The sequence below is a fragment of the Coregonus clupeaformis genome, chromosome 5 (genome assembly GCF_020615455.1).
Source record: "Coregonus clupeaformis isolate EN_2021a chromosome 5, ASM2061545v1, whole genome shotgun sequence".
NCBI classification, from domain to species: Eukaryota; Metazoa; Chordata; class Actinopteri; order Salmoniformes; family Salmonidae; genus Coregonus; species Coregonus clupeaformis.
Genome location: NC_059196.1, coordinates 3,509,548 through 3,653,726, shown reverse-complemented (window position 1 = coordinate 3,653,726; position 144,179 = coordinate 3,509,548). Strand labels below are relative to the sequence as shown.

Below are 144,179 nucleotides of genomic sequence, written 5' to 3'. Positions count from 1 at the left end.
GGCGAGGCAGTAATTTGAGAAACCAAGGCTATTTATTCTGCCAATAAGAATGCGGTGATTGACAGAGTCAAAAGCCTTGGCCAGGTCAATGAAGACGGCTGCACAGTACTGTCTTTTATCGATCGCGGTTATTATATTGTTTAGGACCTTGAGCGTGGCTGAGGTACACCCATGACCAGCTCGGAAACCAGATTGCATAGCGGAGAAGGTACGGTGCGATTCGAAATGGTCGGTGATCTGTTTGTTAACTTGGCTTTCAAATACTTTCGAAAGGCAGGGCAGGATGGATATAGGTCTGTAACAGTTTGGATCTAGAGTGTCACCCCCTTTGAAGAGGGGGATGACCGCGGCAGCTTTCCAATCTCTGGGGATCTCAGACGATACGAAAGAGAGGTTGAACAGGCTGGTGATAGGGGTTGTGACAATTTCGGCAGCTAATTTTAGAAAGAAAGGGTCCAGATTGTCTAGCCCAGCTGATTTGTAGGGGTCCCGATTTTGCAGCTCTTTCAGAACATCAGCTATCTGAATTTGGGTGAAGGAGAAGCGGGGAGGGTGGGGCATGGGCAAGTTGCAGCGGAGAGTGCAGAGCTGGTGGCCGGGGTAGGGGTAGCCAGATGGAAAGCATGGCCAGCCATAGCAAAATGCTTGTTGAAATTTTCGATTATCGTAGATTTATCGGTAGTGACAGTGTTTCCTAGCCTCAGTGCAGTGGGCAGCTGGTAGGAGGTGCTCTTATTCTCCATGGACTTTACAGTGTCCCAAAACTTTTTGGAGTTAGTGCTACAGGATGCACATTTCTGTTTGAAAAAGTTAGCCTTTGCTTTCCAAACTGATTGTGTATATTGGTTCCTGACTTCCCTGAAAAGTTGCATATCGCGGGGGCTGTTCGATGCTATTGCCGTATGTCACAGGATGTTTTTGTGCTGGTCAAAGGCAGTCAAGTCTGGGGTGAACCAGGGGCTATATCTGTACTTAGTTCTGATTTTTTTGAATGGGGCATGCTTATTTAAGATTGAGAGGAAAGCACTTTTAAAGGACAACCAGGCATCCTCTACTGACGGAATGAGGTCAATATCCATCCAGGATACCCGGGCCAGGTCAATTAGAAAGGCCTGCTCACTGAAGTGTTTTAGGGAGCATTTGACAGTGATGAGGGGTGGTCATTTGACTGCGGACCCATTACGGATGCAGGCAATGAGGCAGTGATCACTGAGATCCTGGTTGAAGACAGCGGAGGTGTATTTAGAGGGTAAATTAGTCAGGATGATATCTATGAGGGTGCCCATGTTAACGGATATAGGGTTGTACCAGGTAGGTTCCTTGATAATTTGTGTGAGATTGAGGGCATCTATTTTAGATTGTAGGACGGCCGGGGTGTTAAGCATATCCCAGTTTAGGTCACCAAGAAATACGAACTCTGAGGATAGATGGGGGGGCAATCAATTCACATATGGTGTTCAGGGCACAGCTGGGGGCTGAGGGGGGTCTGTAGCAAGCGGCAACAGTGAGAGACTTATTTCTGGAAAGGTGGATTTTTAGAAGTAGAAGCTCAAACTGTTTGGGCACAGACCTGGATAGTATGATAGAGCTCTGCAGGCTATCTCTACAGTAGATTGCAACTCCGCCCCCTTTGGCAGTTCTATCTAGATGGAAAATGTTGTAGTTGGGAATGGAAATGTCAGAATCTTTGGTGGCCTTCGTAAGCCAGGATTCAGACACTGCTAGAACATCAGGGTTGGCTGAGTGTGCTAATGCAGTGAATAACTCAAACTTAGGGAGGAGGCTTCTGATGTTAACATGCAAGAAACCAAGGCTTTTGCAATTACAGAAGTCAACAAATGATAGCGCCTGGGGAGCAGGAGTGATACTGGGGGCTACAGGGCCTGGGTTAACCTCTACATCATCAGAGGAACAGAGGAGGAGTAGAATAAGGATACGGCTAAAGGCTTTAAGAACTGGTCTTCTAGTGCGTTGGGTACAGAGACAAAAAGGGGCAGATTTCCGAGCGTTGTAGAATAGATTCAGGGCATTATGTAGAGACAAGGATATGGAAGGATATGAGTACAGTGGAGGTAAACCTAAGCATTGGGTAAAGATGAAAGAGATAGCATCACTGGAGGCACCGATTGAGCCGGTCTCCTCGTGTGTGGGGGGTGGGACAAAGGATCTATCTGAGACAGGTTGAGAAGGACTGGGGGCTCCTGAAGGTACCACGTTCATCTGTACAAACAATAGTACGCAAGTATAAACCCTATGGAACCATGCAGCCGTCATACCGCTCAGGAAGGAGACGCGTTCTGTCTCCTAGAGATGAACGTACTTTGGTGCGAAAAGTGCAAATCAATCCCAGAACAACAGCAAAGGAGCTTGTGAAGATGCAGGAAGAAACAGGTACAAAAGTATCTATATCCACAGTAAAACAAGTCCTATATCGACATAACCTGACAGGCCGCTCAGCAAGGAAGAAGCCACTGCTCCAAAACCGCCATAAAAAAGCCAGACTACGGTTTGCAACTGCACATGGGGAAAAATATAGTACTTTTTGGAGAAATGTCCTCTGGTCTGATGAAACAAAAATGTAACTGTTTGCCCATAATGACCATCGTTATGTTTGGAGGAAAAAGGGGAAGGCTTGCAAGCCGAAGAACACCATCCCAACCGTGAAGCACGGGGGTGGCAGCATCATGCTGTGGGGGTGCTTTGCTGCAGGAGGGACTGGTGCACTTCACAAAATAGATGGCATCATGAGGAAGGAAAATTATGTGGATATATTGAAGCAACATCTCAAGACATCAGTCAGGAAGTTAAAGCTTGGTCGCAAATGGGTCTTCCAAATGGACAATGACACCAAGCATACTTCCAAAGTTGTGGCAAAATGGCTTAAGGACAACAAAGTCAAGGTATTGGAGTGGCTATCACAAAGCCCAGACCTCAATCATATCTACAATTTGTGGGCAGAACTGAAAAAGCGTGTGCGAGCAAGGAGGCCTACAAACTTGACTCAGTTACACCAGCTCTGTCAGGAGGAATGGGCCAAAATTCACCCAACTTATTGTGGGAAGCTTGTGGAAGGCTACCCGAAACGTTTGACCCAAGTTAAACAATTTAAAGACAATGCTACCAAATACTAATTGAGTGTATGTACACTTCTGACCCACTGTAAATGTGATGAAAGAAATAAAAGCTGAAATAATTAATTATTTCAACTATTTTTCTGACATTTCACATTCTTAAAATAAAGTGGTGATCCTAATTGACCTAAGACAGGGAATTTTTACTAGGATTAAATGTCAGGAATTGTGAAAAACGGAGTTTAGATGTATTTGGCTAAAGTGTATGTAAACTTCCAACTTCAACTGTACATGAGGACACTACAGAAAACACGACCGCACTGCTATGCCATCTCGGTTTAGCAAGCTCAGAGTCCATGTCATCAGATAAGACCTTGTGTGCCTCCGCTACTCTATCATAGCCTCTGTTTCGCACAGGTACATGTTAATTTTTGCCAATTTACCTCTTCAGTGTCATTCAATAAATGTTTTCATCCCTTGCTGCTGCTCAAATGGACTTCTTCCTTTCTCTTGGTTGCTCTCTCAAGAACCTCAAGGGGGGCTGGATCCCTGCTTGTTTTACGTTTGTATACACAGGGCATGATGATATCTGTTCTGTAATAATACAAATGCTCATATAAATGACACATTGCACAAATACTATGCATAAAACAGACAAAATGTAATCATCATTTGTATGGGGTATGGTGGCCATTGGCTCAACTTACCCTGAGGCAAACATTTTGACTATATTAGCCCACACAGCTACAAGGATGAACTTTCATGTTAGGTTTAGGACCTCATATTGTAGCTTATAGAGACCCCAACTGATGTATAAAACAATCTTAAAACAATCCACAGTACTTTGGTTTAGATACAAGCATCATGAAACCTATAACACAATAATTTCATTTGACTTTGTGAAAAAAAAAAAATAATAATTAGCTAACTTGCTTACCCCTTTTTCCATGTGGTTTCATCCTTCAAAGACTCCATGAAATGATGACCTCTTCCTTAATATTTGGTCAAATTATATATTTGATGTGTGGTTTCCTAGAAATAAGGGGTGTCTCAACCTTTCCTTTGGCTCAATTTACCCCACTCTCCCCTATATCCACAGTTTATCACATAGTGTAATGTAGGCCAATGCAGCACAATTATGCAACTCTTTCCCATAACTTAAATCACAAAGCCAACCTCAATCTAATATTTAGTTGGAGTTTATCACCTGTTCGGCTCTTCACTCACAATACCATGCATGTTTGGAAACCTCCGGTTTTCAGTATTCTACTGTTAGTAAACAGAATCAAAACAAGCATGTAGGTTACCTGTGTTGTTTTCTGTCACTAGAAGTGGTGGTTGTTTTCCCACGTTGGTTTTGTCCCTGCTGAAAGAGAGGGAAGGAGATGCTCTTGAACAAACCCTCCTCAGCCGACTCCTCCAGCCTCAGTTGTTTATCGCAACATGTGCGCACTGTGTTTACAACATATAAACAGCCTACTGATGATGAGGGTCTACAACACTATAAAGGCCTAATAAAAACAAGCGTTGGTACACCTGTCACTCTTATATTTTGGTCTCCCTCCCTTCAAGCTCCTTGTTACAGCATCCTAAAGGCTCTACCCTGCCGAAAAGTATAATTGGGATGCTGATTCGCAGTTGGTGCCACGCGTCACACAAAATGCTTCAATGGAGTCGCGCACGCACTTATTCCAAATGATGAGACAGAATCCTTATGGAGGACCGCGAGCCACTGGGTAGAGTGAGAATGATTTGTTTGTTAATGGATCTGATGAGTCCCTCTTTACAATTCTGTGAAGTTTCAAATTTGTTGATTTCGTTAGAACTTAGGACATTAAAATGCATGTTTATTTAAACTGTTCTTATTTGCCTGACCTGATGCTGTCTGTCACCCCAAACTTGACACAAGGTAGGCTACCACAGACTTTCCTTTATGTTTCGACCTGAGGTTCAGCCAATGACTGTAAATACATCTGAATCCCTTCAGGTCTAAATGCTTCTCACCCATTATGTTTGCACCATGGTGATGAACGCGGGATTTGGCTAGAGAACGTACCTCAATCCAGGGATGAAAGATGCAAAATCGAGAAGATTGAAATAGGCTAGTTTTTAATTAATCTTGCGTTTTCTTCCTCATGCTAGGCCAGCTAATTCTAAAGCAATCTATTGGATTCCACATACTTCTGGTAGAAGCTCACCCCAACCCTAGGTGTTGCATTTTCATGGAACCCAATGGGCAGCTTTAGGACATTTTTCCAGGGCATGTTGTTTATTTGTCCAGCAGTAGAGTCTAGCTCTCACCCATCCTCACCCTTTCTCCCCCTCAAGTAAGAGATTGCTATCACCTCCAGCTCCTGGCCTTAGCCAATCTGACAGTCCCCATTCACCTCACCCCTGTGCATGAGCTAGCCATGCTGTCTCTTCAGGCCCTGCTTGGCTAGCCAGCCTGATCCACACTCTCCAAGGGCATAAGTATGGCCCTTACCCAAACAGTCTTTGTCCAGTTTGTGAGCATAGGTGGACAAACAGATGTAGGATCTTAATTTGAGCCCGTTTGCTACAGCAATAAAATAATCCTGCAGCAACAGGAAATGTGAATTATTATGTGGATTATAATTATAATTAATGGACTGAAATTTCAAAGTGGAAATTACAAACTTCAGAAGCCTTTTTAAACCTCAAATATACTACACGTTTGCAGGAAGGTTATCCTGCAACAGGGTGATCAAATGAAGATCCTACATCTGTACATACACCCAGAATCAAACCCTGCGGTACCCAACATGACATACTGTATGTTGTCTGTCCATATGTCATCGACTAGCCTATGGTTAGAAAATAGAAGACTTCTCATACAGAATTCTGTAGACTGTCGCTAATAGCCTAATCCTCACAGCTCTGCTGATTTTTTTAGTTTTCCTGAGGAGTCTCAAATAAATTACTTTACTGTGGGCGGCTAGCCTGGTCATCACTTGTATTCAATTAGCTCTCCTCCATTGAACTGCATGGAGTCAGCTCAGCATCTGCCGAATACACGTCTTAAGGGCCCAGAATAATTGTATTATGAAACCGCATGGCATGCCAATTTGGCCTAGGCCTACTCTTACTTTTCTGCACTCTGCCTCATTAGGATATTTTATTAATTGCATTAATTTACAATTAGGCCACACAAACAATGTTGTTTTTTAAAACTTTTTTTACTTTATAGATATTAATATAACAAGTGCTCTACTTTCTTGTTTAGCATCAATCAGGTTTAGTGAATTAATTAGAATCTCGCAGATGAAGCCTAATGCAAATGTCTTAACTAAAACACATTTATGTTTGACCAATGGCCCCTAAAAGTCACATGGGCAATCCTTTTGCCCAAAATAACATCTTGACCGGTAGTTCTAGGGAAACAAAACATTTGTAGCTGGAAAAGATTCCACAATATTGTGCAGTTCACACACAGGTCAAAAGGAAGGTTGACCGCCCAAAGAAGACATGGAGAAGGACGAATGAGGAAGAGATAAGGCAGGAACCACCTGGAATAAGGTCATGAAAACTACCCAGAACAAAGTTAGCTGGAGATGCACCATTGATGCCCATTGCTCCACTAAGAGCTAAAAGGAATAAGACAAGTAAGTCTCTTCCTTTTAGCACTATGAGCAGGGCAGTATCAAGAAGAATAGTATCAAGGAGTAAATTGTGAGCAATTGAGTGTCTTCCGACTGGAATGATGTCTGCACAGTTCAGCTGGATCAAGGGGGAGTCAGGGACTCTTGATTTAAAAAGGGAATTATAATGCCAAGCGGATGTTAAAAATAGCATCCTATTAACCTCTCCATTTGACTTTATGGCAGCGCTGTAATTAGTGTAGTCGTCAGACAGTGAAATGTGCTTTAGATGCGGGTTACACTGGAATACCCATTATCCACTGAGAATCACTGAGAGAACTGAGAGGCAGACAGACATTGTTAAAAGTCTACTATGTGTGTGTTAAGTTTGACACAACCTTCAGACAAATGTATGATTTGCTCAATAGTCTTCTTTCACCAGCTTTTGGGCTTTTATATAGAGCTATAAATATAGGTGAGTGAGGCTTTGTTTCCTATACAGCAGCAGTTACCATTTTAGATGGGAATCAATGGGCAGATGGCAGATGGTTACCAATTGTCATTTAGGCAGAATATATTATTGTCCAGAGAGATACATGACCATGATAGTTGCATGTGGGATGTCAAAATGTGTGTGCCCAGTGGGTACATACTACATTACTGTAGGTCTATATCATCATGTTCTTATCAATGCCATTTTTATTGAAGTACTCCAGTTGTTGCATTAGCAACATATTCTCAGCAATTGTGTGAATCAGTACTGATAAAACTGTTCCTTTGTAAACTGACAAGCATATATAACCATATGTGGACAGTGACACATGCATCTCTTTTGTGTCTTTAGCTAGGTTTCCATCCAATTTGCGACAGACTTTCATCTAAAATATGCATAAAACAATATGCGCATTTTCCCACCAGATGTTTCCATCAAACTGACATTTTGCGGATAAAAAAGCTGTGCGTGATGACGTAGTGCACATAAAAAATAACTTTTACCGTAGGCTACCGAATGAAAAATACAAGTTAAATGGGTTTCCATCGCATTTTCAACTCTACTGATGGTTTTGTCTCAAAAACTGTTGCGTTGTATAGCAAATGTGCCCATTATGGTCATCACACATGGGCTCTAGCCAACACCTAGCAAATACAGTGCGGTAGGCTACCTACATTATGAGATTATTATGGATAAGAGCGATAGGTTTATTATTTGTATTTGTCAAACGGCAGGAAAGCATCGATCATCATGTCACCAGAATAAGACCCTCGATATTTATTGGAAAGGTGCATCAAACTCATCACCTTGCACATTCACCACCCTGTGAAGTTCATCATCATTTATTTAATCTGTAGCCTAATAAACTGCATGCATTCCCGAGTCGTAGTGGGAGGACCACACAACATATCATCGCGTGACTCCAAGTTTATTTCGATATGATGGTTATTATATAAATATTTGCGCATAAAGGCGTTTCCACCGCCATTTCTCGCATAATTAATTTTACCGACATAAAAACATCCCACCATGTCAAACGAAGAAACTGTCTGTCGGCATTTATACAATTGTACCGGCATTTCATGTTTCCATCAGCCCGGTCGTGACTTCTTTCATGCGTCAGGTAATTCATCAGCATGAAATGGTTGGACGGAAACGTGGTTTGTGAAAACCATAATACCTCTGGAGGAGGCCATATTTGGAACACCAGAGGGAGCCTCAACCAAAGCTATTCATGATTTCACTGTTTCCATCCCAATTCCCACCACCATACTGTAGTCTAGATAGTAATGTGTGGTCACTAATCACCTTGAGGATTTGTGATAAACTGATCAAGTGACTCATTTATTTTATTGCCTGATTTCTTGGTTTAATAAGTGCATGACTGTTATCACATTAGGGTCCAGCAGCATCATCACAGATGGGGTAGTTTTCGCTGAGATCTTCAATCAACACCAGGGGGCACAATTCTATAACTGATGAACAGAATCATATTGTAACGACCCTGTATTGTGTTCTGTGTTCATGGATGTGTTATCGTTTTCATGGGTACTAGCAGGGGTTAAATATGCCAGGACAGATGGAAAGGTTGGGGGGGTATGATGGGTAATCCCGCGGGGTTTTGGAATGATTAAATAGGGGTTACGGTCTCATCTCTCGCTCTTCTGTTCGGGACCATTGATTTGACATGTTCTATTTGTGTATGTTCGAGGTTTAGCGGCGTGGGCTGTGGCCTGAACAATAGCCCATTCAGGAATAAACCTGTGTTCTGCCTGTACACCTGGTGCCCGTCTCTCTTTTACTTTATGACCCAGCTGGGTCATTACATTGGTGTCAGAAGTGCTTTCGAACGACGGGATAGATCGAGATTAGGCGAGTTAGCTGTTTCAGTATAGGCCGTGGTTAGCTTTAGCGTGACTCGCATCTACGGGCAGGATGATCGGGGCGAGGCGGAAAGTTAAGGAAGAGTCGGACAAAGTGTCCGTTGTGGGCTCGGGTGTACCCGGTCGGGAGGGTCAGGCGATGACGGCTGTAGAAGAGCTGGAGAGCCACATGGCGGGAGTTAAATTGTCAGTCAGCAAGATGGCAGAACGGGCGGGTTTTCCTCCAAACCGCTCGACCAGAACAGACGTCACGGCGACGGAGATATCGACGTCACCGCGTGCAGGAAATGGCTGGACCTCCTTATGTAAACAGAGATGGCAGCGCCCTATTGCCATTAGCCACGGTGGCGGCTAAACTTCCAAAGTTCAATGGACAAGGTAAATGGGAAGTTTTTTCACTCAATTCGAGTTGTTGGCTAGAGCCGGGAGGTGGTCTGACGAGACGAAAGGGTTACAGCTTGCCCTGAGCCTGGCAGAGGAGGCGTCGGAATGCCTGCTAACGCTAGCCCCGGACGAGAGGGCGACTACGGTGCGCTAGTGGAGGCATTGGGGGTCCCGTTTCGGCAGCGATGCACAGCCCAACTTGCTGCGGATTGAACTGAATAACAAAAAGAGACTTCAGGGGGAATCATTAAAGGCGTTGGCAAGTGATATTCTGAGCCTGACCAGGCGGGCTTATGCAAATATGCCGATTGGGGTGCAAGACGAGCTGGCACGGGACAGTTTTATTAGAGCGCTCTCCCCCACCGAACTGGGTAAGCATGTGCAGATGTCGGACCCAGCATCTCTGCGGGCTGCAGTGGAGATAGCCAGGAAGAGGGAGCTGATCTGGGGTGAGGGAGTGAGAGTGGAGGTTGCCAGTCAACCAGAGGTGAGAGCAGCGGCGGCCGGGTGCCGGGGGTCACCAAACCAGAGTGGGTCGACGAGTTGGGAGGGTTAGTCAAGACCGCTTAGCTTGTCATTGAGAAGGGCTCCAGACAACATCGCAGTGTCAGCTCAACTTCCATTGTCTGCTGGGGTTGTGGCCAGCCTGGCCACATTCAGCGGGAGTGTGGCAGATTCCCCAGTCAACAGGGAAACGACAGCGGGTTCTCGCGCGAGGGGCAGCGCGGGCCCACCCCTCCGCCCCGAAACCACAGTAAGCAGAAGAGGTACCCAGCAGCGCAGGCAAGAGGGTGGGGACCTGCTTCCCCAGGGTGTGGCTGCCACCGTGTTTCCCTAGTCCGGTAGTTGTGGTGGGACGTACCACCATTGGGGACTTCTGCAATGTCATCGTCAAGGTAGAGGGGGTGGAATGTTTGGCCCTGGTTGACACGGGCTCTACAGTAACCCTGGTGAGACCAGACATACTACCTGTTGGGGTGCGGGTGGAGCCGACCCTTGTCCAGCTACGGACTGTCACGGGGAGCTAGCCCCCCATGTTAGGGAAGTGTTGGTTGTCTGTGACTGTGGGGGGAGAACTGTGGGGTGTCCGGTGTGGGTAGCAGCGGTACAGGACCCCTGTATACTGGGAATGGACTTTTGAAAAACTGTGGGGCTCAGTTGGACTTAGCTTCGGGCACTTTGAGGCTGTCGGGGGGTCCCACAGTGGGAATGTCGCCTTCGGGAGGTCCAGCAGGGGGCAGGGCTGTCCCTCCGTCTTCCTCCAAGCTTGCCGAAACTCCACTGGTCGTCCCGGCTGCTCCCTTGGTCGTTGTGCCATCCCAGCAGCTGTCTCCGGCGGCAACGACCTTCACTCCCCATAATGGTGCAAGCACAGGCATCCCAGTAGCCCAAAACACACTGGCTCCCTTCACCCCATCAGCCCGACGGGGGAAGGAGGAAGTTATCGACGCCGTTGAGGCTGTGTGGCTGAAAAACTGTCAAGGTCTGGATGAGAGACAACAGAGACAGTTAAAGCAGCTGCTGTTTGACTTTAAAGATAGCTTCGCTTGGGGGGAAGATGAGGTAGGGCAAACGCACCTGGTTCAGCACGACATCGACACTGGGGACAACCAACCCATTAAAATTCGGCCCCGTCGCATTCCCCTTGCCAAGAGGGAAGCAGCAGCCACAGCTATTGCTGACATGTTGCGGGCGGATTTCATTGAGCCATCAGACAGCCCGTGGTCCGCGCCGGTCGTCATGGTGCCTAAGAAAGGGGGTAAACTTAGGTTTTGTGCGGACTACAGGGGCCTAAATTCTGTCACCATTAAAGACTCTTACCCCATACCGAGGATCGATGAGTCGCTAGACCACGTCAGAGGGTCCTCGTGGTTCTCTTCCCTTGATCTGCGCAGTGGCTACTGGCAGGTGCCCCTCTCGCCTGGGGCACGTGAAAAACGGCCTTCTCCACGGATAGGGGCCATTGGCAGTTCAAGGTGCTGTGCTTCGGGCTTTGTAATGCTCCTGCCACCTTTGAGAGGCTCATGGACAGAGTGCTGGCGGGGGTTCCGAGAGACGAGTGTGTCGTGTACCTAGACGACATATTGGTACACGGCACGTCGTTTGAGGGGGCACTGGGGGCACTTAGGCGAGTGCTGGAGAGGATCTCGGGGGCGGGGCTAAAATTACACCCGGAAAAGTGCCATTTCATGCAAAGGGAGTTGGCGTTCCTGGGTCATCAGCTGGGTGGTGAGGGTATCAGCACGTTGCCAGACAAAGTGGAGGCTGTGAGGGGGTGGCCAATTCCAAAGGAAAAAAAAGAGGTTAAGAGCTTCCTGGGTCTGGCATCCTACTATCGTAGGTTTGTGAAAGGGTTTGCGGGGATAGCAGCTCCTTTGAACCACCTTCTCAAGAAGGACACTGTCTTTCAGTGGACCGAAGAGCACCAGCGGGCGTTTGAGGCCCTCAAACGTGCCCTGGTGGAGGCCCCTGTCCTGTCCTCACCAGACCCAAACCGTCCGTTTATTCTGGACACCGATGCAAGCAATGAGGGCTTGGGGCCGTGCTGGCTCAGCGTGGTTCTGACGGGGAGCACGTAGTAGCTTATTACAGCAGAACTTTTGATAAGGCTGAAAAACGCTACTGCGTGACAAGGAGGGAGCTTTTGGCTGTCGTGGCAGCAGTACGCCATTTCAAGTACTACCTGGGGGCCTGCCGTTTGTGGTGCGGACGGATCACTCCCGCCCTGCAGTGGCTTCTCTCCTTCAAGGAGCCAGAGGGTCAGATCGCCCGCTGGTTGGAGGAGCTGCAACCCTACGACTTCCAGGTGGAGCACAGGGCCGGCCTTCGCCACAGCAATGCAGACGCCTTGTCCCGCCGCCCGTGTGCTGAGGACGGCTGTGGGTACTGCGCCAAACGGGTGGAGCGAGAGAGGGAACTGTGCATGGAGGAGGAGTCACCGCCACGGTGAGTCAGCTGAGGGTGACAGAGTGCCGGGAGCTTGAGGCTGTGGACGTCGGGGAGTGGAGGCGTCGCCAGGAGGAGGACGCAGAGCTGCGTCCTGTGCTGGGGTGGGTGGAAGAGAGAAGACGACCGCCATGGGGGGAAGTAGCCCCTCTATCACCAGTCACCAAAGGCCTCTGGGCTAAATTCTCAGTCCTTAGAGTGGCTGAGGGAGTGCTCCAGAGGGGTGGAAAAAAGCCAGCTACTGGAGAAATGACGTGGCAGGTAGTGGTTCCCAAAAGGCTGCAAGGGAGCGTGTTACAGCAGCTTCACGGGGAGTAGGCGCAGGGCATTTGGGGGTCTCCAAAACGTTAAAGCGCGCACGTAAAGGCTTCTATTGGGCCAGGCACAGGAGGGATGTGGAGGACTTTTGCAGGCAGTGCGATGAGTGTGCTGCTAAGAAAGGACCTCCAGGTCAGTCACACGCCCTCCTACAACAATTCCCAGTAGGGGAGCCCATGGAGAGACTGGGGGTAGACATAGTTGGACCGTTTCCAATCACAGACAGCGGTAACAGGTGGATTCTAACTGCTATGGACTACTTCACCAAGTGGCCAGAGGCTTACGCTCTCCCAGACCAGGAGGCAGAAACAGTAGCTGATGCATTGGTAGGGGGAATAATCAGTCGGTTCGGGGTGCCACAGTCTATACACAGCGACCAGGGGAGAAACTTTGAGTCACGGGTGTTCTCAGAGTTGTGTAGACGGTTAGGCGCGGAGAAGACGCGCACTACTCCGCTTCATCCCCAGAGTGATGGGCTGGTGGAAAGATTTAACAGAACATTAGCACAACAGCTGGCTATCGTTACCTCAAAACACCAGAGAGATTGGGACACCCACTTACCGTTTATTCTCATGGCATGTAGGTCGGCTGTTCAGGAATCGACTGCGTGCTCCCCAGCGCTACTAATGTTAGGTCGTGAGTTGCGCACCCCAGCCGAACTGACGTTTGGCCACCCTCCTGATAACGACGACGGGGTTTTGCCTGGCCCGAACTATGTTCGTCGACTGCAGAACCGGTTAGAAGCGGCTCACACCTTCGCAAGAGAGCAACTCGAGAACGCAGGAATGCGCCAAAAGCGCCACTATGACTCACGCGCTAGGGGGAGGCACTTTGGAGCGGGAGAACGAGTGTGGCTTCACAACCCCACGCGCAAGAAGGGGCGGTGCCCAAAGTTGGACAGTGCCTGGGTGGGGCCGTGCCTGGTGATAGAGAGAGTGGGGGAGGTGACGTACCGGGTGGGAGGTTCCCCACGGGGCAGGAAGGTGGTGGTCCACCGGGACCGATTGGCGCCCCTACAGAGGGAGGAAAACGGTAGGGAATGGAAGTGAGGACTCTGATGTGAGCACACGGGGACAGTCTAGCGAGGAGACTCTAATGCAAGCTGAGCCTGGGACGGGGGCTGCCTCTTCGGGGGTGCTGGAAATGACATTGGGGCAGATGAGTGTTCTGGGGTCCACCAGTGGGAGTCAAGGGAGGCACAAGAGACTGATGCGACCTCCGGGTCGTTTTAAGGATTTTGTTTTGTAACCCTAGGGGCTAGGGTTTAGAAAGGAGGGGGCTGTGTAACGACCCTGTATTGTGTTCTGTGTTCATGGATGTGTTATCGTTCTCATGGGTACTAGCAGGGGTTAAATATGCCAGGACAGATGGAAAGGTTGGGGGGTATGATGGGTAATCCCGCGGGATTTTGGGAATGATTAAATAGGGGTTACGGTCTCATCTCTCTCTTCTGTTCGGGACCCTTGATTTGACATGTTCTATTTGTGTATGTTTGAGGTTTAGCGGCGTGGGTTGTGGCCTGAACAATAGCCCATTTAGGAATAAACCTGTGTTCTGCCTGTACACCTGGTGCCCGTCTCTCTTTTACTTTATGACGCCCGCTGGGTCATTACATTGGTGTCAGAAGTGCTTTCGAACGACGGGATAGATCGAGATTAGGCGAGTTAGCTGTTTCAGTATAGGCCGTGGTTAGCTTTAGCGTGACTCGCATCTACGGTCAGGATGATCGGGGCGAGGCGGAAAGTTAAGGAAGAGTCGGACAAAGTGGCCGTTGTGGGCTCGGGTGTACCCGGTCGGGAGGGTCAGGCGATGACGGCTGTAGAAGAGCTGGAGAGCCACATGGCGGGAGTTAAATTGTCAGTCAGCAAGATGGCAGAACGGGCGGGTTTTCCTTCAAACCGCTCGACCAGAACAGACGCCACGGCGACGGAGATATCGACGTCACCGCGTGCGGAAATGGCTGGACCTCCTTATGTAAACAGAGATGGCAGCGCCCTATTGCCATTAGCCACGGTAGCGGCTAAACTCCCAAAGTTCAATGGACAAGGTAAATGGGAAGTTTTTTTCACTCAATTCGAGTTGTTGGCTAGAGCCGGGAGGTGGTCTGACGAGACGAAAGGGTTACAGCTTGCCCTGAGCCTGTCAGAGGAGGCGTCGGAATGCCTGCTAACGCTAGCCCCGGACGAGAGGGGCGACTACGGTGCGCTAGTGGAGGCATTGGGGGCCGTTTCGGCAGCGATGCACAGCCCAACATGCTGCGGATTGAACTGAATAACAAAAAGAGACTTCAGGGGGAATCATTAAAGGCGTTGGCAAGTGATATTCTGAGCCTGACCAGGCGGGCTTATGCAAATATGTCGATTGGGGTGCAAGACGAGCTGGCACGGGACAGTTTCATTAGAGCGCTCTCCCCCACCGAACTGGGTAAGCATGTGCAGATGTCGGACCCAGCATCTCTGCGGGCTGCAGTGGAGATAGCCAGGAAGAGGGAGCTGATCTGGGGTGAGGGAGTGAGAGTGGATGTTGCCAGTCAACCAGAGGTGAGAGCAGCGGCGGCCGGGGTGCTGGGGGTCACCAAACCAGAGTGGGTCGACGAGTTGGGAGGGTTAGTCAAGACCGCTTCGCTTGTCATTGAGAAGGGCTCCAGACAACATCGCAGTGTCAGCTCAACTTCCATTGTCTGCTGGGGTTGTGGCCAGACTGGCCACATTCAGCGGGAGTGTGGCAGATTCTCCAGTCAACAGGGAAACGACAGCGGGTTCTCGCGCAGGGGGCAGCGGGGCCCATTCCTCCGCCCCCGAACCCACAGTAAGCAGAAGATGTACCCAGCAGTGCAGGCAAGAGGGTGGGGACCTGCTTCCCCAGGGTGTAGCGGCCACCGTGTTTCCTAGTCCGGTAGTTGTGGTGGGACGTACCACCATTGGGGACTTCTGCAATGTCATCGTCAAGGTAGAGGGGTGGAATGTTTGGCCCTGGTCGACACGGGCTCTACAGTAACCCTGGTGAGACCAGACATACTACCTGTTGGGGGTGCGGGTGGAGCCGACCTTTGTCCAGCTACGGACTGTCACGGGGGAGCTAGCCCCCATGTTAGGAAGTGTCGGGTGTCTGTGACTGTGGGGGAGAACTGTGGGGTGTCCGGTGTGGGTAGCAGCGGTACAGGACCCCTGTATACTGGGAATGGACTTTTTGAAAAACTGTGGGGCTCAGTTGGACTTAGCTTCGGGCACTTTGAGGCTGTCGGGGGGGCCCACAGTGGGAATGTCGCCTACGGGAGGGCCAGCAGGGGGCAGGGCTGTCCCTCCGTCTTCCTCCAAGCTTGCCGAAACTCCACTGGTTGTCCCGGCTGCTCCCTTGGTCGTTGTTCCATCCCAGCAGCTGTCTCCGGCGGCAACGACCTTCACTCCCCATAATGGTGCAAGCACAGGCATCCCAGTAGCCCAAAACACACTGGCTCCTTCACCCCATCAGCCCGACGGGGGGAAGGAGGAAGTTATCGACGCCGTTGAGGCTGTGTGGCTGAAAAACTGTCAAGGTCTGGACGAGGGACAACAGAGACAATTAAAGCAGCTGCTGTTTGACTTTAAAGATAGCTTCGCTTGGGGGGAAGATGAGGTAGGGCAAACGCACCTGGTTCAGCACGACATCGACACTGGGGACAACCAACCCATTAAAATTCGCCCCGCCGCATTCCCCTTGCCAAGAGGGAAGCAGCAGCCACAGCTATTGCTGACATGTTGCGGGCTGATTTCATTGAGCCATCAGATAGCCCGTGGTCCGCGCCGGTCGTCATGGTGCCTAAGAAAGGGGGTAAACTTAGGTTTTGTGCGGACTACAGGGGCCTAAATTCTGTCACCATTAAAGACTCTTACCCCATACCGAGGATCGATGAGTCGCTAGACCACGTCAGAGGGTCCTCGTGGTTCTCTTCCCTTGATCTGCGCAGCGGCTACTGGCAGGTGCCCCTCTCGCCTGGGGCACGTGAAAAACGGCCTTCTCCACGGATAGGGGCCATTGGCAGTTCAAGGTGCTGTGCTTCGGGCTTTGTAATGCTCCTGCCACCTTTGAGAGGCTCATGGACAGAGTGCTGGCGGGGGTTCCGAGAGACGAGTGTGTCGTGGTACCTAGACGACATATTGGTACATGGCACGTCGTTTGAGGGGGCACTGGGGGCACTTAGGCGAGTGCTGGAGAGGATCTCGGGGCGGGGCTAAAAATTACACCCGGAAAAGTGCCATTTCATGCAAAGAGAGTTGGTGTTCCTGGTCATCAGCTGGGTGGTGAGGGTATCAGCACGTTGCCAGACAAAGTGGAGGCTGTGAGGGGGGTGGCCAATTCCAAAGGAAAAAAGGAGGTTAAGAGCTTCCTGGGTCTGGCATCCTACTATCGTAGGTTTGTGAAAGGGTTTGCGGGGATAACAGCTCCTTTGAACCACCTTCTCAAGAAGGACACTGTCTTTCAGTGGACCGAAGAGCACCAGCGGGCGTTTGAGGCCCCTCAAACGTGCCCTGGTGGAGGCCCCTGTCCTGTCCTCACCAGACCCAAACCGTCCGTTTATTCTGGACACCGATGCAAGCAATGAGGGCTTGGGGGCCGTGCTGGCTCAGCGTGGTTCTGACGGGGAGCACGTAGTAGCTTATTACAGCAGAACTTTTGATAAGGCTGAAAACGCTACTGCGTGACAAGGAGGGAGCTTTTGGCTGTCGTGGCAGCAGTACGCCATTTCAAGTACTACCTGGGGGGCCTGCCGTTTGTGGTGCGGACGGATCACTCCGCCCTGCAGTGGCTTCTCTCCTTCAAGGAGCCAGAGGGTCAGATCGCCCGCTGGTTGGAGGAGCTGCAACCCTACGACTTCCAGGTGGAGCACAGGGCCGGCCTTCGCCACAGCAATGCAGACGCCTTGTCCCGCCGCCCGTGTGCTGAGGACGGCTGTGGGTACTGCGCCAAACGGGTGGAGCGAGAGAGGGAACTGTGCATGGAGGAGGGAGTCACCGCCACGGTGAGTCAGCTGAGGGTGACAGAGTGCCGGGAGCTTGAGGCTGTGGACGTTGGGGAGTGGAGGCGTCGCCAGGAGGAGGACGCAGAGCTGCGTCCTGTGCTGGGGTGGGTGGAAGAGGGAAGACGACCGCCATGGGGGGAAGTAGCCCCTCTATCACCAGTCACCAAAGGACTCTGGGCTAAATTCTCAGTCCTTAGAGTGGCTGAGGGAGTGCGCCAGAGGGGGTGGAAAAAGCCAGCTACTGGAGAAATGACGTGGCAGGTAGTGGTTCCCAAAAAGGCTGCAAGGGAGCGTGTTACAGCAGCTTCACGGGGGAGTAGGCGCAGGGCATTTTGGGGTCTCCAAAACGTTAAAGCGCGTACGTAAAGGCTTCTATTGGGCCAGGCACAGGAGGGATGTGGAGGACTTTTGCAGGCAGTGCGATGAGTGTGCTGCTAAGAAAGGACCTCCAGGTCAGTCACACGCCCTCCTACAACAATTCCCAGTAGGGGAGCCCATGGAGAGACTGGGGGTAGACATAGTTGGACCGTTTCCAACCACAGACAGCGGTAACAGGTGGATTCTAACTGCTATGGACTACTTCACCAAGTGGCCAGAGGCTTACGCTCTCCCAGACCAGGAGGCAGAAACAGTAGCTGATGCATTGGTAGGGGAATAATCAGTCGGTTCGGGGTGCCACAGTCTATACACAGCGACCAGGGGAGAAACTTTGAGTCACGGGTGTTCTCAGAGTTGTGTAGACGGTTAGGCGCGGAGAAGACGCGCACTACTCCGCTTCACCCCCAGAGTGATGGGCTGGTGGAAAGATTTAACAGAACATTAGCACAACAGCTGGCTATCGTTACCTCAAAACACCAGAGAGATTGGGACACCCACTTACCGTTTATTCTTATGGCATGTAGGTCGGCTGTTCAGGAATCGACTGCGTGCTCCCCAGCGCTACTAATGTTAGGTCGTGAGTTGCGCACCCCAGCCGAACTGACGTTTGGCCACCCTCCTGATAACGACGACGGGGTTTTGCCTGGCCCGAACTATGTTCGTCGACTGCAGAACCGGTTAGAAGCGGCTCACACCTTCGCAAGAGAGCAACTCGAGAACGCAGGAATGCGCCAAAAGCGCCACTATGACTCACGCGCGAGGGGGAGGCACTTTGGAGCGGGAGAATGCGTGTGGCTTCACAACCCCACGCGCAAGAAGGGGCGGTGCCCAAAAGCTGGACAGTGCCTGGGTGGGGCCGTGCCTGGTGATAGAGAGAGTGGGGGAGGTGACGTACCGGGTGGAGGTTCCCCCACGGGGCAGGAGGGTGGTGGTCCACCGGGACCGATTGGCGCCCTACAGAGGGAGGAAAACGGTAGGGAATGGAAGTGAGGACTCTGATGTGAGCACACGGGGACAGTCTAGCGAGGAGACTCTAGTGCAAGCTGAGCCTGGGACGGGGGCTGCCTCTTCGGGGGTGCTGGAAATGACATTGGGGCAGATGAGTGTTCTGGGGGTCCACCAGTGAGAGTCAAGGGGAGGCACAAGAGACTGATGCGACCTCCGGGTCGCTTTTAAGGATTTTGTTTTGTAACCCTAGGGGCTAGGGTTTAGAAAGGGGGGGCTATGTAACGACCCTGTATTGTGTTCTGTGTTCATGGATGTGTTATCGTTTTCATGGGTACTAGCAGGGGTTAAATATGCCAGGACAGATGGAAAGGTTGGGGGGGTATGATGGGTAATCCCGCGGGGTTTTGGAATGATTAAATAGGGGTTACGGTCTCATCTCTCGCTCTTCTGTTCGGGACCATTGATTTGACATGTTCTATTTGTGTATGTTCGAGGTTTAGCGGCGTGGGCTGTGGCCTGAACAATAGCCCATTCAGGAATAAACCTGTGTTCTGCCTGTACACCTGGTGCCCGTCTCTCTTTTACTTTATGACCCAGCTGGGTCATTACAATATTTTCAGCGCTACAATTATGTACTATGGCAATCTACATACATTAACTTTCAAGATTACCACAGGAATAGAAAACACATTGTTACTTTAATGGGTTCTAACATAAATATGATAAAGAAGAGTCGTTGTGTCCTTATCTCGATGAGGAATATCTTAATCTGATCTTTTTGCCATGAGAAAATTTTATCAAACCTTATTCAACAGCAAAATGAGGTTTGATACAATTTTCTCATGGCAAAATCGAGATAAGGACTCATCTTTATCATAGTTATGTTTGAACCCATTAGAGTAACAGTGTGTTTTCTATTCCCGTGGTAATCCATTATAGTATTCCACACAAGGACTAGAATAGCTTTTTTCATTTTCAATTACATTTTTCTAAAATGAGAGACATACAATGGCCAGTGCTTGTGTTATTGATTTTCACGCCAGATAATTCGATTTTGAGGCTTAAGTGTGTGTGTATGTATGTGTGTGCATGTGTACATGTGTTTACATAATGTGTACGTGTGTTTTTCTGTGTCTGAGGGGGTGTGTGAGTGTCATCACACACTGTTAATCATGTGGAATCAAAGGGCACAGAGGCATGGAGCAGAGAGTAAAGAAATGTGATGTGGGCTTGAAAATCTGACTCAATCTTGTTGGATATGTATGAGGGGCTCTGGAATTATGGTAGCATTTAAACAAATAGGATCAGCAACAAGCAGATGTCAGATAACACAGTCTAATATGTGGTATGTAGCCTAACCAATACCCATTTTATTGCTCTCATATCTACAGTACATTCACTTTATGTCTCTTACCATTTACTTTAGGAATATATTCCATAATCCCTGTTTGTCGTGACTTGTTAACAGACATATTTTTGTATGATACCTGTGTTCCTTGAAAAATATATAAAAGTCACCCTTTATCTATGGATCCGTATACTTCATCTTGGCAGTTCAATAAATTGTCAACATAGGAATATATTTTCTGAGGGAAAATGATGAATGTCAGTCAATAAAAGGCTGACAGGTCAATAGATATCTCTGACCTTCCTGCAATAGGCATAAGTGGCACATCCAGGGGCCTGGAGAGTAGCAGTTAGGTTGAAGCCTCTGCTACTGCCATCACTGGCCATTCTGTCACTGGGAAACTGGAGATCATGAGCCCTATTAGCAACACAGAGAAAGGTGGTCCCTAGCTCTCTCACCTAAGGCACCATGAGTCACCAGTATAATACCATTACAATGTCACCCACATAAGAGGCAGCTGCTATTGAATGTCAGTTTCACTGCTAGCATTTGCCTTGATTGAAGCAAAAAAAAAAAAGCCATATAACTTGTCATTGTATATTTTATTTGCAAATGAAATAGTAATAACTCAGGAGTCGTAAAAATATACATTTTTTACTTGTGATATTTACATGGATTGTTTTCGTCAAACAAACTGTACCGCTTTAAAAAACCAAAGAGAAGCGACTGCGAAGAAGATGGCAGATGAGTGAAAAGTAAAGAGTGGTTTATATTTCCCTTTATCATGCCGTGCTGAGCTGTCTGACATCCAGACAAGGTCTTTACAGACAGACAAACCCCCCAACCCCCAACCCTCACCCACGATGAGCACAGCACACAAAAGTGCAAACTACATGGATTCAGAAGAAAAATAGAAAACAAAAGAAAGTTTCATAAAACTTTCTGTGATATATATTTACAATAACATGATTTTAGCCAAATATAGGTATACGTTTATATCAAAGCAAAGCATTCCCCTCATCTGCTCGATGGCCTTTGACATGCAGCACCCTTTGCGTTCCTCCCTGCTAAGATGGACTTCCACCCCTCCACTTTCAGAATGTCACAACGCATCATGTTCCCGTTACAGAGGCTGGCCAAACACAGTCTGAGCTTCAATCTGTCATGCTAGACTGCTTATCCGAAAAACTGCTAAAGAAAACAAACATGGTGGCTACATGAGATTAATATTCATATAATATAATGCAGGACAATCAGAATCATGAATCATTTCACTTACGTCTGAAAGCTGATAACAACATTATAGTGGTGCCACTTTAAGACCCATTTTTGAGTGTTGCAAATCTGGGGGTGGAGAGAAAGTTTAAATTCCCGACTGCTCAGACAAAAGCCTATCAGGATTCATTTGGAGAAGCAGGTTTGACAGTTGGTAAAGCTGGCACAGATGAGGAGAAGCAACGTGAAGGCTCATAAACTGGGGAATATGCCACCTGAGACCTCCAGTTGCTGGAAAGCAAATCAAGAAGCCGGAGGAATTTAAGACAAAGCATCCTATCCTCCACCGAGCTGCTCATATAGCAGCGGAGGGAATTTAAATGGAGGAGCCTAGAGCTCTGGCTCGATTTAAATCTTGTTATACGTCCCCTCCTCTCCCACTACTCTCTCAGGTTCCCTTGAAAACTGTGTTAGAGCACTGTTTGTGTGTGTGTGTGTGTGTGTGTATTGTCTCCTGGGCTATGCAATGGTTATTTTTGTGCTCCCTTTGATGGGGAGCACCATCAGTCAGTCGTAATGCCCCCCGACATTACATCCATCAAATGTATTCTGAAGGAACAGAAATAACAAGGCTGACTGTTTGGGCTTTCGGTTCACTGTGTACTGTGTACTGTGTGTGTGTGTGTGTGTGTGTGTGTCTGTGTTTCTGTGTGTGATGGGAAGCTGTCAATACACAGAGACCGGTGCATGGCTATATTCAAAGACAGCATTTCCAGGCATATAGCTTCCAGAGGACTAGATGAGTATGGATTATGGACAGGCATTGTCTCGAGACACCGCTGCCACTAGCGAAAACAAGATTGCTGCCTGTGAAACTGAATTAAATTCAATAATAGGCATATACTGTAAGTCACAGAAATAAAATAACACTCTGTGTCTGCACTGCAGCCTTATCCATTCAGATAGGTTATGCCTGGCTGGTCCCCCTATTCTTCTCCGTTGAATGAGCGGCTAACATGAGAATGTGTGGGTGTGGCCCTGAAGTTTTGTACCGAATTAAAACACATCAGCTTCCCTGGCCCAATACAAACCATCTTGTTCTCATTGAAAAGGCATTTCTTTCCTCATTGGACATCTTACCACCACCACCTTGTCTATTAAATTAAACGACATCATGTGCGTATATCTATCCGTATGTACAATATAAAAGAACACTTTGACTACATAATGTACATTACTCCCTTGGCATAGATTGTTGTCTCATGTACACACTCTGCATTGTGATTGGGTTACATATAATCACACAGGATTGGCTTACGCCCCTCTCTCTGTGTTTTGTCTGTAGATTCCCAAAGCTGGATCAACACAGAAAACTCAAACCACTTCATTCACGATAAGGACAGAGAAAGAAACCGTCAAAGGGGATAGGGATTGCAAAGGTAGACTAAATTGCCTACTTGTCCTTTTATTCTAAACTTTCATTCAAACTGCACTGGGTCTGACAGATGTACAACAAATGGGATGGCTGATGCCAAAGCCTGGCCAACGTACTGAGCAGCCATCAACACAATGAGACAGTAATCGAGTGCCACTCTGTTGTTGTGGACCCAAAGGAGAGTACCTACCAGGGGTGGAACCATGCACACTGTACAATACAAGTCCCTAAAATCATACTCATTCCTCCTTTCACTCATCCACAGTATTTGGGAGATTAACTTCAAGGTCATTTGTGCCTCTGTACCTATCTTTGACTTCCTTCCATTCAGTACCTTACAAAGCAAATACAATTATTGTAGCGACCATATTTGTTCAACACACATTCATGGCGTTTTTGACAGGTTTTGGTTTCAGTAACATTGCTAAACAGCGGAGGTAAATAAAATGATTAAAAAAGCAACGATGACCCATCCTGGGGATTGGTGGCACTTCTTCAGGCTGAGACACAACTGTCTGTCACCCTTCACAACGTTCAGACATGCGCCGGTGGGGGGAGTAAAATAGAAATAGAATAGATACTAAGCCCCCCTTGTCTTAAAGTTATTCTTATCCAGTATATTCAGTCATGTATCTCTATGTACTGTACTTTAACACTTAATTCACCCATATGTTAATTTGGGGAGGAGTTTCCATACCATACCTAACTTCAGTCCTCGGGGGCCTGATTGGTGTCACATTTTTGCCCCAGCCCCAGCTAACACACCTGACTCCAATAATCAACTAATCATGATCTTCAGTTTAGAATGCAATTAGTTTAATCAACTGTGTTTGCTAGGGACGGGGGGGAAAGTGTGACACCCCTCCAGACCTGGGAGGCCGGAGTTGCCCATCTCTGATGTAGGATGTCCACAGAGCTGAGAGAGAGGATGTGGAGAGAAAAATAAAGGTTTCATCAGAACTCTGATTACCATGTCAGTGATACATCCTATGAATGTGGCTAAAGTTTCTCCTGTTGAGAAAAACAGATGAGCTGTTCTCTGAATGGGGTCAGGACCATGGAACATGATGTGTCTTAGATGTCGTCATGGAGTCCGTAAAGGATCATAGCGCGTCTGGAGCACAGGAGGCTGCTGAGGGGAGGATGGCTCATAATAATGGCTGGAATGGAGTGAATTGAATAGTATCAAACACATGGAAACCATGGGTGTTTCTCAAAATGCATACTACCTTGCTCCGAGCACGCAAATTGGAGAACGGGAGGGTCGGAGTATGAGTCCAAATCAAAGTATGCGAAACGGAGTGCGGAGGGCACTTCTCGAATGTGTACTCTGTTAATACATATTTTGAACCATGCATCGATCCAAGCTTCAACAGAAATTATGCAAAGAAATATGACGCAACCATGTGAAAAATGACACAACATTTCTTGAATTCAATGGCAGCCATTATTTGAGCTGAAGCGAGAGAAAATACACTCCGACTTCGGAATTAAATGTTGCCTATTCACATCTCATATGTTGCCTGACTATAATATTTTATCTTGATAGGTTAATAAATACATGTTGTGTTAATTTTGGCATGTTTACCTGCCTACGTCCGTAGAATGCAAGCCCATAATAAGTCAATAGGGCAAACTGGATAGCTGTCTTAGATGTCGTCATGGAGTCTTACTACTACTGTTAGCTAGCCAGATAGCCACGAAGAATTGTTAGCTAGCTACCCACAAAGAATTGACATCTACGTTGCATAACATTAGTTTTAGGTCCTTTTTGCCTGTTAAACTATGTGGTTAACTACATTATTACGACTCACATATAGCTTTGTGTATATCTTGTTTCATCTCTGTTGCCATTGTCCTGGCTGGAAGAAGGTTCAGTGAATGGGTAAATCCATAGTAAGTCAGTAGGGCTAGCTAACTAGCCACGAAGAATTGGTAGCTAGCTACCAACTAAACATTTTCCCCTGTTTAACTAGCTGGCTAGATAGAGTACTACGATTCACATATTTCTAGCTGATAATTATTAGGTAAAACGTTTGCTTTATTTCTATATTGTTTCGTCTATTGTTGCCATTGTCCTGGCTGGAAAAAGGTTCAGTGAATGGGGAGATGCAGCGTGAGGTAATACAGTAGGGGGAGTGCTTCTCAAATGTAATGTTTTATGCGTTCTCCACACTCTCTTCCTCACAAGAACGTACTCAAGAGAACATCACTTGGAGCATGAGAGTGTGGAGCACGGTAGTATGCATATTGATATATTTGATGTGTTCGATACCATTCCATTTATTCCATTCCAGCTATTTCTATGAGCCCGTCCTCCTCAAAATTAGGTGCCACCGGCCGCCTGTGGTCTGAAGGGGTGATCTAACGGTTTCTCTCCTCACAGGGAAAACAGTCTGCTCTCTGTCAGAGGGCCAGGGGTATGTATGTGGGTGTGTGGTTTGTAGCAGGAAGCTCCGGTGTGTCTGCCTGCTGGGATTGGTGCGGTTGGATGAGTTAGAGGCGTAGTTCTCTCTCAGTATTTCATGCCCTCATCCCTCCGTCACGTCGTCAGCTGCGTGTCTCCATCGGCATCTGGCTCTGACTTTGGATCTCTCTTTTCTCATCCCATCCCTTCTTTCTTTCTTTTTCTCTGCACTCCTCCCGTCCTTTTGATTTGATAAATAAATTAAAGCTCCACTCGGGGTTTCCTTCCACCTCACCACACACAGCGCTGTGCTCGCTCACTGCTTCCCTTGCCTTCAAAGTTGAAAGAAAAGTGTAAAAAGAAGTTTAGCCGAGAGACATAAACAGAAATGTTCTGTCTCTGTTTTTTTGTTTTGTTTTGTTGTTTTTTATTCAGTAGGGGGCAAGCATTTCTTATTTTCCCTTTTTAAGTATGCATTCATTAAAAGTTTTTTTGGATTTATATCATTGATTATTTTAATTACATCCTTTTACTAGTAGCATTTCATTGTTTAACGGAAGAGTTTGTGTCTTTGAAGGGGGGGGGGGGTCTTACACTTCAACACAGCCAGGATGGGTTCTCTTCTCCTTCCTACACAGTTTGAAAGGCCTTGGTCTGGGCAGGGACCATGAGAGTGGGGGGAGTGGGCCCAGACATCTGGTTCCTGGAGTTGATGTTGTATTTGGGGGTGCCGGGGGGCTCAGGGGTCTTGTTGGGGGTTACCACCGTGGTGTAGGCTGGGGGGGACTGGGGGAAGTCAGGGGGCTGTCCGTTCTCCTTCAGGGCAGCAATGGCTGGGAGGCGAGGGCGGTGCCCGCGGGGGGCGGTGTTGTGCACCATGGACTGTGTTGAGGAGGCCCCGGAGCGGGAGCTGCCAGAGCGGGACGAGGACAAGGAGTTGGGCTTCACCAGCTTGGCCTTGGGAGCCTCTGCATCCTCCCTGTATGGAGACATACAGCAAAAACAAATAAGAGCTACTTAGATTCGGCCAGTCGTGACCCCAAGCATGCACACAGAGACAAACATAAACTTTCTGAGGAAATCCAGTGGAGAAAACTGTCTTATACAATCAGGGAAAAGGGTTTGGTGATGCTCCACTGCACTTGCTGCATTATCATCTGGGTCTGACACAGTGTCTAAATAAAAATAGTCTTATTCGTCTTGGTCTAAATTCACCACATTACACCGGCGCCACCGTCACCAACCCCACTTCAGAAAACTACGTCACCTAGCCTGCGAGCTCCATCCCATCCCGCCCGCTCAGTGGCTAAACATGGCATGTAAACAGGAAACACCTCCCCGTAGTCTGCATTATTTACTACACAGTCTTCCCCAGTCAAGCTGCATTATTCATCTGAACACCGGCAAATAAGCAGCTACACAGCCTCCAAGCTGTGACATTTTTTTTCTGCTGTAACTAGCTGTGCTATTAGCAGCCTGGAGGCCCCAGTTTACTGTAGCTCTCACTCTGGGAGTCAAACACGGCCTCTATCCATACCTAGGCCCTGCCGCCTGCTAAGGCCTGCTCTGGAGAGAAGAGAAGCGCTGGGCACGGGAGCAGAGAGGTGTGAAAAGGAGGTTGTCAGAAACCAATCAATACTACGCTTGACAATGAGGGATGTACTACAGACACACACGCATGTGTACATACACACGCACAGAAGTTGGTGCTTTGCTTTAGTACTTTAGTTAGACAGAAAGAGCGAAAGAGGAACAGAATAAGAAGAAAAATAACTGACCTGATCTCGTTGGGAGCCTCCTCTTCCTCATACTTCTTCTTCTCCTTCTTGCGGAAGACGAGCCAGATGATTAGGATGATGAGGAGAACACCAAAGGAAACGCCCACCACGGCACCTGCCAGCACGCCCATCCCTCGAACATCTGTGGATCATCACACATCTGTGACATCAGAAGGGCAGAGAAAAACCACCACAAATGCACCAGCACGTACAGTATCCATACTGTGCTGTGCACACATGCAAATATTGATGCTTCTCACATAAACAATCCCTTTGAAAATAATGGTTTAGTCCCGATAGGTAAATCCTGTGAGTTTGTGGATCAAATATTTTTTGCTGGTGTTGTGTGTATTATGTGTTCAGTCCCCTACAAAGCTATGAATCTAACAAAATGGTATCAAACCATTTATGTTGCTGTGTTAACTTATAAATCATGTCCCCAACAGTTCACCCCTTTGTGACCCTAAAATTCCTGTGCTTTTCTGGAAATCTATTACTATGACATTGAAACATGGCTGTTTGAGCGAAGCTGATGACCAATGTCCACTGTTTTAACGGTACAGTCCCCAGTGTTGGTTCACTGAGGCGGGGTGGGGGGGACGAATTTTCAGGTGCTGTTGGAAACTACAGTCATTCATCACCATCGTAGCACGGTGTGGTGCGGAGCCGGAGAGCAGTTCTCGCTACTCACACTGCATGGTGACCTCGATGATGCAGTTCTCCTCGCCCACGTCATTGCTGGCAGTGCACTTGTAGACACCTGTACTGTCCTTCGTCAGGTTCCGCAGGGTGACGATCTCTGGATTCTTCTGATCTGTAGGAGAGATAGATAGACTGTGATTTAACAACCTGCTCAACCCGGGAAAGCCTAGAGGACTGGGGTCTGTGGTGCAGTTTGTATTTCCACTACAATGGTTTCATGCACTTCTACAGTTAGCGTGACCTTGAAGAGTAATTTGATTAACAGCATGTAGTAAATCCTTGCAGTGATGTACTGTACTTCATATCAAAGTCTACTCAACTCTGATCCACTCCATTCTATGATAATCTAGTAACAGACCAGCAGCAAGAAAAATGCATTATTAGGCTGTATTAAGGTGAAATTGTATTGATGAGTGTTGAGCCTAGTTAGACCTGACTCATGTTTTGGGCTAACCATTCCTGTCTGTAATAGTGTGTCAGCTCTGATGTATCACACGTTGTGGGACAGAGCAGGAGGAGACAAACTCACAAATGTTGATCTTGGCCTCTGAGAGATTGGATGTACTCAGACTCAGCGTGGCTCTGGTGATTGAAGAGCGGGCCCGTAGACACTGGGGGAATTTAGGGGGAGTTTAAAGAGTTTGTCTGAGAGAACGATGGAGCTTTACGGGGTTCAGAGTCGCTTAGTCATCCCGTCACAACAGCCACGTGATATTACCTTTCACCACCACCAATAAATAATGGCCCACAACGATGTGTTTTATCGCCCAATGAAAACTAATTAGACTGTACAGGTGTTGTTTCATGGAGGTAATTAATTTCTAGGCTTTTGGCATGGGCACGTGCCATGGCTATTGCGAATTGAGTGGGGAAAAATGTAATGAAGGTGTGTTGTTGTGGCCTTGAGGGGTAGATGCATCTAGTATAGGGATCATCAACTAGATTCAGCCACGGCACAATTTTTTTTTTAGCGGATGGTCAGGGGGCCGGAACGTAATTACTAATCATTTGTAGAATGCAAAATTGACCACAAGAAGCCCAAACAGATATATAACATAATAATTTCAAACCTTGCTTACATTTGTATACGATCACATATATCTCTCTATTAGGTGTGAGAATACTTTTGGACACATTTTCTAAATAAAATTCACTTGGAGCTGATTTGCTGGTGTTTTTACAGTCTTTTATGTCCCCCAATTTTTTTATTTTTTATTGTTTTATTTATTTTGGCAGGAAACTTGCGGGGCCAAATAAAATCACATGCGGGCCAAAATCAGCCGCCAGTTGGGGAACCCTGGTCTAGGAGGTGGATGAAGAATGGCGGAATTGCCGTTATTAGGAAGTTTTCATGCTACAGTTGAAGTCGGAAGTTTACACACACTTAGGTTGGAGTCATTAAAACTTGTTTTTCAACCACTCCACTATTTTCTTGTTAACAAACTATAGTTTTGGCAAGTCGGTTAGGACATCTACTTTGTGCATGACACAAGTAATTTTTCCAACATTTGTTTACAGACAGATTATTTCACTTATAATTCATTGTATCACAATTCCAGTGGGTCAGAAGTTTACATACACTAAGTTGACTGTGCCTTTAAACAGCTTGGAAAATTCCAGAAAATGATGTCATGGCTTTAGAAGCTTCTGATAGGCTAATTGACATAATTTGAGTCAATTGGAGGTGTACCTGTGGATGTATTTCAAGGCCTACCTTCAAACTCAGTGCCTCTTTGCTTGACATCATGGGAAAATCAAAAGAAATCAGCCAAGACCTTAGGAAAAATATTGTAGACCTCCACAAGTCTGGTTCATCCTTGGGAGCAATTTCCAAATGCCTGAAGGTACCACGTTCATCTGTACAAACAATACTACGCAAGTATAAACACCATGGGACCACGCAGCCGTCATACCGCTGAGGAAGGAGACGCATTCTGTCTCCTAGAGATGAACGTACTTTGGTGCGAAAAGTGCAAATCAATCCCAGAACAACAGCAAACGACCTTGTGAAGATGCTGGAGGAAACAGGTACAAAAGTATCTATATCCACAGTAAAACGAGTCCTATATCGACATAACCTGAAAGGCCACTCAGCAAGGAAGAAGCCACTGCTCCAAAACCGCCATAAAAAGCCAGACTACGGTTTGCAACTGCACATGGGGACAAAGATCATACTTTTTGGAGAAATGTCCTCTGGTCTGATGAAACAAAAATAGAACTGTTTGGCCATAATGACCATCGTTATGTTTGGAGGAAAAAGGGGAAGGCTTACAAGCTGAAGAACACCATCCCAACCATGAAGCACGGGGTGTCAGCATCATGCTGTGGGGGTGCTTTGCTGCAGGAGGGACTGGTGCACTTCACAAAATAGAGGGCATCATGAGGAAGGAAAATTATGTGGATATATTGAAGCAACATCTCAAGACATCAGTCAGGAAGTTAAAGCTTGGTCGCAAATGGGTCTTCCAAATGGACAATGACCCCAAGCATACTTCCAAAGTTGTGGCAAAATGGCTTAAGACAACAAAGTCAAGGTATTGGAGTGGTCATCACAAAGCCCTGACCTCAATCCTATAAGAAAATGTGTGGGCAGAACTGAAAAAGCGTGTGCGAGCAAGAAGGCCTACAAACCTGATTCAGTTACACCAGCTCTGTCAGGAGGAATGGGCCAAAATTCACCTAACTTATTGTGGGAAGCTTGTGGAAGGCTACCCGAAACGTTTGACCCAAGTTAAACAATTTAAAGGCAATGTTACCAAATACTAATTGAGTGTATGTAAACTTCTGACCCACTGGGAATGTGATGAAATAAATCAAAGCTGAAATAAATCATTTTCTCTACTATTATTCTGACATTTCACATTCTTAAAATAAAGTGGTGATCCTAACTGACCTAAAACAGGGAATTTGTACTAGGATTAAATGTCAGGAATTGTGAAAAACTGAATTTAAATGTATTTGGCTAAGGTGTATGTAAACTTCTGACTTCAACTGTATATTGAATCTCCACTACATTTTGGTGTTTGGAGGCAGACTGGAATTTAGGTGTTTGGGGATGAAATTTCTTCTGGGAAATACCATCATCAAAGTAACATATACAGTGCCTTCGGAAAGTATTCAGACCCATTGACTTTTTCCACATTTTGTTACATTACAGCCTTATTCTAAAATGGATGAAATAAAAATAAATCCTCAGCAATCTACACAATACCCCATAATGACAAAGCGAAAACAGGTTTTCAGAAATGTTTGCAAAAAATAATAATAATAATAGCAGAAATACCTTATTTACATAAGTATTCAGACCCTTTGATATGAGACTCGAAATTGAGCTCAGGTGCATCTTGTTTTCATTGATCATCCTTGAGATGTTTCTACAACTTGACTGGAGTCCACCTGTGGAAAACTAAATTGATTGGACATGATTTGGAAAGGCACATGCCTGTCTGTATAAGGTCCCACAGTTGACAGTGCATGTCAGAGAAAAAACAAGGACATGAGGTCGAAGGAATTGTCCATAGAGCTCAGAGACAGGATTTTGTCCAGGCACAGATCTGGGAAAGGGTACGAAAATATTTGTTCAGCATTGAAGGTCCCCAAGAACACGGTGGCCTCCATCATTCTTAAATGGAAGAAGTTTGGAACCACCAAGACTCTTCGTAGAGCTGGCCACCTGGCCAAACTGAGCAATCGGGGGAGAAGGGCCTTGGTCAGGGAGGTGACCAAGAACCCGATGGTCACTCTCACAGTGCTCTAGAGTTCCTCTGTGGAGATGGGAGAACCTTCCAGAAGGACAACCATCTCTGCAGCACTCCACCAATCAAGCCTTTATGGTTGAGTGGCCAGATGGAAGCCACTGAAAATAGATGTGCAGCAACGCTCCCCATCCAACCTGACAGAGCTTGAAAGGATCTGCAGAGAAGAAAGGGAGAAACTCCCCAAATACAGGTGTGCCAAGCTTGTAGCGTCATACCCAAGAGGGCTCGAGGCTGTAATCTCTGCCAAAGGTGCTTCAACAAAGTACTGAGTAAAGGGTCTGAATACTTATGTAAATGTGACATTTCAGTGTTTTATTTTAAATAAATTAGTAAAAATATATAAAAAACGGTTTTTGCTTTGTCATTATGGGGTATTGGGTGTAGATTGATGAGGGGAAAAAACAATTTAATCCATTTTAGAATAAGGCTGTAACTGAACAAAATGAGGAAAAAGTCAAGGGGTCTGAATACTTTCCAAAGGCACTGTTCTATGTAACATCCTCTTTAGGGGACCCGTGCTACACATACACATGGATGAAATGGGGTGCAGCGTGTGTACTTGTGGACAATCTACTTACCTCTCAGTGCCAGTAGGGGGAGTTTCCCAACACTCTTTCCCTTATCCAGCACCCTCTCCCAATTGTATTTGATAGGGTCTGAGCCGTCACTGGATTTGCAGCTCAGTTTAACGTCACTGCCCTCCAACAGCCTGCCGTCCATCCAGCATCGCGGCTTAGAGGGCTTCACTGTAGAAACAACAGAACAGTAGTTATATAACACTACAAATAACACTATTATACAAAAATAACACAGGATGGTACCTACTACGGATAATGATTAATTCATATAATATACTGTTTAGCTCAGAGTATGACATACTGTAGCAGCATGTCTAAACGTGAAATAATAGTAAAAGATTCTTGAGTGTAACAATAGCTTGCTTGTTTCTCATGGAAGTCAATGCTGGGATTAAGAGCAGTATTAAAGGCCCCAGGCCTAGATCAATAAGTGACTGTGAGTTGGTTTTGAAAGCTTGCAGACAGAGACAGGTCAGGAGAGAGTCCTGTGCTCCTAAGTTCCTGTGGCCTGGAGGTCACTAGATGGCCAGCCATGCTCTAAGCTCTGTATGGCTGCTTCACAGCAGCTGCTCCAGTCCTCCCTATATATCTCCCTCCATCCCTCAACCCATCCCTCTATCCCTCAAGCCATTCCTTCATCACTTCCTCCTTCCTTCCATCCATCCATCCTTTCCCTCCATCCCTTCCCTTCCAGTCTAACTGGCCTGGTGAACATGCTGCTCACATGCTCAGTAAGGGATGTAATAACGGGGCTGAGGAGAGTGCTGTGGATTCTGCAGTACATCTCACAGCTCTGTCAGAGCCAGTTAGGCCGCTCTCTCTGCAGCAGGAGCAGCCAGCGCGAGGACACACACACTGACACAGGGGCCCAGCCAGCCGTCAGCTCCTCTGCCAACCCATTATCTTAACGTCGGGACTGCGAAAGAAAAATGCAAATGTTCGTCTCTCAAAATCGAAAGTGTCACTGCAAAGCTGAGGGCAATTTGTAAAAATCTAGGCGCTAACTCAATGAAATGTCTTTATGGAGGAGAGAGAGAAAAAGAGAAAGGATTAAGAGACTGTTCCATTAAAGAACAAATAACCACCGGTTGAACTAATCTCCCATGATGTTTTAATAAATTGCATGGTTTCTGACATTGAGAATGATCTCACTTCCCCCATTGGACTACTAGACGGCTTTGTGGTATTGCTTCTCTCTACTTGCCTGTCTGTCCTTCAAAGCTGTTTGTCTATTCAAAGATATGCAGAGACACATTTACCACAGAGCCAGTTAAAACTAAACCTTTTCAAACAGATCAGCCAAGCCTCTGTGTATTGGGGCAATGAAGAAATTTAACAGAACAGAGAATAAAACAACCATGGGGTCTTTGCCTCTGCTAAAGCAGCCCAACTGGCTTTGTCATCATACTTATGAAAGCTGAATGACGGCTCAGAACTCTGTCTGGTATTTAATAATTAAAAACAGATATAAATCATCATAAAGAGCTTGTCTGCCATATAGTTGATGACAGAAAACACATTTTCATATCATGGTAGCACATTTTATTCCTAATGTTTAAAGGGGTTCACCAATTTTTTACATGTAGCCTTATTTTCACTCTTTCTGTGCTTCTAGTTGATCCCCAAACAGTTTTAATTTGTTTTGTTTTGTTACAGAGATAATTGTTTGTCACAATTTGCTGAGTCATCACTTGCCATAGACTACAATGCATTGTGAAAATGTGTTTAAAACATGTTATAAAATGCTCGAAAACACTCCAAACCACCTCATATTACATCAGAATCTCATTCTGGAGAATGCCTCTGCACTCAATTTGGGATTTTCTTTCCACCATGCCATAAACCCATGTTTGAATGATGCTGTTTACAACAACAACAAAAATATGCAAATATGGATTGATGGGACAGTGGAAAACGTTTTCTAATATGGATTACAGAGGCGTTATCCAGAATGAGATTCTGATGTAATATGAGGTGGTTTGGAGCATTTTATAACATGCTTAGACACATTTTCATAATGCATTGTAGTCTATGGCAAGTGATGTGACAACCAATTTTCTCTGTAACAAAACAAAATATAAAGAAATGGTTTGGGGTCTCAACTACATGCACAGAAAGAGTGAAAATAAGGCCACCTGTAAAAATGGGTGAACTTCCCCATTAACAACTAAATTCTGCATCATCTGTTTCAAGCTGACAAGCGGTCAATCCACGTCAGACATTTTTAGACATAATATATTATTTACGATATGTTACTTCAATATGCCTCAACAACCACACATCTCAGAGACCCTCGCAACAGAGAAACAAGGCCAAACTAAAAATCTAAATCGAATCACTCCGTCTAAATCATATTTAATTATTAGATCAGTCAGCATGAGAGAGGAAATGTGCCGGGCTAATTCCCTATTGATTAGCGTGTGTGAGAGACAGAACTGGAGAGCAGACTCACCCAGCACTATGAGGTTGACCTGGCTCCAGTGGTACTTTCCCCCCGTCTTGACCTTGCAGTAGTACTCTCCAGAGTCGGTCAGCTGTAGGTCACTGAGGAGCAGGGAGGCGTCTCCTTTCAGGTAGTCTCCGGCGAAGGACAGACGACTGGCCTCGCTGGTCACCTCGTTGGTGTACACCTGGCCCCCGAAAAACGTGATGATCTGGGTTGGGGAGAGAGACAATGAGACACACTGAGAGAGCTGTACGCAGAGACATATGTAAAGACATTAGATCTGTATCTGGATTTAGACATGCATGGACACCACTTGCTCATAAAGACACACACACAGTACAGACATGTACCCTCTCTTTGTCTTTTTCTCTCTCTCCCTTGTAAACACACACACACACACACACACACACACACACACACACTACTACAACAACATCAAACACAGCTGTCACAGCAGCCTATTACTCAGGGCAACTGAGAGCCTGCAGATGGGGACTGCTAAACGCTGGTGCCACAGCACATCAGTGCCACAGGAGCTGGGTTTACCTGCTGCGCTCACAGGTGACGACTGGCCATTTACACACACACACACACACACACACACACACACACACACACACACACACACACACACACACACACACACACACACACACACACACACATTCATGTACAACTAACCTTGTGGGGACACAAAGTTCAGTCCCATTCAAAATCCTATTTTCCCTAACCCCTAACCCTAACTCTAACCCTTACCCTAACCCTAACCTTAACCCCAAAACCTAATCTTAACCCTAAATCTAACCCTAGCTCCTAACCCTGAACCTAAACCTAATTCTAACCCTAATACTAATTCTAACCTTAACCCTAAACCCCCTAGAATAGCATTTGACCTTGTGGGGACTAACAAAATGTCCCAAATTGGTCAAATTTTTGTTATTTTACTATTCTTGTGGACACACACACACACACACACACACACACACACACTGAGCCCTGCCACAGGCACTCTGTGATATGACCCTGGCACCTGCGCAATGCGTTTCAAGTTACTGTGCATTTGCCAATGGGCACACTCCTGCTGTGTTCATCCATTTTGGATGTGGAGTGTACAGTATTTGCTGGTGTGTATGTGTTTGTCCTTCTGGCTCTGAACATATGTTTATGAGAGGGGGAAAGAGGGGTCTGGATGATGTGTATTTGAATTGAATACAGCATCCAACACCAGAGTTTTCTCTCATTTCCCCCTGTCTGTGGAAGGCCTCAGTATATGGGCCTATGGGTGGTTAGCACCATTAGCATTAGCATACGCACCCCCAATTTTTTAATTTTTTAATTTTTAGAGTATATTTTTAATTTTCATTTGTTTTATATATATATATATATATAATTATTATCATTATAATTATTTTATTTTTTTGTGGGGGTGGGGGGTGGGGGGGTTGGTAGAAGGATTACTTTTATACTATCCCAGGTATTCCTTAAAGAGGTAGGATTTCAAGTGTCTTATTTTAATTAATGGTACTTTCAATTTTATTTCCCAGTTAAATATTCAATGCAATGTGCCAGCCCCTTCAGAAGTTTCAATGTGTTAGTTGTTTTCCCCTTTCTTCCCTTCTCTCCCTCCTCCCTTCTCTCCCTCCTCTCTTCTCTCCCTCCTCCCTTCTCTCCTGCCTCCCTTCTCTTGTGGAACCAAATCTCTCACTGCTAATCAACAGATCAGTGTGTTAACGAATGACTTCCATTTCCCCCTGTCTGTTGAAGTCCTCAGTATATGGGCCTATGGGTGGTTAGCACCATTAGCATTAGCATACGCATCCCCAGGTTGGCACCAGTGAACCTTGCCCTTGCTCAGGCTTTCTCTCCCCTCTGTGCTCCTGACACATGTAGCCTGTACGCTCAGCAACAGAGGCTAAATGTTGACAAGCTGCTCTTTTCCATTTCAACACGGCCTTCCAGCAAAAATAAAATAATGAGTTATTCATTCCGCCACAAGCACAGTCTCGTTCCTAATCAAATTATCAGACGTTTTACATTTTTCATTTACATTTACGTCATTTAGCAGACGCTCTTATCCAGAGCGACTTACAAATAGGTGCATTCACCTTATGATAGCCAGTGGGACAACCACTTTACAATGTATTTAAAAAAAACATTTTTCTAATTTTTTAATGTTTTAATTTTTAGAGTATATTTTTAATTTTCATTTGTTTTATATATATATATATATAGAAGGATTTATTTTATACTATCCCAGGTATTCCTTAAAGAGGTAGGGTTTCAAGTGTCTTATTTTAATTAATGGTACTTTCAATTTTATCTCCCAGTTAAATATTCAATGCAATGTGCCAGCCCCTTCAGAAGTTTCAATGTGTTAGTTGTTTTCCCCTTTCTTCCCTTCTTTCCCTCCTCCCTTCTTTCCCTCTTCCCTTCTCTCCCTCCTCCCTTCTCTCCCTCCTCTCTTCTCTCCCGCCTCCCTTCTCTCCCTCCTCCCTTCTCTCCCTCCTCCCTTCTCTCCCTCCTCCCTTCTCTCCCGCCTCCCTTCTCTCCCTCCTCCCTTCTCTCCCTCCTCCCTTCTCTCCCGCCTCCCTTCTCTCCCTCCTCCCTTCTCTCCCTCCTCCCTTCTCTCCTGCCTCCCTTCTCTTGTGGAACCAAATCTCTCACTGCTAATCAACAGATCAGTGTGTTAACGAATTACTTCCTAAGAGAGAAGAAATCTCTTTCTTCTGATGAGGCCTGTTGGGATTTCACAGTCTTACTGTTATCAGATGATGCATTTCATTAAGAAAAAACAGGAACAAATCAAAACAGAAACTGATACTCTAACATCTTCTGAGAGCTACAACACAAGTAATTACATTAGGGCTGTTTTTAGACTCGGGTAAATGATTCAAGGTAGGTGATAGGATGGATCCATTTTTATTCTATTAAGAACTGGCAGTATTGATGTGGTCTAATTCAAGTGTCAGGGACTGGAAGGTCTAGGTATTCTATTTTCACAGCTGGTATGGTGTACAGGCATTATTTATTAACTGTGTCTCAGGTGGACTTTCAGCCACAGTAATTTGTTTACTACTGTATCTCTGTCGTTATTGTAACACTTCAGGGAATCTGAAAAAGCCAATGTACAAAACCCTGAGCAGTTTAAATAAATAGAGGCATTAGGAATTGGGAGAGAGTAAGAGTAAACTGTAGGAAGTAGAAAAGGGTTGAGATGGGAAGGAAACAAATTGGAGGAACGTTGTGTTGTATAAGTGTGCCTCTGAAAAAGCCATTAAAATTATATCAGATTGGTTGCAACAAAGAGATTGAGGGGTGGGGGGGGGGAGTGAAAGATGGGAAGAGAGACAATGACAAAGAAAGACAGGAGAGAGAGAGAGAGAGATAGAGAGAGAGAGAGAGAGAGAGAGAGAGAGAGAGAGAGCTCAAAGACATTGCTCCTGCATTTTTAACAAAAAATATAGATTTAGAGTTAGATAAAGTAGGATTTTTTGGCAGGGACATATACAGGATGCTACCCTCCACAACATAACCTTTATTCCAAACCAAAACTCCAAACCTACAACCTGATTTTGGACGGAATTACCTGGAAAGCTTTCTACTACCAAGGATTACTATTCTCAAACTATACAGCAAATGCTCTGGAAAACAAACAGAAACCTGAAAACACCATCCAACCTGGAACTGAGTGAGTAATGTTTAGTATGAAGCTATTTTTCACTTTCAAAAACCAAGAAGAAAAATTCATTACAATGATATATTTTATATTATAAGGACTGAATTCTAAGGCTACCAAGCTTAAGCTTGCTACAAAGAGATACAATTTCAATTAGCACTGACGTGTGAAGTGAGAGGTGTCAAAGCCCTTGAGCCCAACAATGGCAGGAGAGTCGTACAGTCTACCCCAACTAGAGGCCTTAGAAGAGGCCTTAGAAGCACTCCCCACTGTTCAGAGGTCATTAAAATACAGTACCCTCTGAATGTAAAAAACGACAAGACACGAAAAGAGTACAAATTGAAACTTCTTTTGGGGAAGCACGAGACACTTTTTGCTGATTTGTATAAAAATGGGAACATAAGCAACCTTATCTTCCACACAGACCATCCCCTGGCATGGCACAGTGCTATACTAGCACACTACCCCCTCTGTTAAGAGGGGGGGTGTTAGCGACGGGTGGAAACTCAGGATACTGGACAACGAGGACTCTGAGTCGTCTAATATTAATCTCTATAAATCTGGAACCGTTTTGGTTCAAGGCAACACCAAACAGTTCCAGCTGGACTTTCACCTAATCAAAGAAATAGCTCAGCAGGAGAAGCTGTCCCTTGAGAAAGATACCCCTACCCCGAGCGGGTCAGACCAGACCTCTTCATTAAATAACCCCACAGAGCAACCCCAAGCAGAAACTCAACTTCCCAGCACAGAGTACTACTCCCTCATTGAAATGAAGGATAAATTCACCCAGCTGGAGGTAAGGCAGGTGGAGCTGGAACAGCAGGTGAACACACTCCAGTCAGCACAGACCCAGACAACAGTCCAGCACAACAACACCCCCTTAACTAGACCTGGAGAGCTGCAGGTGGAGAGAGACATGTCTGCACTCTGGACTGTGGTGAGACAACATCAACAGGAGAAAGAGCAGGAGCAGGAGAAGAACAGAGCACTAGAGGAGAGGATCAGAGTGCTGGAGGAGAAGGTGAGAACGATGACGGGTGACATTGAACAACCCATTAGAGAACAGCCCACCTCAGATCCTGGCCAAAGTCTCGACACCGCAGCAGAACAGTACACCCTAGACCCTGACCATAGCCTCGACATCACACCCAGACAAACAAATGAAGAACCCCAAGCCCTGGGGACCCCAACCCCTCTGAGCAACCCCCCAGTCAGACACCCTGATAGCCCTCATGACGACCCCCCCCCACACCCACTGAGGACATACACAAGCCACAGATTGTACTCCTTATGGACTCAAACGGGAAATACATACAAGAAAATAAACTTTTTCCAAAACACACAGTGTCTAAACTCTGGTGTCCAAATACCCAGCGCGCCCTAGACCTTCTGTCTAAGGACCGACTAGGATCACCCAGCCACATAATAATACACACAGGCACAAACGACCTGAGAACACAGCAGGAAAGGGTGGCCACATCACTCAAGGGCGTGATAGAAAAAGCTTCTTCTACTTTCCCCAACGCACAAGTGGTTATCTCAACCCTGTTACCACGAAAAGACTTCCACCCTGCTACCATACAGCGGGTAAACGCAAGTATTTCCCGTGACTGTGCATCAAAACCAAATGTCTTCCTGGCCCACCACTCCACCCTGGACGTGAACAGCCTTTACGACCAGGTCCACCTATACAAGGCAGCAGTGCCCACCTTCGCCCGGACCCTAAAGGATATCGCCCTCAACCGCAGACCCAACACCTCACACAGGAGCAACAGATCAACAGACACCCCGCCCAGACCAGCGAGACACTCTCCCAGACCTACGGGACCCCCCCCAGGACCTACACATAGAGGACCCCCGCAAAGGGGACCTACATCCAGACCACAGCACCATCAACCACATCTACACCCCCACCCCAACCAATTAACTCCCCCCCAAGTCAACCATGCCCACACCCCATTTAGGCCCCCTCAGATCAGACCTATGCCCCTCCTACCCACCCCAAGCCCCCCCCCCCCCACAAAGAGGGCCTCAACATGAAAGTCACACATACGCCCAGGCCGTGAGCAGGCAAACAGGCCCAACACCCACTCTTACACTAGCCCAAGCCAATGGCATGTACCAGATGCTCAGCAGGCTCTGCTCACAATTACTGGCCTGAGGCCAAACCACACAACCAACAACATTAGACACTTTATGGAACACAAAGCCTTCACTATTTCATCCTGGAATATCCAAGGCCTGAGGTCATCTGCCTTTGGCCTAAAGAGCAGGAATCTGGACTTCACCAAAGAAATCGGAAATACAGACATTGTCATCCTACAAGAAACATGGTATAGAGGAGACGGACCCACTGGTTGCCCTCTAGGTTACAGAGAGCTGGTAGTCCCATCCACCAAACTACCAGGTGTGAAACAGGGAAGGGACTCAGGGGGTATGCTAATTTGGTATAGAGCAGACCTAACTCACTCTATTAAATTAATCAAAACAGGAACATTTTACATTTGGTTAGAAATTCAAAAGGAAATTATCTCAACTGAGAAAAATGTCCTCCTGTGTGCTACCTATATCCCCCACTAGAATCCCCATACTTTAATGAAGACAGTTTCTCCATCCTGGAGGGGGAAATCAATAATTTCCAGACCCAGGGACATGTACTAGTCTGTGGCGACCTAAATGCCAGAACTGGACAAGAACCTGACACCCTCAGCACACAGGGGGACAAACACCTACCTGGAGGTGACAGCATTCCCTCCCCCATATGCCCCCTAGGCACAACTACGACAACATAACCAACAAAAATGGGTCACGACTCCTGCAGCTCTGTCGCACACTGGGTATGTACATAGTCAATGGTAGGCTTCGAGGGGACTCCTATGGTAGGTACACCTATAGCTCATCTCTTGGCAGTAGTACTGTAGACTACTTTATCACTGACCTCAACCCAGAGTCTCTCAGAGCGTTCACAGTCAGCCCACTGACACCCCTATCAGACCACAGCAAAATCACAGTCTACTTGAACAGAGCAATACTCAATCATGAGGCATCAAAGCCAAAAGAACTGAATAATATTAAGAAATGCTATAGATGGAAGGAAAGTAGTGTTGAAACCTACCAAAAAACAATTAGGAAACAACAAATTCAATCCATTCTAGACAACTTCCTGGACAAAACGTTCCACTGTAATAGTGAAGGTGTAAACTTGGCAGTAGAAAACCTAAACAGTATATTTGACCTCTCAGCTTCCCTATCAAATCTAAAAATCTCTAACAGAAAACCAAAGAAAAGTAATAACAGTGATAAATGGTTTGATGAAGAATGCAAAAACCTAAGAAAGAAATTGAGAAACCTATCCAACCAAAAACATAGAGACCCAGAAAACCTGAGCCTACGCCTTCACTATGGTGAATCACTAAAACAATACAGAAATACACTACGGAAAAAGAAGGAACAGCATGTCAGAAATCAGCTCAATGTAATTGAAGAATCCATAGACTCTAACCACTTCTGGGAAAATTGGAAAACACTAAACAAACAACAACACGAAGAGCTATCTATCCAAAACGGAGATGTATGGGTAAACCACTTCTCCAATCTTTTTGGCCCTATAACAGAGAACAAACAGCAAAAAAATATACATGATCAAATGCAAATCTTAGAATCAACTATTAAAGACTACCAGAACCCACTGGATTCTCCAATTACATTGAATGAACTACAGGATAAAATACAAACCCTCCAACCCAAAAAGTCCTGTGGTGTTGATGGTATCCTCAATGAAATGATAAAATATACAGACCACAAATTTCAATTAGCTATACTTAAACTCTTTAACATCATCCTTAGCTCTGGCATCTTCCCCAACATCTGGAACCAAGGACTGATCACCCCAATCCACAAAAGTGGAGACAAATTTGACCCCAATAACTACCGTGGGATATGCGTCAACAGCAACCTTGGGAAAATCCTCTGCATTATCATTAACAGCAGACTAGTTCATTTCCTCAGTGAAAACAATGTACTGAGCAAATGTCAAATTGGCTTTTTACCAAATTACCGTACGACAGACCACGTATTCACCCTGCACACCCTAATTGACAAACAAACAAACCAAAACAAAGGCAAAGTCTTCTCATGCTTTGTTGATTTCAAAAAGCTTTTGACTCAATTTGGCATGAGGGTCTGCTATACAAATTGATGGAAAGTGGGGTTGGGGGAAAAACATACGACATTATAAAATCCATGTACACAAACAACAAGTGTGCGGTTAAAATTGGCAAAAAACACACACATTTCTTTCCACAGGGCCGTGGGGTGAGACAGGGATGCAGTTTAAGCCCCACCCTCTTCAACATATATATCAACGAATTGGCGAGGGCACTAGAACAGTCTGCAGCACCCACCCTCACCCTACTAGAATCTGAAGTCAAATGTCTTCTGTTTGCTGACGATCTGGTGCTTCTGTCACCAACCAAGGAGGGCCTACAGCAGCACCTAGATCTTCTGCACAGATTCTGTCAGACCTGGGCCCTGACAGTAAATCTCAGTAAGACAAAAATAATGGTGTTCCAAAAAAGGTCCAGTTGCCAGGACCACAAATACAAATTCCATCTAGACACCGTTGCCCTAGAGCACACAAAAAACTATACATACCTCGGCCTAAACATCAGCGCCACAGGTAACTTCCACAAAGCTGTGAACGATCTGAGAGACAAGGCAAGAAGGGCCTTCTATGCCATCAAAAGGAACATAAAATTTGACATACCAATTAGGATCTGGCTAAAAATACTTGAATCAGTTATAGAACCCATTGCCCTTTATGGTTCTGAGGTCTGGGGTCCGCTCACCAACCAAGAATTCACAAAATGGGACAAACACCAAATTGAGACTCTGCATGCAGAATTCTGCAAAAACATCCTCCGTGTACAACGTAAAACACCAAATAATGCATGCAGAGCAGAATTAGGCCAATACCCGCTAATTATCAAAATCCAGAAAAGAGCCGTTAAATTCTATAACCACTTAAAAGGAAGCGATTCCCAAACCTTCCATAACAAAGCCATCACCTACAGAGAGATGAACTTGGAGAAGAGTCCCCTAAGTAAGCTTGTCCTGGGGCTCTGTTCACAAACACAAACAGACCCCACACAGCCCCAGGACAACAACAACAACAACACAACTAGACCCAACCAAATCATGAGAAAACAAAAAGAGAATTACTTGACACATTGGAAAGAACAAACAAAAAAACAGAGCAAACTAGAATGCTATTTGGCCCTAAACAGAGAGTACACAGTGGCAGAATACTTGACCACTGTGACTGACCCAAACTTAAGGAAAGCTTTGACTATGTACAGACTCAGTGAGCATAGCCTTGCTATTGAGAAAGGCCGCCGTAGGCAGACCTGGCTCTCAAGAGAAGACAGGCTATGTGCACACTGCCCACAAAATGAGGTGGAAACTGAGCTGCACTTCCTAACCTCCTGCCAAATGTATGACCATATTAGAGACACATATTTCCCTCAGATTACAGCGATCCACAAAGAATTCGAAAACAAACCCAATTTTGATAAACTCCCTTATCTACTGGGTGAAAAACCACAGTGTGCCATCACAGCTGCAAGATTTGTGACCTGTTGCCACAAGAAAAGGGCAACCAGTGAAGAACAAACACCATTGTAAATACAACCCATATTTATGTTTATTTATTTTCCCATTTGTACTTTAACTATTTGCACATTGTTACAACACTGTATATATACATAATATGACATTTGAAATGTCTTTATTCTTTTGAAACTTCTGAGTGTAATGTTTACTGTTAATATTTATTGTTTATTTCACTTTTGTTTACTATCTACTTCACTTGCTTTGGCAATGTTAACACATGTTTCCCATGCCAATAAAGCCCTTAAATTGAAATTGAATTGAATTGAGAGAGAGAGAGAGAGAGAGAGAGAGAGAGAGAGAGAGAGAGAGAGAGAGAGAGAGAGAGAGAGAGAGAGAGAGAGAGAGAGAGAGAGCAGCTTCCTCACCACTCTCTGCTTGGAGTTGGGTTTCTGCAGTAGCCACTCGATGTCGAGCGACTGCGCGTTGGACTGCCAGAACTGATGGTGGCACGGCAGGGTGGTGTTGTCTCCGACGACTCTCTTCATTTCTGTCTGGGCGCCGGCCGTCAGCAGGCTCAGCAGTACTGGAGAGAGAGAGAACAGAGACACTGTCAGACAACTAGAACCAGATACACCACAAGACAGCAGCCACAGGCAGAAGATAGCTGGAGTAAAAAACCTAGTGTGATAGGAAACAGAATCAGAATTACATGGACATAATATGTAAAAGAAACAGAATTAAACAAACAAAACCATCCAAACCACAATGAGACAAAAACTGCAACTACAGTCAATTTCTCCCAAGCTGACCTAGCTGTTTGCTGTAGGACAGTATGGGTTACACTAGGCTCAGTCAGTAGCATACAGTGAGGGAAAAAAGTATTTGATCCCCTGCTGATTTTGTACGTTTGCCCACTGACAAAGAAATTATCAGTCTATAATTTTAATGGTAGGTTTATTTGAACAGTGAGTGACAGAATAACAGCAAAAAACGCATGTCAAAAATGTTATAAATGTATTTGCATTTTAATGAGGGAAATAAGTATTTGACCCCTCTGCAAAACATTACTTAGTACTTGGTGGCAAAACCCTTGTTGGCAATCACAGAGGTCAGACGTTTCTTGTAGTTGGCCACCAGGTTTCCACACATCTCAGGAGGGATTTTGTCCCACTCCTCTTTGCAGATCTTCTCCAAGTCATTAAGGTTTCAAGGCTGACGTTTGGCAACTCGAAACTTCAGCTCCCTCCACAGATTTTCTATGGGATTAAGGTCTGGAGACTGGCTAGGCCACTCCAGGACCTTAATGTGCTTCTTCTTGAGCCACTCCTTTGTTGCCTTGGCCGTGTGTTTTGGGTCATTGTCATGCTGGAATACCCATCCACGACCCATTTTCAATGCCCTGGCTGAGGGAAGGAGGTTCTCACCCAAGATTTGATGGTACATGGCCCTGTCCATCGTCCCTTTGATGCGGTGAAGTTGTCCTGTCCCCTTAGCAGAAAAACACCCCCAAAGCATAATGTTTCCACCTCCATGTTTGACGGTGGGGATGGTGTTCTTGGGGTCATAGGCAGCATTCCTCCTCCTCCAAACACGGCGAGTTGAGTTGATGCCAAAGAGCTCAATTTTGGTCTCATCTGACCACAACACTTTCACCCAGTTCTCCTCTGAATCATTCAGATGTTCATTGGCAAACTTCAGACAGGCCTATATATGTGCTTTCTTGAGCAGGGGGACCTTGCGGGCGCTGCAGGATTTCAGTCCTTCACTGCGTAGTGTGTTACCAATTGTTTTCTTGGTGACTATGGTCCCAGCTGCCTTGAGATCATTGACAAGATCCTCCCATGTAGTTCTGGGCTGATTCCTCACCGTTCTCATGATCATTGCAACTCCACGAGGTGAGATCTTGCATGGAGCCCCAGGCCGAGGGAGATTGACAGTTCTTTTGTGTTTCTTCCATTTGCGAATAATCGCACCAACTGTTGTCACCTTCTCACCAAGCTGCTTGGCGATGGTCTTGTAGCCCATTCCAGCTTTGTGTAGGTCTACAATCTTGTCCCTGACATCCTTGGAGAGCTCTTTGGTCTTGGCCATGGTGGAGAGTTTGGAATCTGATTGATTGATTGCTTCTGTGGACAGGTGTCTTTTATACAGGTAACAAGCTGAGATTGGGAGCACTCTCTTTAAGAGTGTGCTCCTAATCTCAGCTCGTTACCTGTATAAAAGACACCTGGGAGCCAGAAATCTTTCTGATTGAGAGGGGGTCAAATACTTATTTCCCTCATTAAAATGCAAATAAATGTATAACATTTTTGACATGCGTTTTTCTGGATTTTATTGTTGTTACTCTGTCTCTCACTGTTCAAATAAACCTACCATTAAAATTATAGACTGATCATTTCTTTGTCAGTGGGCAAACGTACAAAATCAGCAGGGGATCAAATACTTTTTTTCCTCACTGTACATGGGGCTTGTGGCTCGGCCCCTGGCCAGTGGACAGACTGTTAGGGCCTAATACGCAGCGGGGGCCACTGGGCTAATTTATTGGAGGATGCTGGACAGCCCCACTGGCTTGAGGGGAATTAGGGAGAGGCGTCGGGGGGATTTGCAGAGGGATGGAGCTCGGGGTGGGGGGTGGGGGGGGGCAAGGGGACATACGACTCCCTCCACCTGGTAGACCCAGCACAGGGAAAACAATGCACAGGCTCCACAGCCCCACTGGGCTTACTCCCTCAAATGCAAGATATATTTTTGGTGCTTCAGCATTAATCTAACTAGCACATTTAATTTAGTCACTTCAGAGAGCGGGCTAAGATCCTGGCTTCAAAGAGCTTTCAATAAAGTTATCCAAACGCTGTTCATGTAAATATTATGACATCTCCTTTTTATTACTCAGTGGTATGTTGCTGATTAGGCGCTGAGTGGTTCAATAAATCACTAAATATACAGTGTGGTATACATACTTACACAAAAACTGTATGGCCTGTTGCCTAGCCCTGAGTGTGTTATGTCTGGGCTTGAGTGATTCAACAGACAGCGACTCATTGAAAGAATGCCTTTGTGCCCTATCACCCTCGATGACATTGTCAATGTTCCTTGGATCTCCAAAGGTGGTCAATGCGTCAGCCGTAGGCACCTTTCTTCTCATTCAGTGGCCACCCTCTCAGGAACAGCACACGTAAGAGCTGTCAGAGCCAATGAGAATGGTCGCTAGTCTGCCCTATAAAACATGTGACTTGGTGTAAGTTTGTGGTAAAGATGGTGCCGTTGGAGAAGGGCGACATCTTACGAGTTCCGTCACTTTTACCCTGCCTTTAGTCCCTTTTACCCTGCCTTCATGTACATATCTACCTCAAATACCTCGTACCTCTGCACATTGATCTGAAACTGGTACTCTCTGTAGTGACTTGCAAAAGTATTCATCCCCCTTGGTGTTTTTCCTATTGTGTTGTATTACAACCTGTAATTTACATTGATTTTTATTTGGATTTCATGTAATGGACATACACAAAATAGTCCAAATTGGTGAAGTGAAATGAAAAAAATTACTTGTTTCAAAGAATTCTAAAAAATTAATAACGGAAAAGTGGTGCCTGCAAATGTATTCACCCCCTTTGCTATGAAGCCCCTAAATAAGATCTGGTGCAACCAATTACCTTCAGAAGTCACATAATTAGTTAAATAAAGTCCACCTGTGTGCAATCTAAGTGTCACATGATCTCAGTATATATACACCTGTTCTGAAAGGCCCCAGAGTATGCACCAGAGTATGCAACACCACTAAGCAAGGGGCACCACCAAGCAAGCAGCACCATGAAGACAAAGGAGCTCTCCAAACAGATCAGGGACAAAGTTGTGGAGAAGTACAGATCAGGGTTGGGTTATAAAAAAATCAGAAACTTTGAACATCCCAAGGGGGACCATAAAATCCATTATTAAAAAATTGAAAGAATATGGCACCACACAAACCTGCCAAGAGAGGGCTGCCCACCAAAACTCACGGACCAGGCAAGGAGGGCATTAATCAGAGAGGCAACAAAGAGACCAAAGATAACCCTGAAGGAGCTGCAAAGCTCCACAGCTCCACAAAGGAGTATCTGTCCATAGGACCACTTTAAGCCATACACTCCACAGAGCTGGGCTTTACGGAAGAGTGGGCAGAAAAAAGCCATTGCTATAAAAAATAAATAAGCAAACACGTTTGGTGTTCGCCAAAAGGCATGTGGGAGACTCCCCAAACATATGGAAGAAGGTACTCTGGTCAGATAAGACTCAAATTGAGCTTTTTGGCCATCAAGAAAAACACAATGTCTGGCGCAAACCCAACACCTTTCATCACCCCGAGAACACCATCCCCACAGTGAAGCATGGGGGTGGCAGCATCATGCTGTGTGGATGTTTTTCATCGGCAGGGACTGGGAAACTGGTCAGAATTGAAGGAATGATGGATTGCGCTAAATACAGGGAATTTCTTGAGGGAAACCTGTTTTAGTCTTCCAGAGATTTGAGACTGGGACGGATGTTCACTTTCCAGCAGGACAACGACCCTAAGCATACTTCTAAAGCAACACTCGAGTGGTTTAAGGGGAAACATTTAAATGTCTTGGAATGGCCTATTCAAATCCCAGACCTCAATCCAATTGAGAATGTGTGGTATGACTTAAAGATTGCTGTACACCAGCGGAACCCATCCAACTTGATGGAGCTGGAGCAGTTTTGCCTTGAAGAATGGGCAACAATCCCAGTGGCTAGATGTGCCAAGCTTATAGAGATACCCCAAGAGACTTGCAGCTGTAATTGCTGCAAAAGGTGGCTCTACAAAGTATTGGGGGGTGAATAGTTATGCATGCTCAAGCTTTCAGTTTTTTTGTCTTATTTCTTGTTTGTTTAACAATAAAAAAGATTGTGCATCTTCAAAGTGGTAGGCATGCTGTGTAAATCAAATTATACAAACCCCCCAAAAATCAATTTTAATTCCAGGTTGTAAGGCAACAAACTAGGAAAAATGCCAAGGGGGGTGAATACTTTCGCAAGCCACTGTAGCTCCATTCTCATGTATTTTATTTTAGTCCTCTTGTAATTCTATTTTTAATCTGCATCGTTGGGAAGTGCTCGTAAGCTAGCATTTCATGGTCAAGTCTACACCAGTTTTATTCGGCACATGTGACAAATCAAATTTGATTTGATTTGATTTGGTACAGGGATGTAGGTATCATAACTGTAAACTGCTTATTCAGAATTGGTTGACTGTCTCACAGTTATGACATCATTATTCTGTGAACTTTGTGTGCAGCTCTTTAAGTTTCCTTCACTTTCACATTTTCCTGCTGCAATAACCCTGGGCTCCACGCCAGTTACTCACAATAATCTGAGTCACCACTTAGACACAACCCCAGATGCCCTCTCTGACTGGCACCCAGCACCACAGGAGAGGAGGCCATGATACAGTACAGCAGGGCCCTAAGTCCGCTCAATATGACCCTGGTGACAGGACACATTACTGATGTCCTCCTACTGCTCTCGCTCTCCCCTGCTCTGTTCAAATCACTACTCAGCATAAAAAAGGGCCACCTCTTCCCAGCCAAGGAGCTCCCAGCCCCTCTGAAGGTATCCCCATTCATGACTTTTTAATGCAGCATTTGCAGAGCTATTCATCTTGTGGGCTCCCCGCAGATATTACTTTGGATGGAAGTCATGGAGGGGAGCCTAGGAGAGAAGGATCCAGCCAGCACAGAGGACTCTGGGTATCCTCTCAGCATAGCTCCTAATCACTTTAAGGAGGAGGAGGAAGGAGGAGGAGGAGGTTGGCTGGAGTGTGTGTGTGCGAGAGAGTGTGAGTGTTGGGGCCCGGTGATGGTCGGTTGGGAGACCAGTGCCCGCTGCTGGCCAAGGCCTGTCTAATCAGTGCTGTCTAATCAGTGCCCCCACACTCGTCACCCCGGGGCTGAACCCCCTGCTCTGTGTGCTGGGCCTGATAACAGCTAGTAGGCTCACCACTCCACCACCCGCCCACGCCGGGGAGAGTTTTGCATGGGAGCGATACAAGTAGGGCCAGTTATCAAAGGGGGTATATGGAAGGTTGTGTGTTGTATGTGCAATTAACTATTGTGTATATCACCCACTCCTTTAGCCAACTCTCAATGACCTTCCAACAAGCACACTGAGCCAATAAAGAATGTTTGGGTTTGGAAGTAGGCTTCACTTTATCATCTGTCAATAGATTTACCCCATATGAAATGATCTAACTTTCAGCCAACAACATGACAAACATTTCAATGCCTTTATAGTGACATTACAATCAGCTTTTACATCCTCAGTTTATGGTCTTGGAGAGGGGATTTTGTGCTGTGGAATGGATAACATAGTGGTCCAAAATAAACCTGCCTTGAAGTCTATTTGCACTCAAATTTGGATTGGCCTCATTCAGTGTGCACAGCTGTGGCAGTTTGGACGGATGGGAACCATCATTTGTGAGATGCCCAGTATGCAGCATACCAGGGTGTCACAGCATACTATGGTGACTCTATATAGGAACATCAGGTAGTCTTTAGTTTTATGACATTGGCTTTCAATGGTCTTAATATAGTGGGATATTTCAGCATACTTTAATTTAGTTTATTAATTCAACCATTTAAAAAAACAAGCACAGATAAAACTTGAAAAAGCCATACATGCACATCAACAAAATCATTGAGGATAACACACAATAAAGTCAGGGACTTATTTCCATTGTGGTCCTCTTGAGACAAGATTGCTGGGCAAGACTCAACACGGTTGAACACAGTATGGCAGTGAGATAATAAAGCATAAAAACAAAGAACAACATCTATCTCATCATTACAGTTACATCGTAGGGTACATTCATATGGGCACAGAAGACATCAAACTGTTTTTTACTTAATTTTTAAGGCAACTCATTCCACTCTGAGGCTCCACTATACAAGAAAGTACCTTTCCCAGCATTAGTCCTGAACCTTTATAAGCATACATTAGCAACACCTGATCTGGTGCTGTGGTTTTGTACATCCCTAACACGGGGAAAGTAATCAGTCAGATATCTGGGTGCAGAACCGACAATATGCCTGTATACCAGACCCAGTCTAATCTGGGACACCCTAGCCTCAACAGGCAGCCAGTTGAGTTTCTGAAAGCAGCTCCTGGCTACGTAAGTACGTGGACTAACCTTCAATACTACCCTGATCAGCTCATTCTGGGCTATCTGGAGCTTCCCCTTCAGAAGCTTAGATAAGCCCCAAACCAGGAAGTACTAGCGTAGTCAAAATGGAATTGAATTAGGGCAGTGGCTAGCACTCTCATGGAGTCCTTATCAAGCAGCTTGGACTTTCTAGCCAAAAACTTGATTCCGGCATTAACCTTCCCTAGCAATTTAGTGGCCATGCTTAACCCTAGTGCCTCCAGTTTGGAAATTAGGAGACAGTGGTTAACTGTATCAAAGGCCTTCTGTAGGTTAAGCAGTATCATTCCACAAAGATTTCTCTCACCAATCTCTTTCCTGATGAAGTCAGTCAAGTAAAGTAGACATGAATCAGTGGAGTATGCTTTTCTAAATCCCGACTGAAAATCATACATTTGACTTTGTTTGTTGACATATTCATAAATTTGCTCATGTACAACTCTCTCCAGGATATTTGATGTTATAATGGATACAGGCCTACAATTCCCAGGGTCAGACTTTATCCCCTTCTTATACAGAGGTATAACTTTAGCTTTTTTCATGTCCTTGGGAAAGATGCCTTGTTCAAGAGAGATATTAACAATATGCGTAATACAAGGGGCAATTTGCTCAGCAGAATCTCTAAGAAACCTTGCAGGAATATTATCCAGGCCTGTGGCTTTGGAGCATTTAAGCTTTGCTAGCATACTTGCTACTTTGGCTGTTGCTACCTTTGCAAAATAAAAACTTGGCATAATACTTCTTGACTTGGTCGTTTCCATACGAATTAGAACTAGTGGGCAGCTTGCTGGCAACAGAAGTAAAACAAATGTTGAATTACTATACATACCGATAACATAGTAAATAGTGTGAGACATTACCTACAGTCAGGCATGGCAAAACTATCAAAACATCTTCCATCACAAGCAGACCTCGGTTCAAATACTATTTCAAATATCTCAAATACTTTCACTTACATTCAAAGTAAGTATTCAAATATATTTTATTTGAAAAGACAAGTCCCACTGGGCACACACTGGTTGAATCAACATTATTTCCACATTAGTTCAATGAAATTACGTTGAACCAACGTGGAATAGACCTTGAATTGATGTCTGTGCCCAGTGGGGTGGTTGAATATTTTAATGTATTTGGAAATACACTTGGAAAGTATGTTACAGTATTTTCAAGTACTTATTTCAAATACTATTTTCAAATTCCTGGGTTAATTGCATGGGAGTTTATTTGAGTCAGTGTATTTGAAATACAATTTGGCAGACTATTTGGTTTTTACAAATAACCATTCAAATACTCAAATACAAGTACTTGTTTTGGGCTGTGTATTTGAAAATACTCAAATACACAAAAAAAGTATTTTAAATACCAGATACTCAAATACACATGTATTTGAACCCAGGTCTGAGCACGAGGCATTCATTCACGTCTTCTTGATATTCCATAGGGCCCTGGGAAAGGCCATGTTAAGGAGGCCATCTTACATTTACATTACATTTTCGTCATTTAGCAGACGCTCTTATCCAGAGCGACTTACAAATTGGTGCATTCACCTTATGATAGCCAGTGGGACAACCACTTTACAATATATCTAATTATTTACATACCACAGATTATTGGCATCGTGAGGGAGCTTGTTCCACCATTGGGGTGCCAGAGCAGCGAACAGTTTTGACTGGGCTGAGCAGGAACTGTGCTTCAGCAGAGGTAGGGGGGCCAGCAGGCCAGTGGTGGATGAACGCAATGCCCTCGTTTGGGTGTAGGGACTGATCAGAGCCTGAAGGTAAGCACCATGGTCTTGTAGCAGATGCGGCACCTCCGTACCTAAACTCATAACTGAGAGCTGTGAGTCAAGGGGGTATTTCGCGATAAGGTAACTATGTTAATAACTTCTGGCTCCGACTAGATTCCCCCCACCTCCCCCCTCCTCTCCTCTCATTTCCTTTACTCTCTGGACTGTGATCAACGCGGCTGCACATTGTCATTTTTGACGAAGCTCGATTTTACCCAAGCAAAGAAAAGAGCTAAAGAAATGTATTATAATGAACAAAAGGGGAGTGGGCAGTAGCATAGGCTTAGAGAGAAACAAAGAGACAGAGAGAGAAACAGAGAGAGAGACAGAGGGAGACAGAGAGACAGAGAGAGTGAGGGAGAGCTAGTGCGACTGTAGTGGAGGAACCAATTTCCATGGAAATGCCCTAGGGGGAGTTGTGCTCCAGTAAATCCACTTCCCCACAGAATGGTACAATCTTATTATAGAGCAGCCAGTGGGACGCAGGCAGGCAGCGGATCTTTCACATTGCCCAAAGTCAAGCTCCACATCCCATTCAGCACATTGGCTTGGCTGGGGCCTCAGCACCACTAAAGCCCCTGACCTCTGGCTCTCAAAACTGAAGAGATCAGGGGAGGAAAAAGAAGAGAGGGAAAAGAGAGGAATAGAGAGGAATAGAGAGGAAAAGGTCCAATGTCTTGTGTTGAGCCCTTAATAAGTCCACTCTGTTCCCCTACAGATATCCCGGCGTGGCCATCAGATTCTGGCCACAATGAGCTTTAATCTCACCATAGCTATAGGAAAAAGCAGTGGGAAAAGTGGAGGATGCAGAACTAACTTCTTTAGAGTCCTATATGTATTTGTCTTTGTAATAAGAGTGCATCTGTGTGAGAATGAACAGTATGTGTGTGCTGCATGCTTTATGTGAACATATGCTGTCTCAGAAATGCGCTTCCATACTCCTCTATCTGCATAATAGAAAAATAAGGCATATCTCATGCTGACGGTAAATCAATGCCTTTGTGCAGACATGTGAATTAGAGTATAGCAGTCGTGGGGCATTTGGAGTTTCAAATTGCATAGGAGTTACCAGCTGCTCCACACAAGGTATGGGTCCAGACAGGGAGAGAGGACTGCAGCATTCATCTCTCAGCACTGCCACTCTATACTAAACGTTTTATCTTGCGCCACTGACAGGCTCCTCTGGCAAGAGGAGAGAACAGAGAGAGTGGACGGGAGAACTACTCAGAGAACACTGGGCTGGGACATAGAGAAATGCCTCCCGGGTTACCAGGGGCACTGTATTTGGCTTTTCTCTCTGGTATGACCAATATGTGTGAAATGCATCAGAAATGACTGCTGACATACAGTAGGTTTTAGTTGAGCTGGGGAAACATTCAGATGATGGAAAACATTGAAATATTCAGAGTTCACAGCCAGAGGTGCAGTTTGGTGTTTTAGAAAGATCAGTGAAATTAACACTGCAGTAGAGTGGGTGTGTTGACCTCCTGTTGCTATGGCTATACAAATGGTAAATACAGTATATTGGTGCTTTCTTCACAGGGAAACAGAGTTATCAGAGAGATGGGCACAGAGGGAGGTAAAGCATATGCTCTCTCTTTTACTGTTATCTCTGAGGCTTTCCAGAGAGACGGAAGGCTTGAAACACTGAAATCCTCTCACATCTCTCATGGCTCCCCAGACAAGAGCCGTGCTTTGAGACGCTAGTACAAACTGACAGGCTACAAAAACAACCCTTGTCAGAGCTCTCAAAGAGACTCCTTTATTTATACAGCCTCTTATACAGGCTCTTTTTAATTAGTTCTTCTGAAGGGGGTAAATCTTTTTAAACGCTCCCAGAGATCACGCCCAAACATTAAATCGCACACGTCGCGGGCACCAATTCTTGGTCCAAGTCAAGAATATTTTCCTCCTGTGGAATCAAGGAGGGTTGTGTTTTCTCTGACTGGAGGCTGCTCTTTGGAAGGATAAAGTACCCATAATCCTTCCCTGCATTGCGCCCGGCAACCAACAGCCCTTCTGCTGACATGGAGCTTTTCTCCATGCCACTTGCAGCACTATTAAATATCAGGGCCACTTCAAGCATGGAGAGCGAGCCGGGGCTTGAAAGGAAAACGTTTAAAAAGAGGGCCCCATCGTGTCCGCACTCGTCTGCGATGATGGATTCCTAAGAGCCTGGCTAGAGCAGATGAGTGCAAAGAAGGAATGGAATCACTTCCAGGATAATCCTTAGGACCTGGAAGAGAGGAACAGGTAAAGGGAGAGGGTCTATGGGAAATAAGGAATGGGAGATGAAATTCCACTACGGTCTGAATAATGTAGGACCCTGTGGACGTTTTCACCTCAAGCTCTCTTGTTGCCTTCATTAGCATCTATGTCACATCGAGCGAAAAACGGACGCTGACAGAATCCCAAAATAGATGCTAATTGGTTTCATGTCGAGCGCTTTGAATTCCCCAAAAGTTTTCGATAAACTCTCTCAGCAGATAAATGCCTCAAAAAAAGCTAACCCTGCATCTGTTGGCGTCATCCTGTATGCACAGGTGTTATCCAAGATCCTATGGATGTTCCATCAGCCACTTAGCCATTAGCGTTAGCTTAAACGACCAGGGCTCCAGAGTGTACCACATGTGGTACTCGAGACGTTCCAGTAAGCAGCCACCGCCGCCCCACTTCCTCCTTCCTCCCTTTACCTTTATGTGGCTCAGTAAAACCACGGCTCCACATATGACAGAGTGGAAAGAGTGGCACAGGACTTAAAAGGGCCCAAACACAAAGACACCACTGATAGTCATTGGTTGAGTTTTAATTCAAACTCAATTCATCATTTGGAATGGATGTTCTCCATTTACATTTTAATTATGCCAATGCATCTTAAGAGGCTCCAGGCTCCCTCGCAGGATAATCGCTGGAGGCCTGTATGGTGTTAAACCATTTAAGGGGTTATTTTCAGGTTGAAATAACACCATGCAAAGGACCTCCTATTTCCATTATGTGTTCTAAATAAACAAGCCCCCCAAATATCAAATGGCCTGGCTTGCGCAAGATAACATGCTTCAGCTGCATTGTGGGAATTGGAGAAAGACCCTCTGCTCTGCTGTGGCAATATATCCTCCCCACATCTGTCTGCTCCAAAATAAACCAGCATGTGTGTGCATTCCCTTTGCTACACATGACCAGAGTGTCTACATACAGTATGTGCTTAGCTTTCTCTTCCCAGGAGAGAGAGCGAGAGAGAGAGCGAGAGAGAGAGAGAGAGCGAGAGAGAGAGAGAGAGAGAGAGAGAGAGAGAGAGAGAGAGAGAGAGAGAGAGAGAGAGAGAGAGAGAGAGAGAGAGATAGGGGTATAGACCTACTCCTCACAGAAAACAGCTAACATGACTAATGTGACTAATGTGCTGGTCCTTGGCAGAATCTCTGACGCTCTCTCTCTCTCTCTCTCTCTCTCTCTCTCTCTCTCTCTCTCTCTCTCTCTCTCTCTCTCTGTGTGTGTATGTGTGTTTGCTTCACATGTGGTTGGGGTGTGGGCCTTATAAAGGCCACATCCCCCCCGGAACACACACACACACAAAGAGAGAGCGCGACACACATAGAGACACACACTAAGAGAGAGAGAGACACGCACACACACACACCCCTGCACAAATTACCCCCACCGAGTACAGTGTAGAGTATCCATTTTCATGGACAGTGGACTGAAATCCCTTGAAATGGTAAGACATTCCCAGCCGTTTCCAAAGAAACATTAGACAACTTTGCTGAAAATCATTTTCACTTGTGTGTAAACAATAAGTGAGGATGGAAAACAATGGCAATATTTGAAAGAGTCAGCAATTCATGATATTCAAAGAAAACAATTCTATATCCTGTTAAGAAATTACATTAATTTACCTCTATTAGGAAAACATATATTTTATTCAAGCACTTGGAAAGTTTCTCCAAGAATTCAGCAAAACTATTGTTTTCTGAGCTGGTCCTATTTTTCGCTTGGAGTGGCATTAAGTAATTTGTGTTGGCAAACAGAAAGGTTATATTCCAGGATTGTGTAAACCGAAAGGACATATTAATAACAGAGGACTTATACTGTAACAGTTAGCTGGAAAAGAAACAAGAAACAACACCTAGAAAAAGAAAAACAGTCATATATTTGCCTTTATGGGGTTCAGGCTCGGCTTGACCCTACCATCAAAACAGATGGTGCAGTCAATGAGGAAGCTGGCCTTATGAATTAAAGCACTGTTTAAGACTGCCTTGCCTGCTGCTGATAAACAGGAGCTGTCCTGTTAGGTGTTGGTATGATAGAAGCTAAACTATGCTAGGGACAGACAGATGGAGAAGCCCTGAGACTAAACATAATTGCCACAATAACCATATCAACAACCTTTTTGCATACTACTTCACAACATGCACCTGTGTGCAAGTCTCTCCATTATCCAGGACACAAAATGGACAATGTTTATTTCCCTATTATTTATGCATCTAGCTCCATTTGTGGCTGGCTGCTGGTGAACTCCGCTCACATTGTTGGTGCTGCCTGGACTTGTGCATTGACCTCCGAAGATCATTACTTCATACGCTACGGTGCTGCCAAGTCCATTTAGCTGCAATCTGCAATTTTTTATGTCCATTAGGTGGAAAATAGAGCTGACTAGGTGGATGACCACAGGAAGTGGAATGCATCGTGGTCGCCCAGTCTCTTTGGGGATGGATGCTCTGTAGCAGCGTACTGTACGACCAATAAAATAGTCAAATGCTGTCTGCCTCAAGTATTGTGCCATTAACCTTTATTAAATGCAATTCAATACTTAGAAGATAATGTTTTAAAGGAGTCTCTCTAAGTTATTTTACAAGATGTGGGTAGACAATAAAACACATGAGTGTATACAAAGGATGGTGGTGGTACGTGAAAACAGGGCTGTTTGAAAACACACTCAAAGACTGGACTCTATTTAGAGCAGTACAAAAGCATGGCTTTAGACAGTGTAAAACAGCCTGGGTTTGGACACGCTAACGCTACATTTTGTGGCCTGAGCATGCTGCTGGGCCTCTGGATCCTTCCCTGGTCCCTCTCCTCTAAACACACATTTAATTCCATTAGTTTGTCCACTGCCACTGTTTGTCACTGTTAAGGCTCTTGAGTTCACCCAGGGTTAGACAGAGCATTTCTAAGCAAAGGCACTGAAGAGCTGGGCTGTTGTCCATGGAAGAATAGGATCTGAACAACAACAGAACAGAGTGGCTCCCATGTTGTACATTTCACAAGTTAATTGAAAACAGACACATGAAACCAGGAGTGGATGCAGGATGCTACTGCTGCTGCATGGGAGTGGAGTCACCCTATCCATCCTGTCTGATGACTGGGAGTCACCCTATCCATCCTGTCTGATGACTGGGAGTCACCCTATCCATCCTGTCTGATGACTGGGAAGGGCACGTCGAGGGACGCCATCTCCATTTTTCTAACTTGATCACTAATAATCAGAATGCTCTTCTTGACCATTGATGGCCTGATAAATCCTAATCTTGGCAAACCTTTCCTCCACATCTAAATGTGATGAGTTTGCAGCATTTTTCAGATAACAAACATTAGGCTGGGTATCAGTCAAGCAAGACCTGATGAGAAGTTTGATGATATGTGCCCTAGCCTACCACACAAAGGCACTATGGATTTATTTCCCCTGGTTGACACAGACAAGTGTAATACCCTTGCTAAAACCCAGTATAGAGTTTATTTGTTATAATTAATTGGTATTAGATTTAAAAGGTGATTGAATTGCTCATGATTTGTAATCTTGTTAATGCATTTCTTTTGAAGCAATGTTTCAAAAATGTACAAGTGAATAGGTTGGTTTACTTTTAAGTTTAAGTTTCCCACGTATCTTGTTAAAGTTTTGACCAATGAGGTAACTTGTTAAGTTGTGGAGGCTTAAATATACTGATCTAGTGAGATATACAGTGGGGGAAAAAAGTATTTAGTCAGCCACCAATTGTGCAAGTTCTCCCACTTAAAAAGATGAGAGAGGCCTGTAATTTTCATCATAGGTACACGTCAACTATGACAGACAAAATGAGAAAAAATTATCCAGAAAATCACATTGTAGGATTTTTAATGAATTTATTTGCAAATTATGGTGGAAAATAAGTATTTGGTCACCTACAAACAAGCAAGATTTCTGGCTCTCACAGACCTGTAACTTCTTCTTTAAGAGGCTCCTCTGCCCTCCACTCGTTACCTGTATTAATGGCACCTGTTTGAACTTGTTATCAGTATAAATGACACCTGTCCACAACCTCAAACAGTCACACTCCAAACTCCTCTATGGCCAAGACCAAAGAGCTGTCAAAGGACACCAGAAACAAAATTGTAGACCTGCACCAGGCTGGGAAGACTGAATCTGCAATAGGTAAGCAGCTTGGTTTGAAGAAATCAACTGTGGGAGCAATTATTAGGAAATGGAAGACATACAAGACCACTGACAATCTCCTTCGATCTGGGGCTCCACGCAAGATCTCACCCCGTGGGGTCAAAATGATCACAAGAACGGTGAGCAAAAATCCAGAACCACACGGGGGGACCTAGTGAATGACCTGCAGAGAGTTGGGACCAAAGTAACAAAGCCTACCATCAGTAACACACTACGCCGCCAGGGACTCAAATCCTGCAGTGCCAGACGTGTCCCCCTGCTTAAGCCAGTACATGTCCAGGCCCGTCTGAAGTTTACTAGAGTGCATTTGGATGATCCAGAAGAGGATTGGGAGAATGTCATATGGTCAGATGAAACCAAAATAGAACTTTTTGGTAAAAACTCAACTCGTCGTGTTTGGAGGACAAAGAATGCTGAGTTGCATCCAAAGAGCACCATACCTAAAGTGAAGCATGGGGGTGGAAACATCATGCTTTGGGGCTGTTTTTCTGCAAAGGGACCAAGACGACTGATCCATGTAAAGGAAAGAATGAATGGGGCCATGTATCGTGAGATTTTGAGTGAAAACCTCCTTCCATCAGCAAGGGCATTGAAGATGAAACGTGGCTGGGTCTTTCAGCATGACAATGATCCCAAACACACCGCCCGGGCAACGAAGGAGTGGCTTTGTAAGAAGCATTTCAAGGTCCTGGAGTGGCCTAGCCAGTCTCCAGATCTCAACCCCATAGAAAATCTTTGGAGGGAGTTGAAAGTCCGTGTTGCCTAGCGACACCCCCAAAACATCATTGCTCTAGAGGAGATCTGCATGGAGGAATGGGCCAAAATACCAGCAACAGTGTGTGAAAACCTTGTGAAGACTTACAGAAAACGTTTGACCTGTGTCATTGCCAACAAAGGGTATATAACAAAGTATTGAGAAACTTTTGTTATTGACCAAATATTTATTTTCCACCATAATTTGCAAATAAATTCATTAAAAATCCTACAATGTGATTTTCTGGATTATTTTTTCTCATTTTGTCTGTCATAGTTGACGTGTACCTATGATGAAAATTACAGGCCTCTCTCATCTTTTTAAGTGGGAGAACTTGCACAATTGGTGGCTGACTAAATACTTTTTTCCCCACTGTACATGGCGGAGACTGAATCAAGCTAGTCGTCTTGACTTCTTTCTTATCTCATTCTCGTTGGCACCAAAAGTAAAAAAAGTGTTGATAGGGGACAGAATGCGGTCGGACCATCATATAATAGGCATATACATTACTCTTACTGAATTTCCACGTGGGCGAGGATATTGGAAATTTAATCAAAGCCTATTGGATAATAATTTATTTACAATTAGAACAAAGGAATTTATAACTGACTTTTTCAAACATAACATAGGTACAGCGAATCCCCTTATTGTATGGGACACCTTTAAATGTGCCTTTAGAGGCCATGCAATTCAGTACTCATCTCGAAAACAAAAGCAATTTAGGTCAAAAGAGTTTATACTAAGAAAGGAAATAGAAAGTCTAACAGAACAGATAGATGGCAATAAAAACTGTAACATAGAGGCTCAGAATAAATTAGAGGAAAAACAAAAAGAAATGGAGAAACTTATTCAAGAAAGATCAAGTGTAATATATTATAAAAATAAAGCAAACTGGATGGAATATGGGGAAAAATGCACAAAATTCTTTTTTAATCTTCAACATAGGAATGCTACCAAAAAGAACTTAATGAAACTGGTTACAATTGATGGAGTCACCCATAATTCACCAAATGATATTTTGAAGGAAGAAACAAAGTACTTTAAGCATATGTTTTCTTTTCAGTCGCCTCTATCTCCTCTAACTGAAGCTAATTGTAGAGATTTTTTTTTCTATTGATAATGTCAAATTAACAGCCACACAGAAAGACTAATGTGAAGGTGAAATTACAGAGGAGGAACTTCTGGATGCAATTAAAGACTTTAAGTCTGGGAAAACTCCAGGGTTGGATGGCATACCAGTCGAGGTATACCAAACCTTTTTTGATATACTAAGAGGACCGTTATTAGCATGTTTTAACCACTCCTATGTAAATGATAGATTATCTGACACTCAAGAAGAAGGTCTGATCTCATTATTACTGAAACAGGATACAAGTGGAAAATATAAAGATCCAGTCCATTTACAAAATTGGAGGCCCCTTACACTTCAGTGTTGTGATGCAAAAATCCTAGCAAAATGTATAGCGCATAGAATTAAAAAGGTATTGTCGGATATTATTCATTATAATCAGACAGGTTTTTTACATGGAAGATACATTGGAGATAATATAAGGCAAGTATTGGAAACAATAGAACACTATGGAAAATATGGGAAACCAGGCCTGCTATTCATAGCAGACTTCGAAAAGGCATTTGATAAAGTTCGACTGGGGTTTATATATCAATGCCTGGAGCATTTCAATTTTGGAGAATCTCTTATAAAATGGGTCAAAATCATGTATAGTAACCCTAGGTGTAAAATAGTAAATAATGGCTATTTCTCAGAAAGTTTTAAACTGTCAAGAGGAGTGAAACAAGGTTGTTCACTATCGGCATATCTATTTATTGTGGCCATCGAGATGTTAGCTATTAAAATCAGATCCAATAATAATATCAGAGGATTAGAAATCCAGGGCTTAAAAACAAAGGTGTCATTGTACGCTGATGATTCATGTTTTCTTTTAAATCCACAACTAGAATCCCTCCACAGGCTCATAGAGGATCTAGATACATTTTCTAACCTCTCTGGATTACAACCAAATTATGACAAATGTACTACATTACGCATTGGATCACTAAAAAATACAATTTTTTACCATGTAGTTTACCAATAAAATGGTCTGATGGTGATGTGGATATACTCGGAATACATATGCCAAAGGAAATAAATGATCTCACTTCAATACATTTTAATAGAAAGTTAGCAAAAATAGATAAGATCTTACTACCATGGAAAGGAAAATACCTGTCAATTTGTGGAAAAATCACCCTGATTAACTCTTTAGTATTATCCCAGTTTACCTATTTGCTTATGGTCTTGCCTACGCCTAGCGAACAGTTTTTTAAATTATATGAGAAAAAAATATTCAATTTTATTTGGAACGGCAAGCCAGACAAAATTAAAAGGGCATATTTATATAATGAATATGAATTCGGAGGACAGAAATTATTAAATATTAAAGCATTAGACCTATCACTAAAAGCTTCAGTCATACAAAAGTTATACTTAAATCCGAACTGGTTCTCAAGCAAATTAGTAAGATTGTCTCACCCAATGTTCAAGAAAGGCCTTTTTCCCTTTATTCAGATTACAACAACTCATTTGCAGGTATTTGAAAAGGAAATCATCTCCCAAATATCACTATTTCTAAAACAAGCCATAGAAAGTTGGTTGCAATTTCAATTTAATCCTCCAGAAACGACAGAACAAATAATGCAACAAATATTGTGGTTAAATTCAAATATACTAATTGACAAAAAACCTTTATTTTTTGACAGAATGTTTAAAAAAGGTATAATCTTCGTAAATTATATCATCGGTAGGACTGGTGGAGTTATGTCGCACATGCAGCTAACAAAAACATATGGAAATGTCTGCTCTACCCAAAATTACAACCAAATAATTGCAGCCTTACCGCAAAAGTGGAAGAGGAAAGTGGAAGGGGGAGAAAGTCAGGAACTTGTCTGTCGGCCTTGCATTAAAGAACATAATTGGTTAAGGAAAACTGTGATAAATAAAAAAGTATATCAGTTTCACTTAAGGACCAAAGGATTGACAGCCGTCCCATATAGATTGCAAAATAGTTGGGAAGAGATCTTTGACGTACCGATCCCATGGCATAGTGTTTATGAACTGACACGCAAAACGACACTGGATTAAAAAATTAGAATCTTTCAATTTAAATTATTATATAAAATTCTTGCTACCAATAGAATGTTATTTATATGGGGGATACAATCTTCCCAGCTCTGCAGATTTTGCTGTGAAGAGACAGAATCATTAGATCATTTGTTTTGGTTCTGTCCATTTGTAGCTTGTTTTTGGACACAGGTCCAGGAATGGCTAAAGGATTGCAATATTTACCTGGAGCTAACCTTGCAGATAGCATTACTGGGTGATCTGAAAAGTCATAGTCAATCGATCAATAATATAATAATACTTTTAGCAAAAATGTTTATTTTTAATTCACAATCTGTAGAAGCAATGAGAATAGAAAGGTTCAGAACTTTTGTAAAACATCACAGTACGGTTGAAATATATATGACAAATAGAAATCCTATATGGATGGTGTTAAGAGATAGATGGGAGGTATTGAATAGAGTTGAAGGATGGGACTAATAACAAATAACAACAAATAATAACAAAGATAGCTAATAATGTAAGCATACTGTGTCCATAATAAGTATATAGGTTGTATGTTGGGAGCTTTTGGGAAAGAGCACAGTTAGAAAGATATGGCATATAGAAGCAAACCGGATGGACATCATGAAAATGATCGGAGAGGTTGAGAGTAGAAGAAGTTCAGGAGCAAAAAAAATTATATATATATATATATATTGTGATGTCACGAGAGGCTGTGTCCTGGAGGGACGTTACATCCCCCTGAGGTGGCTGCAAACCCAGACAGCTATGGCTCCATCTGCTGGTATGGTCGGGAACTCCACCCCTCTATGGCCAATCTTCCCACGCAGCTGAAACAAATGAGGAGCTGATGAGCTGAAGGTTTGGGAAGGGAAGAGACACAGTCTCCAACCTGGGCTCTCTGGAGGACAAGAGTGCTGCACGTCCACTTCCATGAGGAATATAAGGATTTGGAGATACTTACCTTTGGGAAATACTCACCTTTGGATATATGCACCTGTGGAAATACGTGAGAGACATTTGGAAGGACTTTTTGCTGGGTTGGCCACTAGCTGCAACGTGGACTACAGTAAGGCTGGGGAAAAGTTATCTGAGCGAGTGAGAATTATGATTTTGGATGTGGAAGAGACATCCCTGAACTGTTAACCCTTAAAGAGCCACAAGAGAACAGAATTTTGTTATATTTTCGTTAATTTCCCAAGACCTATAATAAAATCCTTGTTTTGTTTGAACCTTGTCTCCTTGCACTACTTGAGCAATCCCGCTGAAAGCTGTGTAGCCTCTCGTGACGTCACAGATGGTGGAGAATACGGGCACGCTCAAGCGTTAATAGTGCATGTCAGAGGAGGATACCGAAGGTTTGATCACCCAGTTTTCCAAGTTGGCCGTAGGCTCCCCGCCGACTGAAATGGAGGACATATTGAAAGCCCTTGTTGCTGGCCAGCAAGCCCAGATGCAAGCAAACGTGGCTCTCTTGGAGGAGCAAAAGAAAGCCAACCTTCTGAAGGCAGAGGAGTTGCAGTTGCAGAGACAGAGGGTGGTCCAAAATACCCGCCCAATAAAGGCAAGTTACTTTATATCTAAGATGGGAGCTACCGATGACATTGAGGCATACCTGCATGCATTTGAGGCCACGGCCACTAGGGAAGCCTGGCCCAAGCAACAGTGGGTTGGTCTGTTAGCCCCCTTTCTAACCGGGGAATCGCTGAATGCTGTCCGGGACCTGGGCCCTGACCAGGTTACTGACTATGATGCCCTGAAGTCTGAGATCCTCAGCAGATATGGACTCACAAAGTTTGGTATGGCCCAGCGCTTTCACAGCTGGACCTTCCAACCAGACCAACCTCCTCGGGCGCAGATGCATGAACTTGTCCGAATCGCAAGGAAATGGCTGGATCCGCAGAGGAATACAGCAGCGGCGGTGGTGGAGGCCGTTGTGGTGGATCGTTACCTACGCGCCCTGCCTTATGAGGCAAAACGGTTCATCAGTCAACAGGCCTTGACCACGGCTGATCTGACCGTGGAAGCTGTGGAAAAGTACCAGGCCACAGCGGAGATGCTGAATGCTTCCCGAAAAGACCCCAGGAGTGCGGCCCCACCACAAATGGGAAGAACCCGTCCAAAGGACCCCAAGGTCTCGAACCCAGCCACGTCAGGACTTATCCCGGCTCCAGGGGGAGCCAGAAACCAGGCGGGTCCAAGAAGAGTACACCAGGAGGGGGGAAACTCGACAGTGTTACCGGTGTGGGGAGATGGGACATATCTCCTGGCAGTGTGGGAAACCAGCCGAGGAACCTATGCCCACTGCGGAGTCCTCCAGCTCAGCACCCACACACCGTTTTGCCTCGCTCTTGGGAGTCGTAGATGGCGGCCCAGATCGACCCCCCCACCTGCCCGGTAACTGTGAATCACCATGATGTGGAGGCCTTACTGGATTCTGGTAGCCGGGCCACCCTGGTGCGTAAGGATTTGGTGGGCCCAACGTGTCTGACCCCGGGGAAAGTCCTCCCAGTTTCCTGTGTCCATGGGGACACCAGAGAATACCCCATTACTGAACTTACAATGACCAGCACACGGGGAACCATACACACGACGGCGGGGGTGGTTGATTCCCTCCCCGTCCCTGTCCTAATTGGGACGAGACTGCCCAGCCTTTTACCCACTCTGGAGAGAGTCTCAGGAGAGGATAACCCGAGTACCTCGGAAACGGAGAGGCAAGACTCATCCTGGGAAGGCTCCGGTGCAATCCTCCGAGTTACTCACTCCCCGCCCGGGCTCTGATAGGGATGGCAGGTGCCCAGACCGACACAGAGACGGAGCTACAGAATCTGGACAAAGAACTGTCTGGTCTGAAGGGGACCGCTGAGAGGTATCGTTTGTTAAAGCAACAGTTAGACATGAAGACAGAAGAGTTAGATATCCTCCAGGCTAAACTCCAACAGAGCTCCTTCCCTAAGCAACAGGAGGAGCTGGAGAGGCTGCGCAGGACCATCGAGGAGTGTGAGGAGACCCTGCGCAGTAGTAAGGAGGTCCAGAAGAAGGCAGAGGAGAAGTACAAGGTGTTGGAGAACAAGATGAAGAATGCGGAGGCAGAGAGAGAGAAGGAACTGAAAGCTGCTCAACAGAAGCTAAACTCTGCTAAAACCAAGGCTGATGCGTTCAGTAAGAAACTCAAGGAGAGACAACAGGAGGCTGAGTCCCTGGTCCTAGAGTTGGAGGAGTTGAAGAGAGAGCAGTCTGGGAAGCACCACGGCAATGCGGACGCCCTCTCCCGGCGTGATGCCTTCTTCGCTGCCTTTACCCCGACGAGGACGTCGGTCCCGAGGAGGGGGATGTGTGATGTCACGAGAGGCTGTGTCCTGGAGGGACGTTACATCCCCCTGAGGTGGCTGCAAACCCAGACAGCTATGGCTCCATCTGCTGGTATGGTCGGGAACTCCACCCCTCTATGGCCAATCTTCCCACGCAGCTGAAACAAATGAGGAGCTGATGAGCTGAAGGTTTGGGAAGGGAAGAGACACAGTCTCCAACCTGGGCTCTCTGGAGGACAAGAGTGCTGCACGTCCACTTCCATGAGGAATATAAGGATTTGGAGATACTTACCTTTGGGAAATACTCACCTTTGGATATATGCACCTGTGGAAATACGTGAGAGACATTTGGAAGGACTTTTTGCTGGGTTGGCCACTAGCTGCAACGTGGACTACAGTAAGGCTGGGGAAAAGTTATCTGAGCGAGTGAGAATTATGATTTTGGATGTGGAAGAGACATCCCTGAACTGTTAACCCTTAAAGAGCCACAAGAGAACAGAATTTTGTTATATTTTCGTTAATTTCCCAAGACCTATAATAAAATCCTTGTTTTGTTTGAACCTTGTCTCCTTGCACTACTTGAGCAATCCCGCTGAAAGCTGTGTAGCCTCTCGTGACGTCACAATATATATATATATATATATATAATATAATTATTGTAAAATTAACTGTGTCCATAAGGTGTAGATAGTAAGTATAGACCGGAAGTAGAGGCCTGGGCATTGTTGTTCACTAATTTACTCCAAGTAGGGAAAGAATGGCGGGGTTGAAAATTAATAAAGGGGAGTATATATATAAAAAACATGGGGGATTGGAAGTGATGCAGACAATTACATTGATGGAAGATACAATCTATCTGCAATATTAAGCTGATCCACTATAACATTTTCCCCCCCAAAAAAAATAAACTTGTTAAGTTGTGGCCAATGGGAGAGTGGACTGGTTGCTGGGAAAGAAAAGAGAGGGAGAGGTTGAAAGAAGAGAGAGGAGAGACGTTAGTGGGGTTGGTGAAGGAAAACAACTAAAGGAAACAATAAAGAGAACAAAATCATACCTACAGAGTTTTGAAGGGAAATCCTGATTTTATTTCTATAAGAGAGTGTTATTATTTCGTGAAGAAAGACCTAGTGGAGACTGAAGCTGCCTTCGCATTGTGGAGACATTCGACATCCTAGAGGTTAGCCTAGCATTGTGTGAGACTTGGAGAGAATTGCTTGTGATGATCAACGAGTTCGGGTTTCCACGGGATGTCTGTTGCTGCGAAGTAGTGCAGTTCTGTTTTTGTCGTGTGTCTGTAAATAGCCTGTAAATACCCTGTTTTTTTGTATTTTTCGTACATATTTCCCTATCAGACTTTTCATCCTTCTACAAAATATACTTTCCTGCAACCCGCCTCACTCAATGTGGAACGGATTCTATTATTGACTTACCTTTTATATAGAATCTCCAGTTGAAACTAGCTAGCCAGCTAACTAGCTACTTGCTATTAGCCACAGTTAGCGGTATTTCACCCAGAACATTGGATTTTTTTCTGCGGGATTAATTTAATCACTGGATATTAATCACCGGATATTCGGCCAGTCTGCACAGCGCGTTATCGACCCAGAACATATCAGTTTTTCTGCTGGAATCACTGAATCACTGGACCTTTAACTCCGGATTCATCGCTACCAGCTAGCTTCAACTAAATGGACGCTGGGGTCTGGCTAATCATCCTGAGCTAGGCGCATCTCCCGGCTATCTACCTCTCTGTCAACCGGACGGGACCACCTAGTGTTGACACGGAGCCCCGCCGATCCTACACGACTGGTCTGCCGACGAAATCGTCTGATGTGGTTACGACGACGTCGACCACGAAGATTCCATCTGCTAGCCCCGGCCCGCTAGCACACGCTAGCCGTGGCCTCTTACCTGCTAGTGCTTTAGCAGCCTCCGAACTATCCTATTGCTGTTCACCGGACCTTATGATAACTCAGCTATACAGCTGATGTCTGCTGGACTGTTCCTTTTTACGGTACTACATCCTGTTTATGTTTAGCCTCAGCCCAAACATGGTTAGCTTATTGTTGTTTCGGTTATTTCTAATTGTACTATTTCACTGTAGATCCCCCAGCCCAGCTAAACCTGCCTTAGATAGCTCCTTTGTCCCACCCCCCATACACGCAGAGACCGACTCAATTGATGCCTCTAGTGATACTATCTCTTTCATTGTTACCCAACGCTTAGGTTTACCCCCACTTTACTCATATCCTTCCATATCCTTGTCTGTACATAATGCCCTGAATCTTTTCTACAACACCCGGAAATCTCCCCCTTTTATTCTATGTACCCAACGCACTAGAAGACCAGTTCTTAAAGCCTTTAGCCGTATCCTTATTCTAGTCCTCCTCTGTTCCTCTGGTGATGTAGAGGCTAACCCAGGCCCTGCAGCCCTCAGTATCACTCCTACTCCCCAGGCGCTATCATTTGCTGACTTCTGTAATCACAAAAGTATTGGTTTCTTGCACGTAAACATCAGAAGTCTACTTCCTAAGTTTGAGTTATTCACTGCGTTAGCACACTCCGCCAACCCTGATGTTCTAGCAGTGTCTGAATCCTGGCTCAGGAAGGCCACCAAAAATTCTGAAATTTCCATCCCCAACTATAACATTTTCCGTCTAGATAGAACTGCCAAAGGGGGTGGAGTTGCAATCTACTGTAGAGATAGCCTGCAGAGCTCTATCATACTATCCAGGTCTGTGCCCAAACAGTTTGAGCTTCTACTTCTAAAAATCCACCTTTCCAGAAATAAGTCTCTCACTGTTGCCGCTTGCTACAGACCCCCCTCAGCCCCCAGATGTGCCCTGGACACCATATGTGAATTGATTGCCCCCCATTTATCCTCAGAGTTCGTACTGCTTGGTGACCTAAATTGGGATATGCTTAATACCCCGGCCATCCTACAATCCAAACTAGATGCCCTCAACCTCACGCAAATTATCAACGAACCTACCAGGTACAACCCTAAATCCGTAAACATGGGTACCCTCATAGATATCATCCTGACTAACATACCCTCTAAATACACCTCAGCTGTCTTCAACCAGGATCTCAGCGATCACTGCCTTATTGCCTGCGTCCGTAACGGGTCCGCGGTCAAACGACCACCCCTCATCACTGTCAAACGCTCCCTAAAACACTTTAGCGAGCAGGCCTTCCTAATTGACCTGGCCCAGGTATCCTGGATGGATATAGATCTCATTCCGTCAGTAGAGGATGCCTGGTTGTTCCTTAAAAGTAATTTCCTCTCAATCTTAAATAAACATGCCCCATTCAAAAATACAGAACTAAGAACCGATATAGCCCCTGGTTCTCCTCAGACTTGACTGCCCTTGACCAGCACAAAAACATCCTGTGGCGTACTGCATTAGCATCAAATAGCCCCCGCGATATGCAACTTTTCAGGGAAGTTAGGAACCAATATACACAAGCAGTCAGGAAAGCAAAGGCAAACTTTTTTCAAACAGAAATTTGCATCCTGTAGCACTAACTCCAAAAAGTTTTGGGACACTGTAAAGTCCATGGAGAATAAGAGCACTGCCCACTGCACTGAGGTTAGGAAACACTATCACCACCGATAAATCTACAATAATCGAGAATTTCAACAAGCATTTTGCTACAGCTGGCCATGCTTTCCATCTGGCTACCACTACCCCTGCCACCAACTCTGCACCCTCCGCTGAAACTTGCCCATGTCCCCCCCGCTTCTCCTTCACACAAATTCAGACAGCTGAGGTTTTGAAAGAGCTGCAAAATCTGGACCCCTACAAATCAGCTGGGCTAGACAATCTGGACCCTTTCTTTCTAAAACTAGCCGCCGAAATTGTCGCAACCCCTATCACTAGTCTGTTCAACCTCTCTTTCATAACGTCTGAGATCCCCAGAGATTGGAAAGCTGCCGCGGTCATCCCCCTCTTCAAAGGGGGTGACACTCTAGATCCAAACTGCTACAGACCTATATCCATCCTGCCCTGCCATTCGAAAGTATTTGAAAGCCAAGTTAACAAACAGATCACCGACCATTTCGAATACCACCGTACCTTCTCCGCTATGCAATCCGGTTTCCGAGCTGGTCATGGGTGCACTTCAGCCACGCTCAAGGTCCTAAACGATATTATAACCGCGATTGATAATAGACAGTACTGTGTAGCCGTCTTCATCGACCTGGCCAAGGCTTTCGACTCTGTCAACCACCGCATTCTTATTAGCAGACTAAATAGCCTTGGTTTCTCAAATGACTGCCTCGCCTGGTTCACCAACTACTTCTCAGATAGAGTTCAGTGTGTCAAATCGGAGGGCCTGTTGTCTGGACCTATGGCAGTCTCTATGGGGGTGCCACAGGGTTCAATTCTTGGGCCGACACTTTTCTCCGTGTATATCAATGATGTCGCTCTTGCTGCTGGTGACTCTCAGATCCACCTCTACGCAGACGACACCATTTTGTATACATCTGGCCCTTCATTGGACACTGTGTTAACAAACCTCCAAACGAGCTTCAATGCCATACAACACTCCTTCAGTAGCCTCCAACTGCTCTTAAACACTAGTAAAACTAAATGCATGCTTTTCAATCGAACGCTGCTGGCACCCGCCCACCCGACTAGAATCACCACTCTTGACGGGTCTGACCTAGAGTATGTGGACAACTACAAATACCTAGGTGTCTGGTTAGACTGTAAACTCTCCTTCCAGACATACATAAAGAATCTCCAATCCAAAGTTAAATCTAGAATCGGCTTCCTATTTCGCAACAAAGCCTCCTTCACTCATGCTGCCAAACATGCCCTCGTAAAACTGACTATCCTACCGATCCTTGACTTCGGCGATGTCATTTACAAAATAGCCTCCAACACTCTACTCAGCAAATTGGATGTAGTCTATCACAGTGCCATCCGTTTTGTCTCCAAAGCCCCATACGCTACCCACCACTCTGACCTGTACGCTCTTGTTGGATGGTCCTCACTACATGTTCGTCGTCAAACCCACTGGCTCCAGGCCATCTATAAATCACTGCTAGGCAAATCCCCGCCTTATCTTAGCTCATTGGTCACCATAGCAGCACCCACCCGTAGTCTGCGCTCCAGCAGGTATATCTCACTGGTCATTCCCAAAGCCAACACCTCCTTTGGCCGCCATTCCTTCCAGTTCTCTGCTGCCAATGACTGGAACGAATTGCAAAAATCTCTGAAGCTGGAGACTCTTATCTCCCTCACTAACTTTAAGCATCAGTTGTCAGAGCACCTTACCGATCACTGCACCTGTACACAGCCCATCTGAAATTAGCCCACCCAACTACCTCATCCCTATATTGTTATTTATTTTGCTATTTTGCACCCCAGTATCTCTATTTGCACATAATCTCTTGCACATCTAGCATTCCAGTGTTAATACTATTGTAATTATTTTGCACTATAGCCTATTTATTGCCTTACCTCCATAACTTGCTACATTTGCACACACTGTATATATATTTTCTGTTGTATTTTTGACTTTATGTTTTATGTAACTCTGTGTTGTTTTTATCGCACTGCTTTGCTTTATCTTGGCCAGGTCGCAGTTGTAAATGAGAACTTGTTCTCAACTGGCTTACCTGGTTAAATAAAGGTGAAGTAAATAAAATAAAATAAAAATAGCTGTGTTTGCTGTGGATCTTGTGAGGACACCTGCACAGAACTGCTATACTTTGCTGAGGCATTATCTACGAGTAGTGAGTAACTACAAATGTGGGGTGGACTTCGGGACTTTATGTATGTCGTCATTTTTTTGAGCTCCAACGCGCTCCCAGGGTTTAAGCAAGCTTGCAAATAATTTGGACATGGGTTGTGGAAAAATCATTGGGGTTTATTATTTTTATTTATTTTGATGTGGTACATTGAACATGTGATAATATAGATCTTGAACCTTATGTCTGTTGTATTGGTGGAGTCATTTACTGTTTCAGTTTCATTTAATGCATGGGAAAGCATTTCCTTATAATAATAACCAAGTCTATAATTATTTTATCTGAAGTTAATACCCTATTTGTCATTCACCCTAGCAAGTTTACAATAGGTATTCTTATTTGAGATGTCCTTCTCACCTAATATCCCATGCTGTTCAGATATTCTAAGTAAGGTAATATCGTGAGAGTCAAATTCGAGCCTGGTGAGAGGGTTACCTTTTTGGGGGCTCGTCCGGGATCTTGGTTATTGTTGATGGGATATTTTTGACTCCCCATTTGACAATTTTGAATTTAAATTTTGGATTTTCTTCTGATATTGCTGTATAGGCATAAACCTACAACATGGATGTTGAATAGATTGTTACCTGGTGTAGAGAGAAACAGCTAGCTACTAATCGTGCAGTTGTCCTTAGCAGTGTTACAGATGATGTGTCTGATGAGGTTCTACTGGAAACGCTGACTTGTGTTAAGGCTTTTGGTAAAATCAGACTGTGTGGTCGTTGTTCTTATTCAGCTGGTAAAAAGCAGTATGTTTTGGTAGAGATATCAAACAACCTTAACGAAATAGCTGTGCCAAGTGTTGTTGGGATACCTGGAGAGTTGGGTCCCTGGCCTGTACATGTAGTTTCACATGTCGCATCTCCTGTTAAGAGAGAGGGTGAAGATTTTCAGGCAAAGCTATTATCCTTTCTGAGATATGAAGGGAAGACTGTGGCTGATGTTAAAGGCCTGGTAAGTCCCTCTGGTGCTGACCTCAATGCTGAACTGGTTACTGCCATAAGTTTACTGGTAGAGAAATGCAACAATGTGCCATCTGAGACTCAGAGTTACCGTAAGCTACGTATGTTCTCAGGTGTGAAGCCCACTCCTAGTGGAGAGGAAGAGTATGACGCATGGGCTGAGCAAACCACCCATTTTCTAGAGGAATGGCAGTGCACCGACAATGTGAAAAAACAGAGAATAATATAAAGTCTTAAAGGGCCTGCTGCTGACATTGTGAGGTTCTTCAAGACCGGAAACCCCCATGCTACAGCGATCGAATACATGAAGGCACTAGAAACCGCAATCAGTACCACCGAAAGTGCACTTGATCTCATGGTAAGGTTCAGAAACACATTCCAGAGTGAAGGAGAGAAGCTTTCAGCTTACCTGTTGAGACTTGACAAATTGCTGCACACTGTGTATCGAAAAGTAGGCATTGAGCTGTCAGAGATTAATCGCACACGCATTGGCCAAGTAGTGAGAGGTGCATCCTCACATGACATGGTTGCGCTTCCTATTCGCATGACCTATAAGCTGCGTGATCCACCAACCTTTACTGAGCTGCTGCAGGAAGTAAGGGAGGAGGAGGACATGATTCAAGACAGGAACACAACGAAGAGTGTTGTGAAGTCATCACCTGTTGCTCCTGTTGCTACAGTTTGCGAAGAAGCTAATACTGAGATAGAAGTGCTGAGAAAATAGCTAAAAGGTTTGAAAATTGAAATGACACGTCTCATGTCTGCTAACGTCACAGCAGCTCACTCTGACACACAAAGGTCAGACGTTGCATTTAAAAGCAAAAAGAAAAGGGTAAATCCATCACAAGAACAGACACAGGCCGACAGAAACCCCGGAGTGTTCTGTTATAGATGTGGAGAAGATGGCCATTTCAAGAGAAACTGTGAAGATGAAGAGAACTTGAGGAAAGTCAACACACGCCTGATCAAACAAAAGCGGTCTATGGGAAACTACAGAGGGACCCAGTAAAGGAGCGGCCTGACGTCCCGGTGAAGATACGTCCCACAAAGTGCCACAAGTATGAAGACATGAAAGACATGCTACCTACTGGTTTAGTTGGCCCAAGTTCTGTCGTTTCTGTACAGAATGAAGGTGTCTATGCTAAAGCGTTACTAGATAGTGGTTCTCAGATTACTCTACTTTACAGATCCTTTTATGACAAGTACCTGACGCATTTGCCATTGATTCCTATAGGAAACCTAGAGATATGGGGCCTTAGCTCTGAGCAGTATCCATATGATGGCTATTTGTCGCTCAAGCTTGAGTTCTCAGGATCGGTTGTGGGCGTAGTAGAGACCATTGAAGAACTTGTGTTGGTATGTCCAGATCCGGCCATGAAAGGTGACGTGTCTATTCTGGTCGGCACAAATACGTCTGTAGTGAAGAGACTTATGACTGCTCTGCGTTCTTTCCTAGGATTTTGTGGATATTACAGGAGATTTGTGAAAGACTACTCTAAAGTGAGTTAACCCCTAAATCAGCTCTTATGTGGATATCTTCCCGCAGGCAAGAAAGGGAGAAAGTCCAAGGAAGAGGAGAAAGCCTACCTCAACCCCTCAGAACCATTTGGATCAAGGTGGAATGAGAAGTGTGAATTGGTATTCGAGACATTGAAGGAAAGCCTCACAAAAGCTCTTGTGTTGGCTTTTGCTGATCCTCAGTTGCCATACATTCTACAGGTAGATGCTAGCCGCGAAGGGTTAGATGGAGTACTGTACCAAGATCAAGGTGAGGGTCTGCGTCCTGTGGCATTTGTGAGTCGAAGCCTGACCGCTTCTGAACGCCACTACCCAGCTCACAAGTTAGAGTTTATTGTGTTGAAGTGGGCCATGGTTGATAAACTACATGATTACCTGTATGGGGTGAAGTTCGAGGTTAGAAGAGACAACACCCATTGACATATGTCCTCAAGTCCGCAAAACTGGATGCCACTGGTCATCATTGGCTGGCTGCGTTGTCTACCTATAACTTTAGTCTCAAGTACAGGCCCGGCAGGCAGAACATAGATGCCGATGCTTTATCTCGCCGCCCTCATCAGCAATATGCAGTGGAACAAGATTGGAGAGACATTCCTGCATCCGGTGTTAGAGCCATGTGCCAGATGTCTAATGTTGTTAGAATAACTCCTGGATAATCTCATAGTAGAGTGATTGATCAGTTGGGAGCCTCTATGCATGCTGTGCCTCAAGCATACTGTAACCTGAGCATGCTGACGTCTAACATGCCCAGATTGAGCACTATGGAACTTTCTGAATCGCAACAAGAAGACCCTTGCTTAGGAGAGATGTGGGTTGCTCTTAATAAACATGATATCACCAGGGTGACCAAGACCAAACATCCACTCATCTCTTTGCTCCTGAGAAAGTGGGAGAAGCTAAAGATGGAAGATGGAGTTAAGTACAGGATCACACATCCGCCAAACAAGACTCGTCGTGCTCAGTTACTTCTTCCAGAGAAGTTCAGAACTATGGTTCTCATGTCGCTGCATGATGACTCAGGTCATTTAGGATTTGACAAGACGTATGGACTTGTCAGAGACCGGTTCTACTGGCCACGCATGAAGATGGAAGTAGAAGAGTACTGTAAGTCCTGTGCTCGCTGTGTACAGAGGAAAACACTTCCAAAGATAGTTGCTCCACTTGGTCATATGCAAAGTGATGGACCTATGTACCTTGTGTGTATGGATTTCCTGTCCATTGAGCCTGACTCCAGTAACACAGCGAATGTTCTGGTCATTACGGATCATTACACGAGATACGCTCAAGCTTTTCCTACGAAGGATCTGAAAGCATCCACGGTCACCAAGGTACTGTGGGAGAGGTACTTCATCCATTATGGTCCGCCCAAGACGATGCATAGTGATCAAGGTAGAGATTTTGAAAGTCGACTCATCCATGAGCTACTGAATATGTTTGGAGTGGAGAAGTCAAGGAAAACACCATATCATTCTCAGGGAGATCCGCAACCCGAGAGATTCAACCGAACTTTGTTGAACATGCTTGGAACTCTTGATCCTACACGAAAGAACAAATGGAGTCAGTATGTTGGGCATCTAGTGCGGAATGAAGCGACTGGCTATTCGCCATATTTTTGATGTTTGGACGTGAAGCTAGATTGCCTATTGATATCTGTTTTGGAGTCTCGAGTGATAGCTCTTCAGAGAAAACCTACCTCAAGTATGTTTCTGATATGAAGAAACAGTTACAAGCTACTTACAAACTTGCTGAGAGCACTGCTGGAAAGAAAAACCAAGAAAACAAACAGCGATATGATAAGAAGATTAGTGACACGCAACTTATGCCTGGAGACAGAGTCCTCATACGGTATCTAGGACTGAAAGGAAAACATAAGCTGCCAGATCGATGGGACTCTACGCCATATGTGGTGGAAAGCCAGATGTCAAACTTACCTGTGTTTCATTTGAAGCCTGAAATTGGAGATAGACCCATTAAGATTCTTCATCGGAATCACCTGCTACCACTGGGGCAGAGAGTGCACATAGAACATGTGGTTAACATAGAACCAACACCTGGTAGAAGGACCCTGCAAAGATGGAGGATACCCAGTATAGAGTTTATTTGTTATAATTAATTGGTATTAGATTTAAAAGGTGATTGAATTGCTCCTGATTTGTAATCTCGTTAATGCATTTATTTTGAAGCAATGTTTCAAAAATGTACAAGTGAATAGGTTGGTTTACTTTTAAGTTTAAGTTTCCCACATATCTTGTTAACGTTTTGACCAATGAGGTAACTTGTTAAGTTGTGGCCAATGGGAGAGTGGACTGGTTGCTGGGAATGAAAAGAGAGGGAGAGGTTGAAAGAAGAGAGAGGAGAGACGTTAGTGGGGTTGGTGAAGGAAAACGACTAAAGGAAACAATAAAGAGAACAAAACCATACCTACAGAGTTTTGAAGGGAAATCCTGATTTTATTTCTATAAGAGAGTGTTATTATTTCGTTAAGAAAGACCTAATGGAGACTGAAGCTGCCTTCGCATTGTGGAGACATTCGACATCCTAGAGGTTAGCCTGGCATCGTGTGAGACTTGGAGAGAATTGCTTGTGACGATCAACGAGTTCGGGTTTCCACGGGATGTATGTTGCTGCTACGGAGTACTGGCTGCATTGATAGCTGTGTTTGCTGTGGATCTTGTGAGGACACCTGCACGGAACTGCTATACTTTGCTGAGGCATTATCTACGAGTAGTGAGTAACTACAAATGTTGGGTGGACTTCGGGACTTTATGTATGTCGTCATTTTTTTAGCTCCAACGAGCGCCCAGGGTTTAAGCAAGCTTGCAAATAATTTGGACATGGGTTGTGGAGAAATCATTGGGGTTTATTATTTGTATTTATTTTGATGTGGTATATTGAAAATGTGATAATATAGATCTTGAACCTTATGTCTGTTGTATTGGTTGAGTCATTTACTGTTTCAGTTTCATTTAATGCATGGGAAAGTATATCCTTAAATTAATAACCAAGTCTATAATTATTTTATCTGAAGTTAATACCCTATTTGTCATTCACCCTAGCAAGTTTATAATAGGGATTCTTATTTGAGATGTCCTTCTCACCTAATATCCCATGCTGTTCAGATATTCTGTCACGATCGTCATCTACAGAGGAGGACCAAGGCGCAGCGTTGAATGCGAACATTTTATTAAATGAATGAACACACGAACAAAAACAACAAAACGAAAACGTGACGTCCCTGGTTACAACACGAACCAACACGGAACAAGAAACCACAAACACAAAGTGAAAGACAGACAGCTAAATATGGCTCCCAATCAGAGACAACCAGCTGACACTCGTTGCCTCTGATTGGGAGTCACTCAGGCCAACATAGAAATCCAAACATAGAATTACACACCCTGGCTCAACATAACAGTGTCCCCAGAGCCAGGGCGTGACAGTACCCCCCCCTAAAGGCGCGGACTCTGACCGCGCCAACTAAATACCACAGGGGAGGGACCGGGTGGGCACTCCGCCTCGGCGGCGGATCCGGCTCCGGGCCTGATCCCCACTCCCTCTCCAACCCCCCAAAGTACCCCTGGTCCGGTCTGGCCCCGCTGGCCGGAGCTGGACTGCACACTGATGGAGCGGATTGCTCCAGCTCCGGCGTAACGCATCTGACCGGTGCCGGACCAGGCACCAGTGGAACAGGCACGGGCCGTGCCGGACCGACGACGCACACCACTGGCCTGGTGTGGGGAACAGGCACGGGCCGTGCTGGACTGACGACGCACACCACTGGCTTGGCGCGGGGAGCAGGAGCGGGCCGGACAGGGCTGACGATACGCACCACAGACTTGGTGCGGGGAGCAGGAATGGGCCTGACTGGGCTGGCGACGCGCACCACAGACTTGGTGCGGAGAGCAGGAACGGGCCGAACTGGGCTGGCGACGCGCACCACAGACTTGGTGTGGAGAGCAGGAATGGGCCGGACAGGGCTGACGAAACGCACCACAGACTTGGTGCGGGGAGCAGGAATGGGCCGGACTGGGCTGGCGACGCGCACCACAGACTTGGTGCGGAGAGCAGGAACGGGCCGGACAGGGCTGACGAAACGCACCACTGACTTGGTGCGGGGAGCAGGAATGGGCCGGGCCGAGCTGGCGATGCGCACCGTAGACTTGGTGCGAGTGGCAGGAACAGGCCGGACCGTACTGGGAACACACACCACTGGCCCTACGTGGGGATCAGGAACAGGCCGGACCGGACTGGCAACACACGCCAGTGCCTCTCGCCGTGCCTCCACATCTTCCACCCCCTCTTCGACCAGTGGCCCCCGTAACCTGGTGGCCTCCTCTGCCAATCCGCTGGGCCGCTCTGCCGCGGTCTCCTGCTGGCCCGTCGTCCACGGCGTTAGCCCCCCACTAAAAATTTTCTGGGCTTCACTCCTACCCGTGGCCAAGGTCTCCATGTCCCTCGCCAGCCGTTCGCCCTTCTGCCACAATGTCAAGCCCTTCTCTTCCTCACTCGGCTTGACCCAGTCGAGGAGGCGAAGGAGATCTGTTAGGGATCTCCCTGGCGATGGCTCCTGGACACGCTGCTTGGTCACATCTTGGTGGTTTCTTCTGTCACGATCGTCATCTACAGAGGAGGACCAAGGCGCAGCGTTGAATGCGAACATTTTATTAAATGAATGAACACACGAACAAAAACAACAAAACGAAAACGTGACGTCCCTGGTTACAACACGAACCAACACGGAACAAGAAACCACAAACACAAAGTGAAAGACAGACAGCTAAATATGGCTCCCAATCAGAGACAACCAGCTGACACTCGTTGCCTCTGATTGGGAGTCACTCAGGCCAACATAGAAATCCAAACATAGAATTACACACCCTGGCTCAACATAACAGTGTCCCCAGAGCCAGGGCGTGACATATTCTAAGGTAATATCGTGAGAGTCAAATTCGAGCCTGGTAAGAGGGTTACACATGCTCAGGAAAGTGATATCACAACTTAAGCCTTATACCTGACTTCTCGATCCTGTCCCCACCACTTTCTTCAAAACAGTTTTTAATTGCATATCTGAAGAAGGACAAGCTATTGTTAATCACTCCCACTTTCCCCACTGCTTTAAAAACTGCTATGGTGAAACCCCTTCTGAAGAAAAGTAATCTAGATTCTTCAGCTCTTAGAAATTTCCGGCCAATCTCCAACCTTCCATTCTTAAGTAAAATTCTGGAGAAATTGGTTTTCAAACAGCTGAATTATTTTTTAAGTGCCAACTGTATTTAAAAAAAATTCCAATCTGGTTTTCGGCCCACCACAGCACAGAGACAGCCTTTGTTAAAGTGGTAAATTATTTTAGAGCCAACACAGATGCCAGACAGCTCACTGTCCTTGTACTCTTGGATTTAAGTGCTGCATTCGACACTGTTGACCATGATGTCCTTCTGTACAGACTGGAGAGGTGGGTTGGTTCTAAATTGTTTTTTTGTAACCTTTGGTGAACATAACTCAGAGAAAATACATATCACATGTGACGTTCCATAAGGTTTGATTTTGGGTCCGGTACTGTTCAGTTTATATATGTTACCCCTTGGCAGCGTTATCAGAAAGCACAGCATTGATTTTCACTGCTACGCAGACGATACACAACTTTACATTTCGGTGCCACCAGAGGATTTTAGCTCCACTGATAAATTATTAGACTGTATTAGTGATTGAAATACTTGGATGGCTCACAACTTCGTCCAGCTAAATCAAGACAAGATCGAGGTACTTATTTTTGTAGCCAAGGCACAGAGAGAGAATCTGGCTGCACATTTTAATTTCACGGGCAATAAAGATAAAACACCAGGTAAAAAACCTAGGTGTTATTTTAGATTCTGAACTCAATTTCGAATCATACATTATAAATGTGACCAAAATAGCTTTTTACCACCTGAGGAACATTGTCAAGGTGCGGCCGTTTCTCTCTCAGGCTGATACAGAGAGACTCATCTAGGCTTTTATTACAAGCAGGCTTGAGTCATGCGTGACTACTGTAATGCTCTCCTGTCTGGTCTACCCAAGAAAGCCATTGGTCAACTGCAAAACATAAAGAATGCTGCAGCATGGCAGTGGAGGCTGGTGGGAGGAGATATAGGAGGACAGGCTCATTGTAATGGCTGGTATGGAATAAATGGAACCGAATCAAACGTGGTTTTCATATCTTTGATGTCTATGATACCGTTCCATTTATTCCATTCCAGCCATTACAACTAGCCTGTCCTCCTATCGCTCCTCCCACCAGCCTCCACTGCAGCACGGCTAATGACCAAGACGGAGAGCACACTTTACACCGGTTTTAAGGTCTCTGCACTGGCTGCCTGTGAGTTTTAGAATTCATTTTAGGATTCTTCTATTGGTTTTTAAATAAATCCATGATTGTGCACCCTAATACATGTCAGACATGCTTTTAAGTTATGTACCCAGTAGGTCCCTCAGGTTCTCTGGCACTGGACGTTTAACTATCCCAAAGCCTAAGACCAAGAGGCATGGAGAGGCAGCCTTTAGTTATTATGCCCCCAGCCTCTGGAATAGCCTTCCAGAGAACGTGAGGGGGGCCGAAACTGTGGACATATTTAAAAGAGATGTTAAAACACACCTTTTTAGCTTAGCTTTTCCTTTGGGTGCTTTTTAGCCTTTCAGTTTTTATTGTTATTCTTTAGTTGTTTATCCTCTTATGTTTCTTGTGTAGTAAATATTTCAGTTTTTATTTTCATTGTTTTTATTCGTTTATTCCTGTGAAGAACATTGCGTTGCATTCCAGGTCTGAAATGTGCTGTATAAATAAAGCTTGATTTGATTTGATCTCCCCTGAGGTGAAGAGGTGCCATGACAGCTTTCATGGGTTGTGAAAGGCGTTGATTTGTGAGGTATCTGACAAAGACAAAGTGCTCCTGTGGTTGTGGAGGGCAAACAGGAGCCAAAGCTTTGAGGAAAGGTCCCATTTATGCTCAGAGGATCGCTAATGGCCCAAGTTACCATCTGTCCTACTGGCTACTCAGGTCCAATGGAGCAGACTGACACTGAGTGCCTGCTAGACACACACAGACACTCCGTCTCATGAGCACACAGAGCACACAATCACTCACATACAAAGTACAGGCATCTCTTTACTTACTACAAGCTGGCCTAAGAAAACAATGCAGCATTTTAGTAGGCCTGATATAGCAGCCTATCAATAGTAAACAATTTAGAGGTAACCCTTAAAATCATAATTACTGTACTTTGTCCATTTGTAATGCACCATACACTAGATATCCATTAAAATAATGCATATGATGTGTTAGGTTTTGAATGGGTATAGCACGTTAAACCGGCATTGCCACCAGGCATTTTACAGCACCAGTAAACAACATGCCTAACAAGCCCTTTAGAGAAGGAGCACCAGGAAAGGCCAACAACCTTCTCTCCTCTCTGGGGGCCAGCAGCACTAGCAGAGCAGAGGTCCCCATGCATCCATATGTGGCATAAGCTTCACAGCTCTCACACACTCCCCCAATAAATAAGGCTGGCCTTTGGGCTGCTCAGCTCAGTCAGTCTCAGTGCAGGGTGGCCCCTCCTGGCCCGTCAGCCAGATAAGGAATTCCCACGCGGCCACATCCGAGGGCGGAGAGGAGATTGAAACCAGATGAATGGGACTTTGGTGCAGCAGGCTCGCCAGGCCCATATTTCACTCCCCAAAGCCTGATTAAACGAGATGCGGAGCTCGTTGGGCCAAGGCTGAGCGCTCAGCAGGGCGTGGGCTCACTGCGACAACCCAAGCAAGGAAAACAGGGCAAAGGGCAGACCTACAGTCTCTGTGATTTGTTGCCGTAGTCTCAGGAGTTCTTTCCAGACACATCAAGAATGCACTCCGAATTTGCTTCAGACAAAATAATTGATTGACCCTGTTTTAGACTTTTCAGTTAAATGGGAGCGCTGATTAATGTAATGAAATTAGATTCTGCCTAAAAGGGGTTTGGCGGGAATCTGTCACCTTACATTGTGTTTTTATGTGAAATAAAGCCTCGCAATGCAATAAAGTAGGCCATGGGGTTGAAAGTGACAACCAACGGTGCCAAAGAAAATGAGGTCAAACTGCAACATTTTGGGAAAAAGCGAGAAATAGCAACTTCCCTGTCTAATCCAGGAGTCTATATAGATCATGTGAAAAGGGTGAAGAAAACTGACACAGATCTACAATTGCTAGAGTTACTAATTATACCTTAGAGTTTATAAATGTATAGTTAAGTTATTAAAATGACACTTTAATACCCCTGTCTGCAATTACTGTCTGGGTAACATGAATGTAAGACCTTGTCCCATTAAATGCAATCAATATACGGTAACTCACACCCTTCCCCCAAACATGAATGTTTTACAGCAATGTGGTATAAAGTTCATGTTCCAGTTGTCCAGGACATCAGATGTGCACAGGAGGGTGTTTGACTGTGCTTTAGGGGACTAGGGAAGAAAGAGAAAAACTGCACAGGGCTTGTTTTTCCAGCTTGGAGGCGATTTTCTGTTGGCCAGCGGAGGACTCTGCTAAACATGCCACGTGTCCCTTTTCGCTGCCTCACCCAGTTCATGTGTTCAGACAGTGTGTGTGTGTGAGTGTGAGCGTGTGTGTTCAGACCGTGTGTGTGTGTGTGTGTGAGTGTGAGTGTGTGCGTGTGTGTTCAGGGCAGTGGGTGTGTGTTAGTGATTAAGGGTCTACTTTAATTTGTTCTTCACAATGGCCCTCCTGCGCGAGGGAAAGTGGCATACTATTTTCCAGCCCCTGCTCCAGGACCCGTCCCTGTTCCCTCTGACATGTAGCTGGTCGGCCACACTCACAACCCAATGCCAAACACACTTCATATCCCCATGACATTTCAGCTATGTTACTGCTGAAAGAATTGTGGCTGTTTCACTGGCTGCTGCTCTGTGTTAGGCTCGAGCAAATAAAGAAAGACCTCATTTAATTAGCCGTAATGTTTAATCTGCATTTGCTTGGCCAACGAGAGGTTAATCTCATTACCCTGCGCTAAATGGCAGGCTTGGGCATCCTCTCTGACGAGACGAACGTTTTACAGTTAGTTAATTAAGAGAGCCATTAAAAAGACACTGGACCTACTGGACATAAGTAATAGGTTCCAGAGACAGTTCAGCCAGTAGAGAGCAAACACCCCAGCACTGTAAACACACACAATAACAATAGCAGAACAATTTGGAAACCTGGCACAGGACAGGCTAGTTCTGTGGTTGAACATGTGCTCCTAGTGATGCGGTGGGAGTTTAGTTAGTTGTGGTTTACCTGCTGTGAGAGTGCCCTATTAAACTCAGCCAGCCTTGCCACAATACACATGCAGGCTAAGTTTATTATTCTCCTCCTCCTAATCAATTGGCTTCCTTCATGTGGCTGGGAGGGAGCTGCTGCTGCTGCTATCCTCTCCTCTCCTGTCATCTGGGTCTTCCCCTGTCCCCATTGGATTCCTCATCTCTCTGTGTGAATCATCAGCCAGGCCCGAGCCTCCATGACTTGATCCCCTGTGACATCACCACGGGAGACAGAGTGAGCAACACAAAGGAACACAGCCTCCCTACCTACTCTCTCTCTCTCTCTCTCTCTCTCTCTCTCTCTCTCTCTCTCTCTCTCTCTCTCTCTCTCTCTCTCTCTCTCTCTCTCTCTCTTTGTCTTTCTCTCGCCTTCTCCCTCTCTCTCCTTTTCCTCTCTCTCTCTACTTTCAAATGGGTATCAATTATGAATAATGTGCAAGAAGGTATCTGAGGATATGTCAGAGGAATCTAGATATTAATTTAGCATTTGGCAAAAGCTAACATTTTTGCTTTTCGGAGAAAGAAATTAGCCTTTCTCCCTCTTCTCTTTCGTTAAGTCTGGTCTTCCCCCTCTCCTCCCTCTCTTGGTATGTCATGTAAATTCATACTTCCCATTCCTTTGTTAAAATACAGCCACACAGCCCTAGATGAGAGCTTATGTAGTGTGGCTGCTAAACTAGACTCAACACAGGGCCCTTTTAGTCATGAAAAAGCGTACCCTGGAGGTCTGAATAAATTGATTTATTTTAGGCAACAGAATGTAGAATATAAGGCCAGACATGCTAAGTGCTTTGTCTCTTATGCATCAACCCTTAGGGTAATTTCTTCTTCTTAATTAAAAAGGGAGCAAGGAGCAGAGGAGGCATAGCTACTGTTGAGGCGGGTGGAGTGTGTTGTATTTCTTGTTGTATTTCTTCTCAAAGTTTTCGGTATGATCCTCACTCTGCCGTGGAGTCTGTGGTTCTGCTGATGCAGGGACTTTGTCTCAAGATTAATGAAAGACGTTTGGTTCTTTGGCGTTTGGATCCTACACAGAGGTTAAGAACAGCCTCCAACCGGCAAAGGTTTATGCGCTACACTATACAGAATGTTCGGCACACTCAGTGAAGCAATTCTTTCTCTCCTCCTCTCCCATTTTTACCCTCCTAACAAATAAATAAAAAGCTCAGATTTATTTGAAAATGCCTACTTTTTCTCTTTCCCCTGCTGACAAATCGGATTTCAAGCAGGAAAATGAAAACCATTATCCCAAATAATACCGTTAACATGTTTTTGAAGGGCAGCAACCATGTTAGAATAGAATATCATCTGTTCTAAAAGGGACAAGCGACTTCTGATCTGGGACTGCATGTCCTTTATGTTCCTGTGAGCTGACTTGAGTTCAAGGGGCAGGGGTTGATGTACATGCCATTTATATGCCGCCCTGCGCCATGCAGCATCACACACATATCTGGACTCAAGTACTCCATATTCATAAAACATAAAAACAACATGCTGCGAATGCCATCCATCTTATATAATTCTGCATTTGACCGTGCCAGATTAGCCCTATCCCACAGCAGTAGACTGTGGGCTTTGCTTTCTGGGTGTGATGAGTACATCATGGTGTCATGACTTTACAACACAGTGAACCGGTGAGAGCCTGATCCCATCATCGTCTGGTCACATAAAACATCACAGAGAATAGGTACTAAAGCTTATAACACAAAGATTTGGCATCTGCCATTGTCCAACATACCTTTCAAAGACGATTATGTCAAACAGCGAACTACAGCATCCTCCTATTCAGAACTAGAGTGAGGTCTGGAGGCAGACATAGTGAGGCTGTATAAAGATACTTTGTCATGCTGACTGTCTGACTGCCACCCACCCATCCCACTCTAAGAGGCACTGCATCACTAGTGGTGATACACTTCGCTCTCAGGCTACTCCCTTTGTGTGGAACAGGACCATCTCAAACCACATTCACCATCCCTGTCTGGCTTCTCTGCTGCATTGGGGATGATGTGGGTTGGGAGGCGGAGGGTTCTGGGGGGAAGAGGGTGAGGGAATGTTTTCAGGAGCCTGCAGTGAGATGTTCGTTCTTCCTTCAACCCGTTTCTGTCTCCAATCCTTCTCCACCCACCCCTTTTGCCTTGATGTAGACAAGCCTACAGCGCACACACAGAACACACACTACAACACAAACTGCATGGCGACTGTTCGGTGGAGGGGAATAATGCACTTGCCATGCATGGGTGGGCCAATGCCAGGGCAATGACAACATTCTCCCAGGGATCCAATAAACAAGAACTGATTCAATCAGCTTCGGTTCCGACCCAGATGCCATACAGTGGCCCGGTCCGTGTCTTCTGCTGGAACAGCTAGCCAGCGGATCTGAGGAGAGGACAGCGGAGCCGGGTGGCGCTGGGGTTAGCAGGATCTGTTTCAGACCGGCCCGCTCTGCTCCAGGCTTATTTATCCAACCATGGTCAATCACACAGGCTCTGGACACAATTTATATTCCCTATCGTCGGGCGGATTAGTCCAGTCTAATCTGGTCAACTCATAGAAAAAAACCTTCATCTTTCTCACTCTAAGATTTTTATTAGTCCCACTTGCATTCCAGTGATGTGCTGCGGCACAAGTCGCTCTGCGTGAGGGACTCCTCTAATAGGGGGTGGAGGGGGAGGTCAGGTAGGCACAGGACTTCATTCTGTCTGAGAGGTGTGCCTGGTTCTTAATGCAGACATAGTTGGGGAGGTTCAGGATGGGACTGCATGCTGATTATGGGTCTGGTGTAGATGAGAGGGAGAAATGCCCTGTATGATTTAATGAGCAGTAGATATTTGCCTGGAGTAGGGTCTTAGGAGGGCGCACACACACACACACACACACACACTCACAAACACACACACACACTCACAAACACACACACACAAACACACACACACATACGCTTGCACGCACGCACAAACATATGAGTACAGAGGCAACTGGAGCTGTAAGGCTGCCCTTAGCAAAGTGCTACAGACTCCATAGCGCGACCTTCAAACCCCAATGTCCTTCCTCCCTCAGATGTCCTTCATGACAAGCCAGGTCCCCTGTCACTCAAACACAAAGGGGGACGGATATCTAGATGAATGTGGATGAGAGAGAGAGAAAGGGAGAGAGAGAGAGAGAGAGAGAGAGAGAGAGAGAGAGAGAGAGAGAGAGAGAGAGAGAGAGAGAGAGAGAGAGAGAGAGAACGAGAGAGAAAGAGAGGCAGAAAGAGACTTGCCTGCTCGGTATATCAAACCATATTGAATAATAATCGCTGCTGAGGTAAGCACAAGAGACCATCCCTCCCTTTCACTTCATGAAAAGCAGCTTAATTGCCAAAAGCATGGAATAAAAATGTCTAATGACATTTGAAGGGCTTCATATTGAGAACAGGTCCCCAGCTGCGGTTTTGTGTGCTGTAGCAGTGCTCCTGGCCAGTAGGTACAAGCGTGCCTGTGTGTTTGCCGGCTGATCAGCAGAGTAATGTCACTGGGTTTTACCAGAAATGTATCTTAATGTCACTCCGTCTCCCACGCTTGAATGTCACTGCCTTTTAATTGGCCCAGTAAAATGGCAGTGTTGTATGTGACTGGGAGCGACGGATGGGAGGGGACAAATGAGGTGACGGTGGTTTTCAGAGACCTGACAGGTTTTGACCACGAGCCATTTTGCAATTGGGCTGATTCTGTGGTGCATTGTTTCACTTCTGCCAAAGCAACATTAGGTTATACTGTGTGGATGAATAAACATACAAATAAATCTGAATATTCTACTCCAAAGTACATATCAGGGTTGGGTTTCAGAAAGTAAACTGAAATTCCAATTCTCCTCAATGCATTTCAATGATTTGATATGATTGAATTGAAATGGAATTGACCCCAATGATATCATTATCAGGGGTTGGAACCGTTTCGGGGAACAGAACAGATAACCGGAAAATAACTGTATAAGCATTTTTCAAGCAACAGAACCGCGAACGAAAGTGATCTATACTGTTCCGGATCAGAACCATTATTTTAAAAGCATGGGAACCGGTTAATAATGTTATTTTAAGTTCCAGGCATTTTCTTCCAGTCCCACAAAAAATGCAACAAAGTGCCTATGCAAAGCCCTCTCTCTGTCACTCAGAAACATATTCTAGTGTCTGCCTGCCTGCCAGGGAAAAACATTGCCTGTGCGTGTGTAGGCAACCCACCCCTCTCCTTCCGAAGCATAGTCTAGTAGTCTACTGACATTACAAGCGTGATTCAGAAATTAGGGAGAGAGATTTTTATTGAAAGAATGGATTAACCTTTTCAGTGCTAACTAAGGATACTATAGTTATCACGTTTCACATTGGATTTATTAACCACAAAAAGGTAAGACGTGTCATATTTTAATTCTGGTGCCGCTCTGCACACACAAGCTTGTTAGCTAGCTAGCTGGTCCAACGTTAAGCCAATTCTGAAGTTCAAAGACATTCAAAGTTCCTTCATAGAAGCCGCTCCTACGTAGGTATATGTCTGTGGGCCTAATTCAGATAATGCAAACAACAAGTTGCCCAGCGCTTCAAGCCTCGTCCTCCACCCTCTCTCGCTCTCTCCCCACCCGCAACATTTCAGTCACATCTCGCGCCCTACACTCGTCTGTCCAATGCATGTAAATAGCTCGCCCGCTCCATAACAAGCTGCTCTATCTGAAATCATTTAATGTTGAGCTAAATGTAAACAAAATGACAATTTCTGTGGTTTAAAAAGGAACAGAAAGGAACGATATAAACCATGACGTTTTATTGTTAGAACTGGTTCAGAACTTTATTTTGCTAGTCGTAACGGTGGAACAGAACAAAAAAAATAATGGTTCTGTTCAGAACAAAATGATTGGAAAATAATTCAGGTTCCGGTGGGACTGATCCTTATGTAAGGTTACATCTACCCGAGTCAATAGTGTACATACATAGAATAGCGGATACCCTATAGTATTTAGTGATACTGTATGTAGGGACCTGATTGGTTGTCAGGATGATGTTGTAGAGGGGAATTGTGGGGCAGAGGTCAAACAGTCAGCACTGCCCTTAAGCCCTGCCTGTGGCCCACCAGACCCTGGAGACACTGTTAGAGTGATATGACACACACACATCAGCCAGTCAGTCAGCCACAGCAGCAACACAGCACTGAGCATCACACGCCAACCTCCCTCCATGTCCCTTCTGACCACACTGACATGGTGATATCCCCGCTCGGCAAGGTCCCAGACTGGTGCCAGGACTATGAAAATGATCCATCTGGTCATAAACAAACAGCTCACAGTCGGAATCGTGAGTCCATTGGAAGATTAACGCAAGGAAACAGTTGTTATCTGTGGTTTGGTTTTTGAAATGCAACAGGAATGTTAGGAAAGAGCCCACTGTAAATGTGCTAGCACTAATGTTTCTGGAATGGAAATAAAATTATATCAGGTTTCTGAGTAATAAAAGTGCTTGTTCTCTGTTAGCTCGGAGGAGGAGCTCTGAATCAGAGAGCCACATAAACAAGAATCCCAGGGACGTAGAGAAGGAAGGAACAGGCTGATGAGGTTGGTGTTGTGTGGGGGCTCCCTGGCGTGTAATCCACGTGCAGCCTGAATATCTAGTCGCAGGGTGAATTTATCATCTCGCTATGACCATACATGGAAATCAGGTGAAACTGGGGATAGCCTGTCTGCCAAGAGGCTCTAGGTTCAAGTTCAGAGTGTGTTTCATCTCAAGCACTCACACTTGGATACTGACACACACACACACACACACAAACACACTCCTTCACAACCTTCTCTTTCGCCATGACAAACAGAGTAGCCATTCGTCATTGCAGCTCCGCTGAAGCTCTTTGTTTGGATTAGCTGAGGCAGAGCAGAGCCCCGTCAGTCCCTGTGGCTGTGAACGCCACACGTCCGCCTGCCTGCTGTTTTATACACACACACGCACACACACTGCCACTCTGCTGGCCTTATACAGGCATGGTGGTGTCCCATTGCCTTTCATGGTAGAGCTGACTTCCTGTCCTCCTGAGTGGTTCTGGGATGTTCTGAGCTACATCAAGATACACATACTGCTCTATTTACTATAATGTGTATGTGAGGCCTGCTGTGAAGATAAACTCTGTCTGTATTGGTTTCTTCCTGCTTTTTCTGAGCTTCAAGTATGATTTGTATTGAAGTTTGATTTGTATTGAAAGCACAGTATGCTCACACTAAAACTGAACCGGTTGTCACTATCTTTAACTGGCTTAGCTTCAAATAGGATAATGCTTACATCAACTATACTACAACACTATGCCTTACTATGATTAGGCCTCATGTACTGTATATGCTCTGCATACATTCTGACACTTCACTGGTTACACTGTCCAACAGGAGGTTCCAGTTCAGCGTACAATAAGACTCCAGTCTCCACTGTGGCTCCAGGGAGTCATAACAGGCTCATTATAAATGAATGAAGTGCTACATACAGTAACGGTATGCACATCACAACTGACATACTTTAATGGAGGGCGTTTAGATTTAAAAAAAACTAGTCATGGGAATTATGGTCAAGCCTATTGATTTGATTGAAGTAAAATGTTATGATGTCACTTGAAAGCATTGGGAATAGATGTGTGAACAGCTTGAGGGTTTTGTCCATTAACGACCATGTAAATTAAGCTGTTACACAAACCACACATTACATGAGGAAAAATAAAGGGACATGGTGGATTGTGGCTTGAGTTCCATATGAATACTGTATGTAAATGAATGACAGCAGGGGCTACACTTGTGTAATGTCACAGGGCTGATGAGTCATGTATCAACATTGCTGCAGCCAAACTCTGTTTCTGCCATGGAGACTGGCCTTATGTACATGTTGAAGCCTAAATCTGGGATATAGTCCTGTAAACAATGTCTGTTTCATGTACATGTTGAAGCCTAAATCTGGGATATAGTCTTGTAAACAATGTATGTTTCATGTACATGTTGAAGCCAAAATCTGGGATATAGTCCTGTAAACAATGTCTGTTTCATGTACATGTTGAAGCCTAAATCTGGGATATAGTCCTGTAAACAATGTCTGTTTCATGTACATGTTGAAGCCTAAATCTGGGATATAGTCCTGTAAACAATGTCTGTTTCATGTACATGTTGAAGCCTAAATCTGGGATATAGTCCTGTAAACAATGTCTGTTTCATGTACATGTTGAAGCCTAAATCTAGGATATAGTCCTGTAAACAATGTCTGTTTCATGTACATGTTGAAGCCTAAATCTGGGATATAGCCCCATAAACAATGTCAGTTTTATTCACATGTTGAAGCCTAAAGCTGCCTGGGCTATAGTACAGTAGAGTACACAATGTCTGTGTGTGCTAACTGAGTTGTCAGACCTGCCAATCTACCAACCGTCTATGGCTGTGTTGACTGTCGTCTGTCTGCCAACCTCTTTCATGCTGCCCCTGACATGGCGCAATTCATACTGTAGGAATTGCTGGTTGTGATTCAGGGGTAGAAAACGACCACTAAAAGAGCCATTGTCCTACAGACTGGAGGCTTTTTCCATACTGTGCTCGCAGTGTACATTTTAGCCCAAGCCAAACCCACCGGGAAAATAATGCATGTTCCATCAGTCATATACACTGCAGTGCACTGCCCCCCCACCCTCACCCCAATCCATCATTCCTGACCATGTCTGGGAGCTCTCTCTCTCTCTCTCTTTCTCTCTCTCCCTCTCTCCCTGCTATAGGAGTGTGTAGTGAGGAGCAGTAGTCTCGGTGGGATAGGAGCGGTGAGTGAGACTGCAGGAGGCCTCTCCCACTGTGCCTTGGATAGGCCTTAACACTGCAACTACACTCCATATGACCAGGTTGGAGCTCGTTGTCTTTCTTTTTTCCCGGTCTCTCCCAGTCTCTCTCTCTCCCTCCTTGCCTTTTATTTACATGTGTAAAAATGTCTGCACCCACCCTTCTCTCCCTCTTCTTGTTTGTTGCAGTAATCTCTACCCCACAGCTGGCTACCTCTTCCCTAACTCTCCCTCTCTCCCCCTCCTCCCTCTCTCTCCCCTGTCTCATTAGCTGACATGCACAGAGGTGTCCCTCAGAGAGGGCCAGATGAAAGCCACAGAGTACGGTGACCTTCACTTCACAGCAGGGCCACTATCAGTGACAAGCCTTCAGCTGCAGTGACACTGTGTATATACACACACAAGCACACACACACACAGGCAGGGAGACAGGCAGGCACACACACACACACACACACACACACACACACACACACACACACACACAACTAGTGCACAAACAGACAGACACGCAAACCACACATACATTTCTCACGATACAAAAGCACTCATCATCGCCAATCCTAAACCCCACTCTGTCAGGGGTGACACCAAGTGCTAACAGTCAGTATCTGGAAAAGTTGTGAAATGCTTGATAATGTACAGTGGGGAAAAAAAGTATTTAGTCAGCCACCAATTGTGCAAGTTCTCCCACTTAAAAAGATGAGAGAGGCCTGTAATTTTCATCATATGTACACGTGAACTATGAAAAAAATCCTGAAAATCACATTGTAGGATTTTTAGTGAATTTATTTGCAAATTATGGTGGAAAATAAGTATTTGGTCAATAACAAAAGTTTCTCAATACTTTGTTATATACCCTTTGTTGGCAATGACACAGGTCAAACGTTTTCTGTAAGTCTTCACAAGGTTTTCACACACTGTTGCTGGTATTTTGGCCCATTCCTCCATGCAGATGTCCTCTAGAGCAGTGATGTTTTGGGGCTGTCGCTGGGCAACACGGACTTTCAACTCCCTCCAAAGATTTTCTATGGGGTTGAGATCTGGAGACTGGCTAGGCCACTCCAGGACCTTGAAATGCTTCTTACGAAGCCACTCCTTCATTGCCCGGGCAGTGTGTTTGGGATCATTGTCATGCTGAAAGACCCAGCCACGTTTCATCTTCAATGCCCTTGCTGATGGAAGGAGGTTTTCACTCAAAATCTCACGATACATGGTACCATTCATTCTTTCCTTTACACGGATCAGTCGTCCTGGTCCCTTTGCAGAAAAACAGCCCCAAAGCATGATGTTTCCACCCCCATGCTTCACAGTAGGTATGGTGTTCTTTGGATGCAACTCAGCATTCTTTGTCCTCCAAACATGACGAGTTGAGTTTTTACCAAAAAGTTATATTTTGGTTTCATCTGACCATATGACATTCTCCCAATCCTCTTCTGGATCATCCAAATGCACTCTAGCAAACTTCAGATGGGCCTGGACATGTACTGGCTTAAGCAGGGGGACACGCCTGCACTGCAGGATTTGAGTCCCTGGTGGCGTAGTGTGTTACTGATGGTAGGCTTTGTTACTTTGGTCCCAGCTCTCTGCAGGTCATTCACTAGGTCCCCCCGTGTGGTTCAGGGATTTTTGCTCACCGTTCTTGTGATCATTTTGACCCCACGGGGTGAGATCTTGCGTGGAGCCCCAGATCGAGGGAGATTATCAGTGGTCTTGTATGTCTTCCATTTCCTAATAATTGCTCCCACAGTTGATTTTTTTCAAACCAAGCTGCTTACCTATTGCAGATTCAGTCTTCCCAGCCTGGTGCAGGTCTACAATTTTGTTTCTGGTGTCCTTTGACAGCTCTTTGGTCTTGGCCAGAGTGGAGTTTGGAGTGTGACTGTTTGAGGTTGTGGACAGGTGTCTTTTATACTGATAACAAGTTCAAACAGGTGCCATTAATACAGGTAACGAGTGGAGGACAGAGGAGCCTCTTAAGGAAGAAGTTACAGGTCTGTGAGAGCCAGAAATCTTGCTTGTTTGTAGGTGACCAAATACTTATTTTCCACCATAATTTGCAAATAAATTCATAAAAAATCCTACAATGTGATTTTCTGGAAAAAAAAATCTCAATTTGTCTGTCATAGTTGACGTGTACCTATGATGAAAATTACAGGCCTCTCTCATCTTTTTAAGTGGGAGAACTTGCACAATTGGTGGCTGACTAAATACTTTTTTTCCCCACTGTATGTGATATCAACAGAGAGGTATATTTTCTGGGAGATTTAAATATTGACTGGCTTTCATCAAGCTGCCCACTCAAGAAAAAGCTTTAAACTGTAACCAGTGCCTGCAATTTAGAATTCCGTAAAGTGAGTGTGGAAGAGGTGAAAAAGTTATTGTTGTCTATCAACAATGACAAGCCTCCGGGGTCTGACAACTTGCATGAAAAATTATTGAGGATAATAGCAGACGATATTGCCACTCCTATTTGCCATATCTTCAATCTAAGCCTACTAGAAAGTGTGTGCCCTCAGGCCTGGAGGTAAGCAAAAGTAATTCTGCTACCCAGGAATAGTAAAGCCCCCTTTACTGGCTCAAATAGCTGACCAATCAGCCTGTTACCAACCCTTAGTAAACATCCTCCTATTTTACTCTAAACAAATTGACAACAGACTTTCAGCACGCTTATAGGGATGGACATTCAACAAGTGGTTATCAGGATGCTATTTCCTTAGCCAAGCCCATGAACATAGGATGAGCTATCTGAGGCCGAGAGACTCAGTAACCTTGGGATATGGGGGTGTAATGGATGGAGACAGTAGACATTGACCCTGTTCCCTCATTGATCAGGGACTCTCAATCACATGATGATCTGTGAGGCCTCAGCTCATCCATGGTCTGCTCTCCAAATTAAATGGGACCAATGCAATCAGGACCACCGGAAAACACACTTGGGGGTGATAATTATAATCACAGAGCAACTGAATGTCATTATAGTAAATTATCAGGAAGAGATGTAATCAAAACAATGATTGCTAATTGCCGTAATTAGCTAGCTAGCATCTCTGCAGTATGGTGGCAAGAAATTGCTGTAATAATGTTTATCTAGTGTATCTATGCATTTAACCCTTGTGTGGTGTTCATGTTTTTGATGGACCCACAACATTATTGGGTTTTTAAAACAATACAGCCATAACAATTTACATAAAAAATACTTAATACTTAATACTTAGATGTTGACTTATATCAATTACAAGCAATATAGACAGCATACATGGTTAATATTGGCCATTTACCTCTGCTAGATCACATTTATCAATAAACAAAAATCAATTATAATGAAGACATGGGTGGAAAAAAATCATGTTTATCTTGAACAAATATAAATGAAACAAGGTTCACATCACTATTGATGTTTATTGCTTTGAACTGAACAAATTGGAAGGACAAATTTTACATACAGTATTTTATGGAAATGATAAATGAGCCCCATTGAACACAAATTAAGGCTGGTCTACATACCACATGAGGGACATAGTTTTACTGTGTGTGTGTTCAAAATGTATTTCTTGCACTTGATGCATGTGTACTGTGTCTTCCTGTCCTTCTTGGGTCCACACACATCGCAGCGCTTCTTCTTGTTGCTACCAGCTGCAACCTAGAATGATGAAAACACTTAGTTCAGGATTTTTTCTAACATCTCACTCACTCACTCACTCACATATACAGTTGAAGTTGGAAGTTTACATACACCTTTGCCAAATACATTTAAACTCAGTTTTTCGCAATTCCTGACATTTAATCCTAGTAAAAAGTCCCTGTCTGAGGTCAGTTAGGATCACCACTTTATTTTAAGAATGTGAAATGTCAGAATAATAGTAGAGAGAATTATTTATTTCAGCTTTTTTTCTTTCATCACATTCCCAGTGGGTCAGAAGTTTACATACACACAATTAGTATTTGGTAGCATTGCCTTTAAATTGTTTAACTTGGGTCAAACATTTCGGGTAACCTTCCACAAGCTTCCCACAAGCATTCCTCCTGACAAAGCTGGTGTAACTGAGTCAGGTTTGTAGGCCTCCTTGCTCGCACACGCTTTTTCAGTTCTGCCCACACATTTTCTATAGGATTGAGGTCAGGGCTTTGTGATGGCCACTCCAATACCTTGACTTTGTTGTCCTTAAGCCATTTTGGCACAACTTTGGAAGTATGCTTGGGGTCATTGTCCAATTGGAAGACCCATTTGCGACCAAGCTTTAACTTCCTGACAAATGTCTTGAGATGTTGCTTCAATATATCCACATAATTTTCCTTCCTCGTGATGTCATCTATTTTGTGAAGTGCACCAGTCCCTCCTTCAGCAAAGCACACCCACAGCATGATGCTGCTACCCCCGTGCTTCACAGTTGGAATGGTGTTCTTCGGCTTGCTAGCATTCCCCTTTTTCCTCCAAACATAACCATTGTCATTATGGCCAAACAGTTCTATTTTTGTTTCATCAGACCAGAGGACATTTCTCCAAAAAGTACGATCTTTGTCCCCATGTGCAGTTGCAAACCGTAGTCTGTCTTTTTTATGGCGGTTTTGGAGCAGTGGCTTCTTCCTTGCTGAGCGGCCTTTCAGGATATGTCGATATAGGACTAGTTTTACTGTGGATATAGATACTTTTGTACCTTCCTGTTTAAAGGCACAGTCAACTTAGTGTATGTAAACTTCTGACCCACTGGAATTGTGATACAGTGAATTATAAGTGAAATAATCTGTCTGTAAACAATTGTTGGAAATATTACTTGTGTCATGTACAAAGTAGATGTCCTAACCGACTTGCTAAAACTATAGTTTGTTAACAAGAAATTTGTGGAGGGATTGAAAAATGAGTTTTAATGACTCCAACCTAAGTGTATGTAAACTTCCGACTTCAACTGTATAGTTACAGCAGTCCAATGTAGGAGACACACACACATGCAACAACATCACTCACACTTACTTCCGGTATTGGAGTTGTTGGTTCTGTGGGTCGGGCGGATGGGGCACCAGCATCCTCCTCCTGAATCCTCCTCACGATGGCTGCAGAAGCTGGGATCCTTGGGATATGTTGCCTCCTCTGGATTTGAGGTCTTTCCAATGCCTTGCCCAGCTCCTCGAGAAACAGCCATCTCCTCTGGAGCTTCCCTCTGTTCCAATCTGGGTTCAAAGCCATCCAGATGACAAACGCGTTGAACGCCGAGATGTCCAAGATGTTGAAGAATATCACAAGTGGCCAGCGTAGAGTTCTTCTTTTGCAGTTGTAGCCAGTCACCAGCTTGTCTAAATTGTCCACCCCTCCTTTTGTGGCTTGTAATATATTATGATTTCTGGTTTTTGATGTTCCTGGCCACAGATTCTCCCATCCCTATGCAGCGTACTCATGAGTACCACATTTTTGCCTTCCTTTGGCACGTAGGACACTAGGGATGTGTCGGCCGTGATCACAAACTTAGAGGAATTGATAGGCCTGTTCCGTGTATTCAACAGCTAAAGTGGGAGCTCTGGCTTGTTTTTTCGTACTGTTCCTACCAACGTCAGCTTCCTCTTGAGGAGCTCCTGTCCCAGGACAACCCGCATCCTTTGGTTCTTCTCAGGGGCTCCTCCATCTGGCTTCCCCATATACATTTGCAAGTTCCACACATATGATGAAGCAGCACCACAGGCAGCCCAGATCTTGATTTCATATTTTGCGGGTTTAGATGGTATGTACTGCCTGAAGGGGCAGCGGCCCCTAAATGGCATAAGCTGCTCATCAACAGTAACGTTGGGCCCAGGGTTGTAAAACAGGGGAAGGCGGTCCACCCACTTGTCCCACACTGACCTGATTGCAGCTAGCTTGTCTCTCTGCCACCGAGCTGGTCTGGTGTTGTCACGCCCTGACTCTGGGGACTCGTATTTGTTGAGTCAGGGTGTGTATTTTCTGTGGTATGTTCCTATGTTGTATTTTCTAGGTTTGGATCTAGATCATCTAGATCTATGTTGGCCGGTGTGGTTCCCAATCAGAGGCAGTTGTCGCTCGTTGTCTCTGATTGGGGACCATACTTAGGTAGCCTATTGGCACTAGTGGGTTGTGGGATCTTGTTCCGTGTGAGGTATGTTGTGTTGTGCTGCCTTGGACTTCACGTTTTGTTTTGTTTGTTATTTTGTCATTGTGTTTGATATTTAATAAACATGTACGCATATCACGCTGCGCCTTGGTCCGTCCCGTCTGTAAGCGATCGTGACAGGTGTCTCGGTTATCGAAGCGGATAATCCTGGAAATAATGTGGAAATAAAGTTTTCCAGAGACATTTTTGCACTGAAAAGTTATCGGCCAGTTTCTGCATCCCACAGAGATTCTGTGGATTCCCTATTGGATCTGAAAACTCCAGCAATGATAAAAACCCAAAAGTATGCATGTAAATGAGTTTGGTTCATTGCCTTACATCTCGCTCCAAAAACAAGCCTTCCTTCCAAATTAGTGCAGTCCAGAATAATTTTCTGGAGGGTGTCTGGGCTAAACTGTTCAAAAGGAGACTTAATGTCCTGCACATGAGTAACCGCCATCCGTGTCGGCCCTGGTTGCATCCTTATCACATTGGCAGCCATGCGGGGTGGCTCATTCCTTAGGCAAGAAGACCATTCAATTTCACCATAAAAAAAAAAAACATATTTATTCTCCTGTAGGCTGCTGATGAGCTGGTTGCTGACGGGCTGGTCCTGGGGCTGGCTGAGGGTAAATCTCATCCTCTTCTTCCAACTCACTGTCAGACTCCGAATTGACAGAGACATGATCCTCATATTCTGAAAATTCTTCATCTTCCAAAGTGGAAGATGCTCCTTCTACACTAGCCTCTCTCTCTGATTTCTAAGGCCCTCTGAGCAGAGATTATTTTTGCTATACTGCCACACATGCAAAGCTATTAATTTTTTTGTTGTGTCCCTCCCTCAATTTGCGCCTGGCTTGGGTAGAGTGTGGGAAAATAATGAATTTTTACAATGTATTGAAATAATGTATCGAAATAATGTATTGTAATAACATTGTACAGGTTCCCGCAAGACATTGTGTAGTTTCACACACTACAAAGTGTAAAGAGTGTGAGAAAAGCGGGAGACAGGCATACAGGCAGGGAGACAGACAGACAGGTTCTTGGTGCTATGTTGAAACAGCAGGCCCAGGAAGGAGGAAGACAGAGTGAAGGCACACAGCAAACCTTTTTGTTTAATTTTTACTTGTTTTCACCTTCACACACTTTCCCATACTTTTATTACCCTCGGGTCCAGTGGACCAGAATACCACATATGTAATCTAAATGTGTAGGGGGGTGCACAGTGTGCACTCAAAGAAAATGTGATATTTTAAAATGAGCCAAGGCCAATGAGTCACAGGTTGAAAAAATATTTAACTGTATCATTTTTCTTATAGTAAACATTGAAAATGGGTCCCACAGACCTGAACACCACACAAGGGTCAATTAAAGTATGTTATAATGTTTATCCAGTGTATCTATGCATTTAACTAAAGTCATATGATGTACTAATGAGACTTGCTCCCTCTGCTAGAATACTTCCCCTTTGCCTATATGACTGACTCATGGTTTTAGACTTACAGACAAAATGCTGTTATTCATATCCTGTTATTTAGCAGTAGACTGAACTAAGCTTTAAGAGACGAGCAGGACAAATGGTTTTGGTTCCTTTTAGAAACAGTGTCGAGACAATGAGCATTGAGAAAAGACCTCACTACAGACCAACCACAGATTATCAGTTGCATAGTCCTTTCACACATCAACCAGTACTTCATCACTGCTATTGTTCTGTCTGTTTGTCACACCACCCAAAGGGGGATTGTACTTTATCTTATAAAAACTGAGACCCAACTTTTTTTCGTTGGGCTCTTAACTCTGCACCTGTGTGATTGTTAACGGCTCCAGAATTGCAATTCTTATAATTAAATAAGTTGTTTGAAGAATCTACAGTCTCTCTTCCTTTCTGGTTAGAATTTCCACCACAACAGTCGTTACATTCAGCGAAGCTTGTTTACTGTACTAAACATGTAGATAAAAAGCACCATTTAGACTAACTGGCTTTGCTTTCTTTTCAGACGACTGCTTTATTTTTCAGAGTGTTCTGTTGTAAAGAGCAGGCTGTGGTGAGAAAGAGAGGAGGAGTGGAAGAGTTCAGTAATGTAATCAGTGCTTGGTCGCTTTGGCATCTTGCTGCTGACTGACTGCACTGCTGGGGCTGAGAGTAGGACTGAGGCTGAGACTGGTGAGGCGTCAACACTGTGGAGAAAACAGTCTGTGTTGTGCCAAGCTTTTCCACATCTGGGAGCAGGGACCCGCCTAGGCCTTGTACGTCCGTGGACATCTGGCATCCAACCCGCACTATGAAACCAGATCTCAAGACCCCAGGCCTCCCATTTACTGTAACCAGACAGTCACCAGGATTGGTGGATGCAGACTCACACACTACCTCCCCACCCTATAACACACCAGAACAGGGTGGCTCTGTGAAGGCTTTATTGCTAACCCTGTTTGTGGAACAGACCAAAGTCTGTGACAGAAACAATGTCATGGTAGAAAATAGAAATGTTCTCTAGAGCCAAATGTTATACTGAAGCATGACATAGTACAATGTTTTAGCTCATATGAGGTTCAGTTTATGTGAATAATAACAAATAAAGATCCATCCATTTATGACTGCAAGAGGCCTATTACACTGAACAAAAATATGAACGCAACATGTAAAGTGTTTGTCCCATGTTTCATGAGCTGAAGAAAAGAAATCCCATACGTTTTCCACACACACAAAAAGCTTATTTCTCTCAAATGTTGTGCACAAATTGGTTTACATCCCTGTTAGTGAGCATTTCTCCTTTGCCAAGATAATCCATCCACCTGACAGGTGTGGCATATCAAGAAGATGATTAATCAGCATGATCATAACACAGGTGCACCTTGTGCTAGGGACAGTAAAAGGCCACTTTAAAATGTACAGTTTTGTCACACAACACAATTCCACAGATGTCTCAAGTTTTGAGGGAGCTTGCAATTGGCATACTGACTGCAGGAACGTCCACCAGAGCTGTTTCCAGATATTTGAATGTTAATTTCTCTACCATAAGCCGCCTCCAACGTTGTTTTAGAGAATTTCACAGTACGTCCAACTGGCCTCACAACCGCTGACTACATGTAACCACGCCAGTCCAGGACCTCCATATCCTGCTTCTTCACCTGCGGGATCGTCTGAGGCGGTGCTGAGAAGTATTTATGTCTGTAATAAAGCCCTTTTGTGGGGAAAAACTCATTCTGATTGGCTAGGCCTAGCTCCCCAGTGGGTGGGCCTGGCTGCCAAGTGAGTGGGCCTATGCCCTCCCAAGCCCACCCAGGCCTATTTTATTTATTTCAATTGACTGATTTCCTTATAAAATCGTAGAAATTGTTGGATGTTACATTTACATTTTTGTTCAGTATAGTAATTCTCACAATTGTGTCAAAATAACTACAGTATTTGGAGCTCATAGAGATTAACATTGAATTTCAGCTGTCACAGAAGATAGACAAAAAGAGTTAAGAGTTTGAGCTGAGTAACAGACAGACAGACAGACCTGTTAGGGTAAGAACTGGGAACATCCAGCAGTGTGAACTGCTGATTACCAGCCAGAGGATTCACACTGGGAGAGATACTGTAGATTGTCTGGAGACACTCATTTACTTTATGTTCAGTGTTTCCAACAGCTTTGTTGTGATTAGCAAATAGCAACTATGCAGATGAACTGGAGCAGAGGTATCAGAATATGAGGCCTCAAGAAGACTAAATGTAAACTGTCATCGCCAACTACACAACACTTTATCTAGTGCACTTCTTGCATCTCACATGCTCTCTTGTCGACTATGTCTCCATTATATTATTTATGACATGTGTTTCATAATAACAGGAATTACACTTGGCTGATTTCTTGGTACACTATAATAATACTTCCTACTAGAGAAAAAGCTAGAGAGAGGTAGAGAGAAAGATATAAACTAAGATAGAGAGAGAGAGCTAGAAAGACAGAGAGATGGAGAGAGAGGGAAAGAGCGAGAGAGAGAGATAGAGGAGGTGTATGGTCTTCAAACTAGTGACCTTTCAAAACCAGCGCTCTAACCGCTAGGCTACCTGCCGCCTTACACCATAGCATAGAAAAACAATCATGTCTGCCATTAAGAGAGCGAAGACTGTCTGACATGGTTTTTAGATGTCTAATATTTAGACTGAGTAATTGAGGAGAGAGAGATAATTTTGGTCTGGTCACATATAAATTGACAATTCACACAAACGTACACACAACCAGACATACATCCAGACACATAAACACATACAGTCATTAGGTGTTACCCCCCTGATAATTATGAGCTGGACCTAATAACTAGTGGAGGGGGGCACCAGGTGTTTTTAATTGTGTATCAGCCCTGTTTATTATGACTGACTGAGCGCTTCACGACGTGACCCGCTAAACACGTCTAAACATCTGCACATTTAGAGTGTTTTTCCCTCCCTCCCTCCCTCCCTCCCTCCCTCTTCTTCTAATGGGGCTGCCTCGTGTGCCAAGCCATTGATACAATGAGCAGAGACAGAGAGAAACTAATCAGAATGTGACAGAGAGAAGCTAATTTGAGTTGATTCACAAACATATATGTACATATTCAAACGCATATCTCCATTATATTATTTATGACATTGGTTTCATAATAACAGGAATTACACTTACATGAATAATAACAGTATTTCTTGGTACACTATAATAATACTTCCTACTAGAGAAAGAGCTAGATAGAGCTAGAGAGAAATATATAAATTAAGAGAGAGAGAGAGAGAGCTAGAAAGACAGAGAGATGGAGAGATAGAAAGAGAGGGAAGGAGGGAAAGAGAGAGAGATGGAGAGATGGAGGAGGTGTATGGTCCGCTCTGATGAGAGTGAAGAGTCTAACTCTGTTTGGAGTCTCCTCTGATCTCCTCCTGTCCTCATGTAACAGTGACAGAGCAATCAGCACACACCTCAGGCTGAGCCAGCTTCAATCCCTCTTCCTCCCTTTCCCCCAGAGAACAGGATAGGATGAAACAGCATAAACAGTGTGGGAGCCTTTCTCTATTAGTCTCCTATAGGCTTGCTATCAATGGTTCTCTTAGTCCCTGAAATTCTTTTCGCTCTGATGCAGAGTTCACTAAATCATTTTCTTTTTAGTCATGCCTGAATCAGGAAAAATGCTACTTTATCTGTTAGTCTGCCTGGCAAACCTTACAGCGCTCTGTGACAATCTCTTTTAAATAGAGACTAAACCAAATAGGGGCTGTAAATGATTGGAAAGCAGGTGAAACAGATACATTAATTTAGTGCAGATTAACACTCTTAAAAGCAATTTACTGTACCAATGAGAGGAGGCCTGCCCTGCCCTGCCTGTGGCAATCAGGACTGGCTGAGGTGTGCCATGTTCAATTTCAGAGTAATAGGGGAGTGTCTCCTGCTCAAATTAATCACTGCGCCCAAGCTCACAGGAGATAATATGAAGGGACAGGTAGGTCTATTCTCCAAGCTTACACTGATCATGCAGTCTAGAGGGGGACTGAGACAGTCTGGCTGCTTGGAGAGTTATTTGAAGGTAAAGAAAAAGGAATATAAAAAATGGTGTGGCCAGACCTACAGTTTAACAGCTCTGGAACACATAATTAGAAAAAAACCTACTTTTAAATAATCCCTCAGGGGTTGGAATTTCTCACTATCTCACTAATTGTGTACTTTAGGAACTCAAACTCCCAGCCACCCCTGATTAATGTACCTGAGATGGTTAGTACGAGTGAGGATCAAAGGGAATATGAATTAGACAGACTGAAGGAGGTCACCCAGGCTGTTAACAGTGAATTAACATAACGTCTAATAGCACAAAGAAATGGGCAGGCAGACAACACGTCTTCATAGTTCATCCATTAAGGGCTGTTAAGTACAGATGTAGGATCTTCATTTGATCACTCTTTTGTTAATGAGAATGTTCCTAGAAAGCAGGAAATGCAAACTTGTGTATTTGAGTTTTAAAAAGACTTCTAAAGTTTGTAATTTCCACTTTGAAATTTCAGACTTGATTTTTTCTTACGAAAAATGTATCATCCCCTACAAAAACACCCATTAATTATAATCCACACAATAATTCACATTTCCTGTTGCTGCAGGATTATTTTCCTGCTGTAGCAAACTGGCTCAAATTAAGATCCTACATCTGTAGCATTTCATTAGCACGTACATCCCAGTACTGCGCACACCGATCGCACAGAGTCTACGAGAGGTTGCCCTTAACCACATGTCCCCAAAAGGCAACATCTGGCTGGTGCCATGAGAACTAAAGTGATAAGCATCTCCCACACTGGACAGTTCCCTATCTCTTCATCATTACAAATGGTCCTCCAGAAAATAATAAAGCAGGGGAATGGCATGTAATTAAGTTGTTGCTGGCGTCCACCTTTTCCTAATGAAATGCTGGGCAATAACTAATTTAGGACCTAATTATGATGGATGCGAACGTGGGATTTGTTAAACCCCAGCGAGAGAGAAAGAGTGTTAATGAGTCAGGGAAAATAACTTTCCGCTAAAGAGTCAGCCATCTTCAGGATGTGGATCATGAAGTATTTAGATTGGGTATGCTGATGGTTGCAAAATTCCGGGAACAATAAATAAATTCCCTGGTTTTCACTAAATCCCGGTTGGAGATCCCGGAATCAGGAGGGAATAAGCAGGATACCGGAATCCACCAACCAGGATTTCTGGAAAACCAAGGAATTCATTTACTTTTCTTTTTCTTTTTTTTTGGAGCTGGAGTCAGCTAGAGTTCAGAGGATTGAGTTTGTTTAGTGAGTTCCATTCTGCGGTTGAAACTGACAAGAAGGAACCCTGGGTGGTGGAGAAGAAGAGAGAAAGAAATACATGGAGAAAAGGAATGAACTTCAAAAAGCTGCGTGATACCCCCAGCGCGATGAGTGTGCTTTACACAATCACCAGAGGCAGGGCAGAAGAAAAAGCAGCTCGGCAGTCAGTCGAGGATATGTGAGATTGAGAACAACAGAGAAGAAAGAAAAAGTAAGAGAAAGATAAAGAGAAAGGGCTTTTATAGGTTAACTCTAGTGGAGGCTGCTGAGGGGAGGACGGCACATAATAATGACTGGAATGGAGTCAGTTAAATGGCATCAAACACATCAAAGACGTGGTTTCCATGTGGTTGATACCACTCCATTGACTCTCTTCCAGCCATTATTATGAGCCGTCTTCCCCTCGGCAGCCTCCACTGTTGAACTCTCTCTGATACAGACAGCCTCTAGCCTTCCTCTCACACCACATCCAAATCAAACACATTCATACGGCACCACCAATGGAATCCAAAAGACTTGCAGTACTATAATCAAGAGGACAACACGTGGCAAGGGAAGAACCATAGCATAGCAAAACAACCATGTCAGCCAATGTAAGTGAGAGAAGACTGACTGACATGGTTTTTAGATGTCTAGTGTTTAGGGCACCCTCAGTGGGTCGGTAGAAACTGGAAACATCAGGTTTTCAGGGATACAGTATCTTCAACCTAGCTTCCCCATGTGCAGGCATTTCTTTTACATCTGCTACGTTAGCTCAGTTTAGGGTGACTCAGTAATTGAGGAGGGAAAGATCATTTTGATCTGGCCACACATAAATTGGCAATTTACACATAAACAGATACACAACCAGACACAACCAGACACACAACCAGACACAACCAGACACAACCAGACACAACCAGACACACAACCAGACACAATCAGACACACAACCAGACACAACCAGACACAACCAGACACACAACCAGACACAACCAGACACAACCAGACACAACCAGACACACAACCAGACACAACCAGACACAACCAGACACAACCAGACACACAACCAGACACAACCAGACACACAACCAGACACAACCAGACACAACCAGACACAACCAGACACACAACCAGACACAACCAGACACACAACCAGACACAACCAGACACAACCAGACACAACCAGACACACAACCAGACACAACCAGACACACAACCAGACACAACCAGACACAACCAGACACACAACCAGACACACAACCAGACACAATCAGACACAACCAGACACAACCAGACACAACCAGACACAACCAGACACAAAACCAGACACAACAAGACACAACCAGACACACAACAAGACACACAACCAGACACAACCAGACACAACCAGACACAACCAGACACACAACCAGACACACAACCAGACACAACCAGACACAACCAGACACAAAACCAGACACACAACCAGACACAACCAGACACACAACCATACACAACCAGACACAACCAGACACACAACCAGACACAACCAGACACACAACCAGACACAACCAGACAGACAACCAGACACAACCAGACACAACCAGACACAACCAGACACACAACCAGACACACAACCAGACACATAAACACATACAGTCATTAGGTGTTGCCCCCCTGATGATTATGAGCTGGACCTAATAACTAGTGGAGGGGGGCACCAGGTGTTTTTAATGTATCAGCCCTGTTTATTATGACTGACTGAGCGCTTCACGACGTGACCCGCTAAACATGTCTAAACATCTGCACATATAGAGTGTTTTTCTCTCCCTCACTCTCCCTGCCTCCCTCTTCTTCTAATGGGGCTGCCTCATGTGTCAAGCCATTGGTACAATGAGCAGAGACAGAGAGAAACATCTCAGAATGTGAGAATCTAAAGTAATTTAAGTTGATCGTAAACATACATACATGTACAGTATATATGCAAACGATCCTGTAGAGCTCAGGGGTTGGTTGTTTGGCTGAAGAGCATCTGGCTGTTGCCCTGCACTGTAGTAAACCGCCCCATATGTATACGGGGAGCTAATGAATGAACTGTATAATGAACTGTATGCAGCTGCACTGCGTGTCTCACTGAGCTGGCTGCTCTCAGGGCTGGACTACTGCTCACTGGGGCACTGTGTCTCAGTCTCTCTACTGCAGTTGTATAGATTGATCCATAAATAAAGAAGATCACACAATGTTTTATGCATAATCAAGTCTCTCTTTCTCTCCCTGCTTTCTCTCTATGCCTATCTCTCTTTGCCTGTGTCTGTGTCTGTGTCTGTGTCTGTGTCTGTGTCTGTGTCTCTCTCTCTCTCTCTCTCTCTCTCTCTCTCTCTCTCTCTCTCTCTCTCTCTCTCTCTCTCTCTCTCTCTCTCTCTCTCTCTCTCTCTCTCTCTCTCTCTCTCTCTCTCTCTCTCCCACTCCCTGCATGACACAGATAGCTTTGAATATATTTATTTGAAATCCACTGGGTTGCTATAACTAGGAAACACAGGAAAAGGGATGCAGATAATGTAGACAGATAACAGAATACTTTCTAGCCTGGGCCTCCTTTATGCACCACTATCATATTGATGTCTTTGTACTGGAACATTGTTTCCTCGATTGGAAAATGAGGTAAATCGGATTCACTAAACAAGTGGATTAACTTAATCACTCCTCCGCTTTGACAATGACCTTCACTTCTCAACCATAATAGGGATTAGAGGAAGTCGAGGACATATGCCATGCAGCAGAGAAAGATGAGAGTTGTCCCGTGACAGAATTATTTAAATGTACTATTCAAAATTCCTTCACGGTGCCAGGCTACAGTAGGATAAGATGAAATACGATACAGTACAAACCCTCTCAGTTATGTCAGGAAAAAGAGCAAGATACTTGTACACACCAAAAGCCTCTTTTATTTATTTTTATTTCACCTTTATTTAACCAGGTAAACCAGTTGAGAACAAGTTCTCATTTACAACTGCGACCTGGCCAAGATAAAGCAAAGCAGTGCGATAAAAACAACAACACAGAGTTACATATGGGGTAAAACAAAACAAAGTCAAAAATACAACAGAAATACATATATATACAGTGTGTGCAAATGTAGCAAGTTATGGAGATAAGGCAATAAATAGGCTATAGTGCAAAATAATTACAATTAGTATTAACACTGGAATGATAGATGTGCAAGAGATGATGTGCAAATAGAGATACTGGGGTACAAATGAGCAAAATAAATAACAATATAGGGATGAGGTAGTTGGGCGGGCTAATTTCAGATGGGCTGTGTACAGGTGCAGTGATCGGTAAGGTGCTCTGACAACTGATGCTTAAAGTTAGTGAGGGAGATAAGTGTCTCCAGCTTCAGAGATTTTTGCAATTTGTTCCAGTCATTGGCAGCAGAGAACTGGAAGGAATTGCGGCCAAAGGAGGTGTTGGCTTTGGGGATGACCAGTGAGATATACCTGCTGGAGCGCAGACTACGGGTGGGTGTTGCTATGGTGACCAATGAGCTAAGATAAGGCGGGGATTTGCCTAGCAGTGATTTATAGATGGCCTGGAACCAGTGGGTTTGGCGACGAATATGTAGTGAGGACCAGCCAACAAGAGCGTACAGGTCACAGTGGTGGGTATTATATGGGGCTTTGGAGACAATACGGATGGCACTGTGATAGACTACATCCAATTTGCTGAGTAGAGTGTTGGAGGCTATTTTGTAAATGACATCGCCGAAGTCAAGGATCGGTAGGATAGTCAGTTTTACGAGGGCATGTTTGGCAGCATGAGTGAAGGAGGCTTTGTTGCGAAATAGGAAACCGATTCTAGATTTAACTTTGGATTGGAGATTCTTAATGTGAGTCTGGAAGGAGAGTTTACAGTCTAACCAGACACCTAGATATTTGTAGTTGTCCACATACTCTAGGTCAGACCCGTCGAGAGTAGTGATTCTAGTCGGGTGGGCGGGTGCAAGCAGCGTTCGGTTGAAGAGCATGCATTTAGTTTTACTAGTGTTTAAGAGCAGTTGGAGGCTACTGAAGGAGTGTTGTATGGCATTGAAGCTCGTTTGGAGGTTTGTTAACACAGTGTCCAATGAAGGGCCAGATGTATACAAAATGGTGTCGTCTGCGTAGAGGTGGATCTGAGAGTCACCAGCAGCAAGAGCGACGTCATTGATATACACAGAGAAAAGAGTCGGCCCAAGAATTGAACCCTGTGGCACCCCCATAGAGACTGCCATAGGTCCAGACAACAGGCCCTCCGATTTGACACATTGAACTCTATCTGAGAAGTAGTTGGTGAACCAGGTGAGGCAGTCATTTGAGAAACCAAGGCTATTTAGTCTGCCAATAAGAATGCGGTGGTTGACAGAGTCGAAAGCCTTGGCCAGGTCAATGAAAACGGCTGCACAGTACTGTCTATTATCGATCGCGGTTATAATATCGTTTAGGACCTTGAGCGTGGCTGAAGTGCACCCATGACCAGCTCGGAAACCGGATTGCATAGCGGAGAAGGTACGGTGGGATTCGAAATGGTCGGTGATCTGTTTGTTGACTTGGCTTTCAAAAACTTTTGAAAGGCAGGGCAGGATGGATATGGGTCTGTAACAGTTTGGATCTAGAGTGTCACCCCCTTTGAAGAGGGGGATGACCGCGGCAGCTTTCCAATCTCTGGGGATCTCAGACGTTACGAAAGAGAGGTTGAACAGGCTAGTAATAGGGGTTGCGACAATTTCGGCGGCTAGTTTTGGTGTAGCTTACACTGAATTTAAAGGAATCCACTTTCACTGTTAACAAAAGTATGCTGCACCCACCAAAGCCACAGAAGCGGGAACAGCAAAGTTTGCATTTGCAGTGGGATATCGATTATGGCTACGGTCGGTGTATTCAAGAACTCATATCCTTTGTGAGCTGAATCGCATAATATTTCTTAGGGCCCATGCTATTGATTCATACAAAGGAAGGAAGTCAGTTGAAGTTATTCCTGGGGCCGCATGAAAGACAATACTGCCATGGGTCCTGTTCAATAGTACATTAAACTGAGAGGGGTCACACAATTAATAACATGCGTACACCTTTATTCTCACTTGAATGAAACCTGAGGTCACTGGACCGGGAGCTCAATGCAAATGGAGGAATGAGATCAGCGATAAGGACTATGGATGACCATTGATTTCTGGTGACAAGGGAACAATCAATCGCCATGCACAAGCATCTTCTAAATGAACGGCGCTGTTGGAAATAGATCTGTCTGTTTAAAAATAAAAGAGCAGAACAGAGAGGAACATGCTGACTTGGGACAGTGAAGGACATTGTCTCTCTCTCTGTGACGCGTGTGTCACTTCAGTATGGACTGGGATTGGTGTGATATTGTTTAATGTCAGCTGGATGGGGATAGGGTGTACGTTACTGTAAAATATGCTGATTGGGGACTGGTTACTCTGTGCACGTGTGTGTCAATGTATGTGTGTGTGTATGTGTGTGTGTACGAGTGTGTGTGAGGCAGGATGGGGGTAGGGACGATGAGGGACTGTAAATAACAACAGCCACAGGGTGGTGGCAGGGGGCAAGCATGCCACTCCCCTTCCCTTCTCCACCGACCAACACCGTACCCCCTTATACGTCCCATCCTTAAATGCAGGAGATGGATGATAGGAGTGCGATGTGCTGTTTCTGTAGGAATGACCTTAAAATGTGGTGACTGGCGTTACATAATGGGCGAGTAGGGAGAGGGGGGGGTTGTTTATCCTAGCAGGTTGTCCATGGAGTGGTACAAGGACCGGAGGTACTGTATATGACAGGCCCAGTGACGTAGAAGAGTAACAGTCACAGAGAGGGTTAAGAAGGCCAGAAAAGCCAGCATGACCGCTGTAACAGACCCAACACCACTCTCCATAAAAGCTGAGACCAGGCCGTGTTCACTCCCTTCCTCCTATACACACATCTCTCCATCGTCCTCCTCTCCTTTCCCTCTCTCCCGGGGACCAGTGAATTGTATATTCATTACCCAGCATGTCACCTGACCTTGACACCTATTTATCTCTTTCTCCCGGTACAGCAGCTTATGATGGAAGTCATGTTCTCCCCCATATCATGCACTGGCACACACACACACACACACACACACACACACACACACACACAGATGGAGAATACACACAGAGAAACACACATATTGACACTTGCACACAGAGATACACCCAGAATGCAAACATAAAAACATGCACACATGTATGCATGAATGCACGCAAGCACACGCACACATACGCAAACACACACACATACACACACACACACACACACACACACACTGAGGTTGGGGAGGGACTGGCAAGACACTAAGTCACGAAGCAGCAGTCAGTCGGCAGGCAGTGCGGCGCTCACATTGTCCCCTCAGAGGCGAGCATAAACAGATTGATTGGATAGCTCCTGCTGACTCACCCGTTACATTTGCAAGCAGGGGGGTGAGGGGGAGACAAGGGGGGACGTGCTGTGTTCATAAACGACCCTAATCCTGTCCTCCCTCCCAAGTCTCTCCCAGTCAGGCCCAAGGTTATATGAGGGAGTAGCCCACCTGAAGCTGTGTCTAAATGGCGGACAAAGGAGCTCCTAACTCCGTCTCTGATTCTGTCCCGGCGGACATGCAGCCACAAAGAAGAGACTGAGAACCAGACCCACTGAGACTGAAGAATTATTAATGTGGTGTCTGAGGCGGTTCTGGCGGTGCTGGAGCCGGGGTGTGTGTGATGCGGCGTTTGTTGTGTACTCTACATTTTTCTGGTCGAAAATGAGCCCAATGTCACCATGACAGCGCCACACTCCTCTGAGGGCACCGTAGGCCAAGGGGAAACATGATGGATGAGTCGTGCTGCCTCCCTCCAACTTGGCCCAGCGTGCCCACACACACACACACACACACACACACACACACACACACACACACACACACACACACACACACACAGCAGAGAGCACAGCACAGGCCTCATTACGACGGCCCTAGCTAATGCCACAAGATCAATGACAGATCCTGCCTGCCTCTCTCTCTCCCTCTCCCTCTCTCCCTTCCTCCTCCTCTCTCGTTCTCTTTTTTCTCTCTCTCTCCACCTCACTTACTGTCCCAGACTCTCTCCTTCTGTTTCTGTCACTCTATCTTTCTCTCGATGGTTCTCTCTCTCTTCCTATAGCTCTCCTACTCTGTCCCCCAGTGTCTCCCTACAGAGCATTCCTTTACCAAGCAATAGTCTCCAATATGTTCCTGCAGCCAACCCAACCCAACCCAACTCAACTCCTCCTCCACCCTGCACCCAACCCCACTTCAGAGCTGAATTTCTCCCTCACCTCCTATGAGTGATATCAAAAATATAAGCTGCCTCTGGTGAGCAGGATGCACATGGCTGAGTGGTCATCCATCACACCCTGCAGTGACTACATATCCATAATGCTCTAACCGTACATAGCCCGTCCCTTAACCATCACACCCTGCAGTGGCTACATGTCCATGATGCTCTACCCGTACATAGCCCGTCCCTTAACCATCACACCCTGCAGTGGCTACATGTCCATGGTGCTCCACCCGTACATAGCCTGTCCAATAACCATCACATGCCTGCAGTGGCTACATGTCCATGGTACTCCACCCGTACATAGCCCGTTCCATTACTCAAAGAGTGGTAAAGGACAGTAAAAACAGGTTGTTAAAAGATGAGGGAGGGGTGAGGCGTAAAAGAAAACAACACAGGTGGAAAGAAATGGCAGTGTCCCATAAACTGATGGACTATGGCTCTGCGTGTGTAGTGTTTTTTTGCTGCACAACACACAGAGATACTGGCTATGATGAATTGTAATCAAGCCGAGGCTGAGAGTATTTGGTGGCTACATTCTAAACATTAGGATTAATGGTATTGTAGGGTTAGCTGAGTGAAACATCATTCATGCTTCAGTTCCATTCAAATGACACACAGGGACACTATAATACAACAGACATTTGGGATTTATAAAAATGCATCATTGCTTATTTCTTCCGAATCCAATTATAATAGGTCAGTGAAAAAAAGGATAAACGTACGGTAGATATACTGTATTACTTTAACAGATCTCAATACCGTGCAGCTGAAAGATCTAAAGGTGAACTAATGGTGGCTTTCAAAACCCATGTAGCCTTGCCATTGGCCAGGCATGCTAATGCATTTCAATGATAATGCGTGGCATGATACATCAAAATGTCCGCCCACAAGACAGGACGGGTTAACTGCCTTTTCCCCCTCCTGCACAAATGTTCTGTGAAATCAATTGCAGGAGGTGATTAGCTTGGTGGGAGGATGGTCTGGAAGAGAGGAGGGGAGATAGAAGGAGAGCGACATACTGGTGAGGTTACTGGGTCATTCTGATAGTACAGTGCTAGAATAAACACTCTTCATTAAGCACTAATGCACCCTCGTACTGTATGGTTTCTCCTCAGAGGTAACTGAGACCAGACAAAAACCTAATTACAAAATGGGGCTAACCAGTCAGTCGATGAATAGGCTCCCCAATGCACTCGCATGCACTCCGGGTATAACGGAGCTATTGACATGTCTTCAGATAAAGCGTGCCCAAGACAATCCATCTTCACCAGTGCTGTTACTGTGGGCTATGTGAGCACTCGTTAGCTAGCCTCCTGAAACACAAAACACAGCGCATCTCCAGCCATAAGCAGAGTGCCACTGCCTGCAACATCAGACAGCACTACATTGGGATGCGAGTCCTCAGGGTGAACACTCAATACATTTCCTCTAACAAGGGAAGTAAGAAACCACTGTCTCATCCTGCCATGCTATGTGGGTCGAATATTGAATACGGAGTCATTTCTCCAGTCTAATGTCTTTATAAAGGTCCTGTAAGCAGTGCATTTGGAGGAAAGGATTACGTCTGCAAGGGAGGGAAGTATTTCTCCTTCAGCATGCTGCTGTGCTGTCAAGCACGTCTCCTGCTGGATCTGGTGTCACACCGCTCGGCCAATGACAGAGCAGACGCGGTTGGCCATTGCTCACAGGGCATTTTTGTAAGGTCTTGTCAGTTTGCCCTCCAGTTGACCTGTAACTGATACCCCCCAATCCAGCTGCCTCACTGGCGCCAATCGCTCGCAGGGATGATCTCTGGCTATGGATCCGCTCACATGATCTGCAGATGGATCTTGACACACGATATGTCACCCTTTGATGGGTTTGTTCTCAAAACTGGAGAGGATGTGGAAATCCTAAACGAAGGGACTGCCACTTGATATACTTGTTATACTTTTCTCTACAAAACGGAATCAACTGTACATGTTGTTTTGTACATGTACATCAATGTACTTCCTACAACGGGTTGGTCAAAACAAGCATTGTGATTGGTTGAGACGCATTCTAAGCCATATTAAAACAACTTTTAGTACGGGTAAGCCTATGACGCAAAAATGGGCATCTTGTTTTCTGTTCCATCTGAGAAATCCCTGCGCATCCAGTGTCCCAACAGCTCAGTCAGCCAATTCATTAACTTGATCTCCACTGTAAAAAAGCATCTAGACATTATTTCCCCTTGCTTCTAGCCTAACATTTGGTTTGCAACAACGGGGGTTTGCACAAACGTTGCTGTCTGTCTCTCGACATTTGCAACATTGTTTCAATATTGAAATTCGATCCCCACTGTCCTAATGACAATGAATGTGTCAGGACGAGACGGACATCTTTTCTCAGCAAGTCGAAATCATGAATCAGCACAATTTTTATGGATACTGTATATACAAAGAAATGTCAATAGAAAAACAGGTCAAATGAAATGTAGCTACTTTGCTATTATTCTATCTGCATGGTTTGACATGACTGTGTTAGCCGTAGTTGGATAGCTAGCAAGCAAGGGATAAGAGTGTTGCCAGACAGCATGGCAACGGAACATTTAGAACGAACGACTGGGTTGCGTCCATAGATATAGAACAAAAAGACTTAACGACTGGGTCGCGTCTCTGGCAACCTAACCGATAGAATGAATGGCCAGCCGGCTTGGCTAGCAACCATAGATGTGTCGGGACTAGGCCTATATTTTCATTGAGGGATAAAATAGTAGCCTATGAATACATTGATCAAAATAATGTTTTTTTTATTTAATTGGTAACCCTTTGTAGAAAAGCTATTTTATCCTCGAGGTTGTGCAAAACGACTTTTTTAGCACGGCTGTGCTGATCTATGGTACTCAGCTCCGCCTCGTACCTTTAACCGCAGCATAGCCATGCTAAAAAAAAGTTGTTTAGCACACCCTCTCATGCACAATTGCTTTAGTATATGCATGAGCACATAACTGTACGCCCACACAAACACTCTCTGTTACAGGAGTGGGTCGCCGTTCCGGAGCGACCCACTAGGTGTCATCCTCCGACAACCATCCGAGCCTCCTCACTCACAGTCGGGACTAATTATCTTCCTATTGGTGTCACCTGTGGTTATCTGATTCACCTGTGTATTTATGCTCTCACTTCCCTGTGTTCCCTTGCTCAGTTTTCTCTGCTAGTTCCTTGATGTCAAGCATTACGTATCAGTGTCGGATCACGTGACGGAGTTACAGGTACTCGAGAAGTGTTCTCCCTGTGTCATTGTGTTTTTCCAGTCAGTTAGTATTTCGTATTGTTTGCTGTCAGCCTGTTTTTTGGAGACCTATGTGCTCCTCATTTGTTTTCGTGTATAGTCTGTTGTTTTGTATCCTGGCTTTTGGACCACCAGTAAAGATCCTTGTTTCACCATCCTTGCCTACTGCCTACTGTCTATCCTGCACCGCACCTGGGTCACACCTCACACCAACCCTTACAATTCTCATTACAAATCACATATGGATCGCTTCTCAAATGTTTCTGATCAATCACTGGCCAACTGGCTGTGAAAGAGGAGACTTCAAGCAAATCTACTGGGACGTCTCCTGTCTCTCTCTGCACTGTGCGGTGCAGTACACCTTTCCAGCGCTAATGAGCAGCCATCTTCCTTCTCCACAGAGTGAGACGTTCTCTTTCATGCCGCCTGTCAGGAAACACAAGCGATTCATTACCAGTGAAGAAGAAAGTAATCTGACGGTTAAGCCAGCTATTTGAAGACAGAAAACGATGTCCCGTAATCCCTTTCTGAGCAGCCGTAAGCCTTGCCGTTATCACCGCCTTTAAACACATTAACTTAGGCTCTAATTCTGTACATGACACAGCAGCGAGAAGCTATAGAGGCTAGGGGGAAAAAGCATGCTAACTGTTGTCACTATAATTTAATTGGGCAAGAGGAGGAATATGGAGTATCAGTGGATTTTAAACAATCAACATTAGTCTGGAATAGTGAAAACAGCCTTGAAGTGAATGAATTTACATGCTTTAACAAACATCCCCATAACACACTAGGAAGATGCAATCTAAAGAAACACATGATGCACACGCACGCACACACGCACGCACGCACGCACACACACACACACACACACACACACACACACACACACACACACACACACACACACTAACACACAGGATTCTCTAGTAATGAGTGAGCAGGTGAAAGAGAGGTAGGCCTTGTTTTACTCATGAGCATCATGGGGGAGGGAGGTAAAGTAGAAACAAGCACCCTCGCACCACGCTACCTCCAGCTGCAGTAGGATCCTTCCATCCACACTGCTGCAGCCCAACGTCCCCTCCCTGAGCAGGAGCTTTTGGTGGCATGAATAACTCATGGACTAAAGGAAACATGGTAAATACTCCACTAACGGCTGGGGCGCCCGAACAGGAAAACGCTGCTGCTGCACCATGTTATAATCAGGTCAGGTTCACTGAAATACAGCAGTAAAAGGTAGCAGTCATACAGGGAACACTCTGAAGCAACACTATAAGACCATGTACTGTTTCATATCCCATCGCCAAACAGGAAGCGCACAAGCATCAATCATGGATAACGTGATTCTATGAAGCTACTAGCTGGACAACAAAGACTTCAATATGGCCTGACCCTGCTGGTGATCTGAAGCGATGGGCGAGGGTCACATTGAAGAGGGAGGACCACAGGAGGAGGGGAGGGGGGATGGAGGGGGAGTGAATCCCACCAGACAGGTCTGCTTGTGCATTCTGTTTGCAGCCAGGAGGTGAGACGATTGGTGTTTGCTGAGACTGCAGATGACTTCTCGGCCCTACACTCAGCCCGATGCTCCACCACGGCAGGATAGACTTAATTGCCTGATTAGCAAAGGGGCTAGTGACGAGTCGGCTCTTCCACATTGTTCAAGAGTGCATCCAAGAGGAAAGGTTAATAGGGTAAATAGTGTCTTCTCCTCTACACTCTTATAAAAAGGGTTCCAAAAGGGTTCTTCGGCTATCCCCATAGGAGAACCCTTTTTGGTTCCAGGTAGAACCCTTTTTGGGTTCCATGTAGAACCTTCAGTGGAAAGGGTTTTACATGGAAACCAAAAGGGTTCTATCTGGAACCAAAAAAGGTTATTCAAAGGGTTCTCCTATGGGGAGAGCCGAAGAACCCTTTTAGGTTCTAGATAGCACCTTTTTTTCTAAGAGTGTACTTAGGGAAAATGTTGGTTTTTTAAATTGGGTCCAGTAACCAAGGAGACGAGGCATGTCCTTATTCTCTCCATGCAATCCATTTAATCATATCTTCGTATTCTATATTCTAACCCAATGCCATTTTTGTATTAAATGTATAACATAGCATACAATTGATGGTACAGTAGTTCCCATCGCTGTACTTTTTGAGCTTGGACTAGTCTAGAATACACAGTCATCATTGTCAACTTTAATTATTTTAAGAGCATGATTTTGCAAAAGTTGCTATTCCTCCTCCACAGCAACTCTAGACTCCAGACAGCAAATCATGCCAATGCTAACACTCCAGATTCCCTTTCTGAAATGACACAGACAATAAAGTGATGTGTACTGTTAAATACCTCACATTTAATATAAAAAAGACAAGCCGTGCCCGTCATGTTCTATTTGCTCCCAACTGAACCTTTTCTCCAAACTGAACACATTTTTGAAAAGGAACATTACATTTACATTTTACATTTTAGTCATTTAGCAGACGCTCTTATCCAGAGCGACTTACAGTTAGTGAGTGCATACATTTTCATACATTTCATAATGTCTAAGTATTTTAGTCTAGTGGGTCAAACTACGATGTGGAGCTATTCTATGTTGGGTCTTTTTGCCCATAGTAAAAGCCAACAACCACAGTAAATCAATTCCATAATCCATGAGTGGTTGATTGCTCTAGTCTGATGAGTGGTTGATTGCTCTAGTCTGAACTCCCTCAGCAAACTGTCCAGCACCAGCATGGAATACATTAAATGTGACAGTTTTGACAAAAACACAAAACCATGACAGGCATTTTAAACACAGTCCTAAGCCCAGTGTCTTCTCTGGTGGCATAATGAGCTATAGTTAGCCTGTCAGGCTGCATGAGGACCAAGGTAAAGAATCCTGGAGAGACACAGGAGAGGCAGAAGATGGCTAAACAATGGAGTGAAAATGGTAGCATCTGCAGGAAATGTAACTAGGAGCTTGGTCCATCCGGGAACACGGCAGTAGATGGCATTAATTTGCTACTCCCCAGGGTACTGGAAGCCTCCTCAGACGCAGGAGCACAACCATACCATGAGCCTCACGGTCCCAGGGCAGGAGTGTGTGTGTGTGTGTGTGAGAGAGAGTGTGAATGTGTCTGTGTGTATTTCAGGCATGCAGAATAACAACCCCACATTACATTTTTATCAGAACACAGGCCGTGGTACTGCTGCCATCTCAGTCATGGGAAAACAAAATGTGCCGTCTTTGGAAAGGCAATATCCGAAGCCTTGTAAGGTAAGAATGTAACACTCGTAGGTGTTTGGGCTGTATAATACATTGCTTTTCCTGCACGGCAATCTGCGACATGGTGGATAACATCAAACCATAGAGCTACACATTTGCATGGGCAGTATAGCGCAAAGGCTCCATTTCATCAACAAGTCAAGTCTAACGACTCTGAAAAATAAAGGTGGTGATGCCATCTGTTCTGGAACAGTTTCACGGGAAGGGAAGAAAAAAATAGCATTTTCAGCAGGGAGGGCAATCTACTGTACACTCACCATGGTCTAAGCCATGGGTGCCAAACATACAGTCCATTATTTGTAAAAAAAAATGTATACTAAAATACTAAAACCAAATTGAAACTGTGTAGTTTCTTTACTGTGTCCAGCTCGCTAATATTCACCGAAATGAAAGTTAGACAGTCAGGGAGCATTGAAAATTCAAAAAAACGATGGATAGAGGACTATTTTTTACTAATTCTGATGGTGAGGAAATATAACCAATTTTAAGTGCGGCCCTCCGGACCTCGTTGAAGACCGAATGCGGCCCCCGGTGCAAAATGAGTTTGACACCCCTGGTCTAAGCACCTGAATAAGTGACTTAATCTCCTATACAAACATAAACTTCTTCCATTGAGTGCATCTCGCCTCTTAATTGCAGGCAGCCTAGCGATTGATCAGTGATATGAGTGGCGCAGTGGTCTAAGGTGGCGCAGTGGTCTAAGGCACTGCATCGCAGTGCTAACTGTGCCACTAGATCCTGGTTCGAATCCAGGCTCTGTCGCAGCCGGCCGCGACCGGGAGACTCATGGGCGGCGCACAATTGGCCCAGGGTAGGGGAGGGAATGGCCGGCAGGGATGTAGCTCAGTTGATAGAGCATGGTGTTTGCAACGCCAGGGTTGTGGGTTCGATCCCCACGGGGGGCCAGTATGAAAAAAAAAATATGTATTCACTAACTGTAAGTCGCTCTGGATAAGAGTGTCTGCTAAATGACTAAAATGTAAATGTAAAAATGTATGATATCCAGTTTACAAAGTTTTTGCTGTGGTATGAACAGCCAAATGCCTGGCATTGTGGCTCGATAGTTAAACCATCCATCATGATGCCTCTAGTACAAGATAACAGCAAGCCACTACCGTGGGACCGAAATATTGCATTCTACAGTTACTAGTACTGAATAGCAATAAAAGATCTGCAGTCGTAATGACCAATGCATTTATCCTTAGTTAAACATTAATCAGCGTCAGTATACGTGTTTATCATATAAAGCCATTTTCATGATAAAATAATTGCAACCTATCTAAATTACAGGATAAATTAATTACAGACATAAAACAAAAGTATTGAACAATGAAAAAACTTAGGATTTTAAATCCCCCCAAATCAAAAATGGACTTGGACTCAGGTAAGAACACAGATGGTCCACAAGGTGTTGTTGCTACCTACAGGTTACCCATTCCTTCTTCCTACTTTTAAATGCACTAATCAATGGCCTCCAAATTACCCCTGCAAACTCCATCCATCTTTGGATCTTTTGAGGGTGAAGATGAATGCAAGAAGAACAGGAGGCCTCTGCTGATTACTGGCACTGACGCTTGGGGGAGAGCAGCAAGAGGGAAAAGTGAGACAATGGAGCACGCGGGTTCAAAACACCTAATGGAGTGGCCTGCTAGCAGAACTAATAGACTGTTTCAAATTGAAAGGAACAGCGGGCGTCTAAATAGTGAGACGTGGAACATTTCCCCCGTTCACTCAGTTAGCTCCCATTCCACAAAAAGAGAGAGAGAAAAAAAACAACAGGGTTGCCATTGCCTTGTGAAATATGCTTTTGCATCATGGGTTGATATAAAAAAAAAATATGTAATCAATTTCAGTAATTAAATTACTGCTTAATGTCATATGTGGGAGAAGTATCCCGAGTGGCGCAGTGGTCTAAGGCACTGCATTGCAGTGCTAGCTGTGCCACTAGAGATCCTGGTTCGAATCCAGGCTCTGTTGTAGCGGGCCGCGACCGGGAGACCCATGGGGCGGCGCACAATTGGCCCAGCGTCGTCCAGGGTAGGGGAGGGAATGGCCGGCAGGGGATGTAGCTCAGTTGGTAGAGCATGGCGTTTGCAACGCCAGGGTTGTGGGTTTGATAAAATAATATATGTGCTAACTGTAAGTCGCTCTGGATAAGAGCGTCTGCTAAATGACTAAAATGTAAATGTAAGAAGTCAATCCGTAGTTAGGGCTGTTACAGTGACCGTATTACCGACACACCGGCGGTCACGAGTCATGATGGCAGTCAAATTCCACGTGACTGTTTAGTCACGGTAATTAGGCTTCTCCAAGCTCTGATGCTGCTGATGGTCATTAGTGGCCTACCAAACTTGCTAACTGCCTGGTACTCAGCACTCTATTGTCCCTCTAATAACTCTGACATCAATGCAAATGTGATCCAAAATCTAATCAACCACTTCATTAGAGCGTATGAGCTCATGTTGCGCAACATTTCTATAGGCTATGCAATTGCCTGAGAAAATAATGGCCTCTATTAAAAAGAGAATGATCCCATCAGCTTTCTATAGGCTAGGCCTACTATATTTATTTCTCAACTTTCCTAGTCTTAAGCACATTGTTTCTCTTTACAACAAGATGGAATGAAAATTAATCACTGGAATAGCATCATCCATTCGCTATTTAAGTGAATATATTTTCCCCTGCCCATGTTTTGAGACAGGTGCATGATAATGCTGCATTCTAAATCAAAACAAATTTCACATATATATTATTTACTATATACAAAGACAAGATTAAATCAAGAATAGTCTGATGGGTGACAATATTAGCCTCTCAATTGTGATTTATATATTTGCTGCCGGAAAATTCGAGGCATTATCAAGTGCTTGTCAAATTGTGAATGAGAGACTGATGAAGTGTGTACAGCCTGCGCAAAAAACAAAGCAGAGCTCATGCCTTTCAAGTGACTTTTTTCAAATCATCATTAGAGTCACATCATGCAGCATTAGAATGTATTAAAAACCGAAACATATAGCCCAACGTTTGTCTCACTACTAAACTGGCCAAATAACTTCTTAAAATTAAGCACATTCATCCGCTTTACAACGGGTGTAGAGCCTAACTGGCATACATATGCAGCGCGTGGGTTTTACATTTGGGGAAGATGATTTTCACCATAAAAATGCAACTTTAAAATAAAGCATTACATGCATAATCGCATTTGAGTCCCTTTTAAGAATGATGGTTTCCCTGCTAATGGAATATTCACAATTATAGCCTACTGCCGTGTGCACATTGCTGCGCTTATAATGTGAATAAATAGCCTAATAGTTTATCAACATTTTAAGCTAAACATTCTGATCTGTTGCGTCAGCCTCATTACTTAAAAAAGTTTTTTTGATGCTAGTGGTATTCTTTTTTTTTTTTTTTGCATTTTCATTGTTGGATGTAAAAAACTGTAAAAACACCAGGAAATCAGCTCCAAGTAATTTTAATTTGGGAAATCTGTTCCCAAGTATTTCCACGCATAATAATGATCATATACAGTGGCTTCCGAAAGTATTCACCCCCATTGGCATTTTTTCCCTATTTTGTAGCCTTACAACCTGGAATTAAAATGGATTTTTTGGGGGTGCCTACCACTTTGAAGATGCAAAATATTTTTTATTGTGAAACAAACAAGAAATAAGACAAAAAAATTGAAAACTTCAGCGTGCATACCTATTCACCCCCCCAAAGTCAATACTTTGTAGAGCCACCTTTTGCAGCAATTACAGCTGCAAGTCTCTTGGGGTATGTCTCTATAAGCTTGGCACATTTAGCCACTGGGATTGTTGCCCGTTCTTCAAGGCAAAACTGCTCCAGCTCCATCAAGTTGGATGGGTTCTGCTGGTGTACAGCAATCTTTAAGTCATACCACAGATTCTCAATTGGATTGAGGTCTGGGCTTTGACTAGGCCATTCCAAGACATTTAAATGTTTCCCATTAAACCACTCGAGTGTTGCTTTAGCAGTATGCTTAGGGTCATTTTCCTGCTGGAAGGTGAACCTCTGTCCCAGTCTCACATCTCTGGAAGATTGAAACAGGTTTCCCTCAAGAATTTCCCTGTATTTAGCACCATCTATCATTCCTTCAATTCTGACCAGTTTCCCAGTCCCTGCCGATGAAAAACGTAGCCACAGCATGATGCTGCCACAACCATGCTTTACTCTGGGGATGGTGTTCTCGGGGTGATGAGAGGTGTTGGGTTTGCCCCAGACATAGCGTTTTCCTTGATGGCCAAAAAGCTCAATTTTAGTTTCATCTGACCAGAGTACCTTCTTCCATATGTTTGGGGAGTCTCCAACATGGCTTTTGTCGAACAACCAAACGTGTTTGCTTATTTTCTTCTTTAAGCAATGGCTTTTTTTCTGGCCACTCTTCCGTAAAGCCCATCTCTGTGGAGTGTACGGCTTAAAGTGGTCCTATGGACAGATACTCCAATCTCCGCTGTGGAGCTTTGCAGCTCCTTCAGGGTTATCGTTGGTCTATTTGTTGCCTCTCTGATTAATGCCCTCCTTGCCTGGTCCATGAGTGTTGGTGGGCGGCCCTCTCTTGGCAGGTTTGTTGTGGTGCCATATTCTTTCACAATTTTAATAATGGATTTAATGGTGCTCCGTGGGATGTTCAAAGTTTCTGATATTTTTTTATAACCCAACCCTGATCTGTACTTCTCCACAACTGTCCCTGACCTGTTTGGAGAGCTATACTGTGGTATGACTTAAATATTGCTGTACACCAGCAGAACCCATCTAACTTGAAGGTATGAATAGGTATGCACGCTCAAGTTTTCTGTTTTTCTATTCACACCCACAAAAACAATTTTAATTCCAGGTGGTAAGGCAACAAAATAGGAAAAATGCCAATGGGGTTGAATACTTTCGCAAGCCACTTTATCTGCAATATTAAAACATCATACCAGGCCTTTGGTGAGGTGAATCAACGCAAGGCAGCACCATGCCCTTTGTATTTCAGGGCAGAAAACATCAGCATTTGTCTTGTCATTTGTTCACCCTCAGATCTCTTAGACCAATCAAAGAGACCCTCATGAAACTGTTTATGTTCACTAGCTCATACCGCAAAGCTTTCCTGAAAAGAAGCAATAATTGTCCTTGCTCTATTAACTTCATGGTTATTTACATGGTTATTTACCCCAGAAAATAGTGCAGAAATCCTAACTTTTGCTCGTAAATGTCCATGAAGGCAGAGATTAGAGAAAGCCGCAGGGCACTCTTCTGTTTGAACCCCGTTTATGAACCTAAAATGGAATGTCTGAAATGCTTGATAGATAACATTGAAAGAAGAGCTTGGTGTTCAAGAATGAACGTAGCCTACTGTACTATGCATGTGGCTTGATTTAACTTGAATCTGAGCCTCTCCAGAACATCTGTCAAAAGTTAGCCGTAAAGTGAAATACGCAGTTCCTGTTCATGTGTTCCAAAATAATCTGGAAGTCATTTTGTCAGTGAAGGTTAAAAAGCGGCTGAGATTTATAGGTCAGAAAACAACACAAACCCAGTTCTGTCCAGACGTTTGTGGCCCATGTCAATGCTACATAATATTTAAAACAAAAATATACTGTATTTTGAGTCAGAGCTCTTGAAAAGACATTGATCAATGGTGAAATTGATGTCCAACATCAAGTTAGTGTATTGATGCAAATAAGATGAAGATGAGAGACACTGGGAGTTAAAATAGGCAGGATTTAGAAAAAGAGAGAGGAAATCTGTCATGCACAATTTCATCTCACCAGAATGACCTTTCCTTGTACCGAGGATGTCTTTGACTGTTAAAAATACACACAGTGGATATATTCCACAGAGAGAGCAAGAACAGGTATAAAACAGGCACTATTTCACCTAAAGTCTATCTCATACAAAACACAGAACTAGGGCCGGGGTTCAATCAGATCGAAGACTAACCAGCATTTACCAGTGCAGGCCGGATCCACATAGCTGATGTTTTGATGTTTTCAGGTGTAACTGAGGTATGAGCTGACAGATCGGGGAGCGGCTGCTCTTGTGTCACAAACCACTCTCTTCCTTATTATCCCTACTGCATTAGAAGTTCAAAATGGCGCTAGAAAGTGTAGGCTCTATCTATGTTAGAAATAATGACTGATAAAAATGTCAAACCATTGATGTTAGACTAATGCATGTTTTCATGTTAATTTGGACGTGGGGATTTATGCCTACAAGTCTAATTTGAGTGTTCAAACGTGTAAAGCGGCTGCATGAACTTCTAACGCGGCTGCATGGGAATTGTCGGATTATAGTCGGGTGTGGTTTCATTGCATCCAATGGCAGTGATCTGCAATAGTCTTAACTGGCCTTAACGCACGAAGCTGCTTGTGGATTTGACAGCTCTAATACAGTTCCACCTCTGACACTGCCAAAACAACCACTATGCGAATGTCAGCTAAAGCGGATTTGATTGAATCAGGCCCTAGGCTTGCTCTGGACGGAAAAACCATCCTAAAAGCACCTCAATCAATGAAACAAGGTTCTTTCAGCAGAAAAAATTGAAAAGCATATTAGCCAGAAAAAACACGTTGTTATCTAAGGTCATAGGAATCAAGTAACACATAACTAATCTGGAAAAACTGCTAGGAAAGCAAATCAGTGTTAGTTAGCGATATGGGTGTATAGTTCTAGTAGTGGCAGTTAGACCTTTGTGCTCGAACATCGTCTCATTAGGCTGATCATTAGATGTGTGCTCACATGTCTTCTAAAAGGTTATTCTATCCTTTGTGTATCTCTGCAACCTATTGCTTGAAATATTTGGATTTACTATTATTAATGTTTTGCCAAAGGAAAATAAAGCTTTGGAGGGAAATCATATCTGTTCTCTCTTTGCTCTTGATGCCAAAATGCTGACCAAGGTGGAAGTCATTCATAGTGTGCATTCTGTTTGTATTTCGGCGAGTTCCAACAGGATTAATAAGTCAAATGATCAAGATTGTGTCCTCCCTCAAACACCACAAGAATGTCCAAAGCACTGTCCAGCCAAGAGTCCAGGCCAAGTATGTTAAATACCATGTGATTTTTGTCCCACAAAGCAAAACTGCCAAGTGAAACCCTACCCTAAAAACCAAAACAATTTCCAAGTAGAAAATGTAGACTATAGGGAAAATGAATGTCAAGTCATGTTGATGAAAAGCAATATCTAGGGCTGAAGCGTTACAGATTGAGCAATGTAAAGAAATGTAAAGTCGGGTAAAATGTAAAGGTAATTTCCGATTGAACCGACATATGCAGCGTTTAAGTGAATGCAGTCTCCGCTAACCCGGGAACATTGTCTTTAAATTTCAATCCCGCTGTAACGTTGAACTTCTGCGATACGGATTGAATACAGCCCCTAGTCTATGAATACTGACTAAATATGAAATAACAAGAACTACAGCCTTAACGCTTTCTATGGTAATCTGATTTTTTTTTAATGGCTGTGTGTTTGTATGAGTGTGAGATGGGGGGGGGGGTTAGTGTGTGTGGGAGTGTGATTCAGGGGCAAACACATCGAGATGTCACTTCATAACCTCTGGCACTGGAGGCTCCTGTCATCTCCACATTTGAGAGATCCTTTGTCCAACCCTGGAGACTTGCTAAATATAGAATGGGAACAGAAACCCATTTTAAACCTAGTAGCTCTTAGCATCTATCTCCATACATAACGGATCAGATGAACGATGATTAGACTTGAGGATGTAACTCAAATTCCCTCTGCCAGTGTCATAGCGCAGCATAGATGCAAGACTGCTAAATATCATAGCGGTCAAAGTGGATAAGCTCCATTTGAAATGAGGGCATTTGGGGGTTGGAAATGGATAACTCCAACGGAAGGGCTTCTCATTTTTTCCCATTACATTTCTGTCAAATGAATTACAATCTGTTATTACTTCCCGGACAGTCATTTAACATTTTCCATTCAATATCATCTATTGCTGAGGGAAGGACAGGCAGGCAATCCATCATTAAGCTCCACTACTTTGGTTTGGTTACTCTGGTTCTACTTCCAGCAGTTTTACAGGCCTTACCACATTATTTGACCTTCTACTATACTGTTCATTTTGTAATGTAAGCCTTGATAAAGTCAGTTAAGGAATTCTGTGGTGTTTAATTGTGGTACTTATCTATAATGTGAACACTGGATATTACATCTCCCACAGATATTAAATTAAGGATGTCTCAGGACTTCCAAGGCCAAAGACAAATTAAATGGAAATAAGCTCTATTAATTACTATTGATCATTCCATAATAAAATAAGCTCTTCTCTCTTAGCTCAGCCTCTGTGTTGGTCTGTTCATTACTATAAGGGAAATGTCCTTCAACCTGGTTTGCCATTATGAAAGACTGCACAGGGGGATATGTTACCACTACATGTGTGCCATCTGACTATCACATCAGCACTACACTAATCTGCCAATACAAACAGTAATACACTACATGAGAAAAAGTATGTGGACACCTGCTCGTCGAACATCTCATTCCAAAATCATGGGCATTAATGGAGTTGGTCCCCCTTTGCTGCTGTAACAGAAAGCTTTCCACTAGATGTTGGAACTTTGCTGCGGGGACTTGCTTCCATTTAGCCACAAGAGCATTAGTGAGGTCGGGCACTGATGTTGGGTGATTAGGCCTGGCTTGCAGTCGACGTTCCAATTCATCCCAAAGGTGTTCGATGGGGTTAAGATCAGGACTCTGTGCAGGCCAGTCAAGTTCTTCCACACTGATTTCGACAAACCATTTCTGTATGCACCTCACTTTGTGCACGGGGGCATTGTCATGCTGAAACAGGAAAGGGCCTTCCCCAAACTGTTGCCACAAAGTTGTAAGCACAGAATCGTCTAGAATGTCATTGTATGATGTGGCGTTAAGATTTCCCTTCACTGGAACTAACAGGCCTAGCCCGAACTATGAAAAACAGCCCCAGACCATTATTCCTCCAACATCAAACTTTACAGTTGGCACTTGCATTGGGGCAGGTAGCGTTCTCCTGGCATCCGCCAATCCCAGATTTGTCCGTCGGACTGCCATGATTCATCACTCCAGAGAACACGTTTAGACTGCTACGGGTCCAATGGCGACAAACTTTACACCACTCCAGCCGACGCTTGGCATTGTGCTTGGTGATCTTAGGCTTGTGTGCGGCTGCTTGGCCATGGAAACCCATTTCATGATGCTCCCAACAAACAGTTGCTGTGCTGACGTTGCTTCCAGAGGCAGTTTGGAACTCGGTAGTGAGTGTTGCAACCGAGGGTCTGATGATTTTTACGTGCTACGTGCTTCAGCACTCGGCAGTCGCGTTCTGTGAGCTAGAGTGGCCTACCACTTCGCGGCTAAGCCGTTGTTGCTCCTAGATGTTTCCACTTCACAATAACAGCACTTACAGTTGACCCGGGCAGCTCTAGCAGGGCAGAAATTTGACGAACTGACTTGTTGGAAAGGTTGCATCATATGACGGTGCCACGTTGAAAGTCACTGAGCTCTTCAGTAAGGCCATTCTACTGCCAATGTTCGTCTATTGAGATTACATGGCTGTGTGCTCGATTTTATACACCTGTCAGCAACGGGTGTGGCTGAAATAGCCGAATCCACTAATTTGAAGGGGTGTCCACATACCTTTGTATATATAGTGTAACAATTCCATCATACTCAACATCACCACCACCAAAACTACCACACCATCACCATCATCGTCATCATCACCATCATCATCACCACCATCATCACCACTACCATCATCATCACCACCATCATCCCCATCATCATCACCACCAGCTAACAAAATGAATAGCTGATAATACAGTTCACTAGAGCTATTACTGCATGTCTAAACTGTCAACCCAGTGATCCCCAGCCTATAAGCTATGGAAAATGAACACAGTGGTTATATGATGATCCTCATTATCCCAGTGATAGAGGTGCTTAAAGTGCTATGGCGTGTCCCATCCTCAGTCCAACTACTTAAGCCAGTCAATGGACGGCAACCCACATAATTTGTCTGCCTCACTCACAGGCCTATCCTTGCAGGGCAGGCTACTGAGACCTCATTTAGGCATAGCTACTTTGATATTCAGGCGTAGCTACTTTGAACATGTAATGCTCTAGCTATGGTATTTGCTGAATTTATAGAAACCTCACAGTGCAATTTAGACATTGTGAAGTTACTGCAAGAATTGTGGAAGTTGTATTGAATTTGGACAAAAGAAGACATTAGGGCCAAACTTAACATCCAAATATATTGCCAGAGGTCATGCATTTAATGTGCTACTGCAAAGAACATATATAGTCTATTACAGGTCTAAGTTTGCTGGACACATTAGGCTACACACAAAAGGCTATAGCCAACAAACTGTCATCAGACAAAACAATTGTTCTGAAATGCACCATCACAACCACGGACAGAATTGTTGGAATTTAACCAAAGGAGACAAGCCCGAGAGTATTCAACGTTTGCTTTGCACAACTCTCACGAGCTCTGACCCCGGCACACGCGGGCACGCGATATCCAGCTTCCTCAAGCCTCTCAGGGCACCAGCAGAGCCGCTCGCTCACCACCCGCCATGATCTATTAAAATATATATTTTTGAAATCGGTGTCACAGCACATTAGTTTGTGATTCGAATTATAGGTGGTGTGCCCTGTCGTTGTGCTTTCTGCTAAGAAGCAGTTGTATTTAATCTGTCATTAACAGACAATGGACAATAGCCTACAATACACTACAGTCTTTGTCCAGCACCAGTCAAGTGGGTGCCTGAAGTGCAGCCTTTGTACAGTGATCATAACACATCTGCTTTCAATTCACATTGTAAGAGTTCTTTTTTTTTAACGAGGTGAACTTTTTTCTTCTTAACACAAATGTTTCACTTGAATTAGCCTACTTATCGCAATTAAATCTCACCTCATTCACTATTTATTTTACATTTTAAAATGGCACATTTGTCAAAGTGATCTAGGCTATTCAAAAAGAACGTGAGATACATATTATGAATAGCTTATGTTACATCATTTGTAGGCTAATTTCGATATAATTCTGGATACAATTACGCACAATAGAGCGCTGTTAAACTATGGTGCATTTTTGTGAACAATACAAATTGATATAACGGCTCGATATAAATCATAATATTTGTTACACACAAAAAAACCCGATTACATCTTTTATTATGTCATTGATAATCTCCTATTAAATAACGAAATATTTGCATACGAATGGAAACTCACTTACCCAGAAACAAAGAGCGAAACCTTGCAGACATCACCGCACCCGACACGACTGGATTCCCATGCAACGAAGCTGGAAACAACAATTCCGCTGCCTTAAAAATCACGCGGGTGACCCAAGTGTACAGTCACAATGAAGCAGCACATCAGAAATAGGAGAGAGAAATTAAATATAATCTACAATGAGCAGGGAACCGAAGACATCATATATTAAACACTATAAATATCAATGCCTCTCTTCACTAAATAATGCAGCTCTTTCTTATCATAATTTTCACCATAATCGGCCGCGCGTCAAATCAAAGTTCCCTTTCTTTCTGTGTCGTTTGGGACGCGAGAGCCTCAGGTTCCCTCTGTCTCCGTGGCTCTGAGTGGTCTCCTCCTTTCCTTCCTATACCGCTTTCTGCTGCACTAGAATGTGAGCGGCAGAATCCCAATAGGTGGATGTTGCTGCATGCTGGATGGAGACCTCTAGAGTCTGAAGCGCTCACATCGACTCCTATGACCACAAAGGCATCTTGGGCTGGTCTGGCTGTGGGGTAGGCTACTTGATGGCCACTTCCTTAGCAGCGCAACAAAAGGGTAACAATGTTTCCCCCCTACAGATGTCTGAATGAAAATGTTTATGTAATAGGCTACTATTTTTCAGCGCTTTAAAGACAATTGTTAATGTTCTTGCATTATTTTTACAATAGTGTATACTGTATCTTATCTGGAACAGTGGAAATGTAACATGTTGGGAAAGATTGAAATGGAAAATAAATGACTGGAATTCCTTAGTATTTCAATATACAGTTTTCACAATTCCTGACATTTAATCCTACTAAAAATTCCCTGTCTGAGGTCAGTTAGGATCACCTCTTTATTTTAAGAATGTGAAATGTCAGAATAATAGTAGAGAGAATGATTTATTTCAGCTTTTATTTATTTCATCACATTCCAAGTGGGTCAAAAGTTTACATACACTCAATTAGTATTTGGTAGCATTGCCTTTAAATTGTTTAACTTGGGTCAAATGTTTCGGGTAGCCTTCCACAAGCTTCCCACAATAAGTTGGGTGAATTTTGGCCCATTCCTCCTGACAGAGCTGGTGTAACTGAGTCAGGTTTGTAGGCCTCCTTGCTTGCACACACTTTTTCAGTTCTGCCACACATTTTCTATAGGATTGAGGTCAGGGCTTTGTGATGGCCACTCCAATACCTTACTTTGTTGTCCTTAAGCCATTTTGCCACAACTTGCTTGGGGTCATTGTCCATTTGGAAGACCCATTTGCGACCAAGCTTTAACTTCCTGACTGATGTCTTGAGATGTTGCTTCAATATATCCACATAATTTTCCTTCCTCATGATGCCATCTATTTTGTGAAGTGCACCAGTCCCTCCTGCAGCAAAGCACCCCCACAGCATGATGCTGCCACCCCCGTTCTTCACGGTTGGGATGGTGTTCTTCGGCTTGCAAGCATACTGTCACGAATTCCGCCGAGACTGCTCCTCCTCCTTGTTCGGACAGGCTTCGGCGTTCGTCGTCCCCGGAGTACTAGCTGCTACCGCTTGATGTTCTCTATGTTTGTTTGATTTTGTCTTGTTGGTGCACCTGTTTCGTATTATGTATTGATTATGTCACCTATAAGTTTCCTTTGGTTTTGTTTGCAGTTGTGTGTTGTTGTCCGCCTGTCCGCTGGTGAATGTTATTTGTTTTCTAGTTGTTAGTGTTTTACGCACTGTTTGCGTAATCGCTCGCCTCCTGTGTTTTGAGGCCCGTTATTTTGTATTTGTCTTTGTGACAATTAAAGTCGTTTTCGACTAAGCTTCTGTGTCCTGCGCCTGACTCCAACACCGCATCCACATCAGCTTCTGACACATACCCCTTTTTCCTCCAAACATAACGATGGTCATTATGGCCAAACAGTTCTATGTTTGTTTCATCAGACCAGAGGACATTTCTCCAAAAAGTACGATCTTTGTCCCCATGCGTAGTCTGGCTTTTTTATGGCGGTTTTGGAGCAGTGGCTAGATACTTTTGTACTTGTTTCCTCCAGCATCTTCACAAGGTCCTTTGCTGTTATTCTGGGATTGATTTGCACTTTTGTTCATCTCTAGGAGACAGAACGCGTCTCCTTCCTGAGCGGTATGACGGCTGCGTGGTCCCATGGTGTTTATACTTGCATACTATTGTTTGTACAGATGAACGTGGTACCTTCAGGCATTTGGAAATTGCTTCCAAGGATGAACCTGACTTGGGGAGGTCTACAATTTTTTTTCTGAGGTCTTGGCTGATTCCTGTTGATTTTCCCTTGATGTCAAGCAAAGAGGCACTGAGTTTGAAGGTAGGCCTTGAAATACATCCACAGATAGCGTAGCAGTGCAGTCGTGTTCTCATGTAAATAGCCAGTTTTTTGTATTTTTTTTTGTATTTTCCCTATCACACTTTCATCCTTCTACTAAATATACTTTGCTGCAACCCGCCTCACTCAATGTGAAACGGATTCTATTATTTACTCACCTTTATCTAGAATCTCCAGTTGAAACTAGCCAGCCATTTAACTAGCTAACTAGCTTCTTGCTATTAGCCACCGTTAGCGGTTTTCACCCAGAACATCGGATTTTCTACCGGAATACCTGAATCACTGGACCATAAAACCGGATCTAGCTAGCCGCAACCGAATGGATGTTGAATGGATGTTGCTGTAGGCTAATCACCACTGCCCCCGTAGCACCAGTTAGCCTTGACCCTTGAGCTAGCCCCGGCTATCTACCTCTCTGTCTACCAGACGGGAGTAGCCAGCTAACCAGCTAACTAGCTACTTGCTATTAGCCACCGTTAGCGGCTTTTTCTCCATTGTCAGTGGCCTGCACTACCTACCAGCCAGCTCTAGTCTGGACTATTATCAGCCAGTCTGTACTGTCTGCACAGCGAGTTATCGATTGTCTACCGGAATCACTGAATCACTGGACATTTAACACTGGATAATTGCAACTAGCTAGCTGCAACCATATGAACGTTGCTGTTGGCCTTGAGCTAGCCTTGAGTCAAGCACATCTCCCGGCTATCTACCTCTCTGTCAACTGGACGGGACCTCCTAGGGTCGACACGGAGCCCTGCCGATCCATCACGACTGGTCTGCCGACGTAATCGTCTGTGGTTTCAACAGGCTTCCCGTTGCGACGACCACGAAGATCCATCTGCTAGCCCCGGCCCGCTAGCACACGCAAACTACAACCGTGCTTCCTGCTCGCTGTCAGTGTTGGTGTGGGTGCGTGGAGAGGAGTCAGACGCAGGACGCATAAGCTAAGTCGAACAGGACTTTACTAGAGCCACAACCAGTACAAAATAAAGTGCCTCTAACGAGGAGGCAAAACGACAACGCAACACAGTGCGTATTAATAACAATGCCAGAGTACTGCACAGGATACCACCAACAGACAGGAACTAAAATAACACACAACTAACGAACACAACCACAGGAAACTTATAAGGCACATAATCAAGACCAAACGGACACAGGTGTAACAGACAGACCAAACCAAACGAACATCGAAACATTCAACGGTGGCAGCTAGTACTCCGGGGACGACGAACGCCGAAGCCTGCCCGAACAAGGAGGAGGAGCAGCCTCGGCAGATTCCGTGACAGTACCCCCCCCCTTGACGTGCGGCTCCTGCCGTGCGCCGACCCCGGCCTCGGGGACGGCCAGGAGGACACGGACCCGGGCGCGTGGGATGACCACGATGGAACTCAGTCAGGAGGGATGGATCTAGGATGTCCCTCCTAGGCACCCAGCACCGTACCTCCGGACCGTACCCCTCCCACTCCACGAGATACTGGAGACCACTCATCCGGCGTCTCGAGTCCAAGATGGTCCGGACCCTGTACGCCGGAGCCCCCTCGATGTCCAATGGGGGCGGAGGGGTCTCTCCTATCTCATCTTCTTGGAGTGGACCAGCTACCACATTCCTGAGAAGAGACACATGGAACGAGGGGTTAATATTCTTATAATCAATAGGCAGTTGTAACCTGTAACACACCTCGTTCAATCTTCTCAGGACTTTAAAGGGCCCCACAAACCGCCGACCCAGCTTCCGGCAGGGCAGGCGGAGGGGCAGGTTTCGAGTCGAGAGCCAGACTCGATCTCCCGGTGCGTATACCGGTCCCTCACTGCTGTGGCGATCGGCGCTCGCCTTCTGTCGACGGATGGCCCGCTGCAGATGGACATGTGCAGCGTCCCACGTCTCCTCCGAGCGCCGAATCCACTCATCCACCGCAGGAGCCTCGATCTGGCTCTCGTGCCATGGTGCCAGAACCGGCTGATACCCTAAAACACACTGGAAAGGTGTTAGATTGGTGGAGGAGTGGCGGAGAGAGTTCTGGGCCATCTCTGCCCAGGGGATATACCTTGACCACTCCTCCGGCCGGCCCTGGCAATAGGACCTCAGAAACCTACCCACATCCTGGTTGACTCGTTCAACCTGCCCATTGCTCTCTGGGTGGTACCCCGAGGTAAGGCTCACCGAGACCCCCAAGCGTTCCATGAAAGCCCCCCAGACTCTGGAGGTGAACTGGGTACCTCGGTCAGACACTATATCCTCGGGGACCCCATAGTGCCGGAAAACGTGGGTAAATAGGGCCTCAGCGGTCTGTAGGGCAGTAGGGAGACCCGGCATTGGGAGGAGACGACAGGCCTTGGAAAACCGATCCACAACGACCAAAATGGTGGTATTCCCCTGGGAGGGGGGAAGGTCGGTCACAAAATCCACCGAGAGGTGGGACCATGGTCGTTGCGGAACGGGCAGGGGATGTAACTTTCCCCTGGGCAGGTGTCTAGGCGCCTTACACTGGGAGCACACCGAGCAGGAGGAGACATAAACTCTCACATCCCTAGCTAACGTTGGCCACCAGTATTTCCCGCTAAGGCAGTGCACTGTCCGGCCAATACCTGGATGTCCAGAGGAGGGTGATGTATGAGCCCAATAAATAAGTCGGTCACGAACCTCGAGCGGAACGTACGTCCGCCCCACAGGACACTCGGGGGGAGTAGGGTCGGCACGTAACGCCCTTTCGATCTCCGTATCGACCTCCCACACTACCGGAGCCACCAGACAAGACTCCGGCAGTATGGGAGTAGGCTCAATGGATACTCCTCTGTGTCATACCGCCGGGACAGGGCGTCTGCCTTACCGTTCTGGGACCCTGGGATGTACGTGATCTTAAAAACGAACCGTGTTAGGAACATGTTCCACCTAGCCTGACGAGGGTTTAGTCTCCTAGCTACCCGGATGTACTCCAGGTTACGGTGGTCAGTCAGAATGAGGAAAGGGTGTTGAGCCCCCTCAAGCCAATGCCTCCACACCTTTAGGGCCTGAACCACAGCTAACAACTCCCTGTCCCCTACGTCATAATTACACTCCGCCGGGCTGAGCTTCTTGGAATAGAACGCACAGGGGCGGAGTTTAGGTGGCGTGCCGGACCGTTGCGACAGAACCGCCCCAATACCGGCTTCTGAAGCGTCCACCTCCACCTGGAACGGTAAAGCGGGATCCGGATGCGCCAGCACCGGAGCCGAAGTGAACAGGTTCTTCAGTTTAACGAATGCCCTGTCCGCTTCAGCTGACCACTGCAAACGCACCGGACCCCCTTTAGCAGGGACGTAATGGGAGCTGCCACCTGTCCAAAACCCCCGGATAAACCTCCGGTAGTAATTAGCAAAACCCAAAAACTGCTGCACCTCTTTTACAGTGGTTGAGTTTGCCAATTACGCACGGCCGACACGCGGTCAACCTCTATCTTCACACCAGATGCGGACAATCGATAACCCAAGAAGGAGATGGACTCCTGGAAAAACAAGCATTTCTCTGCCTTGACATACAAGTCATGCTCCAACAGCCTCTTCAACACTCTGCGTACCAGGGCTACATGCTCGGCTCGTGTAGAAGAGTACACTAGGATGTCGTTGATGTACACTACCACACCCTGCCCATGCATGTCCCTGAAAATCTCGTCCACAAAGGATTGAAAGACTGAAGGAGCATTCATTAACCCGTATGGCATGACGAGATATTCGTAATGACCCGAGGTGGTGCTGAATGCTGTTTTCCATTCATCTCCCTCCCTAATGCGCACCAGATTGTACGCGCTCCTGAGATCCAACTTTGTGAAGAACCGCGCTCCGCGTAATGATTCTGTCATAGTCGCAATCAGAGGAAGAGGATAACTGTACTTAACCGTGATCTGATTGATACTACGATAATCAATACGGGCGCAAACCCCCGTCCTTCTTCTTCACAAAGAAGAAACTCGAGGAAACCGGGGAAGTGGAGGACCGTATGTATCCCTGTTCCAAGGACACGGCTATGTAAGTCTCCATAGCCGCGGTCTCCTCTTGAGACAGGGGATACACACGGCTCCGCGGAAGTGCCGCTCCTGTTTGGAGATTTATCGCACAATCCCCCTGTCTATGAGGTGGCAACCGTGTTGCCCTAGTCTTGCTGAAAACCAGTGCTAAATCCTCATATTCGGGGGGAATGTGCATTGCGGACACCTGGTTCGGACTCTCCACCGATGTTGCCCCTATGGAAACACCTAGACATCTCCCTACACACTGGGCAGACCATTCCATAAGAGCCCTCTGTTGCCACGCAATGGTAGGATCATGGGTGCTTAACCAGGGAAGCCCCAGCACCACGGGATACGCTGGAGAGTCGATCAGATAAAACTGAATGATCTCCTCATGACCCCCCTGCGTAATCATCTTCAGTGGCGCTGTGACTTCTCTAATCAACCCCGACCCCAGCGGCCGGCTGTCTAGAGCATGAACTGGGAAAGGGGGTTCCACCGGCCGAAGGGGAATTCCTACCCTGGAACAAAATACACAATCAATAAAATTCCCAGCTGCGCCTGAATCTACTAGCGCCTTATGCTGGGAATGAGGTGCCACCTGTGGAAATCTCACAGGTATACACAGGTGTCCAACAGAGAGCTCTGGGTAAGTGGGGCATCTACTCACCTGAAATGGCTCCCCAGTGCGTGACCTGTTGTCCCCTGTCCCAGGAGACCCTCCCCAACACCTAGCCACAGTGTGCCCTCCACGGCCACAGTTGGTGCAGGGGACGGCCCCCCTCGGGTTCTCTCTCCTCCTCTCCCTAGCGCCTGCACCCCCGAGCTCCATGGGAATCGGCTCGGCGGTGCTGGAGGATGGAATGGACGACCCCCATTCGGGACGTCCGCGTGTAGCCAGCAGGGTGTCGAGACGGATGGACATGTCCACCAACTGGTCGAAGGTGAGGTTGGTGTCCCTGCAGGCCAGCTCACGACGAACATCCTCTCGTAGGCTGCATCGATAATGGTCGATGAGGGCCCTCTCATTCCATCCCGCATCTGCCGCTAGCGTCCGGAATTCCAGGGCGAACTCCTGGGCACTCCTCTTCCCCTGTCGGAGGTGGAACAGATGCTCCCCCGCCGCCTTCCCCTCAGGTGGATGATCGAACACTGCCCTGAAGCGGCGGGAGAACTCCGCGTAGGTGATGGTAGCGGCGTCTATTCCCCTCCATTCGGCGTTAGCCCACTCCAACGCCTTGCCGGAGAGACAGGAGATGAGGGCGGAGACGCTCTCGTATCCCGAGGGCGCCGGGTGTATGGTGGCCAGGTAGAGTTCCACCTGCAGGAGGAATCCCTGACACCCGGCTGCGGTACCATCATATGCCCTCGGGAGCGAGAGCCGAATGCCGCTGGGTTCCGGTACTGGGAGAGGAGGACTGGCCGATGGTGATGGTAAGGTGTGCGAAGATGTGGGCACCTCGCCCGTAACCAAACGGCGCAGCGTGTTGGACAACTCGTTCATGGCGACCCCAAGTTGCTGGATCATGGTGTCTTGATTGCTGATCCTTTCCTCGAGGGACTTGGGTGCCGCCGTTGCTCTTGCTGACTCCATGATGGTGTGTTATTCTGTCAGTGTTGGTGTGGGTGCGTGGAGAGGAGTCAGACGCAGGACGCATAAGCTAAGTCGAACAGGACTTTACTAGATCCACAACCAGTACAAAATAAAGTGCCTCTAACGAGGAGGCAAAACGACAACGCAACACAGTGCGTATTAATAACAATACCAGAGTACTGCACAGGATACCACCAACAGACAGGAACTAAAATAACACACAACTAACGAACACAACCACGGGAAACTTATAAGGCACATAATCAAGACCAAACGGACACAGGTGTAACAGACAGACCAAACCAAACGAACATCGAAATATTCAACGGTGGCAGCTAATACTCCGGGGACGACGAATGCCGAAGCCTGCCCGAACAAGGAGGAGGAGCAGCCTCGGCAGATTCCGTGACACTCGCTGTGCTGAAACACCAATTTTAACTGCTCTCGGACTCACATATTGCTGTTCACTGGACCTTATGATCACTCAGCTGCACAGCTAATGCCTGCTGGACTGTTCCTTTACACGGTACCCTGTCCTGTTTATTCTGTTTAGCCTCAGCCCAAACTTTATCGCCATTACCAGTTGTTGTTTTAGCTCTCTCTAATAACACCTGTGATTGCTTTATGCCTCTCTCCCATGTCAATATGCCTTGCCTATTGCTGTTCCAGTTAGTTCTTATTATACAATTTCACTGTAGAACCCCAAGTCCCTCTCAAACAGCCTCAAATAGTTCCTTTGTTCCACCCCCCATACACGCCGAGACTGGCTCAATCAGTGCCTCCAGTGATGCTATCTCTTTCATTGTTACCCAACGCTTAGGTTTACCTCCACTGTACTCATATCCTTCCATATCCTTGTCTGTACATAATGCTCTGAATCTTTTCTACAACGCCCGGAAATCTGCCCCCTTTATTCTCTGAACCCAACGCACTAGAAGACCAGTTCTTAAAGCCTTTAGCCGGTATCCTTATTCTAGTCCTCCTCTGTTCCCCTGGTGATGTAGAGGCTAACCCAGGCCCTGCAGCCCCCAGAATCACTCCTACTCCCCAGGAGCTATCATTTGTTGACTTCTGTAACCCTGATGTTCTAGCAGTATCTGAATCCTGGCTTAGGAAGGCCACCAAAAATTCTGAAATGTCCATCCCTAACTACAACATTTTCCGTCTAGATAGAACTGCCAAAGGGGGTGGAGTTGCAATCTACTGAAGAGATACTGTAGAGCTCTATCATACTATCCAGGTCTGTGCCCAAACAGTTTGAGCTTCTACTTCTAAAAATCCACCTTTCCAGAAATAAGTCTCTCACTGTTGCCGCTTGCTACAGACCCCCCTCAGCCCCCAGCTGTGCCCTGGATACCATATGTGAATTGATTGCCCCCCATTTATCCTCAGAGTTCGTACTGCTTGGTGACCTAAATTGGGATATGCTTAACACCCCGGCCATACTACAATCCAAACTAGATGCCCTCAATCTCACACAAATTATCAACAAACCTACCAGGTACAACCCTAAATCCGTAAACATGGGTACCCCCATAGATATCATCCTGACTAATTTACCCTCTAAATACACCTCCGCTGCCTTCAACCAGGATCTCAGCGATCCCTGCCTTATTGCCTGCGCCCGTAACGGGTCCACGGTCAAACAACCACCCCTCATCACTGTCAAACGCTCCCTAAAACACTTTAGCGAGAAGGCTTTCCTAATTGACCTGGCCCAGGTACCCTGGATGGATATAGATCTCATTCCGTCAGTAGAGGATGCCTGGTTGTTCTTTAAAAGTAATTTCCTCTCAATCTTAAATAAACATGCCCCATTCAAAAAATACAGAACTAAGAACAGATATAGCCCCTGGTTCTCCTCAGACTTGACTGCCCTTGACCAGCACAAAAACATCCTGTGGCATACCGCATTAACATCAAATAGCCCCCGCGATATGCAACTTTTCAGGGAAGTCAGGAACCAATATACACAAGCAGTTAGGAAAGCAAAGGCTAACTTTTTCAAACAGAAATTTGCATCCTGTAGCACTAACTCCAAAAAGTTTTGGGACACTGTAAAGTCCATGGAGAATAAGAGAACCTCCTCCCAGCTGCCCACTGCACTGAGGCCAGGAAACACTATCACCACCGATAAATCTACAATAATCAAGAATTTCAACAAGCATTTTGCTACGGCTGGCCATGCTTTCCACCTGGATACCACTACCCCGGCCACCAGCTCTCACCCTCCACTGCAATTTGCCCATGCCCCCCCCCGCTTCTCCTTCACACAAATTCAGACAGCTGATGTTCTGAAAGAGCTGCAAAATCTGGACCCCTACAAATCATCTGGGCTAGACAATCTGGACCCTTTCTTTCTTAAACTAGCCGCCGAAATTGTCGCAACCCTTATTACTAGCCTGTTCAACCTCTCTTTCGTATCGTCTGAGATCCCCAGAGATTGGAAAGCTGCCGCGGTCATCCCCCTCTTCAAAGGGGGTGACACTCTAGATCCAAACTGTTACAGACCTATATCCATCCTGCCCTGCCTTTCGAAAGTTTTTGAAAGCCAAGTTAACAAACAGATCACCGACCATTTCGAATCCCACCGTACCTTCTCCGCTATGCAATCCGGTTTCTGAGCTGGTCATGGGTGCACTTTAGCCACGCTCAAGGTCCTAAATGATATTATAACCGCGATCGATAATAGACAGTAATGTGCAGCCGTCTTCATCGACCTGGCCAAGGCTTTCGACTCTGTCAACCACCACATTCTTATTGGCAGACTAAATAGCCTTGGTTTCTCAAATGACTGCCTCGCCTGGTTCACCAACTACTTCTCAGATAGAGTTCAATGTGTCAAATCGGAGGGCCTGTTGTCTGGACCTCTGGCAGTCTCTATGGGGGTGCCACAGGGTTCAATTCTTGGGCCGACTCTTTTCTCGGTGTATATCAATGATGTCGCTCTTGCTGCTGGTGACTCTCAGATCCACCTCGACGCAGACGACACCATTTTGTATACATCTGGCCCTTCATTGGACACTGTGTTAACAAACCTCCAAACGAGCTTTAATGCCATACAACACTCCTTTAGTAGCCTCCAACTGCTCTTAAACACTAGTAAAACTAAATGCATGCTCTTCAATCGAACGCTGCTGGCACCCGCCCCTAGAATCACTACTCTCGACAGGTCTGACCTAGAGTATGTGGACAACTACAAATACCTAGGTGTCTGGTTAGATTATAAACTCTCCTTCCAGACTCACATTAATTATCTCCAATCCAAAGTTAAATCTAGAATCGGCTTCCTATTTCACAACAAAGCCTCCTTCACTCATGCTGCCAAACATGCCCTCGTATAACGGACTATCCTACCGATCCTTGACTTCGGCAATGTCATTTACAAAATAGCCTCCAACACTCTACTCACCAAATTGGATGTAGTCTATCACAGTGCCATCCGTTTTGTCACCAAAGCCCCATATACTACCCACCACTGTGACCTGTACGCTCTTGTTGGCTGGTCCTCAATACATATTCGTCGCCAAACCCACTGGCTCCAGGCCATCTATAAATCACTGCTAGGCAAATCCCTGCCTTATCTTAGCTCATTGGTCACCATAGCAACACCCACCCGTAGTATGCGCTCCAGCAGGTATATCTCACTGGTCATCCCCAAAGTCAACACCTCCTTTGGCCGCCATTCCTTCCAGTTCTCTGCTGCCAATGACTGGAACGAATTGCAAAAATCTCTGAAGCTGGAAACTCTTATCTCCCTCACTAACTTTAAGCATCAGTTGTCAGAGCAGCTTACCGATCACTGCACCTGTACACAGCCCATCTGAAATTAGCCCACCCAACTACCTCATCCCCATATTGTTATTTATTTTGCTCATTTGCACCCCAGTATCTCTATTTGCACATCATCTCTTGCACATCTATCATTCCAGTGTTAATACTAATTGTAATTATTTTGCACAATAGCCTATTTATTGCCTTACCTCCATAACTTGCTACATTTGCACACACAGTATATATATTTTCTGTTGTATTTTTGTCTTTATGTTTTGTTTTACCCCATATGTAACTCTGTGTTGTTGTTTTTATCGCACTGCTTTGCTTTATCTTGGCCAGGTCGCAGTTGTAAATGAGAACTTGTTCTCAACTGGCTTACCTGGTTAAATAAAGGTGAATAAAATAAATAAAAGGTACACCTCCAATTGACTAAAATGATGCCAATTAGCCTATCAGTAGCTTCTAAAGCCATAACATCATTTTCTGAAATTTTCCAAGCTGGTTAAAGGCACAGTCAACTTAGTGTATGTAAACTTCTGACCCACTGGAATTGTGATACAGTGAATTATAAGTGAAATAATCTGTCTGCAAACAATTGTTGAAAAAATGACTTGTGTCATGCACAAAGTAGATGTCCTAACCGACTTGCCAAAACGATAGTTTGTTAACAAGACATTTGTGGAGTGGTTGAAAAATGAGTCTTAATGACTCCAACCTAAATGTATGTAAACTTCTGACTTCAACTGTACACTACCATTCAAAAGTTTGGCCTCAGTTATAAATGTCCTTGTTTTTGAAAGAAAAGCCATTGTTTTGTCCATTAAAACAACATCAAATTGATCAGAAATACACTGTAGACATTGTTAATGTTGTAAATGGCTATTGTAGCTGGAAATGGCTGATTTTTAATGGAATATCTACATAGGCGTACAGAGGCCCATTATCAGCATCCATCAGTCCTGTGTTCCAATGGCACGTTGTGTTTGCTAATCCAAGTTTATCATTTTAAAAGGCTAATTGATCATTAGAAAACCCTTTTACAATTATGTTAGCACAGCTGAAAACTGTTGTGCTGATTAAAGAAGCAGTAAAACTGGCATTCTTCAGACTGGTTGAGTATCTGGAGCATCAGCAATTATGGGTTCGATTACAGGCTCAAAATGGCCAGAAACAAAGAACTTTCTTCTGAAACTCGTCAGTCTATTCTTGTTCTGACCTCCAGGCCAGCCTTCCACTCCCCTCACTGCTGCTTCTCTCTGAAGTGGCTCTCTGAGCACAAGACCCCCATTCATTTCCATCCCAATATCTAGATAGCTTGAAACAATGCCCCCCCTTTCCCTCCATCTACATCAAGCTAATGTGCCAGGAGAGATATGGGGAAGTGCTTCTCTTTGTCTCACTCTAACTATGTGCTATAGCATGTGTAGTTTTGTCAGAGTGCTCCTTCATATTTTAAACAAACTGATGCGGTTTTTGTATTCATAAATGTGTCCTATTTAGACATAATGTTATTGATAGACGTTGATCTTTCGGCAAACATGTCATTTATATCATTGTATCTATTCAATTAATTGTCGAAGAATAAGAGCGTAACGTGTAACTCTGCTCTTCTAACACAGATTGTCAAACTATGATTGATGGCAGATTACCCTTGATGCTGCAATCCAAGGCATAGCCATAGACAGGCTTTGCACTGTCAGCACAATTCCAGGACAGAAGCAAAGCAATAGCATTGGGGAATGCATGTGCAGCTTACTCAATGAGCTCATGTGATAGCATGGCACAATCTCTGAGCAGATAACAATATCTGATCGTGCAATCACCAATGAACTGATTGTAAACACATATGGTACCTGCACTGAATTGTCCCCACAGGATAAGTTTGCCAGAGCTTGGGCGGCAGGTAGCCTAGTGGTTAAGAGTGTTGGGCCAGTGACCGAAAGGTTGCTGGTTCGAATCTCCGAGCCAACTAGGTGAAAAGTCTGTCAGTGTGTCCTTAAGCAAGGCACTTAACCCTAATTGCTCCTGTAATAGTAAAATGTAATGCAATTAGATGAAACATTGTGAGGTAGATACTAATGGTCATGAAGCAGGTCACCCTTCACAAATGGGGAGCAGACCCTGTCATGGAAGCAAACTAGTCTATGTTTGGTGGCTTGGCCTTTGTGCATGATATAGCACCCTAATGCAGATGGTCTTGCAGATGGCTGATATTTATACCACAGGCCCTGAAAAGTCACTAGTGTGGAAACAGGTCCTTGTCAGCACTGATTGGTGAGCTAGCATTACAATGTGCCACATTCTGTCCTCGCGTTCATTCCCCCAGAGCCGGCATTTTATGAGGCATCACTGTTGGCATTTGGATTCCATTTGTGGGAACAGACCCCCTTTAGAAATGGTGATGGTGATGTGTTTGGACTCTTTTTATTTTACAGCATGAAAATGTAATCCCCCTAAGTGCAAGGTCCATGATTTTAAAAAAAGCTTCAGACACAACATGGCTTCTGTTTTAGTTCCGAGCACTCCTAACGTATGTACTGTAGTGGATTTGCAATTCAAATATAACAAGCAAT

At 45.0% G+C, this 144,179-nt stretch overlaps 1 protein-coding gene across 2 annotated transcripts; it reads right to left on the bottom strand.

The window, feature by feature from the left end:
• Window positions 1-25,264: 25,264 nt before the first annotated feature.
• On the bottom strand, window positions 25,265-130,436 carry LOC121558544 (CXADR-like membrane protein). 2 transcript variants are annotated; one of them, XM_041871925.1, is made up of 8 exons: window positions 129,910-130,436; window positions 44,398-44,555; window positions 34,693-34,894; window positions 32,241-32,408; window positions 27,894-28,016; window positions 27,203-27,344; window positions 26,019-26,403; window positions 25,265-25,756 (listed from the first exon to the last, which is right to left on the bottom strand). In XM_041871925.1, exons 1-7 carry the CDS (start codon window positions 129,938-129,940, stop codon window positions 26,055-26,057), a joined length of 1,173 nt encoding a protein of 390 aa, XP_041727859.1. In that variant the 5' UTR covers window positions 129,941-130,436; the 3' UTR covers window positions 25,265-25,756; window positions 26,019-26,054. The 2 variants fall into 2 exon arrangements, with proteins under 2 accessions (XP_041727859.1, XP_041727865.1); XM_041871931.2 differs by having other exon boundaries at window positions 25,265-26,403; window positions 129,910-129,978; window positions 130,184-130,436.
• Between the last annotated feature and the right edge of the window lie 13,743 nt (window positions 130,437-144,179).

Bases quoted from the DNA above. Each gene is read 5' to 3' on its own strand.
- LOC121558544 (XM_041871925.1), bottom strand. From the start codon at position 129,940: ATGTCTGCAAGGTTTCGCTCTTTGTTTCTGG. The intron at 34,895-44,397 runs GTGAGGAAGCTG...TCCCCAACCCAG, and splicing joins CCAACTCCAAGCAGAGAGTG to ATCATCACGTTTTTCGGGGG. The intron at 27,345-27,893 runs GTGAGTAGCGAG...GATGATCCACAG, and splicing joins CATCGAGGTCACCATGCAGT to ATGTTCGAGGGATGGGCGTG.